Here is a 124,601-nt window from a genome sequence, read left to right as displayed (position 1 = left end):
GTTTCAGGGTTTTCTGGTCCTACAGAAATTGCTGGAGAGAGAGAGAGAGGTAGACATAGAGATAGGGGGGAGGAGTGGGAGAGAACATTAGTGACCATAAATCTATAACATATGAATACTCACTATACATTGTGCTAAACCCAAAAACATCAACAAGCAAAAGAGAGAAATGAAATGTGAAGAGGGAGAGAGAGAGAGAGAGACAGAGAGAAAATAGGAGAAAGAGAAATAAGTAGAGAGAGAGAGTGTGAGAGATAGAGAAATGAGAAGAGCGCGAGAGAAAAATAAGAAGGGAGAGAGAGGGAGAGAGAGAGAGAGAGAGAGAGAGAGAGAGAGAGACAGAGAGAAAATAGGAGAAAGAGAAATAAGTAGAGAGAGAGAGTGTGAGAGATAGAGAAATGAGAAGAGCACGAGAGAAAAATAAGAAGGGAGAGAGAGAGAGAGAGAGAGAAGAGAGAGAGAGAGAGAGAGAGACAGAGAGAAAATAGGAGAAAGAGAAATAAGTAGAGAGAGAGAGTGTGAGAGATAGAGAAATGAGAAGAGCGTGAGAGAAAAATAAGAAGGGAGAGAGAGAGAGAGAGAGAGAGAGAAGAGAGAGAGAGAGAGAGAGAGACAGAGAGAAAATAGGAGAAAGAGAAATAAGTAGAGAGAGAGAGTGTGAGAGATAGAGAAATGAGAAGAGCGTGAGAGAAAAATAAGAAGGGAGAGAGAGGGAGAGAGAGAGAGAGAGAGAGAGAGAAAACAGGAGAAAGAGAGATAAGTAGAGAGAGGGAGTGTGAGAGATAGAGAAATGAGAAGAGCGCGAGAGAAAAATAAGAAGAGAGAGAGAGAAATGAAAAGACAGAAAGAGAGAGAGAGAAATGAGGACAGAAAGAGGGTAATGTGTAAGAGGGGGTGATAGTTTCATACAGTGGTGTCTTTGTGCTTTAATACAAGTCTTTTGATGGAACCTAGAAAACTGAGCTTTAACATGTAGCAACAAAGTGCCATGGATTATAATAATAATAATAATAATAATAATAATAATAATAATAAGAAGAAGAAGAAGAAGAAGAAGAAGAAGAAGAAGAAGAATACACTACTTTTGGACAAAAACCTTGTATCTCCATTTTTGTCATTTTGTCATTTCAGTTTTTATCCATCCATCCATCCATCCATCCATCATCTTCCGCTTCTCCGGGGTTCGGGTCGCGGGGGCAGCATCCTGAGCAATGAAGCCCAGACCTCCCTTTCCCCAGCCACTTCCACTAGCTCCCTGGGAGGGATTCCGAGGCGCTCCCAGGCCAGCTGGGCGATATAGTCACGCCAGCGTGTCCTGGGTCTTCCCCGGGGTCTCCTCCCCGGTGGACTTGCCTGTGACACCTCCCAAGGGAGGCGTCCAGGAGGCATCCTAACAAGATGCCCGAACCACCTCAACTGGCTCCTCTCGACGTGAAGAAGCAGCGGCTCTACTCCGAGTCCCTCTCGGATGACCGAACTTCTCACCCTATCTCTAAGGGAGAGTCCAGTCACCCTGCGGAGGAAACTCATTTCAGCCGCTTGTATTCGCGATCTCGTTCTTTCGGTCATTACCCAAAGCTCATGACCATAGGTGAGGGTGGGAACATAGATCGACCAGTAAATCGAGAGCCTTGCCTTATGGCTCAGCTCTTTCTTTACCACAACAGACCGGTAAAGAGCCAGCATCACTACTGACCCAGCACCAATCCGCCTGTCAATCTCCCGCTCCCTTGTACCATCACTCGTGAACAAGACCCCGAGATACTTAAACTCCTCCACTTGAGGCAAGAGCTCATCCCTGACCCAGAGAGGGCTCTCCACCCTTTCCCGCGTGAGAACCATGGCCTCGGATTTGGAGGTACTGATCCTCATCCCGGCCGCTTCACACTCGGCTGCAAACCGATCCAGTGAAAGCTGAAGTTCACGGCCTGATGTCCCCAATAGGACCACATCATCTGCGAACAGCAGCGATGTGACCCTGAGGTCACCAAACCGGACACCCTCCATCCCCTGACTGCACCTAGAAATTCTATCCATAAAAATTATGAATAGAATCGGTGACAAAGGGCAGCCCTGACGGAGTCCAACTCTCACTGGGAAAAAGTCTGACTTACTGCCGGCCATGCGAACCAAGCTCCTGCTTTGTTTGTACAGGGCCTGAATGGCTCGTAGCAAAGAGCCATGTACCCCGTACTCCCGAAGCACCTCCCACAGAATACCCCGGGGAACACAGTCGAATGCCTTCTCCAAATCCACAAAGCACATGTGGACTGGTTGGGCAAACTCCCATGAACCCTCGAGAATCCTGGAGAGGGTAAAGAGTTGGTCCAGTGTTCCACGACCAGGGCGGAACCCGCACTGCTCCTCCTGGATCCGAGGTTCGACTATAAGCCGGACTCTCTTCTCCAGTACCCTTGCATAGACCTTACCAGGGAGGCTGAGGAGTGTGATTCCCCTGTAGTTGGAACACACCCTCCGGTCCCCCTTTTTAAAAAGAGGCACCACCACCCCAGTCTGCCAATCAAGTGGCACCACCCCCGATGTCCACGCAATGTTGAAAAGGCGTGTCAGCCAAGACAGCCCCACAACATCCAGAGCCTTGAGGAACTCGGGACGGATCTCATCCACCCCTGCAGCCCTGCCGCCAAGGAGCTTTTTAACTACCTTAGCGACTTCGGCCTCAGTAATGGACAAGCCTATTCCCGTGTCCCCAGACTCTGCCTCCTCACTGGAGAACGTGTCGGTGGGATTGAGAAGGTCCTCAAAGTATTCCTTCCACCGCCCAATGACGTCTTCAGTCGAAGTCAGCAGCACACCATCTCCACTATATACAGTGCTAGTGGCACACTGCTTTCCCCTTCTGAGTCGCCTGACGGTTTGCCAGAATCTTTTCGGAGCCGACTTAAAGTCACTTTCCAAGGCCTCACCGAACTCTTCCCACACCCGGGTTTTTGCCTTGGCAACGACTGAAGCCGCAGATCGCTTGGCCTGTCGATACCTGCCAGCTGCCTCTGGTGTCCTACAGGCCAACCATGTCCGGTAGGATTCCTTCTTCAGCTTGACGGCATCTCTCACCTGGGGTGTCCACCACCGGGTTCGAGGATTACCGCCCCGACAGGCACCAACTACCTTGCGACCACAGCTACAGTCAGCCGCTTCAACAATGGAGGAGCGGAACATGGCCCATTCTGAGTCAATGTCCCCCACCTCCCCCGATATCTGGTCAAAGTTCTGACGGAGGTGTGAGTTGAAGATCAATCTGACAGGTTCTTCTGCCAGACGTTCCCAGCAAACCCTCACTATACGTTTGGGTTTGCCTGGTCTGACTGGCATCTTCCCCCACCACCTGATCCAACTCACCACCAGGTGGTGATCAGTTGACAGCTCAGCTCCTCTCTTTACCCGAGTGTCCAGTACACATGGCCGCAAGTCCGCTGACACGACTACAAAGTCAATCATTGAACTGCGGCCTAGGGTGTCCTGGTGCCATGTGCACTTATGGACATCCTTGTGTTCAAACATGGTGTTCGTTATGGACAAACTGTGGTTTGCACAGAAGTCCAAAAACTGAACACCACTCGGGTTCAGATCAGAGAGGCCATTCCTCCCAATCACACCCCTCCAGGTCTTACTGTCATTGCCCACATGAGCGTTGAAGTCCCCCAGTAGGACAATCGAGTCTCCAGGAGGAGCACTTTCAAGCACCCCTTCCAAGGACTCTATGAAGGCTGGGTATTCTGAACTGCTGTTCGGTGCATAAGCACAGACAACAGTCAGGACCCGTTCCCCAACCCGAAGGCGTAGGGAAGCTACCCTCTCGTCCACCGGGGAAAACCCCAACATACAGGCGCCGAGTCGAGGGGCTATGAGAAAGCCCACACCTGCCCGCCGCCTCTCACCATGGGCAACTCCAGAAAAGAAAAAAGTCCAGCCCCTCTCAAGGAGATTGGACCCAGAGCCCAAGCTGTGTGTTGAGGTGAGCCCGACTATATCTAGTCGGTATCTCTCGACCTCGCGCACCAACTCGGGCTCCTTCCCCGCCAGTGAGGTAACGTTCCAAGTTCCAAAAGCCAGTTTCAGCAACCGAGGATCAGAACGCCAAGGCCCACGCCTTCGGACACTGCCCGATCCACAATGCACCGCACCCCTACTACTGCCCCTCCCATCGGTGGTGGGTCGATGGGAGGGGGGACTCATGTAGCTCCTTCGGGCTGGGCCCGGCCGGGCACCATGAGTGAATGCCCGGCCACCAGACGCTCGCTGGCGAGCCCCTCCCCCAGGCCTGGCTCCAGGGTGGGGCCCCGGTAACCCTGATCCGGGCAGGGTACACGAGTCCTGCTTTGTTGTCCTCATAGGGGTGGTTATGGATCACACTTTGTCTGGCCTGTCACCTAGGACCAGTTTGCCATGGGAGACCCTACCAGGAGCTTTTGCTCCAGACAACATAGCTCCTAGGGTCCTTCAAGCACACAAACCTCTCCACCACGATAAGGTGGTGATCCATGGAGAGGTTCAGTTTTTATATAATTTGAAAATACCCGCTGCCCTTTACACTGTGTGTTCATTGCATGATGAATGGCAAAAAACCTTCTAGTCTAGTTCTATTGACTTTCATTAAAAGTAAAGTAGTTTTTTCCTTTTCTTGCAAAAGAAGAAGAGAATCACCACAAAAGTATAAAACAAACATTGATTGGATAGAAATTCACTGCAGTAAATGTATTCATTAACTTGCTGTTAAATGAGTATCGGGCTGCGTTTCTGCGCTTATGACTGATGACGAATGTGTGATTGAGTGATGAGTTGATGTTGAGGCTGTTGGTGAAGTGTGACCCAGAACAAGTGGCTCTTGATGTTTTTTCTCATCTGTCGTCTCGTCCTCTGTAGTTTCACCTGTTTGTTTTTCCACGTCTGAAAAGCACGACTGTGGGTCATTATGTGGTCATTTGGCTGAAATCTGACCGGGGTTTATGGAAGTTGTATGAAAATGATGCTGATGTGTTTTGCATTGCTCTCCGCTGCGGTTTCACCTCGCATCTCCACCTCTGCCCCAGCATAAAAACACAATCAAAACAAACACCCTGAGAGAGAGAGAGAGAGAGAGAGAGGGAGAGAGAGAGAGAGAGAGAGAGAATACTTCCTATAGGCAGTATTCCTATTGTCCTATAGACAAAGGAGAAGGATGAGGAAGGAGAGGATGATGTTTATATTAATTACGTTATATTAATAATATCACAGCATTTAATGCGTTGTGTAATCTCACCTCATCCTAACTTTTCACATTTTAATTTAAATGCTAAGCTCCAATTTTTGTTGTTTATATTCCTAAACTGCTTTGGCACCAGTTCTGCAGCAGTCTATATATATGATCAACTGAGAGAACTGAGCTGGCTACGCAACTGAAAGAGACAGTCAGAAGATCTTACTGAGCAATTCCTTAAAATGTTTTAGAGCCTCCTCAATGACATCATCATCATCATCATCATCATCAATACCACGACTATCACCATCATTACATCATATTTACTACCACAATCATCATAATCTTGATCATTACAATCACCACCATAAACATCACAACCATCATCACCATCACCATCATCATGATCATCACTACCACCACCGTGACGGTGGTAATGTTATCATCGTCATGATCCTCAGTACCACCATCACCACCACCACCACCACCACCACCACCTTTCCTTCACCACTACCATTATCATCATCATCATCATCATTACCACCAGAATCACCATCACCACCACCATCATCACCACCACCATCAACACCATCATCACCTTCACCACTATCACCATCAACACCATCATCACCTTCACCACTATCACCATGATCATCATCATCATGACCATCATCATCATCACTGGCATCATCATGACCATAATACTCATCATCACTAAAATCAGCTTCTCCTTTTAAATGTTTTCACCTTCTTTTCTTCTCTTTCTTCATCTTTTTTCTGTGTTACATCACTATCATCATCATCATCATCATGTTCATTATCATAATATTCTTCATTATGATGACCACCACCATTGTTTTCATCAACATCAATACCTTTATCACCATGTTCATCACGTGTTCCCTTCGTATGAATCTTCCATGCATTAACAACTATATTACTGAACACACAGCCAATTGTTTCTTGTGTGTATTTATGTCTTTGTGGGAACTAAATCCCCTAAGTCTGATTAAATCATGAACATTTAGGGGTTTTGGTGACATGTGGGTACTCACCATGATACTACACACACACACACACACACACACACACACACACACACACACACACACACACACACACACACACACACACACTCACACTCTTGCTGAGGCTGCGAAGTGCTCAATACAGTATCGACTGGTTCACCAGAGCAACCTGCAGAAACTCCCCCCAACCCTCTCCCTCTCTCCCTCTCTCCCTCTCTCTCTCTCTCTCTCTCTTTCTCTATGTCTTTCCTCCCATCCCCCCTGCTCCTCCAGGGATGCAGTGACATGGACTATGTCTGGCTCTGTGTGTGTGTGTGTGTGTGTGTGTGTGTGTGTGTGTGTGTGTGTGTGTGTGTGTGTTTCTGTATCTTGCTGTCCATAATTTATCATCGTACAGTTACCCATTATTTGACATATTTTTAATGAACTGTATCGATTCAGTCAATATGAACCAACAGAGTGGCATCAACAGCAGCTGTTCTATAAATGTATCAACTCACAGAGCCATATTATTATTACACAGAGGTATTTACATACATATAATACATACGAAGGTATTTACATACATTATATATATGTATATATACATAATATAATGTATAAATGTATATATATATATATATATATATATATATATATATATATATATATGTACTTATATGTAACATGCATATGAGACATAATATTATTACAATTACTATTAGCTACTTAATTATGTTTATGTCCTGTATGTACTATATGCATATATAATGACTTACATTACTCATATTAATATATATATATATATACAGTGGGTTGCAAAAGTATTCAGCCCCCTTGAACTTTTCAACCTTTTGCCACATTTCAGGCTTCAAACATAAAGATATGAAATTGTAATTTTTTGTGAAGAATCAACAACAAGTGGGACACAATTGTGAAGTGGAACGAAATTTATTGGATATTTTAAACTTTTTTTAGAAATAAAAAACTGAAAAGTGGGGCGTGCAATATTATTCGGCCCCTTTACTTTCAGTGCAGCAAACTCACTCCAGAAGTTCAGTGAGGATCTCTGAATGATCCAATGTTGACCTAAATGACTGATGATGATAAATAGAATCCACCTGTGTGTAATCAAGTCTCCGTATAAATGCACCTGCTCTGTGATAGTCTCAGAGTTCTGTTTAAAGCGCAGAGAGCATCATGAAGACCAAGGAACACACCAGGCAGGTCCGAGATACTGTTGTGGAGAGGTTTAAAGCCGGATTTGGATAGAAAAAGATTTCCCAAGCTTTAAACATCTCAAGGAGCACTGTGCAAGCGATCATATTGAAATGGAAGGAGCATCAGACCACTGCAAATCTACCAAGACCCGGCCGTCCCTCTAAACTTTCAGCTCAAACAAGGAGAAGACTGATCATAGATGCAGCCAAGAGGCCCATGATCACTCTGGATGAACTGCAGAGATCTACAGCTGAGGTGGGAGACTTTGTCCATAGGACAACGATCAGTGGTACACTGCACAAATCTGGGCTTTATGGAAGAGTGGCAAGAAAAAGCCATTTCTCAAAGATATCCATAAAAAGTCTCATTTAATGTTTGCCACAAGCCACCTGGGAGACACACCAAACATGTGGAAGAAGGTGCTCTGGTCAGATGAAACCAAAATCGAACTTATGTTTGGCGTAAAAGCAATACAGCTCATCACCCTGAACACACCATCCCCACTGTCAAACATGGTGGTGGCAGCATCATGGTTTGGGCCTGCTTTTCTTCAGCAGGGACAGGGAAGATGGTTAATATTGATGGGAAGATGGATGGAGCCAAATACAGGACCATTCTGGAAGAAAACCTGTTGGAGTCTGCAAAAGACCTGAGACTGGGACGGAGATTTATCTTCCAACAAGACAATGATCCAAAACATAAAGCAACATCTACAATGGAATGGTTCACAAATAAACGTATCCAGGTGTTAGAATGGCCAAGTCAAAGTCCAGACCTGAATCCAATCGAGAATCTGTGGAAAGAGCTGAAAACTGCTGTTCACAAACGCTCTCCATCCAACTTCACTGAGCTCGAGCTGTTTTGCAAGGAAGAATGGGCAAAAATTTCAGTCTCTCGATGTGCAAGACTGACAGAGACGTACCCCAAGCCACTTGCAGCTGTAATCACAGCAAAAGGTGGCGCTACAAAGTATTAAAGCAAGGGGGCTGAATAATATTGCACGCCCCACTTTTCAGTTTTTTATTTCTAAAAAAAGTTTAAAATATCCAACAAATTTCGTTCCACTTCACGATTGTGTCCCACTTGTTGTTGACTCTTCACAAAAAATGTCAATTTCATATCTTTATGTTTGAAGCCTGAAATGTGGCAAAAGGTTGAAAAGTTCAAGGGGGCTGAATACTTTTGCAACCCACTGTATATATATATATATATATATATATATATATATATATATATATATATATATATATATGTATATATATATATATATATATATATATATATATATATATATATATATATATATATATATATATATATATATATATATAATACATATGGGACAAATTTTGAGTTTCTAATCCTGTAGAGTTTCATTGTGGCTGTGCATGATCTTGTATTTTGCTTTTTCCCCTCAGAGAGGTGTCATTTCATTCAGCAATGTCTGCTAATCTGCTATGAAACATCTACATCTACAACACTGTACAGTCTTTCACAGTGAGACTTCTAAGTCCGTATCATTTTATATGCAGGAATTATTAAAATGCAGCAAAACCTGCACCGTGTTTAAACCATCCAAGCATTATGAAACGACCTGGCCCAGACAAGCAACATAGATTTGCATATAATTACTTGAATTATTTAAGCTCACATTATTTTTTTAGCCCCTCAGTTTGTTGTAATATTTGCAGTCACTCTACATTCAGCTGGGTTGTTCATAAACTGTAGATGTGGGAAACAAGGTTTACATTTTCATTTGTAGCAGAGATGTGAAGGTTGTTTGTGTAAAAATATTACAACTCAAATTGTTTAGCAAGCAAACAAAATGTTTTCGGTTACATCCTGCTTTTGGATTACTTATTCACTAACATCGCTCTGCCGAATCATTTGTTTTAAAAGCTGAGTTCTGAAAACTTATAATGTGTCTGTTTGCTTTAGTTATAGACTTATAACTATAGACTTACTATAGACTTATAACTATAGACTCTGTCACGGAATTAAATTACAGAGGTTTTCCATGAGGTTTATCCACCGGATGGAGAGTGTGTGAATACGTCAGCAGAGCAGTGTGGCGGAACCCAACACACACACACACTCCACTTATTAACCTTTAATCTAATAGAGTTAAGTGCATCAGCACTAGAACAGGAAAGGAAAGACATGTAGGTGTGTGTCTATATATATATATATATATATATATATATATATAAATATATATACATATATATTGTAAGTGAGCTTACAAAACTGCAGGTCAAAAAATTATTAAAAGCTAAGGAGAAAATGTGAGTTCTAACAACCACCTGGAAGACCTGGTAGACATCAAAACTCTCCCCTTCAGATTAACAGCACTTAAAGCTTCCATCTTTGAGAGAGAGGAGAAAATCCAGCTGCTTCAGATCTGAAAACATCCACAGGTGAGAAGACCACTCAGCGCTGTGGGTCTGAAAGGATGTGTAGCTGTTCAAGAACCTCACTGAGAAAATGTGACACATCAAACAAAGAAGCTGAACGATGGACTGACCAGCCCAGAGTCCAGACCTCAACACCACTGAATGGGTTTGATTACTTCAGAAAACGATCAACCAGCTTCTAAGACTGAACTGTGGAGGTGTGTCTTTGAGAACCTGAAAGCGAGCCTCCTGAAAAGAATGGAAGCCATAACAAAGGTAAAGAGTGACACACTCAACACTCAGACAATTGATCATAGATTTTTTTGCTAAATGTATTTTCTGGTTAGTTCTTGATGGTGAAAATGCATAATTTCATACTTAATGGCTGTTTTTGTATGAAATGAAATAAATGCAGGGGGGTCTCTGACTTCTGACTCTAAGAAAGTGAGCATGTGAAATGATTGACAATGAAAGAGAGAAAGACAAATAGAGAGAGAGAGAGAGAGACATATTGTCATTGCTGTTACTATTAAGTGTTCCTTTCATTGCTTTGGCAACAGCAGTTAAATACAGCTCATATTAATCAACTCAATTCAATCTGAGAGAGCGAGAGAATTTTCCTTGATGACTCATCAGTGCCGCTCGTGACGGTACCTGCTGACATCTCTCTCCGTCTGTCTCTCTCTCTCTCTCTTTCAGTCTGTCTCTGAGTGCCCAGTTGAGTCACTGTGACGACAGCACCATCCTCCATCCTCATGGATACACACGCACATCAGTCGTGACTGAAGAGAGAGCAAGAGGCAGAGAGAGAGAGATAGAGAGAGCACACCTCCACATGAAAGCAGTAATTAATTCTCCCAGTTGCTGCAACTAACCAAATGCATAGTCTTCATTATGAATAGAATGTTTATAATCAGCAGTGACTATTGTCATTACATACAGCAGCTTTAGATAGATAGATAGATAGATAGATAGATAGATAGATAGATAGATAGATAGATAGATAGATAGATAGATAGATAGATAGATAGATAGATAGATAGATAGATAGTAAATTTACATATCAAAAGATATTACCAATGTAAACTCATTAGAATACTTTTCATTATAGATAGATACAGAATAAGTAATAATGGTTATTGAAAGTCATATTAGTTAATGAATAATTCAAAGTAATTAGTAAGTAATTCATAGTAGATACTGAACAATTTATTATAGACAGTGAATAATTCATATGAGAAATACTGAACAATTCATAGTGGATACAGAAAAATTCATAGTAGTTAATGAATAGTTCATTGTAGATAACTGAACAATTCATTATAGACACTGAATAATTCGTAGTGTATACAGAATAATTCATACTGAATAATTCATAGGGGATACTGAACAATTCATAATAGATGCTGAATAATTAATTGTAGTTACTAAATAATTCATAATGGGTCCTGAATAAAGTATAAGGGCTTTATAAGCCCCTGCAGTGAATAAATGAAGTGCTGTAATGTGTTGTGCAGCTCTGGATGAGATGGAGTTGGCACAGGAGCTTTACAGTCATGAGTGTGTTGTGCTTGCAGAAGTAAAACTGTTTTCTTTTGGTTAAATAAGCTCCAAGCTGAGAACGATCTCATTCTTATCCCTGTAATAGCACGTTTACAATTACTCAATTTATTGGTGTGATGGTGCAAATAAAACTGAATAAAACCCACTTTGTGGACAGCAGCTTCACTCTGAGTGAAGCTTTCCTTTTTTATGATTTCAGCTTTAGCTATTTGTAAAGAGCAGAAAAGCTTTGTGAAGATGAAAAAACAATACATTTCAAGCAAAGGAGAGTCTAGCCTTCCATCTACTAGGTTTTAATTAGGTCCAAAAAAGGCAAATAAAGATTTGAGGGTATAAATTATTGAATTGATAATTATTTTTAATTTTTCAGCACTGGGTGTTTTGGACCTCCAAACAAAAGCCTCAACACAATATGAGGCTTAGTAAGTATATAATGAAAATACAAACAAGATACTGGGATACTGACATGATGTGCATTTTTTGTCCATTACCCCCTTCAAAAAAATGTCCAATTATTCAACAATACCTCCTTTGTGTGAAACAATTTACAGTGCATCCATATAAAAATGTATTCTTTTTGCCTCCAAAAGTCTGAAATGTCAGGTCCAACCATATATGTTGATTAAGTAAACTTTTAAAAAAAGTACTTTCATTTTATAAAATTCTAAATAAAACGGTTAGGAATGTTTTTATGTTTTAAACCTTTAAAATGAAATGAATGTGGGTAAAATAAACCAACTTTAAAAGGGCTCAACTCAATGAAAAATTCTGACTTCCTCAAATGCCAGCTGGCACTACCTAAAACAAAGGACTTTTGTTTTTACATGCTTTTATAAAGACCAAGGAACTACATCATACAGAAGAGCCCTTCATGGTGCAATGCAGTCATTCTTTCACAGATTTAGTAAAAAGTGTGATTTTGACTCATGGCTAGAACGGTTCAGTTTACCATGTCAGGCAGTCTGAGCTCAGAAGAACCATGAAAATATGTAATTCTCATAATGATGTTTACTTGTTTAAAAAAATGTAAGTATAACCTCAAGTTCAAGGACAAAGGTTTCTATGGGTGTCTAAGTAGATGACTGTTTAACGTCACATTAGTCTGAAAAGTCAGGTGGCGCAACCAGACCAACAGAGCTTATTCACTGAAATAGGCACTTAAAGGCTTTGATAATACTCACTGTATTTAAGATATCAAATGCACATAGATAAGACTGCAAATATACATGCAGATTTAAAAAAATAATAATAATATTTTTTACAAATGATCATTTTGAAAACCTTATTTGTCATTGAAGCACATGCAGAATGTTTCATTTAGCTTCACTCAGGTGGGTGAAGGCATTTGTTGTCTACAAATCACTGAAGGAACTCAAATACATGCTGCACATGCACAGACATGCTGCTCTCCACTGGCTAAATGCCAAACATGAGATGTAAAAGCTTTGAAAATGATCAGATCTATATTTTACTATCTATTATTTATGTGTCTAAGCTACATTAATGCATCAGGCCAGGCTGTCACCCATTTCTGCTTGTGGAAAATATGAGGTCATCAGCTGCATGTTTGGCTTCACCACAAGCTACTATGACACTTGAGTCTTTCACCCTGACGTCTGCTGACAGGCCAAGAAGAGCTGCTCCAAATGTTTACTAGGAAACAGACAGGTAGAAAAACATTGCATAACATGATTCCTGAGATACCTCGTCTTTATGAGGGATAGCTTTTCTAGAGAGAATCATTTTTCCCTGGCAAACCATTTCATCAAAATACTATTTGCATGATGTTCCGATGTCCAGGGATCAGATCACTGTTTGTTTCTTTGTTTGTTTCTTTGTTTGTTTGTTTGTGTAATATAAGGCAGCTCACTTTTACACCTTTAAAAAGTAAATAAACTGGCTGCCTTAACATTTAAAGTTCGATAAACCATGAAATATTCTGTTAATGAAGTTCAACCAGCTTAGAATTCCTGCATAATTAAAGGGTTAAGATGTAAATAGAGCTGTTCAGAGTGGTTTGGTGTGAAATGCTCCATTCTAGAAAGACATACTGTGTCAGAACTTTTCATAGTGGTGGTGATAGGAACCAGACATCCACCTCTGAAAGCTCCATCACAGATAGTTATTACATAAAATGGTTATGAATGTGCTGAAAGTCTAAGACACTGTTTTGCGATAGTTTTGAGGAGAGCCTGGCCTAAAATGTATTTTAAAATCAATTTATGGTGGTTATTTTATGCAGATATTTTCTGAGATTATAGTTGAGTTTTCTGTTAATCGTTTTGTTCTTTTCTGTTCTGTATTAAATCATTGTAATCAATTATATGATACAGATTAATATAAATTAGGATGAGAATCACTGGAGTATTCCTTTAAAAATGTCAATAACCTGGTGGCCTTTAAACTGTTTCTTATTCTTTGAAACTCCAACAGTAAGTAGCACCCAAACGAATCATGATCTGAAGTCTAAGCTGATAAGAAGAGATTTTATAAGCACATTATGGGTGTAATTCATTATAAATATATAAGGGGTTTAATGTCCAGAAAAAAAACAAGTCATAAAGTCTAGAATAGGTTTTATAGTGTTCATATAAGATTTTTTATTGTGGCTATAAATGCTTTAGAGGAATTATTGATATTCTAGTTGTGCAAAAAAAATGCTGAAGGATAAAAGATAAAAGCATGTGTGTAAATAAACAGGTGTATGATTGTGGCAGAACATGTGACCAGGTGTGGTTCTTGAATTGCAGACTTAAACTGCGTACAGAATTTGGCAGCATGTTTAAAGTTCTCAGATGTATGAAGAATGTTTAAAAAGAAGAGACTTTTCTTTAGTGACACAAAATCAAAGCATTTTAAGAAAGTACTAACAGAACTCTTTCTTTCTGTGGGCACATGCAGTGCTGTTTATCTAGGGTTGGGTTTTAGATGGGTTTGGATTTAGAAAGAGCAGATGAGGTTTAGTTCAGAAGAATGTGGGTTTAGATGGGTTTGGGTTCAGATGAGGTTTAGTTCAGAAGAATGTGGGTTTAGATGGGTTTGGGTTCAGATGAGGTTTAGTTCAGAAGAATGTGGGTTTAGATGGGTTTGGGTTTAGAAAGATCAGATGAGGTTTAGTTCAGAAGAATGTGGGTTTAGATGGGTTTGGGTTTAGAAAGATCAGATGAGGTTTAGTTCAGAAGAATGTGAGTTAAGATGAGTTTGGCTTTGAAATGTTCAGATGAGGTTTGGGTTAATAAGAATGAGAGCTTAAATGGGTTTGGGTTCAGAAGATTCAGATAGGTTTGGGTTAAGAAGAATGTGGGTTCAGATGGGTTTGGGCTCAGAAGATTTAGATAGGTTTGGGTTAAGAAGAATGTGGGTTCAGACAGGTTTGAGTTTAGAATAATGCAGGCTCAGATGGGTTTGAGTTCAGAAGGTTCAGATAGGTTTGGGTTAAGAGGAATGCAGGTCTAGTTGGGTTTTGGTTCAGATCATTACGGGTCATCATAAAATTTAGAGTTCAGAAGGTTTTTGGTTCAACTGTGTTTGGATTCAGTGGTCAGATGGATTTATGTTCCAAAGATTGTAGGTTCAGATTAATTTGAGCTTAAACAGATTTGGGTTCAGATATGTTTGAGGTTAGATGGATAGGTTTATATTCTAAATGATTGGGTTCAGCTGGGTTTTGGATAAAATAAGCTCAGAGTCCAGAGGTGGACTGGGGTTCAGATTTTTGTGACAGCTTAAGTTCAAGTGGCTTCGTTTCAGATGTTTGGTGCAAATAAACTTGGATTCTATTGAAAGGGTTTTGTGTTCATGTGGCTTCAAATTCAGATTGCTTTGGTTCAGATGAGTTCTTATAGGTTCTGGCTTCAGTTCAGGTTGAGTTTGTCACATTCTGAGTTTTATTTGAGAAAAATGTGGGTTTAGATCGGCTTAAATTTAGACAGACAGCTTTGAATAAAATGGCTTCAGTTGAGGTGGACGTTTGTGGCAGGTTGAGTTGAAGTGGATTTAGTTCAGATATTTGGATTCTCTTGAAAGAGTGTTGGCTTCAGGTGGGTTCAGATTGGTTCAGTTCAGATGTGTTCTTGCAGGTTCTGGTTTTAGTTGGAGTTGGACTCAACATGACCAGATGGGCTTTAATTGAGCAGAATGTGGGTTCCGATAGGTTTGAGTTTGGATGGATAGGTTTGTGTTCAGATTTTATTGGGTTTGGTTGGGTTCAGTTGAGGTGGACTGGTGTTCAGATGGTTAAGGTGAAGAGGATTTGGTTCTGATACATTCTGCCCAAATGGATTTGGACCCTACTGGAAGAGCTTTGGCTTCAGGCGAGGTAGAATTCAGACTGGTTTGGTTCAGATGACCTCTCAAGGTTCAGACTGCTGTGAGTTCAGGTGGGGTCGAGTTCATAATGTTTTTTAGGGGTAATTTTTATTTTGTTTCGGATAGTTTCAGTTCAGCGCGCGCATTTAGTAACTGCGCGGGTCTTTATGACCTTATATGGAAAGGCAGTCGCGTGCCCGCCTGTCATAGGCTGAGCAGAGGCGCGGGGTTTAACCCTCCCGGCGCTGAATTTTTTTAAAGTCACAAATCAACCTGCTTGTGCGTGTATTCATCACTTTGTGGGGACGTTTGACGTCTCTTGCGTTGACTTTATCGCTACTGTTTAAGAAAGCACGCAGCGTTTATTGGAAACAGTAAATGAGCTTTGAAAGCCTGAGGCTGAGGTTGAGGCTGGTGAGGTGGAGCAGAGCAGAGTGAAGCGCCTGGAGACGCAGCACAAAGACAGGAATACAGCCCCGTCTACGCGTCGCTCATTTCCAGAACAGCGGCGCTGGGTTTCCCCACGTCGCTCTCATATAACCTCGTCTTCAGAAGCAGCTGCTGCCCCGCGTGCGTCCAGCTGTGCAGCCTCGAGCTCATCCCTCACTCGGGTCGATGCCATGCGCGAGAGGACATCTCACTTCCTGACCTCACCGCTCTAATGTGACAAGGTTCCTTAGCACAGACGACGCGTTTACTGACAGCACGAGTTCTACAGAGAACCATCTGGGTGCTTAAAGTGTTCTTTTTGGGGTGAAATGGCTCTTTAGATGGTTGGAGAATGACTCTGTTTAGAACCTATTTGAAGACGGTTCTATGTAGCACCACAACAGGTTATGCTATTTTATTTAATACAAGCTCGGCATGGAACCAGTAACAGAACCCTTTCTGATGCCATTTGTACAGAACCATATTCAACACATTCTCCATCAATTTGAAGAGCCATTTCACCATGCAGAGAAATCTTTAAGCATGCAAATGGTTCTTTGAGTGTTCATGGTTCTATGTAGATCCCTTGCCTTTACGAAATAATCCTTGTAGAACTATTTTTTTTTAAGATTGCAGAACTCATGGTTCTAAATAGAACCACTGCCTGAACTAAAGAACCCTTGAATGGCCATTTTTAAGAGTGTATAGCTCATGGTTCTACATAGAACTCTTGCCTTTACTAAAGAATCCCTGTAAAATCATTTTTTAAGATTGTAGACTTCTAGAAGTTCTATAAGACGTTCTAAACAGAACCATTGCCTTTACTAAAAAAACCCTGAAGAAACATCTTTTTAAGAATGTGGAACTCATCGTTCTATACAGAACCATTGCTTTTACTAAAGAACACAAAGGGCCATCTTTTTGAAGAGTTTAGAACTCATGGGTTTCAATGGAACCATTGCCTTGACTGAAGAACCCTTGGAGAGCAATTTTAAGAGTACAGAACTCATGGTTCTATTTACAGCCCTCGCTTTTACTGAAGAAACCTTGTAAAACAAATTTTAAGATTACATAACTCATGGTTCTAAACAGAACCACTGCCTTTACTAAAGAATCCTTGACCTTTTTTAAGACTGCAGAACTCATAATTCTACATAGAATCTTTACTTTTATTAAAGAATCCTTGTGGAAGGATTTTTAACCATCTTTTAAAGAGTGTAGAACTCATGGTTCTAAATGGAACTACTGCCTTTACTAAAGAACCCTTTCACAGATATTTTAAGAGTGTAGAACTCGTGGTTTTATTTACTTGTCTTTCCTAAAGAAACCTTGTAGAACTATTTTTAATAGCGCAGAACTCATGGTTCTAAACTTGTACAACAATTATTCAAGAGTGTAGAACTCATGGTTCTATGTAGAACCCTTGCCTTTACCTTTGGTCTTATCTTTTTAAGAGCATGCTGCAGAGCATAGTGACTAATACAGAGAACCTACAGCGGGAAGCCGCTTAAAATAGATGTTTATTTTGAACGCCCTGATGCTAATCTCTGTTTTTAACATGCGTCGCATTTGCGCTTTCACTCTTGCTGCATTAGTCTGACACAAACAGCTAACATGTCCTCCCAGAAAACCATGCCGCAATAAATATCCACATGGAAATTATACCCCACTCTCTCTCCTGTCCATATCAAAGGCGCTCTGCCCAACATCTGGCTCCTTCCTTTAAGCAGTTTCTTTAAAGCCGGCCTGCTTGCTGTTGATAAATAAAATGTCTGGTGTTCTTCTTTAGAAACCGTCTCCTGTGCTGCATTTACACAACATACACTACCGATTAGAGAACCACCTTGTCTATTAATTATCCATTTATCCATCAGCTCATTATGGACACGATTAACAGCGCTTGGGATGAGGTTGGAATAGGCTGAGAACTCCCTGCTGAAAAAAAACTATGTTTTTTGTTGGTTACTGGCGGCTTTACATCACAATGGGAAAGGCTGTAATGGTTTTATTACACGTATCTATAACCTAAGAATAGCTCAGCCAGTTTGCATTGAAGTCCCTGTAGTTACTGAGTAATAAGCCCTAGTATGTAATACTAAGGGGTTGAAAGGTGATCTGATTCTTGACACATCTGATGGTTTCCGGATAAGATCTAAAGGTGTTCTACAGGAAGTTAGTTGTCTCTAATAATAACCATTAGGTCAGTTCCACCCTAATGGTTCTAAACGTCTTTAAGCAGCCACCAACAAAGCAACAAACACCTCACAGGTTTTCCGATAAACACAAACAAATCCACATGTTGTGTAGGTATATCGTTCTTGTATGTGAATGTTCTACCACATCTGTACTGTTCTACACTGCCTTCCCTCATTTGGACCGTTCTAGACTGAGCTCCCTCGTTGACACTGTTCCAGACTCTTCTCCCTCATTCACACTGTTCTAAACTGCTCTGCTTCATTGACAAGGTTCTAAACTTTTCTCCCTCATTGACACTGTTCTTGAGTGTTCTCCCTCATTCACACTGTTCTAGACTGCTCTTCCTTATTTGCACTGTTCTAGACTGCTTGTCCTGATTTGCAGTTTTTTGACTGCTTTCCCTCATTTGCATGGTTCTAGACTGCTCCACCCCACTCACACTGTTCTAGACTGCTCTCCCTGATTCACACTTTTTTAATGCTTTCCCCTCATTCACACTGTTCTAGATTGCTCTACCTCATTTACACTCATTTTTAAGTTTTTAGTTTTCTCGAAAAGTTCACGTTTTCTCTCACCCACACTGTTCTAGAATGCTCCTCCCGTTCACACGGTTCTTATGTGTTCTTCCCCATACATGCCATTCTAAAAAGTTCTCCTTACTCACACCATTCTAGAACATTTTCCCTCGTTCGCACTTTTCTTGAACACTGTTTCCATTCCCGAGCACACTACTTTAGAACGTTCTCCTCTTTCGCTCTGGAACGTTTTACCTGTTCTCATTCTGGAACAATATAAAGCTTTTATCTCATTAAGCTTTTGGGTCACATTAGAACGCTGGGCTGCATTCTAACCGCTGGCTCGCGCATCGCTCCTAAAGCGAACCAGGGCTGCGCAGCTGATTGGGCGCAAATCTCAGCGCCTCCCTCCCAGCGACCCCGCCTCCCTCTCGCGTCTACGTCACGGCGCGCAGGCAGGCTGTAGTGCATGAAAGCTTCTGGTGTGGAGCTGCGCTCGCGCAGACTTCAGGTTCACGCACGCACGCACGCATATACGCCCTGAGCGCGGAGGCTCCAGCGACCGAGCAGCGGGGAAATGGAGCTGCCCGCCGCGGGAGAGCACGTCTTCGCCGTGGAGAGCATCGAGAAGAAGCGGATCCGAAAGGTCTGGGCAGTGTTGTGAAGTGTGTGTGCGCGCGCGCGCGCCCGCGCTCGTGAGCGTATGTGTAGTGGGAGGGTGTGATGATGCACAACTTGCATTAATACAGAAGGCTGAAACTGGCTTCTTATTCGAACTCTCCGTTCCACCTTAAATGGTGCGTCAGTTACTTTCTGGCGCCTCAGTCGTCAGAATGTAACTGCTGCACCATTTAAGGTGGAACGGAGAGTTCGAAAAACAAACGGGCGAATATGAAGCCAACTTTTTCCTCGTGCTTTAATGGGCTTAGGAAAAGTTCCTCGCGCTTAACGGGCGGGTCATTTTTTCTCTCTGCAGGGGCGATTCGAGTATCTGGTCAAGTGGAGAGGCTGGTCACCCAAGTGAGTCTGCATTTAACCCTGTTTCTGACATGAGTGCGTGAGAGAGAGAGAGAGTGTGTGTGAGAGAGAGAGAGAGAGAGAGAGTGTGTATGAGAGAGTGAGTGTGTAAGAGAGAGAGAGTGTGTGAGAGAGAGAGTGTGTAAGAGAGAGAGAGAGAGAGTGTGTGAGAGAGAGAGTGTGTAAGAGAGAGAGAGAGAGAGTGTGTGTGAGAGAGAGAGTGTATGAGAGAGTGAGTGTGTGAGAGAGAGAGAGAGTGTGAGAGAGAGAGTGAGTGAGAGAGAGAGAGGGAGGGAGGGAGGAAAAGATGAAGTCAAACTTCATCCCGCTGCGCGCGCTGCTTCTGCTGCTGATGCACGAGCTCGTGTCAGTCGTGAACAGCAGCGGTAACGCGAATGACGGCATGCGCGCGAAGCTAAGAGCCATTTATTGTGGCGTATTCTCTGTACTGTTGACATTAGATGTGCGCGCGCTTGTGTGTGTGCGCGTTGTAGCGCGCGTGAGATGTTCGCCCCACTTGTGCATGCGCTCTGCTTCCCTCCGCGAGCTGCTGTTGAAGATGACAGCCACGATTGTGACGGGGTTTGGCTAAAAGAGAGAGAGCGCGCGCGCGAGAGAGAGAGAGCTGATCATGTTCACGCGCCATCATCCCCCCTCCCCCTCATCTCTACTCTCTCTCTCTCTCTCTATCTATATTGTATCTGTCTCACTGTTTTTCTCTCTTTCTCTTTTTAGGTATAACACGTGGGAACCAGAAGAGAACATCCTTGACCCGCGCTTGCTGATCGCCTTCCAAAACAGGTGAAGAGTCTCTCTCTCTCTCTCTCTCTCTCTCTCTCTCTCTCTCTCTCTCTCTCCCTCGCTCGCTGTCAAAAGGGAGGGTGCATGAGCAAACAAGAGCGGGAGAGAGAGTTGCGCATGCGCAGAACGGTCTGAATGGTGGCAGAATTCAGACTGCGTCGTATGCTACATCTACACGTGTACACACATATACGTCACCTATGGATATAGTAACATATATGCATCTATATATATATAAGGTTATTCAATTATGAAATTATAACCAAAATTAACAAAACATAGATTTCAGAGGAGTATCAACAACTAAATCTACTCTCAGCTGTTGGAGTGTTCAGTGTGTCACTCTTTCCCTTTGTTACGGCTTCCATACTTTTCAGGAGAAAAAAAGTCACTTTCAGTTTCTCAAAGAATCTGCAGACACACCTCCACAGTTCAGTCTTAGAAGCTGGTTGATCGTTTTCTGAAGTAATCAAACCCATTCCGTGGTGTTGAGGTCTGGACTCTGGGGTGGTCGGTCCATCGTCCAGTCTTTGTTTGACGTGTCCGTCTCCTTTTCTCAGTGAGGTTCTTCTTGAACGGCTACACATCCTTTCAGACCCACAGTGCTGAGTCTTCTCACAGTGGAAGGGTGGACAGACACACGTGTGAATGTTTTCAGATCTGAAGCAGCTTTAAGTGCTGATTATCTGATGGGGACGGTTTTGGTGTCTACCAGGTCTTCCAGGTGGTTGTTAGGAATCCCAATTTTTAATGTTCTCAAGAGTGCAGGTGGATTATGTAATGTCTAATTTCCGCAGAAATATCTTGAACTTAATGGGCGGTTTGGCTGACAATTAAATAAATGAAGGGTGGTCTCTGACTTATGTATCGACAGACAAATGCAGACATGTCTACACACACACACACACACACACACACACACACACACACACACACACTTGTGTTATTACATGCATACGCTGTCAGAAATACGGCTGCTAATGTGACCATAAAACATGTAATTGCTTGTCTTAAATAACAAGTCATACAGTCTGAGGGTTATTATTCGCCTGTTCTACCTCTTAGCTGGGCTACACTGTTACAGAAGATGGTTCTATAAGGTTTCTTTAGTAAAGATAGTGGTTCTATATAGAACCGTGACGCTTAACAAAGACTTATAGAACCTTTTTGAAAAAGGCTCTATAAAACATCAAAAAGGGTTCTTCTGTTATCAAGATGTCAAGCTTGTAACAATAGAAGAACCATTTTTGGTGCTGTATAGTACTACATACAACACATTCTCCATCTAGCACCAAAATGTTTTTTTCTACTGTTACAAACTTGACATTATAACAAGAGAAGAACCCTATTTGGTGCTATATAGAACCATTTTCAAAAAATGTGCTCTATGTAGAACCATTGTCTTCACTAAAGAATCCTTGAAGAACCATTTTAAGAGCGCACATTTAATGCCTGTTTTAATGATCTTTAATAATTGAGGCTTTATGAAGGTAAATCTGAGACTGATTGTTACCGCATGATGTCCATGAGCCATTTTTAAGGATGATCTTAAATTCTTTCTGTTTTTCCACTGTTATTTCTTTCATTATAACGAGGGTCATTCTTAATAAAACCATAATAGACGAGGGCAGTGTGATTATCATTCTGGGGAACGCTTTAAACGACGTTTTAAATGCAGGAGCAGGTACGAGCCAAAACATACACCGACCTTTCAGCGCAGTTTCAAAAATAGGTGCATATTCGCCTCCAGCATGCATTAGTGCCCACCCACCCACACCCCCCACCACAAATTCCAAACATTTGCCTTTAACTGGCATCTGCTCGGGCCATTAGTGCCGTCCCTCTGGGACGAGGTACACAGGGGTGAGTAATTGCAGGGCTGTCCCGAGAGCGTGAGTGTGGTTTAATTAGTCTTGTGTAAGGATAGAAAGGGAGTGAGGTGGGAGTGTGATTTGCTGAAATGCACATTTTTCATCCCCTTGCTAGAGCGTGCTGTTTTTGGTTGCCTCCCATTGCAGTGCATGACTCAGTGTCGGACTGGTTCATCAGCACAAAAATCAGCCTGAGATTTGTTTTTGTGAAAGTGAATGACGGCAGTGGTAAAAAGTGAAAGGCAGTAAAAGGTATAGAACATTTACATTGAGGAAGAATTTTCGTTTCGCCTCATGCTGGGTCATATGGCGGGGTTTCCCCAAACTTATGCAATCAATGCTGTCATTATGAGAAACAGCACGGCTTTCATTATCTGCATTAGGGCACCCGGTCCTGTTGAGTTGGGCCCTACAGACATTTATATAGTTAAATCATAAAATTTGGGCGTTTGAATAAAATGTGCTGTTACAGTTGAGTGCAAAAGTTTGGGCAAAAAAGTTTTTTTTTTTTAAATAAGTAAATAAGTCTAAATAAGTACCATTTATTTGCTAAATTTAACTTCTGGGGGAAAATAAACATAAAAAAATTATAAAAATGCCACATTTTTGTATTTTATGCTTTATATTTTTCCAAATATGGTAATGTCAATCAATAAATGGAAATTGTTCAGTAAAATTTGCATAGAAAATTCCATATATCTTTTTGTTCTCTGTGGAGCACGTTAGCTTATTTTCACTTTGAACATCGACAAAACAAGTAATTTGACTGTTCAGACTTTTGCATACAGCTGTTGTGTTGTCTGTTATCATGCCCAGTCCAGTCCTCTGTCTCCATGACTGTGCCATGTTTCCTGCTGTGACCTCACCTAAACAGGCCTGACTTGATTTTTATTCAGGAAGAGATCTGTTACTATGCCAAGTGTCATACAGTGTAAAAATGTCTACCACTTCATGTAGTAATGATGAGTCTCATATTTAGCCTCATAAAGCCTAATGATTGAATTATCAAGGATAATGAAAATTGAGTTTAATGTGCACTTTTAAAGAGATGGTTCTTCAAGGGTAGAGACAGTGGTTCTGTATTTGCCTGCTTTTGCACAGTGAAATAGTTCTTCAGATGGAGAATGTGTTGTAAATGGTTCTATTTAGGTCTGTATGTTACAAGCGTGACATTGGCTGTCAAGCCAAACATTTTTGCCAATCCAATAGGTTATAGATTAGGACTGAGGTGTTAATGTGCTCACTCTACTCAACAATCTGATCAACAATCTACTCAAAAAATCTCAAAAAAAAATATTATCATCCAAAATGATGTGCATCTGTAGAGCAAGCATCATGTGAGTCCAGTCAGAGTGAGACAAGCAGCAGTGAACAGTGCTTCTGTTTTTAGTTACTTTAAAATAATGTCAGACTCAGGAAAACATACTTCACATGTACTTATTAAAAAAGGCCAAGAGGAAGATGTTGTGTTCTGAGACACATACGGTGGACGCCCGTCCCAACGCTGTCTTTTAAAGCTCAAAGCGTAAACTTTGTCTCATGTGCGGACCAGTTTCTGCTCCCGCCGTGTTGAACGTTATAAACTTTCACTTTGACGTGAACGAACATGCGAAAGTGTACATAAACTTTCCGATTGGGAAGATAATCAGATACACTGATTTACATGGTTACTGATCTTCTGTTTGTATTATTTACAGAATTAACCACCTCATGCAAACCTATAGATATTGTACTCAAAATTGCCTCAGTTGGACTTGAGGTGTATACATACATATTTATAAATTTGGAGGACCATTTTACCATGCAAAGAACCATTTAAGCATGCAAATACAGAACAATTGTCTTTACTAAAGAAACATTAAAGAACTGGCTGAATAAGCAAAGCCTTATTATACCACAAGAAGATTCTAAAATCTTGTTCTTCTCTTTCAGAGAGCGTCAGGAGCAGCTGATGGGGTATCGCAAAAGAGGCCCGAAACCTAAGCAGCTCCTCACGCAGGTGAGGAACAGTGCAGCCTACACCCAAACCCTTTACTTCTGTTTTGTTGGTGTTTTTAACCAGATCTTTGCAATGCAAGCAAATGGGAACATTTGTTTATCAAGGGGAATTTGAGGAAAATAGCTGACTCTCCAACTTCTCTATACAATCCTGCACACTGTGGACGAGCGGGTGACTCAGAGTGCAGTGCTTTACATGTGAAAACTGTGCTCTCCACAGGAATATTATCCAGACTATGCAGAAATCCAAGAATATACTATGATTAATACACATGAAGTAAAGAGATTTATTTAATATTCAGTTCAAGTTAAGCATTTTCAGGAGATATTTTTAAGTAGATTATATATAAAGTAACTCACGTATAAGGAAACAAAGTCAAAGGAAAACTAAAAAAATGGTTAAAAGCACTCTTCTTTGCATGGTAAAATGGTTCTTCAGATTGATGGGAATGTTTTGTATGTAGTTCTGTATAGCAGCAAAAAAGGGTTCTTCTATTGTTACAAGCTTGACATCAGCACGCTGTCAGAACACCTTTGGTGTTATATTGAACCAATTTCAAAAGGGTTCCATATGGAACCATATACAATGCATTCTCCATCAGTCTGAAGAACTATTTCACCATGCGCAGAACCGTGTAAGCATGTAGATGGTTCTTTGAGTGTTCATGGTTCTGCATGGTTCTGAACCACTGATTGCCTAAAGAACCCTTGAAAAACCATCTTTTTAGGAGTGTAGTGTATCCAGTGTTAGTTCATGGATCATTCTGCTTTCAATTCAGGTCTCGTCGTTTGCCCGGAGATCAAGCGTCCTCTCTGGCCTGCAGGAGGCGTCGCAGGACAACAGTCTCAAGGCAGTTGTGGACCCAGCACAGACACAGCAATACCAGCTGAACAGCAGAAAGCTCCACCAGTACCAGCCCATCTGCAAGGAAAGCTCAGGAGATGCTCTGGTCAATGGAAAAAAGAAGCACTACTACCAGCTGAACAGCAAGAAACACCACCACTACCAGCCTGACCCAAAAATGTACCAGGACGTGAAGGGAACCGAGGTGGATAAGGAAAGCTGGAACCTTCCTAAGGCCCTGCCGCAGAAATGGCTCCAGGATAAGGATGTGGTTTGCCTCAACAAAGTGAAGGACATCACTATTGGACTTGAGAAGCTTCCAGCTAACCTCCATGGTGGTGTGAAGTCAGAACTTGCTAAGGAAGATGTGAACCAGGCTAATGGAGTAAGCAACAGGCTGAAGATTGTAAAGAACAAGAATAAAAATGGACGAATTGTCATTGTCATGAGCAAGTACATGGAAAACGGTACGCAGGCTGCTAAGATTAAAAATGGGGAAATGGACGTGGGGGCGAGGCAGCAGGAGCTGCTGGAGAACCAGTCTGACGTAACGGATAAGAATAAGCACTCTAAGAAGCATAGCCTTGAGAATGGCTGGAAAAAGGACAACAAGGATGACGGGACACCTCCCCCATGTGGATTTACAAATGGAATATCTGGCCCCGCTGTGGATGGTTTGGTTACGTCAAGCACAAACAAAGCAAAGGAGCTTCACAGTTCATCGCCTGATCAGTCGTCGCAGTTGACCACCAAGTCCTGCATGAACTCAAAGCTTTTGCAAAAGGCCGTTCTTCACCATTTAGATCAAAAGACCAGTCAGGGCACCCACAAGCGGCGCTATTCAGAACCGAACAGCGAGCGGGACAGTGAGGCCAAAAGATTCTTGAGTTTTCGTAGTATAAGTGCGCCAAATGCAGAAACGAGCCACTGCCAAAGTAACGGTCACCAGAACTCAAATGGACACCGGTTTGAATTCTCAGACTGTCAGGATGAGCCCATGGATCTGAGCTGTTCACGATCGAGAAAGGAAAACAGTTCAATCACAAATTGTCAAATAAATGGGAATTCTAAAACATCTGAGAAAGAGGTGGCGCCTCAGCAAGAACGGACACAAAAGGATCCGGAATCTGAACATGCTCCGAGCTTCACGCCTTTTCTTGGGAATATAATAATCACGGATGTTACGGCCAACTGCCTTACGGTGACGTTTAAGGAATATGTGACTGTTTAGAAAGTCTTGTTTTTTTTAAAAATAATAATTACAAGAAAAAAACTACTGACTTCATAACGCATGAATTGATTTGTACAAATGTAAAGTAGGCTTTAGCTGTTTTTAGAATAATCCTGTATAAAGTGCAAGTTTTGATATTTTCTGTCTGGCTGTTTCAATTTGTCATGCTAGCTATTCCATATGAGTGACGATGAGCCAGCAAAGCAGGGTTCATTTTCTGTCAATGGCTTGTTTCTGTTGGCTGTGCTTTATTTCAGAAAGCTAATATGTCTAAGAAGCACTTATGTATGTAATGTAATGTAACGCTATGTAATGTTAAACATTTTTACTGTTCTTTTCTCATCTCAGAGTTTTGTAAAGCGCTTTTGCACACAAAGTGTGTCTATTGAGATTCGTGTGAGCACATTAAAAGCTTATTTTTGTGTGTCATTACATTGCTAGTCAATATGATTTTGGATTTCAGGCTCGTGTGCATATGTGGCAGGAAAGATCAGGCCATGTAAACAGAAGATAGCATAGCAGTTTTTCCTTGCCTAATGCAGAAGGCTTCGGTATCAGTGCACTTTGCCCTGTCCTTTTATAAACTGAGATCTTGGAGGCTCTTATCACAACTGGAGTGGTTCTACTCTCAGACTAATCACACTATCCACAGCGTCCTCAAGCTAAGTGGTGGCATATCGCGTGTCTCCAGCATCATGCTTTCTCCTTAGCACTTCATGTCCTACTGCAACGGTTTCTCTTTATTTTTATGGGCATAAATGATAATAAATAGAAAAGTGTTTATTGAAGGGTTCTTTACTAAAGTCAATGGATTTATATATAGAACCATGACAACTCTTCAAGAAGATGGTTCTTCAAGGCTTCTTTAGTAAAGCCAGTGGTACTATATAGAACCATGAACACTTCAAGAACCATTTGCATGCCTAAGTGGTTCTTTGAATGTGAAATGGTTCTTCGGTTTGATGGAGTATGTTTGTGGAAATGGTCCCATATAGCACCAAAAAGTTTTCTTCTGTTGTTACAGTGTTAAGCTTGTATGCAATAGAATATTTCTGTGTTATATAGAATCATATACAATACATTCTCCATCAATCTGAAGAACCATTTTATCATGCAAAGAAACATTTAAGCATGGGAATGTTTCTGAGTAAATGATTCTTACATAAAGCTGTTGTCTTTGTTAAAGAACCCGTAAAGAACCATTTTCAAGAGACCTTCTCCAAAATAGTAACAACAAAAAGAAAGCATTCCTAAGTTAGTGCAACACTCTTAAGATGGTTCTTCAAGGGTTCTTTAGTAACAACAGTGGTTCTATGAACACTCAAAGAACCATTTGCATGCTTAACTGGCTCTTTGCATGGTCAAATGGTTCTTTCGATTGATGTGTGAATATGTTTTTGGAAAGGGTTCAATACTGGGCCAAAAATGTTTCTTCTGTTGTTACAATGTTAAGCTTGTATGCATCAGACCCTTTGGTGCTATATAGAACCATATACAACAGCATATAGAACCATATACAATTCTCCATCAGCCTGAAGAACAAATTCAACATGCAAAGAAACATTTAAGCATGCAAATGGTTCTTTGAGTGCTCATAGTTCTACATGGAAACATTTTCTTTACTAAAGAACCCTTGAAGAACTTTCTTTTTTTAAGAGACAGTTTCCAAAAGAGTATCAGCAAAAGGAAAACATTCTTAACAGTGCAACAACACTTGATTCCAAGTAATTTTGGAATATTTATGGAGATTTTGTTCTGGCATTTTTAAGATATTGGTTCTATCACTATCAAATATGGCTTCTGCTGGTCTTACATACACAGTAATAGTAAAGTCATAGGACGTTTATTGGTACTATATAGAACATTCTTAAAAAGATGGTTCTTCAGGGGTTCTTTAGTAAAGACAGTGATATTATATAGAGCCACTCCAAGAACCATCCGCATGCTTAAAGTGCTCTTGGCATGGTGGAATGGTTCTTCAGATTGATGGAGAATGTGTTGGCTTTATGAAGAGCAGCATCAAAAAGTGTTCTATTATATGCAAGCTTAGTATCATCATAATAGCAGAACCCCTTTTGGTGCCACAAAGAACCTTTTTTAAAAACAGCATTCTCCATCAGTCTGAAGAACCACTTCACCATTTACGCTTGCAATGGTTCTGTATAGAGGAGAGTCTCAACCTGAATGTGCCTGATGTAGAAACATTTAATAAATGTGTAATAAATGTATTTTGGATGTTTTGAACGGGCTGTAGGCCTCTAATGTCCCTGTGTTGTTGTTCATCAAAGCACTAGATATCTTTAGTAGAACACGGACAGCACGCGTTCCTTCTTTTATTCTGTGTTTCTGTTATGACGTAATGCCGTGTTAACTAAATAACTGCTACTACTAATAAAGTGTTGTAGTTTAGTGCAGCTTTAGTGCCAATATACTAATTAATATATGTAAAAAACTTGGGTTAAAAACGACCTTGCCCATTCAACAGTGGTGGTCTATGAGTTTTAAAACCACTCGAATGTGTCTGTCATTAGCTCTAAGCCACAAACAGCCCAAAAGTGGCCTCTCTTTGAGTGCTAATGAGCAGCCACAGAACGTTACTACGTCACAGCTGGAAGCCTGAACTGGGCTTAAGTCATATACTACATTTCCTCTGCGAGACGTTGACCCCTGTATGGTTCATATCCTCTAATAAACGTCTACTAAGACATGAACAGGACTGTGTTGTGGTAGTGATAGGAACTCATAGCCATGTACACTTTCTGTTAAAGAAACAGGGCAATGTTCAAGTTCTTTCCAGAGTTTCTGCACCACCATATCCGTTTATTTTCCTGTATGTTAAATTATATAAATAACAGGCCTAAGCGAACAAATTATAATATATATATATCAGTGCCTATTTGTAAGGAAGAAGAAGCCTGAAGAAGCGTAATTAAACAATCAGACTAATTATGCAGCAGGCCAGGATATAACTGACGCTCCAGTCTGAATCACAGCAGTTTACGATAGATAGATAGATAGATAGATAGATAGATAGATAGATAGATAGATAGATAGACAGACAGACAGACAGATAGATAGGCAGACACATAGATAGATAGATAGATAGATAGATAGATAGATAGATAGATACAGACAGACAGACAGACAGACAGATAGAGATAGATAGATAGACAGACAGACAGACAGACAGACAGATAGACAGATAGATAGATAGATAGATAGATAGATAGATAGATAGATAGATAGATAGATAGATAGATACAGACAGACAGACAGACAGATAGAGATAGACAGACAGACAGACAGACAGACAGACAGACAGACAGATAGACAGATAGATAGATAGATAGAATTTTTTGAAAATTTTTGAAAAGCACGCCAAAAAAAGGTTCTATTACACACAAGCTTCGTCTCAGTGGCAGAACCCTTTTCGGTGTTATATAGAACCCTTTTTTTAAATCAAACAGTCTGACGAATTCTGACGAGTTTAAGCAGTGAATTGGTTCTGTCTCACTCACAGAACCAAGAAAGAACCTCGAGGAGCCTCAGAGCTGTCGGAGTCAATTTAGAGGCAGCAGAACACGGTTAAACGGCTGGTTCTGGTAGAGAATAAGGCGCTAGAGACTCGGTGTGTGTGTGTGTGTGTGTGTGTGTGTGTGTGGTGTGAGCGACGCGGGGGGGGGTTCACTGGGGGGCGTTTACCGCGCGATGTTTTGTCGCCACCGCTCTCGATATTTCAGCAGCCAACATGGCGGCGGCGGTAACGGCTCTTTCTGGAGGATTAGCAACATTAGCAGCGCGCGAGGCGAACCAGGAAGCCCCCGCGAGCTGCGAGAGAACAAACAGATGATCTGTCATCTCGAGAAAAGCGCTGAGAGAAACACGCACTCGCAGCGGCTTTTACTCATCAACCACTTCCTCCCGCGCCGCGGCGGCTTCACACAGAAAATCCCCCCTCCCCCACTGAGAGTCAGTCCGGCGGTCTTCCTCTAATCCCCCCTTCCCCGAACGGGACGCTCGAGCTCGCTTAGTCCTGTGTGGCGCTTCAAAGCCTTAACAGTCAGACATCGTCACGCGGTGGTTTTAAAGGGGAAGCCCACCGATACTTCACATGTCAGAACAATCAAACGGCTGTGAACGGAGGTGTCCCTCAGAGCAGCTCGGCGTGGACGGAGTCCCTCAGAGCGGCTCGGCGTAGACGGAGTCCCTCAGAGCAGCTCGGCGTGGACGGAGTCCCTCAGAGCGGCTCGGCGTAGACGGAGTCCCTCATATCGGCTCGACGTGGACGGAGTCCCTCATATCGGCTCGACGTGAACGGAGTCCCTCAGAGTGGCTCGGCGTGGATGGAGTCTCTCATATCGGCTCGTCGAGGACGGAGTCCCTCATATCGGCTCGGCGTGGACGGAGTCCCTCATATCGGCTCGACGTGGACGGAGTCCCTCATAGCGGCTCGGCGTGGACGGAGTCCCTCATAGCGGCTCGGCGTGGACGGAGTCCCTCATATCGGCTCGACGTGGACGGAGTCCCTCAGAGTGGCTCGGCGTGGATGGAGTCTCTCATATCGGCTCGTCGAGGACGGAGTCCCTAAGAGCGGCTCAGCGTGAACGGAGTCCCCCAGAGGTGCTCGGCGTGGACGGAGTCCCTCATATCGGCTCGGCATGGACGGAGTCCCTCATAGTGGCTCGACGTGGACGGAGTCCCTCATATCGGCTTGACGTGAACGGAGTCCCTCAGAGCGGCTCGGCGTGGACGGAGTCCCTCATATCGGCTCGGCGTGGATGGAGTCCCTCAGAGCGGCTCGACTTGAACGGAGTCCCTCAGAGCGGCTCGGCGTGGATGGAGTCCCTCAGAGCGGCTCCGTGTGAACGGAGTCCCTCATAGCGGCTCGACGTGGACGGAGTCCCTCAGAGCGGCTCCGTGTGAACGGAGTCTCTCATAGCGGCTCGGCGTGGACGGAGTCCCTCATATCGGCTTGACGTGAACGGAGTCCCTCAGAGCGGCTCGGCGTGGACGGAGTCCCTCATATCGGCTCGACGTGAACGGAGTCCCTCAGAGCGGCTCGGCGTGGACGGAGTCCCTCAGAGTGGCTCCGTGTGAACGGAGTCCCTCATAGCGGCTCGGCATGGACGGAGTCCCTCATATCGGCTCGACGTGAACGGAGTCCCTCAGAGCGGCTCGACGTGAACGGAGTCCCTCAGAGCGGCTCGGCGTGGATGGAGTCCCTCAGAGCGGCTCGGCGTGGACGGAGTCCCTCATATCGGCTCAACGTGAACGGAGTCCCTCAGAGCGGCTCGGCGTGGACGGAGTCTCTCATATCGGCTCGTCGAGGACGGAGTCCCTAAGAGCGGCTCAGCGTGAACGGAGTGCCCCAGAGCGGCTCGGCGTGGACGGAGTCCCTCATATCGGCTCGACGTGAACGGAGTCCCTCATATCGGCTCGGCGAGGACGGAGTCTCTCATATCGGCTCGTCGATGATGGAGTCCCTCAGAGCGGCTCATCGTGAACGGAGTCCCTCAGAGCGGCTCGGCGTGAAGGGAGTCCCTCATAGTGGCTCGGCATGGATGGAGTCCCTCAGAGTGGCTCGGCGTGAACGGAGTCCCTCATAGCGGCTCGACGTGGACAGAGTCCCTCATATCGGCTCGGCATGGACGGAGTCCCTCAGAGTGGCTCGGCGTGAACGGAGTCCCTCATAGCGGCTCGGCGTGGACGGAGTCCCTCATAGCGGCTCGGCGTGAACGGAGTCCCTCATAGCGGCTCGACGTGGACAAAGTCCCTCATATCGGCTCGGCATGGACGGAGTCCCTCAGAGTGGCTCGGCGTGAACGGAGTCCCTCATAGCGGCTCGGCGTGGACGGAGTCCCTCATAGCGGCTCGACGTGGACGGAGTCCCTCATAGCGGCCCGGCATGGACGGAGTCCCTCATAGCGGCTCCGTGTGAACGGAGTCCCTCGTAGCGGCTCGGCGTGAACGGAGTCCCTCATATCGGCTCGACATGGACAGAGTCCCTCAGAGCGGCTCAGCGTGAACGGTGTCCCTCAGAGCGGCGTGAACGGAGTCCCTCAGAGCGGCTCGGCATAGCGGCTCCCTCAGAGCGGCTCGGCGTAGACGGAGTCCCTCAGAGCGGCTCGGCGTGGACGGAGACCTTCATATCGGCTCGACATGGACGGAGTCCCTCAGAGCGGCTCGGCATAGCGGCTCCCTCAGAGCGGCTCGGCATGGACGGAGTCCCTCAGAGCGGCTCAGCGTGAACGGTGTCCCTCAGAGCGGCTCGGCATGGACGGAGTCCCTCAGAGTGGCTCGGCATGGACGGAGTCCCTCAGAGCGGCTCGGCATAGCGGCTCCCTCAGAGCGGCTCGGCGTGGACGGAGTCCCTCAGAGCGGCTCAGCGTGAACGGTGTCCCTCAGAGCGGCTCGGCATGGACGGAGTCCCTCAGAGTGGCTCGGCATGGACGGAGTCCCTCAGAGCGGTTCGGCGTGGACGGAGTCCCTCATAGCGGCGCGGCGTGGACGGAGTCCCTCATATCGGCTCGACATGGACGGAGTCCCTCATATCGACTCGGCGAGGACGGAGTCCCTCAGAGCGGCTCAGCGTGAACGGTGTCCCTCAGAGCGGCTCGGCATAGCGGCTCCCTCAGAGCGGCTCGGCGTGGACGGAGTCCCTCAGAGCGGCTCAGCGTGAACGGTGTCCCTCAGAGCGGCTCGGCATGGACGGAGTCCCTCAGAGCGGCTCGGCGTGGACGGAGTCCCTCATAGCGGCGCGGCGTGGACGGAGTCCCTCATATCGGCTCAACATGGACGGAGTCCCTCATATCGACTCGGCGAGGACGGAGTCCCTCATATCGGCTCGACGTGAACGGAGTCCCTCAGAGCGGCTCAGCGTGGATGGAGTCCCTCAGAGCGGCTCGGCGTGAACGGTGTCCCTCATAGTGGCTCAGCATAGCGGCTCCCTCAGAGCGGCTCCGTGTGAACGGAGTCCCTCATAGCGGCTCAGCGTGGACGGAGTCCCTCATAGCGGCTCGACGTGGACGGAGTCCCTCCTAAAAGCCCCTAAAAGCTCCTCACAGAAGGGTATTACATTAAATGGTTATGCAAACCCTGAGTGATAGATAGATACACTCATAAAAAAAGGTAGGACACTATCACTGGGGCAGTGCCCCTCTTATCACTGTGGCGGTGCCCTCAGGGGTACATCCCAGCACCTTAAATCAGGGAACATAACTGCACCAGAATCCACCTAAATGATGTTTTCTAAGATGTACTGACTCCACACACTCCGTCTCCCCTCCAGGCTTTTATTCTACAGTTTTTCTCAGATCAGAATTGAAATTCTCAAAACTACCTGTTCAATCTTCACATCATTGTGTCACTTGTGCACATCAAAAAAGCAGTTTCTCATTTCTTTGAACAAATTGCAAATGCTTTGGTACATCTATGCAAATGATTATGTCCAATTCTTTGCTGTTTCCTACATTATCAATTGCTTATATCATGTTGATCAAAATGTATTATATGGGTCTCTGTTGAATAGTCTCACCCCCCACAACATTTAGGCATTAGTTCATAGCATAAGTCCATAAGTCTTTACATGCAAAATGGTTGAACAAGTTGTCATAATATGTCAAGCTTATTTCTAGACATTTCCATTAGAGCTTTTTCCTAAATCTGTCCTTAAGTGGTAAATTGCTCCCAGGTGAATCTTGACTTTCTCTAACGAAGGTGCATCTCATGAACCATCAACTGGCAAGGATATATATAGCTGGAGCACAACACAATGTTACAATGTCTGACAATGGAAGGACAAGGAATTGGACAGGGTCAACAGAGAAGAGGAAGAGGAGTGAGGCTGCATGCCGGAGGAGTTGGGAGGCAAAACAGAGGAAGAGGCAGAAGAGGCCAAGGACATATGCATGTTCCTGATGAGACAAGAGCCACACTTGTAGACAATGTTCTCAATCATGGGCTTACAGTGGCTGAGGCTGGTCGAAGGGTGCAGCCAAATGTTGGGAGAACAACTGTGTCCTCAATTATTCACACATAACAGGTCTGTAATCTATCGATAGGCACTGTACTGTAATACTGCATAATTTCTGTAATGCATCGTACAATATTACACTACAGTAAGTGTACTTCATACAGTGATCTCTTACTCAATTTTGTGTTTTGCATTACAATTTTTTCCACATAGAACTGCAAGACAACTTCACAGGGGTGGCAGAGGGCCCCTTTTCAGACCTGAACAGGAGGGAGCTATTTGCACCATGGTTGTTGAAAACAATGCTATAACACTAAGGGAGATAAAGAGTGCCATTATAGAGGACACCAACATCTTTGAAAACATCCAAACAGTCAGCATCTCAACCATTGACAGGGTGCTGAAAAGACATCAAATGAATATGAAGATGCTGTACACTGTTCCATTTGAAAGGAATGGTGAAAGAGTGAAGGAGCTGCGCTACCAGTATGTACAGATAAAACATGCATGAGCATGCAGTAACTGTACCTCACAGTAAACAGGACAACATTGTGTAGTGATACAGTACAGTGAGTGCGACCTTTACACATTTGCTAAGGCTGTAGAAAAGATGCAATATGTGCCGTATACATTTGATGTAACTGTATCTTGTCCAAAATAAAAACGCATGTAATTCATAAAATTCATTTTGTGTCTTCTGGATGTAGTGTATAATGGAACTGGAAGCAAGTGAACCACCTCACAGCTTCATCTACATGGATGAGGCTGGCTTCAGAAGGCGTGGTCGAAATATCATCGGCCACAGAGCTACAGTTGACGTGCCAGGCCAACAGGAACATAACCATGGGTGCTACTATCTCTGAGATTGGCGTGCTAATGCATATTCCCAGTATTGGGCCATACAATACAGAGCATCTTGTCACCTTTTTAGACACTCTCTAGGGACCTCATCCCTGAACAAGAGAGGGATCAGATTGGAGATGACTTGCCAAAGTATATCATAGTTTGGGACGATGTCAGTTTCCATCGCTCCAACATCATCAGGCAATGGTTTGCGACCCACAGTAGGATGCTGATGGAGTTCCTACCACCCTACTCCACATTCCTTAACCCCATTGAGGAATTTCTCTCAGCGTGGTGATGGAAAGTATATAATCACCAGCCACATATACAGATGACCCTTCTGGCTGCCATGGATGCAGCGTATGATGACATCACAGCAGATGCCTGCAGAGGCTGGATAAGACACTCTAAAAGATTCTTTCCACGTTGCATCGCAAGAGAAGATATTCGTTGTGATGTGGATGAGAATTTGTGGCCCAACAGACTGGAATGTCAGGAGGTGTAGGAAGACTGCCCTGTAATTCCTATTGCACTGCATGTACAGTTTTCCCTAAGGAGATTGTCCCATGTTCACATTTGTACTTTTGTTTTTTTATTTTTTTTTCTTTGTGCTCTTTTCCTTTCAGTATCGCAATGACATACGTCAACAAATTACAGTACAAACAATAAAAGAGTAAATGTGAATCTAGTCCAGTCTCTTGCATCAATCTCCCACATACACTAAGGTGTAACCTACAATTTACAATAACTGTCATCAATATTTTAGCCATAGTTTATATCAGAACATCCATCCAGAGTATACGGTCATATTGACAACATGACTAAGCTATTTGACTGTCTATCCGTACACAATGACACAGACTTGTCATTCTGATGGCACTGACATGTTCATTGACACAGATATTTACTTTTGAGAGATGAACTAAGGCTTTTGAACAAAAGACTGGCTGCACTTACAGTTTTGCAAATGCCAAGGATGATTAGAGAAATGTACCAAAGCGACTGAGAAAAACTGTAATGCTCTGATTTAAAACATTTGGTTATGAAAAGGTACAAATATCTACTTTCCCACCAGGAAAAACTCATGTAAGGTCCACCACTGGACCTTAAAACCACTGCTGTACCTGTCAGAGTACACTTACACTGTTTGTACCTTGATGAACGAATCATGTAGCTGCAAAGGACGTTACAGTGTAGATAGACAGATAGATAGACAGACAGATAGATAGATAGATAGATAGATAGATAGATAGATAGATAGATAGATAGACAGATAGATAGATAGATAGATAGATAGATAGATAGACAGATAGACAGATAGATAGATAGATAGATAGATAGATAGATAGATAGATAGATAGATAGATAGATAGACAGACACAGATAGACAGACAGACAGATAGATAGATAGATAGATAGATAGATAGATAGATAGATAGATAGATAGATAGATAGATAGATAGATAGATAGATAGATAGATAGATTAATAAAATATCTATTTTTTGTTGTAGTCATATTGACCCTTGGTTCCAGTCACCAGTTATAAGTTGTTTGGTTCTTTAAAGAAGCTTTTAAAAACTAGCTCTACATGGCACCGAAATTGGCTCTTTTGTTACAAGTCATAGAACCTTTATTTGGTACCGTTAAAGGTTCCAGTCTTTACCTATCGGCGCTCCATACGATAACAGCCTGTAATGCGTATTAAGATATACACGTTTAGATGAGACTGTCGAGAGTCGGCATTTAAAATTCACCGCTTTTCTCTCCCCAAACTAAACACACACACACACACACACACACACACACACACACACACACACACACACACTTATATATATCGTTCCGTGAGGGTTTCTTCTTCCTCAGGACAGTTTATTTCCTAGTTTGTTAAGTTGTTTGCCAAATGCTTGCAAAATCTATAAAGTCTATAAATAAAAGTCTCTCTCTCTCTCTCTCTCTCTCTCTCTACCCCTCTCTCTCTCTCTCTCGCTCTCTCTCTCTCTCTCTCTCTCTCTCTCGTTCCGGAAATCTGGAAATTACTCAACGTGACACCTCTATTGGACAAGTAGAGTAAAAAGCAGCTCAGCCTTTCCAGTGTATGCAGTGCTGATAAATCAGTAATAATTAATAATTATTACAGGCAATTATAAACGATGATTCACAACGGTTGGACTGTCAAACTAAACCAGACCGCAGTTCACAACCACGCACTTCTGTCCGGCTAACATTAATAATAATAATAATAATAATAATAATAATAATAATAATAATAATAATAATAATAATAATAAAAGTCCGTAACAATAAACTTTATTAAACCCACTGCTGCTCGTGCTCTTAATTTCCGTTTGCAAAAAAAATTCTGCTTCTGCGCGAGACTCCTTGCCCAGAGACTAGCGAGCCAATGATCTTCTTACAGCTCTACCGCGCGCGCAAGCGTGCGCGCCCGACCTACCAATCGCTGCACTGACAGCAGCCGCTGCCCGCGCTCAGATGCACGAGCCTGCTGAGCCCTGTGGGGTTCTACAACAAACACTGGGTTCGCTCGCGTGGAAGAAAATCTGTGGAGTTCTAGAGCGCTGGGTTTTAGAGTTCCGCCGCGTTCTAATCTCGGCCAGAAAGAGTTGTTCTACATAAATAGAACGCTTGGCTCGTGCTCAGACCTCTGGCTGGCGTTTTAGAACACAGAACTCAGAACTCCGTTTACTGAACTCCACACGCGCCAACCGTCGTCGCGTTCTAGAACCTTCGGAAACCCTTCGCGCGATCTGGCACGTCTTCCGCTACTCGAGCAGCGCGCGCTCTTCTTCCTACATCAAACGCCACCTGTTCATTAAAGGCGCGAGGTTCTGACGGCGCGCGCTCTAGTTCACAAACCAGAAAGTGAAGCTTTAAAAAACGTCTTTTTAATTAAAAACGTCTTTTTTATTAAAAACGTCTTTTTAATTAATTAAAAACGTCTTTTTAAAATCTAATAAATTAAATTAGTTAAATTATTAAGTTTAAAGGATAAATGAAATCATATAGCTGTATAGAGGAATTTAGAATATATCATGTTTATTCCTGTCATCATCACAGAAGAATGGACTGATTAATATAAACCGAGTTTTCTTTTGATTGTTTTAATGGATATTTTTTATAATAAATAAATGCAGTTTAGATCTAAATAATCAGAGCTAATCGGAGCAGCCAGCTGTCCAGTAACACTCCTGGACTGTGATTAACTGCACTAATTTAATCTGAATTTAATCTGTGATATTGCAGAATTTCGGTGATCCTCACACATTCAAATTAATCTCACATTATTTTATTCTTCATGTACGGCTTTATTTATTTTTACCTTTGATGAACGCATATTTGTACCATTTAACCGATGCAATAATATAATATAAATTATCTCTCTCTCTCTCTCTCTCTCTCTCTCTATATATATATATATATATATATATATATATATATATATAGACACATATAATTTATATTATTGCATCGATTAAATGTTACAAATATCGTTATGTTAGAATATTTATACATGATGATAATTATTACATGAAAATCCAATTTATTTTCTTTTTTTTTTTGCTATTTCATTTGACCAGTCTTAGTGCTGATAATCTTCCCAGTACTATACTTGAAAAGAGTAATGTGCCCGATGATGATGATGATGATAATAATGATAATAATAATTACTATTATTATTATTATTATGAATAGTGTTAGTATTCAGGCAGATATACATACTACATATACATATTATTGCCTGTCAACATTTACCAAGTTCTACCTAATTTTCCAAACCTTCCCATCACTGCTTAGCAACCGTTGCTACCCGCAATTCCTTCAGTAAATGAGCAGCATGTTCGCGGATAGCACGGGGTCTGAGCACCGAGGTCTACTGAAGTTTCTGCAGAGCAGCTGTGGCTCGGCCGCAGACTCTCCTGCCCGCTCTGTTCCTCTCTGTCCGAGACGCTGTGCTGCCCTGAGTCCCAGAGCAGCTTTGACTTTTCTCGAGATGTGATAAACATGTGGCGTTAATGAGCGCAGTTGACGCATTAAAGCTGTAAGATGAAAAGCCTGTATTTGATTTTTGTTCGGACTGCCCGATATTCAGCTCTAGTCTGGTTCCAGTAGCTGCTCTGTCCAGGCGACAGGCTCCTCAGTCGGCCAGGTTAGCGGGTAGATGAAGCTGCCTACTCCTGACTGCAGTCCGCACGAGAAAGTCCGCTGTTATCTAGGGCGTGGATGGCGCAGTATCTCGTACCTGACGCTATTAAGAAGGCAGCAGGTGCATTGGGCTCTGTTTTGTCTCAGTAACTGTGTGAGCAGCTTCCCGTCCCGTTAGCGGGGGTTTGGTGCACCAGCGTTTAATGGCCTGTGTGTCTCATGTGAGCTTGTTCAGTAATCAGAGAGGACAGGGATGCAAAAGGACCACGCGACGGTAGATGTGGGAGGAAAAGGTGCGTTACAGTTATTTTGATGGGTGAAAAAAGGAGCAATTAATTAGCAAAAATAATAATAATAATATTAATAATAATAATAATAAACTTACGATAGGAGAAACTTGCGATTGGTGTAATACTACACAACTCTGTAAAATGGAGCAAAAATTATATAGCTGGCATCTTAAGAAAGCTATCTAATAATAATAATAATAATAATAATAATAATAATAATAATAATAATAGGATCATACCCATTGAACCTGAAATAATGAAGGTGAGTGATGTGGTGCTGTTGTTTGTCCGTCGTGTAGTTGGGGGTTATTGTTAAGCTGATCCTCTCAGTATTTGATATTAGGTTCTGGTTAAAGGTTCTGAAGTTTGACTCATTCCTTCACTTTCTGCTTTTGTTTTTTTGTCCTGTGACGCCTTTTCGGTGGTTGCCAGGCGGAGCTGACCTGAAAACAAAAAATAGTCAAAAAAAAACCCCATAAACAGGACTGAGAGACGGCGGCGGGGGGAGGGGGGGTTCTGAGAGGCTCCTCAGCGGCTCAGGGTTAGTCAAGCTTAACTCTCTCATACTTTCCTGCCTCACCTTTTCGCCCTGCGCCTCTTCGCGGTTCTGAAATGAGTCACGCGCACAATTGTTCTTCTTAATGTAGTTCGGGCTCAAATCAGAGATCCGGCTGAGCTGAGAATAAAGAGCCGGAGCCGCTGGAGCTGAGCCAAGCTGAGCCGAGCTGAGCTGAGCTGAGCTGAGCTGAGCTGAGCCGAGCCGAGCGGAGTTGAGCTGAGCTGAGCCGAACTGAGCCGAGTTGAGCTGAGCTGAGCTGAGCCGAGCCGAGCCGAGCCGAGCTGAGTTGAGTTGAGCTGAGCCGAGCCGAGCCGAGTTGAGCTGAGCCGAACTGAGCCGAGTTGAGCTGAGCTGAGCTGAGCCGAGCTGAGTTGAGTTGAGCTGAGTTGAACTGAGCTGAGCCGAGCCGAGCCGAGCTGAGCCGAGCCGAGCCGAGCTGAGCCGAGCCGAGCTGAGCTGAGCTGAGCCGAGCTGAGCTGAGCCGAGCAGAGCCGAGCTGAGAGTCCGAAACACTCGTTTTTTAACGTTTGACGGGATTGTAGTGAAACGCTTTTGGCGGCTAAACGGTTCACTTTCGTTTTCTCACACCAAATATTGAAACTACACTCTTAAAGACGCTCCTTCTGTTTGGAACCGTGAGAGCTGTAGGCTCTGTAGAACCACGTGCATGCTTGAATGGTTCTCTGCACTGCGAGACAGCTCTTATGACTGCTGGAGAACGCGCTGTGTTTCTATAGCGCGAAGAAGGTTTCTGTTGTGCTGTGACGACGCCAAGCCCTTAATAATAAGAACCATTTAGTACCTTATAGAACCATTTCCAAAAAAGGTTCTATATAGAACTATATACAGCTCATTCTCCGTCAACCTGAAGAACCATTTCACCACGGTTCTCTGAGTGTTCGCGGTTCTATATAGAACCATTGTCCTTCCTACAGAACCTTTGAAGAAACGTCTAAGTTCGGGCTTTAGTGCGGTTCAGACGCTCTCCACACTAAAGAGTGGCGTGTTTAACGTGTGCAGGTGTATTAGGCGTGTCAGCACATTGGTGGCGTATCTCCCCTGCTCAAAAACACAGAAGCCGTTAAATGTTTCTGTTGGTTTCTTGATGTTTGTGTAATGTGATTTGCCTTTTTTGATGGTTTTTATTAGGATTCTAATGGTTGACCAGCTGGGGGCTGATTCCAGACGCATGTGAAGGTGTCCTGATAGGATCTAAAGGTGTTGTACAGGTGTTCTAGTGGTTTGTTGTAGGAACTATTAAGTCAATTCCTATTGCAAAGCGAAGCCGTTAGGAATGAATCCGAATCATTTTAATGGTGTTTTTAGCGGGGTTAGTGGCTGAACCCGTTCAATATTGCTGTCTCACGCCAAATGTGTTGACAACTAACCTACGACCTTCGGCTCGGTGCGCTAACCGCCTGGCGTTGGCCTGGATACGTGTAAATAGCGTTAGGCTGTAAGTTCGCTGAGGCGACGGCCACCTGCAGCGTGCGAGGCTATGCTCAAATAGAAATCACCTCAGTGTATACTTCCCCTCTTGCGTGGCCTGCGGTGAACCATTAAGAGTTAACGTTTTTTTGAGGACCTCGTGATAAAATTCGCTGCGTAGCGTAAATACTATGGACAAAACGGCGCTTATACGTTTCGCGCTCCGTCAACAACTTTAACAGGCTGACAGGCAGAACATTAGCACGTCTCCTCTCCGCTAAGCGACCGGCGGTCGCCTAGCAACAGCAGGACCAATGAACGGCTCCGGAGCGGGTCCGCCGCTAGCAGCGCCACGGCAACGCGGCCGGAGAACGCGATGACGTCGGTCCCGCGCGCACGAGAGAATATTATGGTCTGCCTGGAATTCTGAGGCGAGATAGAGAGCGATTTACACACAGAGAGAGCGATTTACAGAGAGAGAGAGAGAGAGAGAGCGATTTACAGAGAGAGAGAGAGAGAGAGAGAGAGAGCGATTTACAGAGAGAGAGAGAGAGAGAGAGAGAGCGATTTACAGAGAGAGAGAGAGAGAGAGAGAGAGAGAGCGATTTACAGAGAGAGAGAGAGAGAGAGCGATTTACAGAGAGAGAGAGAGAGACAGAGAGAGAGAGCGATTTACAGAGAGACAGAGAGAGCGATTTACAGAGAGAGAGAGAGAGAGAGAGCGATTTACAGAGAGAGAGAGAGAGACAGAGAGAGAGAGAGCGATTTACAGAGAGACAGAGAGAGCGATTTACAGAGAGAGAGAGAGAGAGAGAGAGAGAGAGAGAGATATACACTCACTCAGAGAGACAGAGAGAGAGAGAGAGAGAGAGAGAGAGAGAGAGAGAGAGCGATTTACACTCACTCAGAGAGAGAGACACAGAGAGAGAGAGAGAGAGAGAGAGAGAGCGATTTACACACACACACACACACAGAGCTGCTATCCGCTGTACGAGCTAACGGTCGGATAGACGGACGGAAAGAGAGAGAGAGAGAGAGGGACATATAGACAGACAGACGGACGGACAGACAGACAGGCGGAGGGAGGGAGGTAAACATGGAGCTGTCTGCTGTCGGCGAGAGGGTTTTCGCGGCCGAGTCGATCATCAAGCGCCGAATACGACGGGTAGGTGTTAAAGCCGAGACAGACAGCAGCCCAGAAACGGCCATTCTCTCCACCACCGCTGTTTGCCATGGCAGCAGCGGCTCGCGCTAACCCTCGCGCTCTGTCTGTGTGTGTGCAGGGTCGGATGGAGTATCTGGTGAAATGGAAGGGCTGGTCGCCTAAGTGAGTAGCTACGAAAACGGTAGGCTAGCGGCTAACCGAGTTAGTCACACTTTAACAGCGCCAACAATGGCTGTCAAAGGCAGCCCCGCGTCTCGCGGGCTCGGGTGCACCACCAAGCTGAAGTCAGCTCCGTGCCCGAGGCGCCAGAATGTAACTGCTGCACCGTTTAAGGTGGAACGGAAAAATTCGAGCACGAATCTGGCGAATGGGAAGCCAACTTCAGCCTCGTAGCTGCACGCGCCCTGGGGTGTGAGGGGCTGGCAGGGGGCTGGAAATCACGCGCTGTAGAACGCTGTGACGGGCTAGCCGCCCCAGTGCGAGCCATGCCGTGACATCAGATGAGCTGTCAGCTTCTTATTTGCTTTGCTTTCTGCAGGTACAGCACATGGGAGCCTGAAGAAAACATCCTGGACTCTCGCCTCTTCGCCGCTTTTGAAGAGAGGTAATGTACATGTGGTCGCGTGCTGTAAATACACATATACCCGTACCCCGCTCCCACCCCACTCCCACCCCGCTCCCACCCCACTCCGCATGCCATCGGAGCCTTATCCTTATTTTTGTGCCTCACGTTGGGCTGCCGCCGCTCTGATTGGCTGCCTCAAGTGGCTGTCGCTGCCTTCACAGGGAGCGTGAGAGGGAGCTGTTCGGACCCAAGAAGAGAGGACCCAAGCTTAAGACCTTTCTGATGAAGGTTGGTAATGGCAGCCAAGTGTTTTTACTCAGTTAAACCTAAAAACTTTGGTCACAGGCTGTAGACCCCAGTTGAGGATCCACAGGTGTTCAAATCATGAATGCATTTAATCAGGATCAGGCTTGGGCTTACACCTTAGAAAGATGGTTCTTCAAGGCTTTCAAAAGGGTTCTTCTGTTGTAGATTATAATGCATGCTTGACATTGCAACAACAGCAGAACCATTTTTGGTGCTACAGAGAACCATTTTCAAAAGCAACACATTCTGCAAAGCTAGCAGTAGAAGAACCAGTTGTTGATACAGCATAGAACCATTTTCAAAAAGGTTCTTTATAGGTCCATATACAACTCATTCTCCGTAAATCTGAAGATCCGTTTGTTTCTTTGAGTGTTCATGCTTTTATATAGAAGCATTGTCTTCACTAGAGAACCATTAAAGAACCGTCTTTTTTAAACTGTAGGCCTAGGATTATGGCTAAGGTTAGGATTGGGGTTGAGTAGAGCTGGTCGATATGTAATATCACTATATTTCAATAATACGTGATGTATTACGATTTGTTTTGACACCTGAAAAGTAAGGAGCTAAAGTAACGCCACATTTTACAAAATACCCTGAAAAACGGTGAATCTAATTATTAGCATTTGTACACTGTGCTGCACTAAATCCAATTAAGCAGGATTAATTGTGCTGTTTTGCAATTAATCACGCTGCTGGAAGTGCTTTTAAGTGCTAGCAATGTTCACACTATGCTCAGAAAAGCAAAATATTGTGTTGTAATTTATAACAATAATTTGGGAAAATTAGAGTGAATTAATAGTATTTAGTTGAAGGTAAAGTTATTCTACAAAGCATCTATAGTGTGGTATCTAAATAAAGTGCTGACACAGTTTATTGTAAAATTAAGAATTAAGCAACAACAAAAATCTTTATTTATTCTTGCATAAATTGATGCACATGGGCCTGAAATTCTGCTTATGAATTTGGGTGATTTAAGCTGCTTATTTAGGCCCAGTTCATGTATATGTAGTTTATTAGGACGATTCTTAGTTTACCACACCAATAACACAAAATTAATAAAATATGAATGTTGCATGTCAGTTCAGAGAAATGCCTATGAATTCAAACCAATTAAGATATAATAAATTATTTATGTGTTATGCAGTTGGGTCCATTCTTAAATGCCTCCCTGTGTTTTTTCACAGGCCCAAGCGAAAGCCAAAGCCAGATCCTATGAGTTCCGAGGCGAGTCCTCGCGGAGCATACGCATCACCTACCCCAGCACGGACGCTCTGGCCGCCCCGAGGGCCAGAGAGGGCCTGCGGGCCGTCGTCCCTACCATCTTCCCTCCTGGCACTGTCAACAGAGGTGAGAGCATCCGGCTTCCACCTCCAGAGCCACCCAGAGAACTTTCCCCGCCGAGGCCCACCTCCGACGGCTTCATCTACACGCCCAAAAAAAGAGGCCGCAAGCCCAAACTGCGCTTCAGCGACGGCTACTCGAGTGGGCTGCTGCATCCGGACAAGGCGAAGATGAGCACGGAGGAATCGATGTCCGGCATACCGTCCAAAATGGCGCGGCTTGAGCTGGGCGAGGACGATGAGGACAGTGAGGACAGGTGCTCTGACCTGAGAGCCATGAAGATGTCCCACAGGCACCAGGCTTCTCCTGTGTACCCCTACAAACCCCACAGGATGATTCCGTCGATGGATTGGAGCCTTCACTCCAGCAGAATGGCTGCAAACTTCCAGGACTGCAGGACTAGAGACCATTTGAGCCATTTGCACCGCAAGCACCTAAAGCACCTTAAACATCTCAGCCACCACCGAGCGTTCGAGACTGTGGACCAGGCAGCCAGGCTGCAGCAGCAGAAGCCCACCCTCATCGCCAAAATCCCTGTGGCACGGATTCTTGGCGAGCCGGAGGAGGAGGAGGAGGAAGACGAAGAAGACGAGGACACGTGGAGCCCCTGCTTCAGCAGTGTGGAGAAGGTCATCGTCACGGATGTGACGACAAACTTTTTGACCGTGACTATCAAAGAGAGCAGCACAGACGAAGGCTTCTTTAAAGACAAGAGATGACTGTAACCCTACTACAGCATATAAAAATATACATATGTATTTATATATATATATATATATGTGTATATATATATATATACATAGATTTTGCCTTGTTTTTCTTCATACATCAATTAAGATGAATGTTCTGTAGATTGTACATAAAAATATGAAAGATTTTATTCCATTTTCTGTGTTAGACACTGTATTTGACTGTCATGGTGAAGCTGTGGACGAACTCAAGACGATGGACGGAGATTTGCATGCACTAGAAACGCTGAGCTTTGAGCTAGCAGTTGTGTTTGTTTGCGGATGTTTTGGCTCCCAGAGCTGCTTCGTTATAAAATAGACAAAGATTTTTATGAGAAATCATATACTAAATATAATAAGCTTCTGTGTTTCCATTGTCTGTCCAATTAATGCTCGTTAATATTCAAGCATTGTTTCACTTTATTTGCTTTATGTGCACAGGTTGCATTACACTTGCAACGAACTAGTTACTCAGCGTTATTATGTTTCTATGTGTGTACAAGACTATAATATACTAATTGGCTAACATTGATAATGTTATCAGGATGAGTCACACAATGAACTGCACAATAAATTGCTTTGGGTTCATATTTCATTGAAGTTCAAATATGCAAATGAGCATTCAGCCAATTGCTAAATGTATGTGGTGAGCATCCTGACCAATCACTGATAAATTAAAGTATTCACGTGATGCACTAAATCTAAATGGCCCAATAGGCTCCTGATTTACTCAAGCTCTGCTGAGATGACCACGTGTGTCAGTATAAACGCAGTGTGGCCGTTTTCTCCATATTGTGCATCTCTAATCAGAACCAAAACAGGTGAGTTTCTAGACTTCAGTAGTTCTCAGCGTTGGGTTTTGCGTTAATACCTGTGAGGCAGCTTTGGGCTCCGGTTTGATCAGTTTCTGTGAAGAGATTTGGAAACTCAAGGTTGTTGGTGCGTTCCCATTCTCAATTCGGTTTAATTCAATTCACTTTAATTTAAAGACAGTTTATAGGTATTAGTGCACGCTTGAGAATGATGGTTCTTAAAGGGTTCTATATTGTTATGATGTCAAGCTTGTAATAACAGAAGAATCCTTTCCGGTGGCATACAGAACCCTTTTCAAAAAGAATGTGGAACCACATGCAGCACCGTTTTTCGATGTAAAGAACCCTTTAACCATGCAAAGGGTATTCCGGGTGTTCGTGGATCAATATAGAAGCACTGTCTTTACTGCAGAACCCCTGAAAATCAGCACTTTTAAGTCAGTACATTAAACTGTAATGTAAAAGCTTTTTTTTTTTTTTTTTTTTACAAATTTATAAAATTAATTTTTACAAAAAACCCTCTTTTTTCTTCTATTTGTATTTTCTACCTCAGCAGCTGTCCTTTATGTGTGAACGTTTCAAACTGAACGGACCAACAGAACTTCTCCAGAATCACTCGGGATAAAATCTTTACACTAAACTTCAGTGGACGTTGAGGACGTTGTTCTTTTTCCTGTAAAGTAACAGTTACAGATGTGCTTTGATGTGCTCATGTCCGTCATTCCTCATGTAAAAATGTTCACTCTGTGTGTGTGTGTGTGTGTGTGTGTGTGTGTGTGTGTGTGTGTGTGTGAGGTATGAAGATCCGTTTGAGCGCTGTGATTTCATTATGATCTCATTTGTTCATTTGTGTCAGACTCGCGCAGTTTAATAAATTTTTTAAAATATTGTCTTAATTTTGTCTTTTGTTTGCTTTAATTAAATGTATTAATCATTTGGTTGTTTGTAAATGAGAATGCGAATGTTTTTCTGCATTCACAGAAAGATGAGAGGTTTTATTTAAGCTGTTAACTTTCTAGCCATTTTCATTAGAGTTCGGGTTCGGATTCGGGTTAGAGTTAGAGTTCGGGTTCGGGTTTGGGTTCGCTGTTAGGGTTCGGGTTTGGGTTCGGGTTAGGGTTCGGGTTTGGGTTCGGGTTAGGTTTTCGTTATAACTTCGTATTTTTGAAGAGTTTGTTTTATCTAATATGACGTAGTAGGACCTAATATGGTGTTAATTGCGTTCAGTACAAACATTAAAATATAACTAAAAGTGAATAAACTCAGCAGAGACTCAACTCATTTTGAGGATATATATACGGCATTTTCGAAGAATTGTGCAGAATTGTGACCACATAGCCAGTATTCTGATGTGTGTGTGTGTGTATATATATATATATATATGTGATGTATATGTATACACACACACACCATACACAGATCCGGACCGCGAGACAGAAACAACACAGCCGTTCATTATCAGAGGTACATTAAGCTTTATTACTGCACTGATCTACAAAGGACTAAATACAGATTTCTTACTCTTATATGCTTATTGTGGTGTTATATAATCTACAGTAATCTAGAATGATTTTTTTCTGCGTTGTCCTCCTCAGATTATAAGGTCCTTTCCTCGGTGTGCCATCTCGTGGTCGTCACGTCATGGTTCATCCTATTAATTAAACAGCAGTCGTTAATTAAACAATTCGTGCACGCAATGAGAAGAATGTTGCAGATTACACTGGCGTGTGGTGGAGAGTTTATACCTGCATATCAATCATAAATAAATCAATAAATATTCTGTATTAATATCTGTTTTTACAGAAATGCCAAGAGTAAAAAATAATGTGGTACATATATATCTATACTGAACTCATCCATAGTGAACTCATACTGAACTCATCCATTCTGAACTCATACTGAACTCATACATACTGAACTCATCCATACTGAACTCATAGTGAACTCATACATACTGAACTCATACTGAACTCATCCATACTGAACTCATCCATACTGAACTCATACTGAACTCATTCATACTGAATTCATACTGAACTCATCCATACTGAACTCATACTGAACTCATCCATACTGAACTCATACTGAACTCTTCCATACTGAACTCATACTGTACTCATACTGAACTCATCCATACTGAACTCATACTGAGCTCATCCATACTGAACTCATACTGAACTCATCCATACTGAGCTCATCCTGAACTCATCCGTACTGAACTCATGCTGAACTCATCCATACTGAACTCATCCATACTGAACTCATATTGAACTCATCCATACTGAACTCTTACTGAACTCATTCATACTGAATTCATACTGAACTCATCCATACTGAACTCATACTGAACTCTTCCATACTGAACTCATACTGTACTCATACTGAACTCATCCATTCTGAACTCATACTGAACTCATCCATACTGAGCTCATCCTGAACTCATCCGTACTGAACTCATGCTGAACTCATCCATACTGAACTCATCCATACTGAACTCATATTGAACTCATCCATACTGAACTCTTACTGAACTCATTCATACTGAATTCATACTAAACTCATCCATACTGAACTCTTACTGAACTCATTCATACTGAACTCATCCATACTGAATTCATACTAAACTCATCCATACTGAACTCTTACTGAACTCATTCATACTGAATTCATACTGAACTCTTCCATACTGAACTCATTCATACTGAACTCATCCATACTGAGCTCATACTGAACTCATTCATACTGAACTCATCCATTCTGAACTCATAAAGAACTCATCCATACTGAACTCATACTGAACTCATACATACTGAACTCATCCATACTGAACTCATTCATACTGAGCTCATTCTGAACTCATCCATACTGAGCTCATCCATACTAAACTCATACTGAACTCATCCATACTGAACTCATACTGAACTCATCCATACTGAGGTCATCCATACTGAACTCATACTGAACTCATCCATACTGAGCTCATTCATACTGAATTCATAATGAACTCATCCATACTGAACTCATAGTGAACTCATCCATACTGAACTCATAGTGAACTCATCCATACTGAACTCATACTGATCTCATTCATACTGAACTCATACTGAACTCATCCATACTGAACTCATACTGAACTCATAGTGAACTCATCCATACTGAACTCATAGTGAACTCATCCATACTGAACTCATACTGAACTCATTCATACTGAACTCATACATACTGAACTCATATTGAACTCATCCATACTGAACTGATCCATACTGAACTCATACTGAACTCATCCATACTGAACTGATCCATACTGAACTCATACTGAACTCTAGTCTATTTTTCCCATTTTGCACTGAAGTTCTAGAATTTCTAGAATCTGTTGAACTGTAGAATTATTGATTTGCATTCATTTTAGAATAATGATTCAATTTGATGTCTGTAATTCATGTTAACCTTACATTCTGGATTTTTAAAATTGTTTAATTCTAGAATTCTAAAGCCTTTTTGTAGAATTTATTTGAAATTCTTACAATCCTTAGAAAAGTTTCAATTCGAGTATTCTAGAATTTCAGTTCTAGGATTATGGGGCTCAGTCCTGAATTCTGAAATTACTGGGTTCATTTTTTAATTCTAGAATTCTTTGGTTGATCTGTAATTTCTGTATTTTTTTTTCTTTATCATTCAGTTCTAGAGTTAAGCAGCTCACCCCCTGCTCGAGAATAACTGGGATCTATATTTATAACTATATATCTATATAGAAACTTTGGAATTATTATATTCATTGTCGAATTCTTGAGTAATATTTAAATTCTAGGGTTATTGTGATCATTTTTAAATTATTGTGTTTATTGGGGAACTCTAGAATTATTCAGTTTATATTTTATATTATTAGATTCATCTTTCATTTCTAGAATTTCTAGAGTTTATTCTCGGGATGTGAAATGCTCGTGCGGATGTTGAAGATTGCTGTTGCTCATATGTAAACGCACCCTCTCCTATGCTGAGCGGTCAGACGGGGTAGCCATAGTTACGGTCACAGCGCGGGAAGCAGTGAGGGTTTAGCCAGTTTTCCAGATTAGTCTCACGAGCCCTCTGCTCCAAACGCTGCAAATACAGCATGTGCTCCTAAAGAGAGAGAGAGAGAGAGAGAGAGAGAGAGAGAGAGAGAGGAGGGGGAATGAGAGAGAGAGCGAGAAGGGGGGTGGAAGGAGAGAGAGAGAGAGAGAGAGAGAGAGAGGGGGGAATGAGAGAGAGAGTGAGAGGGGGTGGAGGGAGTGAGAGAGAGAGAAGAGGGGGAATGAGCGAGAGGGGGGGTGGAGGGAGGGAGAGAGAGAGAGAGAGGAGGGGGAATTAGAGAGGGGGGGTGGAGGGAGGGAGAGAGAGAGAGAGAGGAGGGGGAATTAGAGAGGGGGGGGGTGGAGGGAGGGAGAGAGAGAGAGAGAGGAGGGGGAATGAGAGAGAGCGAGGGGGGGTGGAGGGAGAGAGAGAGAGAGAGAGGAGGGGGAATGAGAGAGAGCGAGGGGGGGTGGAGGGAGAGAGAGAGAGAGAGTAAAAGAATGCCTCTGAATGCTTTCGCTAATGATGATCACTGCAGTGAAGCTTCTTTCAGTTAAATGGAATTAAAAGCGATCGTTGTGAATCATTTGATCTCAACACTGAATTGCGTTCAGATTGAACTGTTTGCTGTGATGAGAATAAAAGCGTGTTGTATTGTGTGAGTAGTGAACATTCAGTGCCAGTGATGACGTGTGTGAGGTGAGTTTGTTCTGGTTGTGAATGAGTGCGAAGCCTCAAAAGTGAAAGTGATTGAGTTTATTCACCCTCATCGGCTCATCCGGGTATCCCGGTTTCTGCCTCTTGCTGCGGAGGAGCTGTTTGGCGAAGCTCTCTTTGATCACAGGACTGGCTTCTATAACACACAAAACAAAGAAAGAAGGAAAAGTTTTTTCTTGATTCATGATCCGTATGATTCATTTTTAAATGATTATTATTCTGTATAATTCAGCTGTGTACAGTGTGAGCTGATTCTCTGGACTGAATGCTTTAATATGTGATTTACAGATTTGCTGAGATTAAATACACTAATTACAATTTATGTTAAATGAACCCGCCTGTAAATCACTGTATACAATTCATCTCTCTCTCTCTCTCTCTCTCTCTCTCTCTCTCTCTCTCTTTCTCTCTCTCTCTCTCTCTTTTTCTCTCTCTCTCTCTCTCTGTCTCTCTATCTCTCTTTCTCTCTCTCTCTCTCTCTCCCTTTCTCTCTCTCTCTCTCTTTCTCTCTCTCTCTCTCTCTCTCTCTCTCTCTCTCTCTCTCTCTCTCTCTCTGTCTCTCTCTCTCTCTCTCTCTCTCTCTCTCTCTCTCTCTCTCTCCCTCTCTCCCTCTCTCTCTCTCTCTCTCTCTCTCCCTACACCCCCCTCTTATTCCCCCTCTCTCTTTTTCTCTCTCTCTCTCCCTCCCTTTCTCTCTCTCTCTCTCTCCCTTTCTCTCTCTCTCTCTCTCTCTCCCTTTCTCTCTCTCTCTCTATTTCTCTCTCTCTCTCCCCTTCTCTCTCTCTCTCCCTTTCTCTCTCTCTCCCTCCACCCCCTCCTTTTCCCCCTCCTCTCTCTCTCTCTCTCTCTCTCTCTCTCTCTCTCTCTCCCTTTCTCTCTCTCTCCCTCCACCCCCTCCTTTTTCCCCTCCTCTCTCTCTCTCTCTCTCTCTCTCTCTCTCTCCCTTTCTCTCTCTCTCCCTCCACCCCCCTCTTATCCCCCCCCCCCTCTCTCTCTCTCTCTCTCTCTCTTTCTCTCTCTCTCTCTATGAGCACAAGGTCTCTATTCATGCTGATTCTCTCTGGGGAGCGCGGGTTCTGCTCGCTTCGGCACGCGCGTGACCCCGCAGCAGAGGGGTGCTGAACCCAGCCCAGCACTGCGCGAACAAACACACCGACGTGGCACACACACACACACACACACACACACACACACACAAACACACACACACGCACACACACAAACACACACACACACACACACACACACACACACATATATATATATATATAACATAAACACACATACACATACATACACACGCACGCATGCACACACAAACACACACACACACAAACACACGCACACACACACATTCCACGGCTTTATTTATAGAATTTTAAATATAAATGTGCGCATTTACTCTTATAGATTGTGATCGATTGCGCTCGTGCTTTTCCCTTCTAGACAAACCCGATAGAGTTCATGTGCGTCTGTAGTGACGCGGATCAAGACTGTTAACATCAACTACACTCTCACAGAGAGGGTTCCTCAAGGGTTCCTTACTAAAGACGCTGCTTCTGTAGAACCATAAACACTCAAAGAAACATTTGCATCCTTAAAAGGTTCTCTGCAGAAACCGTTCTTCAGATTAATGGAGAGTGCGTTGTATGTGTTTTTTTGTGCAGAACCTTTTTGAAAAGGGTTCTGTATAGCACCAAAAAGAGTTCTTCTATTGTGACGATGTCGAGCTTGTCACATCAGAAAAAACCCTGTTCAAGACGGTTCCATTTAGAACCATATAAAACACGATCTGCATCACTCTGGAGAACGATTTCCCCACGCAAAGAACCGTTCTATATAGAACACAGAACCATTACCTTTACTAAAAACATTTTAAGAGCGCATGTAGCACCAAAAAGGTTCTTCTAATGTTACAAAACTTGGTACTGTCACGACAGAAGAACGTTTTATGTGCTAGAACCATTCTCAAAAACATTTTCCTTCAGTGTGAAGAACCATTTCACCATACAAAGAACTCCTTGAGCATGCAAATGGTTCTTTGAGCGTTCATGGTTCTATTTAGAACCATTGTTTGAACTAAAGAACCCATAAAGAACCGTCTTTTTAAAGTAGATACACCAACAGAACTGAACGTTTGTGCGGGATATGACGGCTGTGTGTTCTGTAATTGTTATATTTTGACGTGTGACTTATTAATAGAAGGCGAATAGATTTGCGTGCAATTTAAATTATTCATATTCATACATCATATTTCAGCATATTTACGCATCAGAACCTATTAAAGGTTCTTTAGTTAGGCTGTATGGCTGAATTCCGTCCAAACTGCAGCGTCTGTTGTTGATGCTGTGTTTTAACGGTTTAATGTTACGTTTATTCCCGTATTTTATGCAGAAAAAGCCGCTTTAATCGCTTTTAAGCCACCGGATTGTGATGAATGAGGTCCGTGTGAAGGTGCATGACCGCCCCGAGTCCTCGTACCTGAGCAGAAGGTCAGCAGGAGCAGGCAGAAGAGCAGCGGCAGCAGCTTCATCTTGACGTCCACCTTCAGTCCAGCTCTGTAGAAAGTCCACTCTGCACTGCCTGAGGGGGCAAACATGTCCAGCCACGTCACGAGCAACATGACACCTTTCTCTGTTTATTTTTTCATATTTTCAACCATTTTTGGACACTTTGTTTTGTTTTTTTATATAATATTGCGCGCTGTTTTTTTTTTCATTTATGCTGAAAAATGTTATTTTTTCAAGATGATTAATATTCGGATCGTTGATCCTGGTGTTGTTATGATTTTTTCCCTTCTTAATCTTCCTCTGTAATTTGTTTTAATCAGCCGCATCTGGGTCCAGGTGTCACTCCGGGTGTGCTGCTTCTCTGCGTCCACGAGGTGGCGCACAGGGACATTTTCACGAAGAGAGGGCGCTTTAGAGATGAAACCTTCCCTGAAAAATAATGAAACTGCAGGATGCCACAGCAGAATGTTCCAGTTAGAGAAGCCTGTACAATAAGATAGACATCTCACCCTGGACCTAAAGGGCCTATATCATCAAAAAATGATATTTTTTAGTTTTATGTCGTATATAAGCACCGTTAAAGTCTCAAAACACACCAACAATACATTATATGCAAAATAAGATGTTGAATTCACTGTATTTGTGATGTCACAACAATCAACACATTTGCATATATTCACCCATTCAGCCTTCAGCAGTGTAGCTCCTTGGTGTGCTATTCATCTGTGTCCAGCAGGTGGCGCATTTGGACATCTTTAAGTGAGGAGGATGCTTACAAGATGCTTAAGAGATGAAACCCTCTCAGAAAAGATACAGAATAAAGTTATCCAGATAACTTAAGCCCAAAGTCTAGCCTGTCTGATAAGACAGGGCTCCCACATTTGGACTTAATTTGCCCGTATCATCAAAAAGTCTGTAAACACTGTTAAAGTGTCTGAATGCACCCATAAACCCACAGGGACGGTGCTGTGGAATAGCCCATTAGGAATTCACTGCTTTCGTGATGTCATGAAAACTAACACACTTTCATAAATCCCCTATTCAGCCTGCAGTGCTTTACATAAACCTACACAAACATCGTAACTTCAGGACTTCAGGGTGAAAATAAAGTGTGTAAATAAAGAAAAAATCTAGGGTTCTCTTTAATAGACAGGGTTCTCTGTAACAGGGTTCTCTGTAACAGTCAGGGTTTTCTGTAACAGTCTGGGTTCTCTGCAACAGTCTGGGCTCTCTGTAACAGTCAGGGTTCTCTGCAACAGTCTGAGCTCTCTGTAACAGTCAGGGTTCTCTGTAACAGTCAGGGCTCTCTGTAACAGTCAGGGTTCTCTGTAACAGGCAGGGCTCTCTGTAACAGGCAGGGCTCTCTGTAACAGTCAGGGTTCTCTGTAACAGTCAGGGTTCTCTGTAACAGGCAGGGCTCTCTGTAACAATCAGGGTTCTCTGTAACAGTCAGGGTTCTCTGTAACAGGCAGGGTTCTCTGTAACAGTCAGGGTTCTCTGTAACAGGCAGGGTTCTCTGTAACAGTCAGGGTTCTCTGTAACAGGCAGGGCTCTCTGTAACAGTCAGGGTTCTCTGTAACAGGCAGGGCTCTCTGTAACAATCAGGGTTCTCTGTAACAGTCAGGGTTCTCTGTAACAGGCAGGGTTCTCTGTCCGAGCTCCGTCCTATTTCCCTCTCTATAGTCACTGTAACTGTGTTGGTCAGGAATGGGTTAATCCTGTAAATCCTCTATAGCCACGCCCTTTCCGGTCTTGTGGCTCCTCATTGGTCAAGCTGAAGAGGTGGGTCGGAAGCGCGCTCACGACGTGCGTCATTATTTCCGGATGTGAGAGCCGATGGAGAAGGGAGCTGAGGAGCGGAGACCGTTGAAGAACCGCGGTTTAATGGCTTTATTCAGCGCTTTCCGCGCATGTAGTGGTTTATACTGCGGTATGCGGCTCTGAAGGCTTTGTCCTTGGTGTTAAACGTGAACGCAACCGGCTGTAGAGCTCAGTAGGAGCTCCAGCTGTGGGTCAGAGTGAGGCTGAGGTTTGTTTGGAGATGCTGGAGTTGATGAAGATGCCTGGCTGAAGGGCTGAAGGGCTCCAGGACGAGGAAGTGGGGTTACATGGGTTTCCAGATGTAGGTTGGTGTTCTGATGTGACTTGAGTAGATAAAATGTTCATAATTTTCTAAATTTCTAAATGGTTTCTGCTCACGGGTGACTTGGAGACCTTGGAGAACTTTCATTCATTTTATCTGATGGCAGTGTGGAAGCTCAGTCCTGCTCATTCCTGATGGTAAGGCTCTGAGCCAAGTTGATACAGCTTCAGTTTCGGCTGTTTAGAGTTGTGATCTGCACTTGTGAAACGTTCTAAGCCAGGACGGTTGGAGTTTGATGTATTTTGGTTGATGGCGTGTTCAAATGTAGTGGTCCGTACAGATGATCTGAGCACTCTAGCATGCTGGTGTGATCTGTGTGTAACCTGGGATGGTTGCTGCTGATTTGGAGCTTGAAATTTGATGCATGTTGTTGGACAGCTATCTTGAAGGCTTGTGTAGGCTAAAAGCAGCAATCTGATGATATGGGTTCCTACAGATGTGTTGCTTTCAGTTCGTAGTGGCAAATTGATCTAAACCATTTGTTCTGCATTAGTAAGTAGTTTGTCAGCCCCCCTTTCTCCAACCGTTTCTGACCATGGAGGATTCCCGGGAGGACTGGAACCTGCTCCTCTGGACTGGCCTCGCTGTGCTGTTGCCCATCCTCATCACCCTGTGGTGCAGTTTCCAGCGCCCCAAGCGCAAGGTGCAGCTTAAGGACCTCTTCCGCAAGAGTAAGCACGGCTGGCACTACACGGACCTTTTCAACAAGCCCACTTATTGCTGCGTGTGCACCCAGCCCATCTTGCAGGGGGCCTTCTGTGAGTGCTGCGGGATCTGCGCCGATGAGTTCTGTGTCCGGAAGGCCGACCACACGCTGCCCTGTAAAGAGATAATGGCTCCTGTGCAGGCAGACGGCAGCTTCCTTCACCGCTGGGTTCGGGGGAACGTTCCTCTGGCCAGCTACTGCACCGTTTGCAAACAGCAGTGCGGGACGCAGCCTAAACTCTGTGACTACAGGTAAGTACAGAATGTGCCGAGGTAACCTTGCTCTAGTGGAGAACCTAAAGGATTTGTGGACGAAAATCTCTGATTGATTTTTAGGAAACTATTCAGTGCATAATTCAGCCTAACATGACTCTTAGTACACAAACTGGACAAATAGTTTGCACCAGTATTCACCAACCCATTGGAGATCTAGTTTCTGCCACCACCCAGCAGGTGTGACAGATTATGGTTGAAACTGGGGATGGGGGGGTGGGGGTGGGGGTGGGTGATATGGTACAAGTCATGTCTCACAATATTTCAAAAAATTTTTACAACACACAAATATGATACAATATGCATTGCAGGTTTGTGGATCATGACACATTTTCAAAATAGAAGTAAAAAATTGATAGAAACATTAATGTGTTTTTTTATTATTATTATTATATTTATCAAATTCTATTTGCCAAAACAGTGCAGTGTCTGGTTCAACTGCAATTAACAGAAACAGAATTTTTTTGCCTGAGACCAAGACAAATTAATTTTAAAGCAAATGTAAATGGTAAGATTGCAGCACAAGAGGTTCTCTTTCTTACTAGAACAGAAGTGATAAAGTAGTAAAACGGTGCATGACAGAACGACCCAGTGGAAAAATGTATATGTGCATCATAACACCCCAAAAGCCTCATAGCTCTAACTAAAGAAGCAGACTTTAGACACCAAACATGTCTCTGCTGTTCAAAAACATTTGAGGTAAGAGTGGGAAACTGTAAATGAGGATTTCTTTTGCTAAGTAATTATATAGAGCTGCACTATGTAAGTTTTCATGCTTTTTGTAATGCTTCAGTCCATTTCACTGATGATTGAGAGAACTTGGTTAAAACTTGGTGCATCTTCAGAGGATGTAAGCGAATAATTTGTTTTTGTCATCACATCTTCATCAATGTAATGTTGATTTTGAAATCATTTGAGGCCTCATAGCAGCACATGTTCACCATATTTTAGTTTTTATTCTCCTCACCCATTAATCATAATTTTTTCCATTTTAACAAAACAAGTCGTACATAGTGCAGCTTTAAGACTGGGAACACTGTCTTACATCTTTAGGATTTCTATTTGAATGAAGCACACCCTGCAGGCCCAGCGTTCTGCAGTCAAACAGAACAGATCCAGTGTTATCAGATCAGCAGTAAAAGCGCATCTGTCCCAGTTTACGTTTAATCTTCTTGCTAATGAGGAGCTGACACTTAATTTGATTAAAAAGCAGATTTGATCTGTCAGGGGCAGCTGCTTCCACCAAAACAGTGCAGAGCGTCAGAGCAGCTTTAAAAGACAGTGTAAAGCAAAGAGCTGTGCTGCTGAGTCACCTGCTGAGCCTGTGATTGCAGTCAGGACCAGATTGTATATACATGAGTCTAAAACAAGATTGTCTCTACCAAACTGCACTGCTCTGCACACTATTTACTGCCCTGTTATGAGAAAGGATGCATGAAGCAGTTATTTTTAGGGATGTACCAATATGGGCCTATCTGTGATATTTTTCATGTAAATTTCTGCTGATTCCAAAACTTGGACACTTGTAAAATTTAAAAATTGGGACTAGAGGTGGTGTAATATGATGATATTTATTCATTATCATACATATTACATCCTAGTAAGACTGGATAATATAGTATTTATCAATAATGGGATAAATTGCATCTCAAGATGCTTTTTTGAGCATATTGAGTATTGTGTAATATTGTAGTTTTGGACTGGCAACCCGTCCAGGGTGAATCCTGCCTTCCGCCCAATGACAGCTGGGCTAGGCTCCAGCGTGTGTGTGTGTGTGTAGTTTTGCCCTATCATCCACCCCTAATTGGTTCCTGCTTGCTCAGAGAAATGTAAAATCATTTCTGTAGAGTTATAAAGACAGTAGCATGAATAAAATGTGGAGGTTTGAGTGAGTTTAGTTACTTTAAAGGGAATCCCACCAATTTTTCAAGAGGTCTGCATAATTAAATGGTTAAGATGTAAACAGAGTCATTCACAGTGGTTTGGTATGAAGTGCTCTGTTCTAGAGAAACTTACCAAGTTAGAATAGTTCACAGTGGTGGTGATAGGACCCAGACGTCCACCTCTAAAAACTCCCTCACAGAAGGTTATTGCATGAAATGGTTATGAATGCACCGACTGATGTTTCATACACCGTTTCAAGAAGGTTTTGGCCTAAATTCATGGTGAGGGGCTAGAGGCAGGGTGCAAAATGTTCTGTAAAAAATGTGTTATTTCATGTTTTTCACTGTTTTTCCTGTCAACATTTCATATAAAACTCAGAAGACACGTGTAGGTTCACAAACTTTCACACCAAACCACCCTGAATGACTCCATTTACATGGATACAGTTGAATTAAGCAGGAATTCTGAAAAATCAGTGGGACTCCCATTTAAGGTCCACTCTTTGATACAGATGTTCAATAGAAAGGGACACTGAAGCAGCTGCATATTCAAATGCAGCATGTAAATGATGTGTGCGGTTGTGTTTGCAGGTGTGTGTGGTGTCAGATCACGGTGCATGATGACTGTAAGGCCGGCCTGAGTGGAGGAGAACAGTGTGATCTGGGAGAGTTTCGCTCCGTCATCATCCCTCCGCAGTACCTGTACCAAGTGAACAAACTGCGGCGCAGGCACCCAGACGAGTACTGCAAGGTAACACAATGGCATCGCTAAATACTGATCTAGAACCACCTTTATGAATGTGGTCTGCCCGAAGAGGGGTCATCCACTGATCCAGGACCTAGTTTTAGGTCTAGGACTGCGGTAAAGACGGGACGTATCTGCCTTGGGTCTATTTCTGACTTGTGCCTCATGCGGCATACCAGCACTTCTATGCAGAAACAGTAAAGAAAGGCAGTGTCTGTCAATGTTATCAATGATGAATGTCTTTGTCATTTACATAAAGTTCATATTGGTAATAAACAGACAGTGCAGACATTTATATTGTGTGAAAACACAACACAAACAGCATCCATTCTTGCTTCGCGCTGAATCTGGTGTGAAGTAACAAGCATTGCAAAAGTGGTTCCCGATTGACACGCACGCCACATCACATCCGCTGTGAAATCGTTCACCACTACTACTCTGAGGTACTTTACACTGCCTGTCAAAAGTTTAGGGACACTTTGCCTTGAAATTCGAATTTTTCTTGTTGCACCTTTTCTGTAAAACAAGGAAAACCGTCCCTGCAAATGTTTCTTCAGCCTATGGCTGAACAATTTGGGGACTAATATTGCGATTTAAATGCACTTATTTTCTATAATTAATTTTCAGAAATGTCTGTTCTGGCCAAGAAGATCAGTATGTCCACTTTTTCTGGAGTGGAGATTGCCCGCTGATTGCATTAGACTACCAGTTAGTTGAGATGGTTGTGATGTCACATACAGAACGTGGGTGTTTTGTTGCTTCTGATTGGTCCAACTCATCTACAGGCAGCTCTGTGTTATTAGGTTAAAGTCTGTATGCCCACTAATATTGGTGTTATTGTTTTCCTCTAAATAAATCTGCTTAGGCTCTAACACGTTAAACTGATAAGTGGAATATGCTTATTTAGTAAATATACATGTGTCCAAATTTATTTGGGTGGGATTAGTTTTCCATGAGGAGGCAAATAATATAAGACATGATATGTTTAATGTTTATGACCAATTCACATACGACAAGAAATCTCAGTATAAATGACAGAGATAGGATGTTTTCTCTAGTGAAGAGCATAAAACATGTCAAAACATTTAATGTAGCTTTTATGTTGTTTACCCTACACATCTGTCTTGTGGTCTTAATTGAGAACGTGATTAAACATTTCTTTAAGGCTCCATACGTAAACTCCTTTTCCACAGAATATGACAGCATTTTTACTGACATGTCAATTCGCACTGGATTAATGTAACCTCTGGTTATTTGTGCAGCTCATTTTATAAAAGGTAAAAGGCAACAGAATTTTTACTGAGCACTCAGTCAGTGCTTAATGTACTTTTTAATGGAGAAGGTATCAGTAACGGTTAGAAATCAGCACGTTTCCAATTAGTTGTAATAATTTCCAAAAAATATATTGTCACAAAAACATTTCCGTTTTCCCAGCTGCCCTTCACATTGTGTGAAAGTTTTGTGAGGAACGGTCTAATAGAAATGATTATAATTTACTTGGGGAAAAAATCTGTGTACATTAGCTTCATTACAAGCTAAAGTTTTGTCGTTAAGTAGCTGTAAAGTTAATGTTTGATGATGATTTGCTTCTTTTTCTGTAAGTGTACTGAGTGACCATGTTCCAGCAGCTTCTGACTCACTATTTTAATAAGGGTAATTAGTGAGTTAATTATAGACATGTACTTATCTGTCTGTTGTCCTGACTGGTGTGTCTGTTCTGTAGCTCGCCGCAGCGTGTGGGAGTGTGTGGAGCCCCCTGCTGGTGCTGGCCAACACACGCAGTGGAAACAACATGGGAGAAGTACTGCTGGGGGAGTTTCGCACCCTCCTCAACCCAGTACAGGTACACTTTTCCAAAAGTATTCACTCGCCCATCCAAATCAGTGAATTCAGGTGTTCCAATCACTTCCATGGCCACAGGTGTATAAATCCGAGCCCCTAGGCCTGCAGACTGCTTCTACAGACATTAGTGAAAGAATGGGTCACTCTCAGGAACTCAGTGAATTCCAGTGCGGTACCGTGCTAGGAAGTCCAGTCGTGAAACTTCCTCACTACTAAATATTCCAGAGTCAGCTGTCTGTGGTATCATAACAAAGTGGAAGTGATTGGGAGCGACAGTAACTCGGCCACTCGGCCAAGTGGTCGGCCACGTAAAATGACAGCGCAGGGTCAGCGGATGCTGAGGGGCATAGTGAGCAGAGGTCGCCAACTTTCTGCAGAGTCAATCGCTACAGGCCTCCAAACTTCATGTGGCCTTCAGATCAGCTCAAGAACATCATAGAGAGCTTCATGGAATGGGTTTCCATGGACCCATGTGTATTCTAAACATTAAACATGTTCAATATTTACAGCTCAGTATCCTGTAGTGTGGGGTGGATGCCAGTGGTCTACAGTGAAGCGTGGTGTTAACACCATGCCAGAAAGACTATTAACCTATAAGAGCCATGCTGAACTGAATGTGTCTGTGTGCACGCACATAATTGTTAGCGTGGTGGCGAGAACTAGTCACCCCATGTGTGTACACATATGTATGTATCTATTCACCTCAAGCTCACATTGCAGTGGGTAAGAACCCTGTTGGACCCTTCTTGTCAGCCATGGCTTCATCCTCATTTTTTTTTTTCCTTTTGGCTTTTTCTGTGCAGAAAGAAACACCTCCAGCACAGCAATGTCCTCACTGACAGCTGCCGTGTTTTTTACATATAAAGTCATGTTAGTTTGCAAGAAATCCCGCTAAATTTTGAGGATCGGAATTATTGGTTGAGACTTTTGTTCGTGTGCATCTGAAAGTGTTTGGTATTTCATTTTAAGCAGATTGTGTAGTGTGGGGACATTGACTTTAATCATGTACATTGACCTTAACTGAGGCAAGTGAAACCTGCAGCTCTTTAGATTCAGGTTTATCTGGGTTCTTCTGTGAAATGTTGGTAGGCCAGCCACTCCTTCGTAGGTTAACTTAACGTATGGTGTGGTGCAGGTGTTTGATCTGTCGGAGATAGCTCCAGCTAAAGCTCTGCAGCTGTGCACTCTGCTGCCCCCTGGTGCTGTTCGTGTGTTGGTGTGTGGAGGAGACGGTACGGTGGGCTGGGTGCTGGACGCCATTGACACCATGAAACTGAAGGTGCTGTCACACAATGTCATAACATCAATATTCAAACTTCAAACTGTACATACAACCTGCAGCTGACAAAACCCAAAGAACCCTTGAAGCACCATATTTTTTAAGAGTGTAGAGTGTACAAACAAAGCAGCTTTTAGCTAGTTCAAAAATAATTAAAATAATAATAATAATGTCAAAATTGCTGTAGCACCTTTCATACATAAAAATGAAGGTCACTGTGTTTTACAATGTAAATAAAACAATAAAACAGTACAAATGAGACAAATATACAATTTGGACACCCATATTCATGTTGTTGATTTTTTTTTTAGCTATAGATAAGTGAACACTTCCTCTACAGAGACACACTTCTGCACATTTTAATGCACAATTACTTTGGCTTATTCTGTAATTTAATATTGTGTGTATGTATTCAGTAATGTAGTATTCTTCTCGCTCTCTCTCACTCACACTCTCTCACTCTCTCTCTCTCTCCTATTGCGCTCTCTCTCCTATTGCGCTCTCTCTCCTATTGCGCTCTCTCTCCTATTGCGCTCTCTCTCCTATTGCGCTCTCTCGCGCTCTCTCGCGCTCTCTCGCGCTCTTTCTCTCTTTCTCAGGGTCAGGATCAGTTTATTCCTCGTGTCACCATTCTGCCGTTGGGGACAGGTAATGACCTGTCTAACTCTCTTGGCTGGGGTTCAGGCTATGCTGGAGAGATTCCCATCGAGCAGGTCATCAGGAATGTCCTGGAGGCCGAGGTGGTCAAGATGGACAGGTCAGTTTAATCTGCTAACTGCTAATCACTATATAATCTGTAGTGTGTGTGTGTGTATGATATATATATATAATATCTGTGTAGGATTAAGACTTTTTAAGAATAAAGTAGCAAAAATCGAATTGAATCTTGACCTCAGAACTGTCTCAAACCTGAAAACGTGTGTATCATTACATTCCTGTGAAATGTCTGTAGTTATCACATTTATCAGTTTTTGCTGATAAATTGAAACCTTTGCATGATTAAAGGGTTCTTTGCGTCGTAAAAGGGTTCTTCAGACTGATGGAGAATGTGTTGTTTGTTTTTTTTGGTTTTGTTTTTTTACAATGTCAAGCTTGTAGCAATAGAAGAACCCTATGTGGTGTTCTATATGGAAGCCTTTCCAAAAAGGTTCTGTATAGAATTATCTATCACATTTGTGCACATTTTTTCATCAAGCTGAAGAACCCGTTCATGATGCAAAGAACCCTTTAATCATGCAAGGGGTTCTTTGAATGTTCATGGTTCTAAATAATACTATTTTCCTTACTAAAGAACCATTGAAGTATCATTGTTCTTTGCATGATTTAAATAGTTCTTTGCATGGTGAAATGGTACTTAAGATTAATGGAGAAAATGGTTACATATAGCACCAAAAAGGGTTCATCAATTGTGATACTATCAAGCTTGTGACAATAGCCGGACCCTCAAAAAGGTTCTATATAGAACCATGTACAACACATTCTCCATCAGTCTAAAGAGCCGATTTACCATGCAAAAAATCATTTAAGCATGCAGATGGTTGTCTGAGTGTTCATGGCTCTATATAGAACCATTGTCTGTACTAAAGGACCCGTTTTTTTGTGTAGCTAACTCCTTTTCTTCTTCTCCAATCTTGCAGATGGAAAGTTCAAGTGGCCTCCAAAGGAAACTATTTCCGCAAGCCAAAGGTCAGAGCAGCCACCATAGAGATAAATAGTTTAGCGTTTGTTTATTTATTCATTTAAGTTTGGCTGATTTTATTTGATCTCTCTGCAGGTTTTGTCCATGAATAATTATTTCTCTGTGGGTCCAGATGCTCTGATGGCCCTGAACTTCCACGCTCACCGTGAAAAAACACCATCCTTCTTCTCCAGCCGCATCATCAACAAGGTCCGAGTGTGACTTCAGGTCCACTGATATTCCAATACAGTAAATGTTCTAACACTGTGTAATGCAGCATTTTAACTGGAGCTAGATGTAAACAGTCATTCAGAGTGGTTTGGTCTGAAATGCTCCATTCTAGAGAAACTGGGCGAGTCAGAATTGTTCACAATGCCAGACGTCCACCTCTTAAAGCTCGTTCACAGAAAGTTATTACATGAGATTGTTATGAATTCACTGCCTATTTAACGATAGTTATGAGTAAAGGTCTTGAGCTTTTCATGGTGGAGGGATACTGTAGGCATTGTGAAGCAAAAAAAAATTTTTTTCCCAAAAAATCTGAAAAACTGAAAGTTTTGCATTTTGGAGTGTATTTTTAATTTATTCATTAATTTTGCCATATGTGCAATAGCAAATTTTGAACTTGTAATTAATATTTTTTTAAAATAATTTTTATTTATTAATTAACAATTTTAATTGATCACTTCTCATATAGTTGCCAGAAAATCCAGTGGCTTTATCGCACATCATTTATGTCTATATGGAACAGCCCTAATTTAAACATATAGTTGTAGTTTTAATGTATGAAAAAATACATTATCTTTACCATTGTAATTATTTTAAAATGTCTAAGGTTGGTAATAATTGATGGGTAAGCCATATCTATGTAATTTATAAAGATAAAAAAAAATACAGAAAAATATTAAACTGCACAACTCCTTACTGTCAAAACACTGGGCTCCAGACGCAGGTCCACCCTTGTGTATACATGGCCTTTAATGAATCTCTTCCCAAAGTTGTGGTTGTTATTCACTGCGCTGTAATCTGTTGTTTTGCAGGCGGTGTATTTCCTCTATGGTACCAAAGACTGTCTAGTGCAGGAGTGCAAAGACTTGGACAAAAGAATTGAGGTAATTATTTTAACCCTTTTAGCCACACAGGTTTCAGCCGGAAGACGCAGCTGCTGTTAGTTTTGTGATGGCAGTTGAAAGCTATCTCTCTTGACCCAGGTTTAAATATGACTAAGCTGTGATTATCCTCCTTCACACGCACACAAATGTTTTGTCCACTATGCACAGCACAAGTTACGAACAACAGAAAACATTTTTGAAAAATTTTTGCCTCGAATGACCAACTGATCTCTGTTGTTGATGACTCTGGATTTACTGACACATTCTGCAGCTACATATTGTTTTTATTTACTGTCAGTTTAGTTTCTGTCATTGAGTGTGTTTACATGCACTTAAGATTAAGATTAAGTGACCCTTATTAGTCCCACAAACGGGGAAATTCCACCTCCGCATTTAACCCATCCGTGAAGTGAAACACCACATACACACTAGTGAGCACACACACACACACACACTAGGGGGCAGTGAGCACACTTGCCCGGAGCGGTGGGCAGCCCAATCCACAGCACCCGGGGAGCAATTGGGGGTTAGGTGTCTTGCTCAAGGACACCTCAGTCATGGACTGTCGGCCCTGGGGATCGAACCGGCGACCTTCCGGTCACGAGGCTGGTTCCCTAACCTCCAGCCCACGACTGCCCCCGAGTTGAGTTATCAGATAATGTGAAACTCCACGTCTACATGAGTCAGACAGTAATCAGATTTCTGCTTTTCAACCAGCCAATAAACTCAGAAGAATATGACAAATACATAACGTAAAACCTATGCAGCATTTTTTGCAAGAACATCGCACTACTTTACCTGACAATACAAAGCTACATCATCTAGAAGATGAAGAATCTTTAAGTCCTTCATTTTGTCAAGCATGTAGTTGGTTTCAGCATCGCTCCAAATGTGTTTTGCTGTCGTCTCGCGGCAACGCTGCTTGCTTATTTCCGGTACCGCAGTCTGTTTTCACACATTTCGCAGTCCGTGTGACTCAGAACTCCGAAAGAAATCAGAATTTACATGCACTAAGAAATCTGATTAATGAGCTGAAATTCAGCTTTTTTTTATCTGATTTCTTAATTGAATATCTAGACCGTACTCTGATCTAAGAAATCATAGTATGCTGTTTACATGACCATTTGAATAATCAGAATAATAACTGCAGGAATCGGATTGATTGGATTATTGACTGTGAATGTAAATGCACTCATTGAAAGCGATGATTTTTACCAGTAATAGAAAGTCTTCTTTCTTATGTCTAAAATCAAAAGCATAAATAAAACAGTTTTGATGTGTTTTAGGAAGGTGTTTTCATTTCTGCCCATAAAAGTAAATATTTAAAACCATTTTTCAAAAGCAGCTGTGTCTTCGCTGCTGCTGTGTTCATTGGAGTAATCACTGCTTTATATTTGTTTCATTTGTTCATGTTTTTCATGCCACAAACATCACAAAGTAAAAATTTTGAGCTGAAAAAGCCCTGAAGGGCCACCTCTGTCAGAAACCAGTCCCTGATTGGTCTAAGAGCTGCTTATGAAATCATGATTACCACAATCCTGATTACCTGATATTGGAGCACTTTAGGCACACAGTATGTGGGATATCATGAAGATGTAGCATGTAAAAAAAAAAAAAAAAAAAAAACGTCCTCCGTCCTGAAACACAAAGTCCAGAGTTACAAGCTCACAGTAACCTGGCTGAGTGAAAACACCTGCTCTCTGAGGCCGATGCTGGACTGCTGTGATGCTGAAATGTTGTGTTATGTGTCTGTTCTGCAGCTGGAGCTGGATGGCGAGCGGGTTGCTTTGCCCAGTCTGGAGGGAATCATTGTGTGTAACATTGGTTACTGGGGCGGAGGTTGCCGGCTGTGGGAGGGGATGGGGGACGAGCCGTGCCCCCCAACACGGTGAGTTACTTAAAGGGCGCTTATGGAAAAAAAAATTTTCCTCATGTTTTTTTGAACAGAACACTCTGATGTGGTAAATAAACATGGTTAAAGTTTATAAACATACCATTTGCTCCCAAGTCCACACGCTCCAGCCTGCAGAAGCAGAGCATTTAGAGGCCGCCATGGTTGTGATGTCATGTTTGACTTCTCATTCCTCCTACGTTGGTTCGGCCCCACCCATTTCCATTGAAGTGATGTGCTGGTGCTCCAAATGGATCGTCACAGTCTTTCAAAGTCATTTCCGTGATGGACATATTTTATAACTTGAACATTTTATTTCACGTTTTATTTTAAAAATGTGAAAAAATAGTTTTCTACACTTTTAAAAAGATTGTTCCTCAAAGGTTTTTTAGTAAAGAAAATGGTTCTGTGTAGAACCATGAACACTCAAAGAACCCTGTACATGCCAAAAGAGTTCTTCATATTGATGGAGAATGTGCTGTAGATGGTTCTAAATCAGAATCAAGCTTTATTGGCCAGGTGTGCTTACACATACAAGGAATTTGGTTTTGGTAACAGGAGCTCACAGTGCACAGTATCAGACAGACGTTTACATGTAGTGAATAAAATAAATAGAAAATAAAAAAAAATACAAAAAAAACATGCATTCCTTTTTTTTTTTTTTAAAGGTTTCTCCTTTTGTTACAAGATTGACATTGTAACTGTAGAAGAACCCTTTTAAAAAACCAACACGTTGACCTTCAACCTGAAGACCCATTTCATGATGCAAAGAACATGGAAAGAGTTCTTTTGAGTCTTCATGGTTTTATATAGAACTATTGTCTTTTCTAAAGAACCCTTGAGGAATCACCTTTTTTAAAATGCGTGACATGAGCTCATCAAGAAACCATCTGTGTGTTTAGTGTCGTTTCAGTGTGGAATGCAGTTCACTGAGTCTTTCTGGAGTTTTATCGCAAAATCTTGTTTTCAGTGTGAAGTTACTCCTGCTGTTCTGTTCTCTTTGTAATAATTTAGTTATGTGTGTCCATGTATTTGTGTGGTTCTCTAGGCTGGACGACGGCCTGCTGGAAGTGGTCGGAGTGTTTGGCTCATTCCACTGCGCTCAGATCCAGGTTAAACTCGCCAACCCGGTCAGACTGGGCCAGGCACACACAGTGAGGGTGAGAAATATCTGAGTGTGTTAGGGGTGGGCGATATGGCAAAAATATCAAATGCATGGTATTTAATACACAATGCATATTATTATTTTTTGACTCACTGCAGTACTTAGGGGTGGGCAAAATGATGATATTATATCGTTTTATCGTGTCTAAAAAATTATGATGTGCATCATGTATCGTGATTTTCTGTTTTGCCCACCCATAGCACTAGTAGTGGTAGTCATAATAATAATCATAATAATAATATAATGGAATGTTCAAAGGAATTGTTTGCATGTTGCAGCCCTCTGCAATATCAGTATTGCAAAGACCAAAGTTACAACAAGCAAAATATAAATATATATTATATATATTATATATATATATATATATATATATATATATATATATATATATATATATATATATATATATATATATATATTTTTTTTTTTTTTTTTTTTTTTTTTTTTGGTGACTCTTCATTTTGGGCTAAAGTTCCAGCTCTGCTCTGAAAATTAGCTTTGGAAAGTTAAGTTTGAAAAGTGTCCTTTTTGTCTATGTGTGGTTCCTCAGCTGGTCCTGAAGAGTTCCCGCATGCCGATGCAGGTAGACGGAGAGCCGTGGGCGCAGGGCCCCTGCACCATCACCATTACCCACAAAACCCAGGCGCTCATGCTGTACCATAGCGCTGAGCAGACCGACGATGATGATGAAGACTCCAGCGCCTCCGAAGCTGAAGGTCACATGGCAAACCGCACCACAAAGCCCATTTATACTCCAGAGAAAAGCACACAGTCACTGTAATCTACAGCCATTTACAATTTACACAGCCAGCATGGAGAACAGAAGCATCTTCCAGAGCTACTGTGGTATTCCCAGTTATAGAGACTCAATATAGTATTGTTTAAGGCTACACACACACACACACACACACACACACACACACACACACACGTATACATATATTTGTTTCTAATCTTCTACATTTGTATGCCAATGTTTCAGATAAAAAGCCATGTGACGCAATATTAGGGCTAAATAAGCCTAGCCTTTGATCAAACTGCATTGCTAAGAGTATTTAAATAGCTTTTAGTTTAGACTTAATCTGTGGAAACTGGCCCTGTATTAGTGCTGTATAACTGGATACCATAATTTGGTTGTGCTTTAACCGCAGAAGTACTATCCCAGAACTGCTCTCACCAACTTTTCCACAGCACTTACATTTCTTCAGCTGTCCACAAGGGGTCGCTGGCATCAAATAACCCTAAAATCTAGGAAAAACAAAGCAGGTTTTCTCAGACAGCCCGATAACTTTAGGCCAAATTAGGCCTGTCAGGAGAGGTTAAGAGACGTCTGTATTGGACAGTCTTCATTTTGGACTTATGTTCCTGCCATGATGGACAATTAGCTTTGTTAAATTACATTTGCCCCTTCAGCGAATACAAAGCATATTAAAAGCCACAGTGTGTGATTTTAGAGCACCAAATCATACAGTGTGGCTACCTGTAACTGTAACTGAATCGAACACTGAAGGTTTTTGCAGTGGCATGCTGTATGAATGATGAAAATATGCACTGATACTGAGTCCCATTCTGGACCGGCTTATGAAAACTCACTGCAAAATTCTTACTTGAGTTTTGTGCAATAATTTTGTGTTTTTGGCTATAAATCTGTAGGTTAGTTGGGAGGTCAGTTGGATGTATATATTTATTACATGTATCCGATTTTCCTTTGTGTTTATGGGCGCTCCTAACTAATATTTGCTTCTTAAATATGAAGTAGATTGTAGACCTATACGAATGATGTGCCATTGACTTTGCTTTACTGGCCTCCAGCTTTTCTTGTTCAGATCTTTTTGTTAAAATTTTTGGTCTTGAAGAAGCTAAAGGTGAGATTTTTACACTGAAGAAAAAAAAACATTTTTTAATGATAAAATGTTCACAACAGATTTTACACATTATTAAAGGGTCATTACCCAGCATGTGTGTAACTATACACACAATACATACATTATAAACATCTATGGAGAAATGCACTATAAACATGTTTACTCTCACCTGCAGCTTCAAATCACAGGACCAAAAAAGCACCTCAGTTATTTTCATATCTTTTCCACTTTTGTGTTTTTTCCACTCCTTCGTCTTGTAATGCACTGGTATTCTGTGTCTTAAATTATGTTTTACATTTAAAGCCTAGTTCACACGGAATATATTTTTAAACATAGCTTGGTTAAAATGTCTTTCCAGTACATGTGAGGTTGGTTAAACCCAAAGCCCATGACTTGCCAATCCACCACATGAAATGTTCAGGAAGAGAACTGATGAGCCAAATGTTCCTGTGTGAATACAGGAGATTATTTTAGAGACTTTTGTGCAGAAGGGCTGCACGATATGGACAAAATATGAGTTTTGTGATTATATTGCTACATATTGCAATTGCTATTTGCCTAGCAGTTTATTAAAACCCACTTATAATTGTTATGATACTGCATTATTTTGATGAAAATAATTGGCTTTTGTTGGATTACATTAATACCTAGATTCCTCAGAACACATCTAGAGCCGTGATTTGTCATTTGCATATTGCAGCCTCCTGTTGGGTCAGTGTTGGATCAAAGCAGGACAATATCATTAAAACAATTAAGAAAATTACTAGGAAATGAAATATTGAGCAGCAGAACCAGAGCTTTTGGGTTTTATTGGTGTTTGTTTGCGATGGATGGGTGCATTTAGACTAAAAGGCTTTTCTGAACTGAATCCTGACCTGATCACTTTTGTACTGTTGCAGTTTGTGAACTTCATGATGTCGTTTGTTTTGAAAGAGGAAGAAATCCAACTTTAACGTGGACGGAAAAAAAAGTAAAGTTTTGAATTCACTTGATTCAGATATGCACATCACTTCTACACCCACACATTTTATATATATATTATATTATTATATTACGCACCTTTTTTTTTAAATTCAGGTACAATCTTTCTCAGTCACTGTTCAAAATGAAACAAATTTGTAAAATTAACCGTGTCAATTTTTATAACATGCTGTTACAACTAAGACCTTACAAGGTGCATAAACATGTTACGTTTTTGTATGTTCTTTTGCACAGATTGATCAAAACCAAAAAGTATTACAGATATAATGTGAATAAATTATTAATTTGCCGTTCTACCGTATGATCGTGTGTGTGTGTGTGTGTGTGAGATAGATAGATAGATAGATAGATAGATAGATAGATAGATAGATAGATAGATAGATAGATAGATAGATAGATAGATAGATATATATATATATATATATATATATATATATATATATATATATATATATATATATATATATATATATATATATATAAACGTGTATATATAAACGGATATATATATATATATAAGTTTTAAGTATATAAGTTATAAGTTTTGTTGGGGTGGGGGGTGATGTGCACATTTGAATCAAGCAAATTCCATCCATTCCTTCTTTCAGTGTAGGCACGATTTTCTTCCACAGTGTCTTATTCAAAAACATGTTTGTCATCAGTCGCCCGTTCATATTGCATTACCAATATTTATATTAATGTTCTGGTTGTATTAAAAAGCAGTTCTAGATTAAGCCATAGAATCATCAAGAGATTTTAGAACAAAACCTTATGCCTGTTTGTACGCAGAAATACAAGAGAAATGTTTATTTTGAAGTCAGGTTGTTTACCAGTGTGACGCGTCGAAACCACTGAGCGGAGCACCATACGTCTGCGTTTTTCTCTTCTGAATATGTTTCTGTCATGCTTTGCTTTGCTGTCAGGAGAAAACGTCTCTCAATCTGTGTATCAAGCACTGATCCCACAACAAAAATGGAATGTATTGAAAATACATTATATTTAATTCATATTGTAATATGATGACTACACATTAAATGTTTAATTTGTGTTGTTACACATTGAAAATTCATTACAATAGAGTTTGTCATCTTATAATGACAGTACATTACAGCATATTTAGTATATATTTTGATAAGTAATGTAATGAAAATACAATATAGTATATTTAAAGGGCCCATATCATGGAAAATCATGGAGAATTTCTCACTTTAAAATAGTTTGATGTAAAAATCAGCTTATTCTCACACACACAAATGCTGCTGTCAGAAGAAAACCTTGTATCTTGTAAATGTATCCATTTATATGGATACACCCAAATAAAATGGGAATGGTTGGTGATATTAACTTGGATTGTCAGTGCAGCCCTCTTCTCCCACTCTTCACACACTGATAGCAGAAGAAATGCTAGCACAGGCTTCCAGTATCCGTAGTTTCAGGTGCTGCACATCTCGTATCTTCACAGCATAGACAACTGCCTTCAGATGACCCCAAAGATAAAAGTCTAAGGGGGTCAGATCGGGAGCCCTTCCACTTTGGAAGCTGGCACGTTCCCTGAGTTTTTTTGGTTTTTTTTTTTTGTTTGTTTTTTGTTTTTTTACTTTACTTCTCCTCTAAAGTTACCATTTTGGAGATTTGTTTTTTTGTCCGACAACAGCCATATGTAATATATATATATATATATATATATATATATATATATATATATATATATATATATATATATATATATATATATATATATATATATAATGCGCTTATTCAGCCTGCAGCAGTTTAGCCCCACCCACTTATGTTGAAGTTATAAGAAGTGTTCCAGGCCAGATTGTGCAAACCACAGGCAGGAAAAATAAAATGCAGAAAATGTAGAATATGGGCTCGTGCGTTTTTATATGATGTAGTATATTGACAGTGCATTACAATTTTTACTTATATCTTCATGACATCGCAACATATTTTACAGTAAATTCTGATATGTTCCATTGTCATGTGGGGGAAAGTGGCAGGGCCTCAGAGCTGAATGAGTGAGTGTATGATCGAGTGACTTAGAAATGTTGATGTGGCTGTGAAAATGAAAATGTTGTGGCGATTCCTTTCATAAAGTCAATATGCGTTATTATAGTTATAGAACCGTTCCATGTAGTAACTCCTACAAAATCTGACTACTGTATAAAAAATGGAGGTTGTAAATGAAGCGGTTTTGCTGATCACAGGTAATAGTTATGTTGAAAGGATCATTTGAGTAAAGATGCTTCATATATCGTTATTATTATTACAGAATGAGAATGTAAAAGCTTGTAGAGCTTAAATGAAAATATTAATGTTTTTCACTGTTACATGAAGTCAATTCACCTGTTTCCATTAAGCTGGATAAATAAAGTCAGAAATCAAGATTAAATCCTGTCCTGCTACTGGACTTCTAGGCTTGTGGCTGAGAAATATCAGAACTATCGCAATTTTGCTTCATAAAAAACCCAAAACAATCTTAAAATCACTCTTGGTTTCACATACGCCTGAAGGGAATCATTTTCCATGTGCCGAATGCTAACTGTATTGGATATGCCTGAGGAGACGAGTGTGTATCAGTGTGAAGTTTTGGTGTAGAAGTGAATGTAAAGCGGAAGTTTTGGAACTGAACCCATAATAAATATTTTTTCATACACCTCAGATCTCTGGCTGGTTGATTCTAACACATCTCAGACATTTAGGATGATTCAGACAGCAGAAACTTTATTATTACACAGCATTTGTTTACGTCGTCATATAATACAGTAACAACACATTAATGTACTTAATATATATTTTGTAATGTAGTGTAATGAAAATACACTACAGTTCATTTAAAGGGCCCATATCATAAAGAAAATCATAATTTCATCCCTTTATAAAATAGGGATTGTTTTAGCATCAAGCTATTTAAATTCTTTGTTTTTCTGATGTCACAAACACCAACTTATCCAGCTTATCAGTGCACAGTTCAAAAGCCTGCATCTCTGATGGTGTTGGGTTGCATTAGTGGCTGTGGCGTGGGCAGCTTACACATCTGGAAAGGCAGATTTTAGAGCAACATATGCTCCCATCCAGACAGCGTGTCTTTCAGGGAAGGCCTTGTATATTTCGCTAAGACAATGCTAAACCGCATACTGGATCCATCACAACTGCATGGCTTTGCAGAAGAAGAGCCCAGGTGCTGAACTGGTCTGTCTGCAGTCCAGACTGCCAATAAACATTTGGTGCATCATTAAACTAAAAATCCAGCAAAGGAGACCCAGGACTGTTCAGGAGCTTGAATCCTACATCAGAAAAGAATGGGACAACATTACTCTCCTAAAACTCCAGCAATTGGTCTCCTCACTTTCCAGATGTTTACAGACAGTTAAAGAGGGAATGCTACACAACAGTAGACACAGCCCTGTCCCAACTTTTTTGAGAAGCGTTGCTGCCATCAAATTCAAAATGAGTTAATGTATGAGTTAATGTTTTTCATGAAATGATAAAATGTCTTACTTTCAACATTTGATGTGTCCTATGTTCTATTGTGAATAAAATGTGGGTCTGTGAGATCCCACATCCCATTGGGGTTGTAATAAAAATATAATACAGTATATTTTAATATGTTCCCTTTCAGTAGCATAACAGCAGACACTATTTAATTCAGCAAAAACAGACAAAAACAAATGTAGATGATTTGATTTTGGTTTAATGAAGAATTTAATCACAAAAAAATCTACAAACAAAAAAAATTCAACCACATAAGTGACGCAGCGCATTTCTGATAAAGGCAGTCAAATGTAATAGATCACTGCAATATTACATTTTACTGCGGGGAGAATGTAGATTTACACACTGCACTCAGAAAAACATTGTGAAACATCAAAATGTGCAGACAAGAAACCCAGAATAACAATATGAAGTATTTGACAATATGCGTTACTTTCAGTTAAGAAGTCTGGGAACAAATGACGAGCTGATCTGATACGGCCTGCACACACGTTACCTTAAAGCTTCTTCAAACGTCCACCAGCATGAAACGCCCCAAACAAACCAAGTCAATGAGTTTAGCCTGAGTTCTGCTTCTGAACAGTGCCAGTAGACAAAGCCCCCCTTTTTTATTGATCTGATACCAGTTGTCCAGTCTCTCTCATAATATTTGAGATCATCATGGATGTGGAGCTGGTTCTAGATCAGCGTAAAAAGGGTTTGCGCGTTTTCTCCAGAGTTTAACACATCAGTCGCTGTCCTAAACGGAATTATCAGCCATGTCTGATGTGGTGAAGCCGAAGCAAGCCTGGGCTCATATGAACTAAAAGTAATTTATTCTTACTTTCATCACCCAGGGCAGCCAAACAGACTCCTGACCACTTCCATCTGTTCTGGCTCTGCATGCACCCTTCGATTCCACCATTACAGAGGATTTTAAATGGATGCCATGGTTATAAATAGTAGGATGAGAGAGGTGGGAGCAGAAACAATACGATACAGGATTGCAATACTATAGATACCAACATACAGAGGCCAAATGACTGATATCGTATTAGTAATATGTTTAACATCTATTAAGCCGACTAAATACCAAAACACTGTATTTCTTTAGTCCACAAGAGGGCGCTAAGAAGGCCCCCCCATATCTCAATGTCATATTGCAATACTGGTAACACTTTATTATAGGGTGCTGTTCATAAGGCTACATGACACCAACATAAGCTTGTCATAACAACTGACATTACCTGACGTAATTTTATAAAGTTAATGTTTACAAATGCTCACATTTGCCGATTTTCATCATTTAGCTAAAGTAGCTTTTACGACAGATGATTCAGACAGAAACATTTAGGAAACTTCATGTAGGTCTGTGTCAGTTGTCATGACAAGCTTATGTAGTTGTCATGTAGCCTTATGAACACTACAGTAAAATGTTACCACAATGCTTAACATAGAACAAATCTTTAATTATCACATCATAATGGTAGCACGGCTCAAGTATCATGATAATATCATATCATGAAGCCCCACCCCTACTGGATACGCAAGTGAAGTATATACACTACACCTTGTTATTAAGTGTGATGTCACTCTTTCCTGATCCACTGCTTTGGTATATGAGGTTAATTATGCCTCCAGTGGAAGGAAAGAAAACTGCACAATCCACAAACACTAAATTCAAGGTGCCTTTTTTGCGTCAACATCGAGTTCAAGGCTGTCGTTTCTTTATTTGTTTGAGCAAAAAGATGCTCAACGAGCAAACTGAACCTTTTCATATTGCAGTTGAAAATGTATGAAAAACCATGAATGGCGCCTCACTACAGCCAGTCTCGCAGGACAAGACGTGATCTCTAGGGACAGTCTTGAGCAATTTTGGGCTAAACATGGAAATTTTTAATGCTTTGTGAAGACAAAGCGCATAGTAGGCGGCACTGGTGCACTTGTCATTACAAGACCCCAAAACATCCAATTTATTGTGAGCACCTCACATACAGCAAAAATAAACATTACCTATTCCAACCAAAAACAGTTGCGTTAGCTAATGATTTGCCTAGCTAGCTTGTTTTGCTTGTGTTATTATTGTGTATCGGGCCCTTAAACAAGCCTGGATTGGGTATTCTGTGGGCAGGTTTTAGAGGGGGCAAAGTCTTGTTTGTGCTGGATTTCACCACAATCCAGCACTGAAATTTCAACAAACTGTCCTGTTTTGTTGTTACGAGATCACTTCTATCTGCACTACAGGTAGCATAGCGCGCTTAAAACGTTTTTATTGACCTCTCCTCTGGTTAAAATGCTGTGGCTGTGGATTTTGTCCACATTTGCCTACTGGCAGTAATACCTGTACAAGGTGTAGCTGATAAGTCAACATTCCATAAATAAACAGGAGCTGTTCATCAGCATGAAACTGCAGGCAGTTGACTGATAAACTTTCATTCCTAACACTCTGTAACACACCCGTTGGTCACTCTATGGCTACATTTATGCATGCATATTTTACATTGTCATCTATGACGTTTAAGAATAGTTTAGCAAAAATAAAATTTCCCTCTTAGCCCAAAAAGTAGCCGATTCGCCAAGCTTCTTTAGTTTTACTCACAGCTACAAGGCTAATGTTGACAAAGTAATGAAAGCTTACACCCCACCGATTAGCATGGTGTCTAATAGACTCACAAAAATCAGAAAGCACCTTTCATTTAAGTCAAAATAGCCATTAAATATGTTATTCATTTTTTCAGATATTTCTGTATAAGGAGATTAGATATAAGATAATCCACTTGCATAAAAAAGGAGAAAGTCAAAGGGAAAAAAGGGAGCTTTCAAAGTATCATTAAAAGCTACAGAGAAACAGGACTCCTAACAACCACCTGGAAGACCTGGTAGACACCAGAACTGCCCCCATGAGGTAAACAACACTTAAAGCTTTCACCTTCGAGAGAGAGGAGAAAATCCAGCTGCTTCAGATCTGAAAACATCCACAGGTGTTTCTGTCCATCCTTCCACTGTGAGAAGACGACTCAGCGCTATGGGTCTGAAAGGATGTGTGGCTGTCAAGAGGACCTCACTAAGGAGACGGATACATCAAAGAAACTAAGCTGAAGAGCAGACTGACCACCCCAAAGTGGTCAGGGGGGCAGTCGTGGGCTGGAGGTTAGGGAACTGGCCCTGTGACCGGAAGGCTGCCGGTTCGATCCCCAGTGCTGACATGACTGAGGTGTCCTTGAGCAAGACACCTAACCCCTGACTGCTCCCTGGGCGCCATGGATAGGGCTGCCCACTGCTCCGGGCAAGTGTGCTCACTGCCCCCTAGTGTGTGTGTGTGTATTCACTAGTGTGTATGTGGTGTTTCACTTCACGGATGGATTAAACGCGGAGGTGGAATTTCCCCGTTTGTGGGATTATCACTAAGTCCAGACCTCAACATCACTGAATGTGTTTAATTACTTCAGAAAACGATGAACCAGCTTCTAAGACTGAACTGTGGAGGTGTGTCTTTGAGAAACTGAAAGCGAGTCTCCTGACAAGAATGGAAGCTGTAATAAAGGTAGAGAGAGATACACTGAAAAAAAGTTGATATTATAAATTAATAATACTGTACTCAATGGCTGTTTTGACTGGAAATGAAATTTCCAAAACTCTGTCTTGACTTGTCCACAGTACTAAATGTTATACTTTTCTCTTAACTGTTCCTTTTGGGTGTGTTACACTTTGGGAGGAGAAAATTAGAGTCACACCAGTCCTTTGTGATTAAAAATGTGTCCCCTGCCATGTTTCACTCTTTTCAAAATCAGCAAATAATCAAGAACTCATCAGACAATAGAACCTGCACTATATAATGACACAATATCGCAAACTACCGATTTGATATGTGCCATTTTCAAAACGACTTTTCATGCACGGGAACAACATCTTGAGGGATTTCTGTTTACACATTATTAACGATAATAAAAAAGTATTATTGAGTATGTTATAATGAGGTCCAAAGTAATTATTTTCATGAAAAATAAAACAAAAGCAGAGCCTTTGAACCTTTGTGGTAGTTGGACTATATGAAAAGTAAAATGTTTAGATTATTTAGCTCTTTGGAGTTGTAACATAACGAGTGAATTTTTAAAATTTACAACAGTTGTATTTTATTGTAAATATCATTATATCTGTGATATTTACATTTTCTTTTGACAACGGATTTAAGTAACATGAATTTAAGCCCCCAACATTGTTTTAAATTTCTTCTGCCAAAAAGCATTAAAGCATCATAAAAACATATCGCTGCTGTTGAAAGAAAACTTTGCATCTCTGAAAAGGTAACTTTACAGGACAAGTGAAAATATTCTTAAATTTTAATGGAAGTTAATGGAGAAATAAATATTCTTTTCCCACTAATTTTGGACCATTTCCATTGGCATATTCATCATGATATTTGAAACATAAGGGGCAAATTATGACAAAAATAGAGTTGTCCTGACAGCAACGATATAATGTTATATATGTGGATATAAAAAAAGTATTGTTATCAGATTTAGTAACATGAGTGAAAACAAAGGAGATTAACAACAGTTATGAGTCAAAGAGATACAGTATAAGCTCATAGGTTTTCTCATGGCAGCAGTGATTTGTTAATGAACTGCATGTTAACATATCCACCTGATCCACATTATCACATATGAGTGATCATTTACAAGAGCTATTAATTGTTGAGCTTACACAGGTTGACAGAGGACCCACTGGAGAAGATCCAGAAAGCAGGGTAAACTGGCTCAGAGAAGGGGAAAACGAACGTGTGGAATGCATGCGCACGGTCAGCCACCACGTTATAAAACGTGGCAGTTCCCCCACTGCAGTCGAGCAGCACCCCTACCCGGCTAGGGTTTGGGTTATTCAGCACCGTTTCGCGGTTGTTGTGCCAGGTGGACAGCTTCACATTGAACCACTCGATGCACCAGGACTGGGCGTTCCGGCCCAAGCGACTGGACGGACCTTTGCGGTCGATGCTGCCGTAGGCCAGGCCAATGCCGCAGAAATTATTGCTGCTCATTTGGACCTCCCAGTAGTGACAGCCTTGAGAGAAACCCTTGGAGCAAAGCACCTGCGAGCACACAGTGAATCGGGTCGGGAGGTCCGGATAGGCAGATGGCTCATCCGATACAGACGCTTTAGTGTTGTTCTCTGACAGCACCACCCGTCTGTGAGCCGTCCTCTGGTCAAACATGAGAATTGTGGCATCTAGATGAAAAGAGATACACGCGTTTTAAGTCAGGCATGTTGTAAGCAACCAAAAGTATCCAGACACCCACTCTTCCAACATTCTGTCATAAGAGTTTTAGGGAAGGCAAGTGCAAAATTAAGAAAGCATTATTAGTCATTAGTTCACTTTTTCCTGTACATCTAATTTTCTAAGAGGTCTTTCCACTAGATGTACCAAAGGTGTTCATCAGTTCAGCTCCAAAGAAGTTCAATAGAGCTTCATCACTCAAACTTTTGTCTAAGGTTTGAGTGATGAAGCTCAGATCATTTCAAATGAGTTCAATGAAGCATAATCACTTCAACTCATCCCAAATGTTGTGTTCAATGGAGCTTGAGCACACCAACTTATTCCAAAGGTATTCAGCTGAGCTCCCTCACTCCAATTCACCCTAAAGGTGTTTAATGGACCTTTATAACTACAAGGCATCCCAAAGTTCAGTGGAGCTTCAACACTCTGACTCATCCCAAATGTGTTCAAAAGACCTTCATAACTGCAACTCATCCCAAAGGTGTTCACTGAAGCTTCATCACACCAACTCATCCCAAAGATGTTCAATGAAGCTTAATTTGCCCAACTCATCCCAAAGGTACTCAACAAAGCTTCATCACACCAACTCATTCCAAAGATGTTCAATGATGCCTAATTAGACCAACTCATCCCAAAGCTACTCAACAAAGCTTTATCACACCAACTCATCAAAAACAGTGTTCAAAATTTGCTTCATCACACCAACTCATCCCAAGGAGTTCAATGAAGCTTAATCACACCAACTTATCACAAAGGTGTTCAATGAAGCTTCATCACACCAACTCATCCCAAGGAGTTCAATGAAGCTTCATCACACCAAAGATGTTTAATGAAGTTTAATTAGACCAACTCATCTCAAAGGCATTCAATGAAGCTTCATCACACCAACTCATCCTAATGGTGCTCAAATTGAGCTTCATCACACCAACTCATCCCAAGGAGTTCAATGAAGCTTCATCACCCAAAGATGTTTAATGAAGTTTAATTAGACCAACTCATCTCAAAGGCATTCAATGAAGCTTCATCACACCAACTCATCCTAATGGTGCTCAAATTGAGCTTCATCACACCAACTCATCCCAAAGATTCAATGAAGCATCATCACTTCAACTCATTCCAAAGGTGTTCAATGAAGTTTCATCACCACTAAATGTCCCATTCAACTGCCAAGGTAGATTTTGATAAAAATTGGTTTGTGTGCATTCATTTTAACACTTGTGTCACCAGTGGATGTTAGAAGGGGTGTCTGGATACTTTAGTATCTCTATGTTCGTTAGGAATAACAAGCATGAACTGTTTTTCTAGGATGACTTACATCGCAGGAGATCAATCCTTCTCACAGGTACCCCCATATCAGCTGAATTCGGAGCAAAAAAAGACAGATACAGCGTCAAATCACAGCATTAATTTTGATGCTCATATGGGTCTACATTCAAATCAAGCCTGTGTCTGCTGTCAGATTTTGAGATGGAAATTCTCCTTAGTGTATATTTAACCTTATTTTAACTTAACTGGACCTGCAGAACTATTGCTGAAGTGTGTTTTGGTCTGGCTGAGCTCAGTAGGGTGAGGATTACAATGTTTAGTGCAGGTAAAGATCAGTAAAGTAAAAAATTACCTACCAAAATCAGGAACATATCCAGTGAAATTCATACCACTAGTGAAATTCATACCACCATCCATTCTTCTGAAGAATGGAGGGGCCATTCCTTTGTTAGGAAACTTCTTGGCTCCTGGAAAGAAAGAAAAATGATTGTTATTTAAAATAATCATAATTGTACTTCACAGCTACACTGAAAAGTGCTCCAGTGAATGTATTTTTTTCAAATTTCCACATGAATAAAATAAATTACCTGGATATATTTTGTTTTTCAGTTTATTTACTTCTGTTTATAATTATGTGAACGTAGTGTCCTTTATTCAAGGTGAAAACATAAAAGTAAATTACTTCATGCATAACTTTTTCAATCTACATTTAAAACAAGTTTGAACTAAAGCTGAATAACCAGATAATTAGACATTAGGCACTTTTTATTGTGCTCGTTTTTCTCTCTTTCACGGCCTGTAGATGATAGCAGACTAGCTTGTTTTTTTTCACTCACTACTGGTATCGATTCATTTGTTTTCTCCATGTAATCATTAATAAGTTAACATAATGCGCAATGCAAAATAACAGGGACTTAACAACTTACTCTCTCCTTTGTATTCTTTGCGCTCTTTGTTCTCCTTTTTCTCTCCTCTGTTGTCCTTTTTCTCTCCTCTGTTCTCCGTCTTCTCTCCTCTGTTCTCCGTCTTCTCTCCTCTGTTCTCCGTCTTCTCTCCTCTGTTCTCCCTTTTCTCTCCTTTGAAACAGAAATGTTAAATGAATAACACGCTCCAGGAAGACAGGATTTCCTTTCAAAGGTTCTTTTTAAAATTCTGGTAAAATATACACTGTAAACGTAGGTCTTTATAAAGAAAAATGACTGAGACATGAGCTTTCAAGGACTGCTTTACAAATGTCTGTTCCAATAAACAAATGAGAAAAAGAGTAAAAAAAAATGTTCATTGTGTCTTACGTGGCGGTTTCTTTTTGGCTCCTCCAGGTGCACCTTTAGCCTGAGATGGGCTGGTGGGCCTGGGGTCTTCACTGGGCACAGAACCTGTAATATAAGAGCAAATAGAGGGACGAATAAAGATATAGATAGTGAGATGGAGGCTGTATGTATGGATGGGTGGATGAATGAATGGAAGGAGGGATGGATGGGTGGATGAATGGAAGAATAGAACAGTGAATAAATGAGTGAATAAGTGAATGAATGAATGAATGAATGAATGAATAGATTTACAGATGGCTGGATGGATGGATAGATAGGCAGAGGGATGAATGAATGGATGGATAAATGGATAGAAGGAAAGATAAAGGTAATAGACTGATGGATGAATAGATCAGTGAATAGGAGAATGGATGGATGTATGGATCAATTGGTGGATGTACAGATGGAAGGATGGATGGATGGATGGATGGATGGGTTGATGCGGAAAGAGGGATAAATGGATGAATTAATAAATGATGGATGGATGGATGGATGGATGGAGGGATAGATGGATGGAAAGACAGATAGGACTGGACAATATGATCTGCAAAAATAGGACTATGATACAGTTTTTCTATTTTTATTATTTCAATTGATTCCTCAGTTCATTACCAGGCTCTGCGTAAACTGAATGGAAAAATGTGCACATCTTTAATGACACACACTGTTATTCTAACAGGTTTCAATACAGTACAGGAAGCACAGGCAGCTAAATCACTTCTACTGTACCATAAAACAACAATATTCTGTATTAATGCACTAAAAACCACTGTGCTGTGAATGGACAGCTGCTGCTTGCGTGGAGCACAGAGTGTGAATAAATGAACTAAACCTAATAGGCTAGACTGAGGACTTATTATCTTAGCAACAAAGCTAAAATATAGCAGGCTAAACATGCTAAAAGATAGATAACATCAGTCAGGCTTTGAAGTGACCTCTTTATTGAACAAGTCACTGTGCAAAAAAAAAAATTTATTTGAAGGTCCTCTACGCTTAAAATGTTTGTGGTTTATGTCTGCCTGAAGTAACTTTAGTATTAAACCCAGTGTGGGAAAACGAATGTGTTAGCTCTAGCTTTAGCATCATTAGCTTGATGCTAACACAATACAAGAGTCACCAGCATAAACTAGCATTATGATTTTGTTGATAATTTGATAAACAAAAACTACTTATAAGGCAAATCCTTCTGCATTAAACACAGAGTGCGTTTTCATGTACTCGATAGTACAGTTTCAGCAGTTATTTGATTATTCAAATACCATGCTCTGATCTAGAAATCTGAAATCCAATAAAGAGCTGGATTTTAGTCCAGTAATCAGATTTCTCAGTGCATGTAAACTCCAACTCTGGTTTCTTTTAGATTTCTCAGTCTGTGCATGTGAGAAAACAGACAGCAATACCAGAAATATGCTAGATAATAGTGAGACGCAGCAAAACATTTTTGGAGAGGCCCTGAAACCAAACAAGAAATCAAGGATTTAAATATTCTTCACATTCTAGATGATGTATGTTTATATTTTCAAGTAAAGTGACCCAATGTTTAAAAAAAAGGTGTAGCATGTAGTTTTGCATTACGTTTGTGTTGCATCTTCTGTGATTTTATTTTTTGCAAAGCAGAAATCTGATTACTGCCTGACTCAAGTAGATCTAGAGTTTCCCATTATTCTGATTACTCAAGTGCATGTAAACATGTTGATTGAATTACTGACAAAATCTGATTTTCTGCAGTTATTGGATTATTAAGTGTATGCCTTGATATTTTTCTCATCATATTTCACTCACTCACTCACTCACTCACTCACTCACTCACTCACTCACTCACTCACTCACTCAGGACTGCACTATAGGCTAGTGTGTGTGTTCACTAGTGTGTATGTGGTGTTTCACTTCTTGTTATTGTTATTGTTATTAATTATTTTTTATTTACTCACCCTCCCTCGGGTTTGGTATTGTAGCGGAAGCATCACCAGCGCCTAAACAAAGAAGGTTTGAGTTTAGCTCAACTGCATCACGTCTGATTACTTCAGAATGATTATTAATTATATGAAAAGCAGGCCCATCCACTATAATGGAGTTAGCATTAGAAAGCTGTGATCAAGAGCAGATTAATCCCATTCACCAGCCCCTCAGATCCCACTGTTGATTCAGGCTGAGCTGGGTTGAATTAAACCACGAAACCGCTTTTGGTTTGTTTGTTTGTCATTTTGTGTTCTATCTCACCTTCATCAGCAAAAGGTTTTCCCAGTTCTGTAAAAAATGTAGGCATGCACAGACATCTCAATTTACTGTAAATCACACAGCATTTTACAAAAGTCCATAGACACATAGTATTTACCTGTATTTTAACAAGACTACTGTAGTAAGTCCTCTCCTGGCTCAAGGACGCTTGAGGCAGGAGATGCAGATGCAGTGTGCACTTTGACCTTATTTTACACTCTTAACAAAATCAGAAATGAAACCAAAACTGTCCACACTTAAGTGGCTTCCAAGCTAGACTTTCCAGTCCTTTCATTAAGGGCTGCATAAGGACTTGAGCCAAAAGAGAAAGAAAATTTGCAGGCCCTGCCCCCATTCCACAGCGAGGATCAAACATAAGGTCTACTAAATTGCCCTCGCTGCGGGACTGGAGGCGTCGCCCAGGAGGCCGTCCCATCATGTCCTCGCACTTATCATCCAATCTCGAGGTTCACGCCCTGCCTTCCTGCTGGCTCTCAGTGAGACATTTGTGAGACCAAATGTTCTCTATAGGGATTAAATCTGGACCTTGACCAGCCCAAAAGCATTAATAAAAAACATTATATTTTGCATGAGTGTATATGTACAGATATTAGTGAACAGTGAAATTAAACAGCAGTTAAAGAATCCGTTCATTTCAGTTGTTTTAAAAAATCTTTTCTTATCAGAAGCTAACAGGCCAACTGCTCTAATAACACTCGCAGTTTCCCTTTAAAAAACTGCAGTATATACAGTGAAAATATGTCACATGCAGCTCCAAGCTCAAGCCATGTGGTATTCACCTCAATGTGAAAGAGTGAATGTACACCACTGTTAGCTTGGTGCTAACATGTTACTGCAAACGCCAAAGAGACTGAATCCCATAGCTAGCTGAAATGAGCATTATCGCAGTAGTGGTGATCATATACATGTGAATATAAAGGACAAAAAGCGTACGTTTATTCACTAAATTCTGCTGTACAATGATATATATGAACATCACACGCCTCATTGTTTTGATAAAGGATATCACAATATTAGCTAGGTAGCTAGGCTAATGCTAACTAACTTTACCATAAAATCACAGATATTAATGCAGCTCAGCAGCTCAGTAACATTTAACATTTGCTTTCTTAATTTTTAAGCATATTAACTGCATATTTCTGAGTTTATTCCCTTGATTTTATTTGATTTGCTGCTGTAGTGATAACAAATGAGAGCTGAAATCTGAGTGGCTGAGATGGCTGCAGCTGCTATAACGGTGATGACAAGTTGTGTCTGACACAGTCAGAGTTACAGTTCGCTTGCCAGCACGGCGACTTGGTCTTTCATAATGATGCAATCAAATACTATGAATTTCTGTCCACTATGCAGCGCTCTAAAGAGATTTTCATGTTCATTGTAATGTAATCTTAACAGTGAAACCAGTGAAATACACCACAGAGTCTATCTGCAAACATGCACTCTCAGCCCCAGTGATGTCACAAGCAAGCGTACTCTATGTCACAATGGCACGGTAAGATCTGTCTGCTTCAGAGGAATCTTAAAACGGTATCACATCATCATCGTTTTCTTTTTCTATCTCATTAATTACATCATCACTTAATCCATTTTCCATACAGATCCACATTCCACACACGTAGCTAGAGAATTCCGTCTGATGTATTTTTCATGCATTCCAACCAAGGCCTGGTTGCTTTTTCTGCTAATAAACCCACCATGTCTTATCGTAATGTTGTGTGCACTTCAATTCACGCTTTTCCACAGTGACTTCTTTTCAATCTGGCACGAATTCCTTTTCATATGAACAGAAATTAAAGAAAAACTATACGGTGTATATAACATGAATACACCCACCTGGTTTGAGCAAAGAGAGCCTGTTCTCCACTGGCTGCTGCAGGATCTTAGATATCTGCTCCTTCAGAGCAACGATGCAGGCATGGTGTGCTATGATACATTTAGAGTCAAGGTTGATTCGAGGGGCATAAGGGTCAAAAGTCACCACAGAAGGCAAGTCCATATTCGTCTAGAGGACACAAAATGGACCAGATGTGAAAAACAAGCAGTTATAGAATTAATTTAAATAGAATTAAAATATTCACAAAAAGTCAGTACTGACGCCAGATTTAAAGGGCCCCATCATGTAAAATGTTTAATATGATAGTGTTTGTATGTAAAAAAGTTTCAAAATATATAATTCCCTCCTTAGTTCATATATGGAAACTACTCTGTAAAAAAAAAAAAAAACAGCCCATTCAGATTTCACTGTTTTTGTGATGTCAAAAAATCAATGCATTGCACACGCATCCATCTACTCAGCCTACAGCAGTTTAGCCGCGTCCATTCACAGTGAAGTTATAAGGAGTGTTTCGGCCTTCGGAATGAGGCTCGCTTCAGGGCAACCAATTAAAACAAGGGGTATTTACATATGTATGTAATACACAGTAATATGAATGTTACACGGATAATTATCATTATCCTTCTGGGTCAGAAAGGACCCTGGTCGCCTGGCTGGGGAATCAAACCCAGGGCCTTCTTGCGTTGAGGCAACAGCGTCACCGTGCAGCCGTATTGTAGAGCTATTTGTGTTTTAAAAAACTGAGGTGTGTTTCCCGAAAGCATCACTGAACAGCTACCACCGTTAACTGATAGAGACACTATCGTGTTAAACACTCTCTCTCCACAGGTACCACGGTGGTTGCTCAACGACGCTTCCAGGAAATGCTGTCCTGGTCAGAGATACCCACTGTTTACCTCTAAGAAGTCCAGAGAGTGGGACTGGACCAGCAGCCTGTTGATTTCGTCCTTGGTTCCGCTCATCTTCTCAATGTTTTGGTTGAACTTCTTCATAAGCATGCTGAGTTTGCTCTGGCCGCTCTCCAGGTCCTTTTCCAGAGCCATCATGGCCTCCTTCTCGTCCCTCTGCAGCATGTCTCGGAGCTGCTGATACTCGGCTTCCAGAGCACGTTTACGGACCGCCGCTACGTCCTGAGGAGGGATGGTAGTGTAAGACCAAAGAGCAAGACCACAGTAAGAGCAGGTCAGTAAAGAGCCAACAAACACACACACACACACACACACACACACACACACACACACACACACACATACACCTCTTTATGCACACACAGACACACTCTGACCTTGAGCTTAGCCTGCTGTTCCCTCATCTGGGAGATGACCATCTGGTTCTTTTCGATTTTGCCATCGAGAGAGTCCAGTTTTTCCTTCAGTTCAGACTTAAAGCACAAAACAGGTTTTAGTAGAATTCATTAATTATCCATAAATTCAATCATTACATTTTTAATTTTAAATTAAAAAAATTAATAATAATTAATAATACGTTTTTTTTTTCATTTTCATTTTTGAAATAATTTTAATTGATATCTTCAAATAAATTTTTAATCACATACAGGCATAAAAATGATCATTTTATTTACTTAGTTCATTTTGAAGAAAATAAAATTTAAACTGAAAGATTATTTAAAATGCTGAATTGTTTTACATTTTATTTGTACACATAAGCTGGACTGACGTTTCCGTTATGACATTTAAACTTAATTTAAATGTTCGACTTCAAATTCAGTTTAAAACACAGAATTTTTTGATTTTTAGGTTTTTATTGACTTTCTAAAGCTATTTTTGGTATGTTTGACATTCACATCTTAAATGTTTAAAATAAATGAATTTACGTTTTTTTACACATTACACTGCATTTTTTCAATTTCAGTTTCAACTTTTAAGCTAAATTTAAATTTTGACTTCAAATTCAGTTGAATTGATTTTTTTCTTTTTTTCCTATTTAAGTTATTTAAGATATTTCAAGTCATTAACATCTATTACATTTTGCATTACATCATTTTATAAAAATAAGATCAGATTAAATGTAATTAAGTGACATTTTATTTTTTCACACTTGCACTTTTTTTATTTCGCTTGTTTCTGTGTGTTACGCTCTGCTCGTGCACCTCTTTCTTCTCGCGCTGCTCCTCCACCGTGTAGAAGCTGCAGGTCCGGTGCTGCTCCTGCAGGCAGCCGCTGCAGATGGAGCGCTCGTGCGGCGCGCAGTAGAACTCCAGCAGCTTCGCGTGCTCGGCGCACAGGCGGTTCTGGAGGTCCGCGAGCGGCGGCTCGACCAGGCGGTGGGCGCGGTACACCGGGTTCTCACGGTGGGGCCGCACGTGCTCGCTGCAGAAGGAGGCGGCGCATGTCATGCACGTGCTCTCCGCCTTCGCCTGCATGCAGGTGTCGCACAGCACGGGCTTTGGCTCCTCGCGCTCGCCGCTGCTCGGCGACGCGCCGGCGTCGCTCGCGGACTTGATGGTGTCCACCACAGCGCTCAGCACGGTGTTCCGCTTCAGCACGGGCCGCACCGAGTACAGCGCGCGGCATTGCGGGCAGCTCACGGGCCCCGCGTCCTTCCACGCGGCCTCCAGGCACTGCTGGCAGAAGCTGTGGCCGCACGAGAGACTCACGGGCGAGTCGAACGGACACAGGCAGATGCTGCACGTGAGGTCCTCCTCCAGGTTCAGCAGTGCTGTCGCCATGGTCGCGCGCTCACAAGGGACTTTAAATTGGCCGCCCAAATGAAGAGAAAAGAAACCTGAAGAGCTGAGAAACCAGCAGCTGCAGCACAGAGCAAACAGAGTGTGAGGAGGTCAGCAGCAAACTACAGTAAACATCAATAAACAAGAGTAAACCTCTGTAAACTACAGTAAACCTCTGTAAACAAGAGTAAACCTCTGTAAACTACGGTAAACCTCTGTAAACTACAGTACACTACAGTGGGCTACAGCAAACTACAGTAAACCTCAATAAACTACAGTACACTACAGTGGGCTACAGCAAAGTACAGTAAACCTCAATAAACTACAGTACATTACAGTGGGCTACAGCAAATTACAGTAAACCTCAAACTACACTAAACTACAGTACACTATAGTGGGCTACAGCAAACTACAATTAACCTCAATAAACTACACTAAACTACAGTACACTGTAGTGGGCTACAGCAAACTACAATAAACCTCAATAAACTACAGTACATTGAACCTAAAAACTATACTAAACTCCAGTAAACTACAGAAAACTACTGTAGAGTGTAACAAGCTATAGCAAACTACAATATACTACAGTAACTTCAGCAAACTACAATAAACATCATTAACTACATTAACTACAATAGACTGAAGTAAACTACAAGAAAATACAGTAGACTACAGTAATCCTTAGTAAACCTCAGTAAACTGTAAACTGCAGTGAATGACTGTAAACTACAATAAAGTACAGTAAACTACAGTAAACTATAGCAAACTATTGCAGACTACAGTAAATTACAATAAACCCCAATAAACTACACTAAACTACAGTACACTATAGTGGGATACAGCAAACTACAATCTTCTTCTTCTTCTTTCGGCTGCTCCCTTTAGGGGTCGCCACAGCGGATCATCTGCCTCCATCTTGCCCTGTCCACTGCCTCCTCTACTTTCACACCAACCATCTCCATGTCCACCTTCACTACATCCATAAACCTTCTCTGAGGTCTACCTCTTCTCCTTCTACCCGGCAGCTCCATCTCCAACATTCTTTGCCCAATATATCCACTATTCCTCCTCAACACATGTCCAAACCATCTCAACCTGGCCTCTCTGGCTTTATCTCCAAACTGCTCCACCTTCACCGTCCCTCTGATCTGCTCATTTCTAATCTTGTCCATCCTTGTCACTCCCAACGAAAATCTCAGCATCTTCATCTCCGCCACCTCCAGCTCAGCCTCCTGTCTTTTAGACGGAGCCACAGTCTCCAAACCAAACATCATAGCAGGACGCACTGCTGTCTTGTAAACTTTCCCTTTCACTCTTGCTGCTATCCTTCTGTCACACATCAGCCCTGACACCCGTCTCCACCCACTCCATCCTGCCTGCACCCTCTTCTTCACCTCTTTTCTACAATGAAGTAACTGCAGTTAACCTAAAAATAGATATAGATAGATAGATTCAACTTTGTCATTACTCAGTGCAAGTACATGGCAACGAAATGCAGTTAGCATCTACCAGAAGTGCAAATAGTAGCAATAGTGCAAAACGAGACTGTGCAAGTGTGCAATAAATAGACATAGTGCAACAAATTACAGTATATAGAATAAATTACTATTATAGATATGCAAAAATAGATTCACACTGTACACTGTATTGAATAACTGTTGCGATGTGTTATTTACATGGCATTTGTGCAGTGGTAATAATAATGAAGAAAACAACAGCTCTGATTGGTGAGTGTAGTATGAAAGGCAGTGTTCATAGTCCGCTGTGTGCAGTATGAGTGGTAGTGTAATCAGTGAGGTATGGAGTTCAGCAGAGTGATTGTGGAGGGAAAGAAGCTGGACCTGAGCCGACTGGTTCTGGCCCGGATGCTCTTGTATCTCCTCCCGGATGGAAGTAGGTTGAACAGTTTGAGGTTGGGGTGGGAGGGGTCCTTAATGATGCTGTGTGCTCTGCGAGGCCTATAGCCGGTGATTTCCTGAATGCCCTTCCACATGCGGCGGGGGTCAGAGTTGTGGAAGTTCTCTTCAACAGACAGGTTGTAGGTGTGTTTGGCTTTCCTAATCCCTTTTTTCAGGTTTGCCCTGGCTGAGCTGTAAGCCTCGGCGTCACCAGATATGAAAGCAGCATCACGTGCTTTCAGCAGTAGGCGAACCTCTGCATTCATCCAGGGTTTCTGATTAGGAAAGATTTTCAGTTGCTTGACAGAAGTGACGTTATCTATACATGAGTTGATGTAACTCATGATTGCGGAAGTGTACGTGTCCAAATCTGTGTGTGATTCTGAGGTGGCTTGAGAGGAGAACACACTCCAGTCAGTGTTTTCAAACTGATGCTGTAGTGTAGAGATGGCCCCCTCTGGCCATACTTTAACAGTCTTTGTTGATGTTTTCACACGTTTGATGAGTGGCACATACTTCGGGAGCAGGAATAATGAGAGGTGATCAGACTGCCCCATTGGGGGAGGGTACAGCCTTGTATGCCTCTGCGATATCTGTGTAGACATGATCCAGGGTTTTGTCTCCTCTTGTTGGGCAGGAGACATTGTGGTGAAATTTTGGTAGTACAGACCTCAGGTTGGAATGATTGAATAAAAACTACACTAAACTCCAGTAAACTACAGAAAGCTACTATAGAGTATAACAAACTATAACAAACTACAATATACTACAGTAACCACAGCAAACTACAATAAACATCATTAACTACATTAACTACAATAGACTGAAGTAAACTACAAGAAAGTACAGTAGACTACAGCAACCTACAGTAGACAACAGACTACAGCAAACTACAGTAGACTACAGCAACCTAGAGTAGACAACAGACTACAGCAAACTACAGTAGACTATAGTAATCCATAGTAAACCTCAATAAACAGTAAACTGCAGTAAACAACTGTAAACTACAACAAAGTACTGTAGACTACAGTAGACTACAGTAAACTACAGCAAACTATTGTAGGCTACAGTAAACTACAATAAACCTCAATAAACTACAGTAGACTTGAGTAAATGACTACAAAAAATGTACAGTAAACTACAATAAACTGCAGCATCAGCACAAAAACGAGCTTCGGGAGCTGATTTACTGGAGCACAATAACACAACACACTCTTTAAAAAGATGGTTCTTCAAGGGTTCTTTGGTAAAGGCAATAGTTCTATTTAGAACTATGAGTAACATGTATAAATGGTTCTCTGCGTGGTGAAATGGTTCTTTAGATTAATGGAAGATGTGTTGTATAAGTCTATTCCATACGGCACCAAAAATGTTCTATAGTTACAAGCTTGACATCATAACAATACCAGAACCGTTTTGGTGCTATATAGAACTTTTCAAAAAGGTTCTGCGTAGAACTACAAACACATCATTTGTCAATGTGAAGAACCGTTTAATCGTGCACATGGTTCTTTGAGTGTCCATAGTTCTGTATAGAAGTACTGTATTCACTAAGGAAACTTCCGAAGAACCATCTTTTTTAAGAGCACCAAAAGGGGTTCTTTTGTTGTTGCAAGCTTGACACCATAACAATAGAAGAACCCATTTGGAGGCAATACAGAACCATTTTCAAAAAGGTTCTGTATACTATATAGCACATTCTCCATCGGTCCGAGGAACCCTTTGATGATGCAAAAAGCCCTTTAATCATGCAGATGGTTCTCTGAGTGTTCCTGGTTCTATACAGAACCATTTTATTGGCTGAAGGACCCTTAAAGCACCATTTTTTAAGAGCGAATGTCAACATTAGAGACGATATCAGGAGGCAGACTAGCCAAAATTCACCAGCTGGACTTTCAGCCTCCTAAACAGGTTCACACAGGTAAACAGCCAAACCACTGACCCCACGCGTCAGTTCTGCTTCTCACAAGTTCGCGATAAGGCCAGCTCGCGGTTTGTAGCGGCGGCTCAGAGATTAGCGCGCGTCACTTTACTGGGAAAACGAAACTAAGACTGCAGCTCCACAGCAACGCACGAGACGGCACAAACGAGCACACCCTGACAGCCAAATATCGTTTTAAACCATCTTCTAAACTAATTGCTCACTATTGCTCACGACGGGTGACCTGTGTGGGTGACATTAGAGAGTTAAACCTCACCCTTTAGTCTTTTAGGAGACACTACAAACCGAGGCGTAGAGGTCGGAGTAAATGCGTATAAAAGCACGTACCAGTTTATTCAGATCAGGTTCAGGTTATGAAATGAAGTCTACTTACTGAGTCACGGGTGTAAATATCCTCTGGACACAGCGCGCTGTCAGACGAGGGCTCGGCTGCTGGCCCTTCTTCCTTCCACCTACATTCGGGAAAGTCCCGCCCTCCCGCACTCTGATTGGCTACTGGCAACACCACGGCCTGCGCTGGGATTGGACGTTGTCTGAATTGGGAAACAAATACCTCGCACAACCCACTTCAATCAGCTGATGTCAGTCATGATGTTTTTACAGCTTATCAGACAGATTTAGTCAGACAGATTTAGTCAGACAGATTTAGTCAGATAGATTTAGTCAGACAGATTTAGTCAGACAGATTTAGTCAGACAGATTTAGTCAGATAGATTTAGTCAGGTAGATATAGTCAGACAGATTTAGTCAGATAGATATAGTCAGACAGATATAGTCAGACAGATTTAGTCAGACAGATTTAGTCAGACAGATATAGTGAGACAGATTTAGTCAGATAGATATAGTCAGATAGATTTAATCAGATATATTTAGTCAGACAGATTTAGTCAGATAGATATAGTCAGATAGATTTAGTCAGACAGATTTAGTCAGACAGATTTAGTCAGACAGATATAGTCAGACAGATATAGTCAGATAGATTTAATCAGATAGATTTAGTCAGATAGATATAGTCAGACAGATTTAGTCAGACAGCTATGGTCAGACAGATTTAGTCAGACAGATTTAGTCAGATAGATTTAATCAGATAGATTTAGTCAGACAGATTTAGTCAGACAGATTTAGTCAGACAGATTTAGTCAGATAGATATAGTCAGATAGATTTAATCAGATAGATTTAGTCAGACAGATTTAGTCAGACAGATTTAGTCACAGATATAGTCAGATAGATTTAATCAGATAGATTTAGTCAGACAGATTTAGTCAGACAGATATAGTCAGACAGATTTAGTCAGATAGATATAGTCAGACAGATTTAGTCAGATAGATTTAGTCAGACAGATTTAGTCAGATAGATTTAGTCAGATAGATATAGTCAGACAGATTTAGTCAGACAGATTTAGTCAGACAGATTTAGTCAGACAGATTTAGTCAGACAGATATAGTGAGACAGATTTAGTCAGACAGATTTAGTCAGATAGATTTAGTCAGACAGATTTAGTCAGATAGATTTAGTCAGACAGATTTAGTCAGACAGATTTAGTCAGACAGATTTAGTCAGATAGATTTAATGAGACAGGTTTAGTCAGATAGATATAGTCAGATAGATTTAGTCAGATAGATTTAGTCAGACAGATTTAGTCAGACAGATATAGTCAGACAGATTTAGTCAGATAGATTTAGTCAGATAGATTTAGTCAGACAGATTTAGTCAGACAGATATAGTCAGACAGATATAGTCAGACAGATTTAGTCAGACAGATTTAGTCAGACAGATTTAGTCAGACAGATATAGTCAGACAGATATAGTCAGACAGATTTAGTCAGACAGATTTAGTCAGACAGATTTAGTCAGATAGATTTAGTCAGATAGATTTAGTCAGACAGATTTAGTCAGATAGATTTAGTCAGACAGATTTAGTCAGACAGATTTAGTCAGATAGATTTAATGAGACAGATTTAGTCAGATAGATATAGTCAGATAGATTTAGTCAGACAGATTTAGTCAGATAGATTTAGTCAGACAGATTTAGTCAGACAGATTTAGTCAGATAGATTTAGTGAGACAGATTTAGTCAGATAGATTTAGTCAGATAGATTTAGTCAGACAGATTTAGTCAGATAGATTTAATGAGACAGATTTAGTCAGATAGATATAGTCAGATAGATTTAGTCAGACAGATATAGTCAGACAGATTTAGTCAGATAGATTTAGTCAGATAGATTTAGTCAGACAGATTTAGTCAGACAGATTTAGTCAGACAGATATAGTGAGACAGATTTAGTCAGATAGATATAGTCAGATAGATTTAGTCAGATAGATTTAGTCAGACAGATTTAGTCAGATAGATTTAGTCAGATAGATTTAGTCAGATAGATTTAGTCAGACAGATTTAGTCAGACAGATATAGTCAGACAGATTTAGTCAGACAGATTTAGTCAGATAGATTTAGTGAGACAGATTTAGTCAGACAGATATAGTCAGACAGATTTAGTCAGACAGATTTAGTCAGACAGATTTAGTCAGATAGATTTAATGAGACAGATTTAGTCAGATAGATATAGTCAGATAGATTTAGTCAGATAGATTTAGTCAGACAGATTTAGTCAGACAGATTTAGTCAGATAGATTTAGTGAGACAGATTTAGTCAGATAGATTTAGTCAGATAGATTTAGTCAGACAGATTTAGTCAGATAGATTTAATGAGACAGATTTAGTCAGATAGATATAGTCAGATAGATTTAGTCAGACAGATATAGTCAGACAGATTTAGTCAGATAGATTTAGTCAGACAGATTTAGTCAGACAGATTTAGTCAGACAGATTTAGTCAGATAGATTTAATGAGACAGATTTAGTCAGATAGATATAGTCAGATAGATTTAGTCAGATAGATTTAGTCAGACAGATTTAGTCAGATAGATTTAGTGAGACAGATTTAGTCAGATAGATTTAGTCAGATAGATTTAGTCAGACAGATTTAGTCAGACAGATTTAGTCCGGTAGATTTAGCTTTACTTCAAACTCACCCTGCCAGCTTCACAGGCCTGTTAACTCCATATGTGATTAAGTTGAGATGAGGATGTGTATAATTATGAATAAATTCAGAGAATTCTGAAGTTATGAAGTAAAATATTAATTAATTAATGAGTTTATAGCGTCACTATTGCTTTTTAATAAGTTTTCTAAGCAGCAAAAATGACACAATGCAGGTTTGACAGGCGGTAGTATTTTCAATCCTCTCCATGGATCACCACCTTATCGTGGTGGAGGGGTTTGTGTGCTTGAATGATCCTAGGAGCTAAGTTGTCTGGAGCAAAAGCTCCTAGTAGGGTCTCCCATGGCAAACTGGTCCTAGGTGACAGGTCAGACAAAGTGTGATCTATAATAACCCCTATGAAAAAACGAAAACAGGACCTGTGTACCCTGCCCGGAACAGGGTTACTGGTGGCTGGGCATTTACTCATGGTGCCCGGCCGGGCCCAGCCCGAAGGGGTTACATGAGTCCCCCCTCCCATCGACCCACCACCAATGGGAGGGGCAGTAGTAGGGGTTTGGTGCTTTGTGGATCGGGCAGTGTCTGAAGGTGTGGGCCTTGGCGTTCTGATCCTCGGTTGCTGAAACTGGCTTTTGGAACTTGGAACATTACCTCACTGGCGGGGAAGGAGCCTGAGGCAGCTGGCAGGTATCGACAGGCCAAGCGATCTGCAGCTTCAGTCGTCGCCAAGGCAAATACCCGTGTGTGGGAGGAGTTTGGTGAAGCCTTGGAAAGTGACTTTAAGTTGGCTCTGAAAAGATTCTGGCAAACCGTCAGGCGACTCAGAAGGGGAAAGCAGAGTGCCACTGTATATAGTGGAGATGGTGAGCCGCTGACTTCGATTGAAGACGTCATTGGGCGGTGGAAGGAATACTTTGAGGACCTTCTCAATCCCACCGACACGTTCTCCAGTGAGGAGGCAGAGTCTGGGGACATGGGAATAGGCTTGTCCATTACTGAGGCCGAAGCCGAATCCAAGAGGTCGAACCTCGGATCCAAGAGGAGCAGTGCAAGTTCCGCCCTGGTCATGGAACACTGGACCAACTCTTTACCCTCTCCAGGATTCTGGAGGGTTCATGGGAGTTTGCCCAACCAGTCCACATGTGCTTTGTGGATCTGGAGAAGGCATTTGACTTTGTTCCCCGGGGTATTCTGTGGGAGGTGCTTTGCGAGTACAGGGTACATGGCTCTTTGCTACGAGCCATTCAGGGCCTGTACAAACAAAGCTGGAGTTTGGTTCGCATAGCCGGCAGTAAGTCAGACTCGTTCCCAGTGAGAGTTGGACTCCGTCAGGGCTGCCCTTTGTCACCAATTCTATTTTTATGGATAGAATTTCTAGGCGCAGTCAGGGGATGGAGGGTGTCCGGTTTGGTGACCTCAGGGTCACATCGCTGCTGTTTGCAGATGATGTGGTCCTATTGGGGAAATTAGGCCACGAACTTCAGCTTTCGCTGGATCGGTTTGCAGCCGAGTGTGAAGCGGCCGGGATGAGAATCAGTACCTCTAAATCCGAGACCATGGAAAAGGGTGGAGAGCCATCTCTGGTCTGGTCTTGTTCACGAGTGATGGTACAAGGGAGCGGGAGATTGACAGGCGGATTGGTGCTGGGTCAGCAGTGATGCGGGCTCTTTACCGGTCTTGTGGTAAGGAAAGAGCTGAGCCATAAGGCAAGGCTCTCGATTTACTGGTCGATCTACGTTCCCACCCTCACCTATGGCCATGAGCTTTGGGTAATGACTGAAAGAACGAGATCGCGAATACAAGCGAAATGAGTTACCTCCGCAGGGTGTCTGGACTCTCCCTTAGAGAAAAAAAAAAAAAAAAGTTCCAAGGACTGTAATTTAAGTATTTAAGCACTATCATCATATATAATAATAATAATAATAATAATAATAATAATCTGTATGTCTGATATCGGTAGCAATTATGTATATGTATATATTTTTACATGTATATGTGAATTTAAAGGGGAAAGCTCTATCTGTGTCCTGACCACAAAATAATGTAAACAACAAAAACAATAGTCCAAAACAGGAGTTTTAGACTGCATTGTGGGTTTAAAAGTAATTAGTAAGTAGACAGGAGTAATTTATTACAGTGTTTTTCTGTATCATATTATATTTTATCACATTAAAAACATAATAAAATGAGCCCTAAAACATTTTAAATGTGAAATTCCTTTCAGTTACTATGGTGTGAACACTTTTAAATGGCTCACGTCATCTTGCATTTCTGTATTTCTTTTGTTTATTATTTAGGCCAACTTGTGATGTTTGTGTTGGTTTGTGTACCAAAAACAGTAATAATTCAATTTTGCTTGACCATTTTCCAGCCTCTCTTTATCGCCTTCTCTCTTGATGGTTCTTCAGGGCTCTTTACACTGTTACAAATAAAGGTACTATCCAGGTATATTTTTGTTCATCAAGGTACAAACAATGTAAATGTACCCTTGAAGGAACAACATGTTTTTAAGGTCTACTTAGGTGATAAAGTACAAATGTGTACCTTTTTATAGCCAAATGGTTTAAAACAGAGCAATAAAATAAAAAGCCTGGAGACAAGATGACGTGTGTGGAGTCAACAGAACTTAGAAAATATCATTTCAATGGATTATGGTACAGTTATGTTCCCTGGTTAAAGGTGCTGAGGTGCACCCTTGGGGGTACTGCCCCAGCGATAGTTCTGTACCTTTCTTTCTGAGAGTGTAATAATGAGCAACTCGAAAAACTCTTTGCATGATTAAAGGGTTCTTTGCATCATGGACGTTCTTCAGATTGATGAAGAGTGTGCTGTAGATGGTTCTATAAAGAAGATTTTTGAAAACGGTTCTATATAGCACCAAAAAGGGTTCTTCTAATATCACTAAGACTAGACATCGTCACAATACAGTAGAAGACCTGTTGATGATATAAAGCACCCTGTAATTATACAAAAGGTTCTTTGAGTGTTCATGGTTCTGTGTAGAACCATTTTCTTTACTCAAGAACCATTGAAGAACCATCATTTCTAAGAGTGTAGATTTAAACCATGACCATGATTTGGTTGTAGATCATCCCAGCCGTGATTTTATAGTGATAACACACGACCTCGAGTGTTCTGTTGCTTTCATATAACAGTTAAATAAATAAAGTAAGAAATGAATAAACTGGGCCGTGAACACAGCATTTAATGGTTTAATGTTACCAGTTCTTTCCACCAAATTATAGTTCCTTAACAAGAAGCTTGTTGCTGTGTCACAGTAATGAGCTCCACTCACTCGCTGCACAGCCGGCAGTTCGTTCTCCAGCTCCTTACACAGGCCAACTGACAGTTTGGGAATTTAGTGTAGTCTCATCTTCAGAGTCTGACCAAGTGTAATGTTAAAAGTATCCATTTTCTGTTTGTGTGCAAAGTAAGAAGTAAAACGTTCAAATGTCAGTGGCAGTGTCATCAGAAAACTTCTGCATGTGGCACGTCTCAGAGTTGTACTGAAAGTCTGAGGTGTACAGTGTGAACAGAAAGGGGGAACATACAGTCCCTTATGGTGCTCCACAGTCTCTGATGTACAGTCCTTCAGCCTGACATACTGACGTCTGCCAGTGAGGTAGTCAGTAATCCAGAAGACCAGGTGTGGATCCACTTGCATGTTAACCAGCTTGTCTCTCAGTTGGAGGGGCTGAATGGTGTTAAAGGCACTGGAAAAATCAAAGAACATGACTCTTACAGCACAACCACCCTTGTCCAGATAAGAGTGGGCACGATGGAGGAGGTATAGCATGGCATCCTGCACTCCCACTTTCTCCCTGTAGGCGAACTGCAGGGGGTCTGTTGCGTGTCGAACCTGGGGTTTGAGAAGGTGTAGAAGAAGGCGCTCCAGTGTCTTCATGACATATTAGAGCAACAGGCCTGAAGTCATTGAGTTTACAGGGTGGCCCCCTCTTGGGTACTGGAATGAGGCATGATGTCTTCCACAGTGGGGGAACACTCCCCAAGCGCAGACTCAGGTTGAAGATGTGCTGTGGGGGTGACCCCAGCTCAGCAGCACAGGACCTAAGTAGTCTAGGACATACTTTGTCCGGACCAGCTGCTTTCCTTGTGTGGAGTTTCCTCAGCTCACAGGTTATGTAAATGTGTGCCAGCTTTTGTGCCATCACAAAAACAGTATATTTAAATGGGAGTGAATTTTAACAATGTTTAGACACTACATCAAAGACATAACAAGACATACATTTACAAAAAAAAGTAATATTGGCTCTCTAAACTGTGGTTTGCTTCAGAATATTGTAGGTAATAAATAGAGAAAACAATCCGTTTCTCCAGAGTTTGGAGCTCCAGCCTGATTTCCACCAACCCATGACAGGAGGGTGGTTATTCCTGATTCACCTAATTCAGCTCCTGAAGACCTGATGTTGAAAAGATCACAAACCAGTGCAGGTGGACTACAGAACTGGGCCATAATACAGAAACATCTCATTTTTTGTTTTGTCTGAGAGGTCAAGATAAGATTTTTCACAAATTCGTATCAAATAAGTGGATATTATCCTAATTTAGAAATCTTAACTCCAGTAAGGAAAGCTTAAGCTACTCTATCGAAGTCGATGATCACATATTCACGTCTGTTACCTAGCAACCAACATATCCCTGCTGTAGGAACAAAACCTCTTATCTCCAAAATGGTAACTTTCCAGGAGAAGGAAAAAACCTGCTTCACATTTAATGTGAGTCAATGGAACCAGAGTTTTTTGGGTCATTTCTTTTGGTCCAATCATCATGAAATTTACACACAATGTACAGGGCAACAGACAATTGCAAATGATGTCAAGAACTGAAAACTGACAAAAAATTGAGTTACGAGGTTTTGTTCCGACAGCAACAATTGCCAGTGTTGGACAGTAAGGAAGTAAATGTAATTCATTACTGTACTTAAGTACATTTTCGTGTATCTAGTTTTTCCATTTTGGGCGACTTCTTGCTTTCACTCCTCTGCATTTCAAAGTCAAATATCTCATTTTTTCCTCCGCTACATTCTGAGAAATCTGTCGTTCCTTTTGGCTTATGTCTGTATAAAAATGTAACGTCAAAACGAAAGAAGCGTGAAGGAAGACCACCAATCAGGGCACAGCACGCAGTGCGCTGAGCTTGTTTTGACTTGGTGGAGCACGCGGTTCTATGACGGCGTTTTAGGGCCACTGTCCATAAAATAAAAACAGCAGACTTCCAGGATAAAGTCGTGATATTTCAAGAAAAAAGTCGTAATGTTTCGAGGAGAAAGTGGGCTAACTGTTGGGGGGGGGGTGCCATAACGCGTTGGGGTCTTGTTTGCTGCACTGGCACCGGAGTTTCAGTCGCTGCTGTCTGTGTGATCATTCTGATGGTCATTCTCACTGTGGAACTTCAGAGATGTAGCCCCCCATAGCTGTGTAGACGACCCTGCCTGCGGTTCTCCTTAAACAAAACAGACAGATGGTTTCTTTCGAGTCCGTCTGGCTGTTTATTCTGAAAAATCCGTTTCCTGCTCAGCCGTTTCTTGGATTCAGGTATTCCTGATTTCCTGGAGTGTTGATTTAGTGATCAATACCGGATCTAAACCATGTCACTCTTTATGACGACAGCAGAACAAGGGTCACATTGCGTTACAGCGTTACAGCGTTACAGCGCCTGTCATTGTCGCTCCGCCCGACAGGGGGCGGCAATGACTAAATGACTGACCTCATCAGAGCGGCCTTTCAAAGCCAAACGCAGCACCTGCGAAATCAACTACCGCACAAACTCTCTGAAACCTGTGCTTATTAAATAAAGGCCGCAGCTTTTCCCTCCGTCTCTAAAGCGGGTAAGATCCCAGGCTCAGTTCTGAGGCTTTTATTCTAGATTTGACAAACACAAACATATGACTGACTGACCCAAACCAAACCTCGCACCTCTGAAAGAAAAACCTGAAACCATGTTGAAAGTGTTTGGACAGCAGCTTGGATTATTTGTTGTGACGCTTTGTATTAAATGAATAAATTACTTTTGCTACACAACAACAACAACAACAACAACAACAACAACAACAAGACCTGCAGATCCCACACGAAACGAAACTCAGTTAAAGCCACTGAACTCCTAAAAAGATGGTTCTTCAAGGATTCTTTAGTATAAACATAGGTTAACTTGCTTAACGGGTTCTTTGCATGGTAAAATGGTTCTTCAGACTAGAGAACGTGTTTATGGTTCTGTACGGCACCAAAAAGGGTTCTTCTGTTGTTATAAGCTTGAAATGGTCATACAACACGCTCTCCATCAGTCTGAAGAACCATCTCACAATGCATGCAGATGGCTCCTTGAGTGTTCATGCTTCCATTTAGAGCCATTGTCTAATAGGAACCCTTGCACTCTGTTTTATTCACACTTTATAGGCAGAATAAAACTCTGTAAATAATTATAAAACAGATTAAATAAATTAGCCAAAACAATATGAAGTGTAAATTAAGAAGCACAGTTGTAGCAGGTGGTCAAGCGAGGTTACATTGCCTGTTACTGAAGGTACTGCTGTCTGTTAAAAGGACAGTCCAGCCTACAGTTAAAGTTTAATGTTCTCTGTCATCTCACGCATGTTCCCTCACCTCGATTTGACAAAAGTCCTGATTTTAGGTTGTTTATATTCTGTTCATGAGTGGTCTGTCACTACAGTGCTCAGCACTCAAGATCTACAGATCTACGTAACCAAGCCAGCATTAGTGTAACTTACACACTTTAAAAAGCTGGTTTTTCAAGGGTTCTTTAGGAAGGAGTTCTATATAGAAACATGAACGCTCACAGAACCCTTTGCGTGATTCAAGGGTCCTTTGAATAGTGCAATAGTTCTGCAGATTGATGGAAAATGTGCGTTGATGTGCTGTAGAAGGTTCTATATAGTAATTGAAAAGGATTTTTACAGCACCCAGAAACGGTTGTCATTCTAGCAATAAAAGAACTCTGTTGGGTGCCATATGGAACTATAGAAGGGTTCTTTGAATGGTGACAAGGTTCTTCAGATTGACGGAGAATGTGCTGTATATGGTTCTGAAGAACAATTTTATAATGCAAAGAAACCTTTAATCATGCAAAGGGTTGTTTGAGTGCTCATGGTTCTAGAAACATTTTCTTTACTAAAGAACCCTTGAAGAACTTGTTTAAGTGTGGACCTCAGTCTACAAAAAGCAGCTCTATCTCAATTCAAAATGAATCAAGAAAAAAGTTTTTGGTTTATGATTTTAATTATCAGTTGGTTTTAGTAGACGTTTGGTAATAGTTTTTCAGTGTGTTGTAATTTTTTGGGTTTGATTTGTTAACTAATAGTTAGGTTTGGAGAAAGTGTGAATGTAGGTAAATGTAGTGTGACAGATGTTCTGTGTGCATCTTGGATGGAAATCTAACAGTACTGGAGTTTTTCTTGCATGTAATTTGAATACTTTTATCCACAACCAGGTTTGGAATTTCTATACTGGTCTGTTCATTTACTCAGCATAAGAGTTAAATGATAACAGCTTAATTTAAATTGACAACATGAATTTCTTCTTCTGCCGTGTTTGTTTGTTTTTTTATTTTTCTCTGCAGGTCTGTGTTCCGTGACCAGCAGGCTCTTTTGAAAAATTCAAGCGGGTAATGTGATATATCGCCGCTGTGCAGTGTTCGGGGAGCTGTAAGGCGATCTCGACACAAACTTTTTGTGTCTTTATCACAGGCTGTCCGTAACGTTCCTGGAGAAAACTGCTTTCTGAAACATGAACGCTGTTTCAGACCATATCAGAAAAAGGAAAACCACAGCGGTGTACGTTTAAGGTAAGTGTTCACAGGAAACATTTCTTTTTATTTTTAAATGTTTTGATGACTCTTTATGTGCTCTGTTGACAGATAATGATGAAGTTAATGTAGTTCAGCAGGTGGTGCCTGCAGGTGAATGCTCTTATTACCAAAGCAAAGAAGACAGGGGACATTATTGTTGGTGTCCATCCTAATTCAGTCGGTTATGTCCTATAGATAGCCAGACAGACAGACAGACAGATTTATAGATGGCTAGATAGACAGATAGATAGATACATAGACAGACAGATAGATGGAGAGACAGATGGACGGACAGACAGACGGATAGGCGGGCAGACGGATAGCCGGTCAGACAGACGGATGGATAGATACATAGATGGATAGGCAGATAGACAGGCAGACAGAGAGATGGATACGGATGGATGGATGGACAGATGGGCGGATAGATAGATACATAGATGGACTGGCGGATAGTCGGACAGGCGGATAGACAGACGGATGGATGGATGGATGGATGGATGGATGGATGGATGGATGGACGGATAGACGGACAGGCGGATAGATGCATAGATGGATAGATGCATAGATGGATAGACGGACAGGCGGATAGATACATAGATGGATAGATACATAGATAGATACATAGATGGACTGGCGGATAGTCGGACAGGCGGATAGACAGACGGATGGATGGATGGATGGATGGATGGATGGATGGATGGATGGATGGATGGATGGATGGATGGATGGACGGATAGACGGACAGGCGGATAGATGCATAGATGGATAGATGCATAGATGGATAGACGGACAGGCGGATAGATACATAGATGGATAGATACATAGATGGATGGATAGATAGACGGACAGGCGGATAGATACATAGATGGATAGATAGACGGGAGGATAGTCGGATGGATAGACAGATAGATACATACATAGACGGATGGATATAGAGGCGGATGGATAGACGGATGGACAGACAGGCAGATAGACGGACAGACAGACGGATGGATAGGCAGATAGATGATTAGGCAGATAAAAGGATACAGACACATGGATAGACAGGCGGCTAGACAATTAGGCGGATAGAAGGATAGACAAACAGACAGATGGATAGACAGATGGACAGATGGATGGATAGACCGACAGCCAGATAGACAGACAGATAGATAGGTAGACAGATAGGCAGATAGACGATTAGGCAGATAGAAGGATAAACAGACAGACAGATAGATAGGCGGATAGAGGATTAGGTGGATAGAAGAATAGACAGACAAACAGTTCGATAGACAGATGGATGGATGGATGGATGGATGGATGGATGGATATAGATAGGTGGATAGACAAAGACAGATGTATAGACAAACAGTTGGATAGTCAGACAGATGGACAGACAAACGGATAGACAGACAAACAGTCGGATAGACAGACAGATGGATAGATAGATGGACAGACAGATAGACAGATAGTTGGGTCCGTCCAAATGGTTTTATAACAGCTGTTACACTCTTGGTGCCACTTTGAGGTTTGTGTTGTTGAAACTGCTGAGGCTGAAGAGGAAGAGGTGTGATGCAATGAATATTCTTCCTGTCTATACGTGATTGCGTTATTTTATTATTGTGTACACAGACATTGTTGGTTTTGCTGCTGTGGGAAATTTTGCCTTGGGTGTTTGTTTTCTGGGTGGTGTTTCCTTGAAGAATTTAGGTGTCCTGAATTCCCCTCATTGTTTGTTCTCGTCTCTGTCAAACTGATATACATTAGTTCATTCAAACCCTGGCTCATCATTTTTAGAGACACAGGAATGAGATATAGTTTGAACTAGTGTTGTCATTTTACCCCATTTTTTTAGCTTGGCGTTCAGCACGCTGTGTTTACAATATAAAGAATGTAGACTGGCGTTCATCACGCTGTGTTTACAATATAAAGAATGTAGCCTGGCGTTCATCACGCTGTGTTTACAATATAAAGAATGTAGACTGGCGTTCATCACGCTGTGTTTACAATATAAAGAATGTAGACTGGCGTTCATCACGCTGTGTTTACAATATAAAGAATGTAGACTGGTGTTCATCACGCTGTGTTTACAATATAAAGAATGTAGACTGGCGTTCATCACGCTGTGTTTACAATATAAAGAATGTAGACTGGCGTTCATCACGCTGTGTTTACAATATAAAGAATGTAGACTGGCGTTCATCACGCTGTGTTTACAATATAAAGAATGTAGACTGGCGTTCATCACGCTGTGTTTACAATATAAAGAATGTAGACTGGCGTTCATCACGCTGTGTTTACAATATAAAGAATGTAGACTGGCGTTCATCACGCTGTGTTTACAATATAAAGAATGTAGACTGGCGTTCATCACGCTGTGTTTACAATATAAAGAATGTAGACTGGCGTTCATCACGCTGTGTTTACAATATAAAGAATGTAGACTGGCGTTCATCACGCTGTGTTTACAATATAAAGAATGTAGCCTGGCGTTCATCACGCTGTGTTTACAATATAAAGAATGTAGCCTGGCGTTCATCACGCTGTGTTTACAATATAAAGAATGTAGCCTGGCGTTCATCACGCTGTGTTTACAATATAAAGAATGTAGCCTGGCGTTCATCACAATGTGTTTACAATATAAAGAATGTAGCCTGGCGTTCATCACACTGTGTTTACAATATAAAGAATGTAGCCTGGCGTTCATCACGATGTGTTTACAATATAAAGAATGTAGCCTGGCGTTCATCACGATGTGTTTACAATATAAAGAATGTAGACTGGCGTTCATCACGCTGTGTTTACAATATAAAGAATGTAGCCTGGCGTTCATCACGCTGTGTTTACAATATAAAGAATGTAGCCTGGCGTTCATCACGCTGTGTTTACAATATAAAGAATGTAGCCTGGCGTTCATCACACTGTGTTTACAATATAAAGAATGTAGCCTGGCGTTCATCACGATGTGTTTACAATATAAAGAATGTAGCCTGGCGTTCATCACGCTGTGTTTACAATATAAAGAATGTAGCCTGGCGTTCATCACGATGTGTTTACAATATAAAGAATGTAGCCTGGCGTTCATCACGCTGTGTTTACAATATAAAGAATGTAGCCTGGCGTTCATCACGCTGTGTTTACAATATAAAGAATGTAGCCTGGCGTTCATCACGCTGTGTTTACAATATAAAGAATGTAGCCTGGCGTTCATCACGCTGTGTTTACAATATAAAGAATGTAGCCTGGCGTTCATCACGCTGTGTTTACAATATAAAGAATGTAGCCTGGCGTTCATCACGCTGTGTTTACAATATAAAGAATGTAGCCTGGCGTTCATCACGCTGTGTTTACAATATAAAGAATGTAGCCTGGCGTTCATCACGCTGTGTTTACAATAAACAGGATATAGCCTGGTGTTCATCACACTGTGTTTACAATATAAAGAATGTAGCCTGGTGTTCATCAAACTGTGTTTACAATATAAAGAATGTAGCCTGGTGTTCATCACACTGTGTTTACAATATAAAGAATGTAGCCTGGCGTTCATCACGCTGTGTTTACAATATAAAGAATGTAGCCTGGCGTTCATCACGCTGTGTTTACAATATAAAGAATGTAGCCTGGCGTTCATCACGCTGTGTTTACAATATAAAGAATGTAGCCTGGCGTTCATCACGCTGTGTTTACAATATAAAGAATGTAGCCTGGCGTTCATCACGCTGTGTTTACAATATAAAGAATGTAGCCTGGCGTTCATCACGCTGTGTGATGTGTATACAGTATAGCCTAATGTTCATGATACAGTTTCAAACAAATAAAACAATATTTATAGCAAACACAGTGTGATCTAAATCTAAAATGTATCACACTGAGTTTATAGGAAACACGATACAAGCTAACATTCATCACATGGATATTGAAGCAAATATAGCATAGTTTTCATCACACTGTTGAAAGCAAATGCAAGCCTAATGTTTGTCACCCTCAGTTGAAAGCAAACACAATGTAATCTTAACATTTGTCACAAAATCACATATGAATTTATTTATTTGATGTAATCTAATGTTTATCACATTGATTTTAAAGCGCATAATATAGCCTAAAAACAAATGCAGTATAGCCTAACATTTTGCATACTGTTTAAATCAAATAAAAATGAATAAAAAAGTTAGCTTATGCTGATTGTTTGCTGAAGCATAAGGCGACATGATATTGAATAAAAATCTTTACCAGACCTAAAACACACAGATAAAGAGCGAATCTCTGCAAATCTGAGTCAGAAAAGTTTGATTGATCTACAGAATGTGACAGAATACAATGTCAGTGTTAGCCTATTGAAGTAGAGAACTGTATGTATTGGAATTTAAGAGTATGAGTTGTTTACCAAGCTGTAGTGCAGAGAAAGCATTAAACATGTGATACCTTGTGCAAGTCTCTTCTGAACTTCCTCTTCTGCCGAAAGGGTTAGTTATTATTTTACAGAGGAAGCAGCCTGGGTGGTGTGTGCACTGTTTTCTTTAAAGAGCACTCTCATGCAGGTTGGGTTTGTTTGGATGCTGAACTTCATTTTCTCTGTTTACTTTGTGGAGGAAGTAGCTGAACCAATCAGAATGGGAACTTGACCTTCTGCAGTCAGACTTGTATTATAGTGTTTTTTGTCCTGTAATTGGAGATCTGTACTGTGTGTATGTTAATGAGTGTCAAGGGATGTACTGGCCTATTGGAAAAGTACATGTGTGTTAATGAGTGTGCAGCTATTACTGCCTGTGTCCATGTATCGATCTATGCATGCTAGTCATAGTACTGATGGTGATGATGATGGTGAAAGTGATGGTGATCCGGTTAAGGTGGTGTTAGTGATTGTAATAATGATTATGATGGTGGTTGTGATGGTAATAGTGGTTATGATGGTGTTTATGTTGCGACGTGATAGTGATCCTAATAATGATGATGATAGTGATGTGATAATGGTGGTGATAGTGATAGTGGTTGTGTTGGTAATAATGGTTTTGATGGTGATAGTGATGGTGATTGTGATGTTGAATTACAGCTTCTTCATTACACCTTGTCATAAGTTTCACATGTATGTCTGTCTATCTGTGGTTTACTTTTGCTGTGAACTGAATCTGATTGGTGGAGTTAATTTGATATGTAGTGTTTGTAAATACAGTATAGTTTAATGTTCATCACATTGAGTTTAAAGCAAATACAATATAGCTTTTATATCTTTCTTATATTGGCCGTATCAGAGGTATTAGAGTTAAATGAGGGGTGGGGCAGCTTATTAGGTACAGGTTGGAACTTAAGTCTGCAGGAAGGCAGCCCTCTAGGACCCGGGTTAGTGGCCACTGACGAAAGGAATTACAGTCACATATTTTAAATCAAATTCAAATCAAATTTATTTGTGTTTCACTTTTCACAACTGACTGTTGTCTCAGAGCAGCTTCACAGAATTCCAGTAAAGACAAAGTTTTAACATTATTGTAAAAAACTCCCTCAGAGCTGAGGAAGAAACCTTGGGAGTGTGTGTGTGTGTAACTGTGTGTGTGTTTTTACTGGGCAGCCAAGTGACCCCTGACTGTGTAGGGGAGAGTGTAGCGGTCAAACCTGCTAGGAGCATCTGGACACAAATTCGCTCTCTCGCGCTCTCGCTCTCGCTCTCGCTCTCGCTCTCGCTCTCTCTCTCTCTCTCTCTCTCTCTCGCTCTCGCTCTCGCTCTCGCTCTCTCTCTCTCTCTCTCGCTCTTTCTCTCGCTCATCTCTTTTTTCTTTCTCTAACCCTCTCACTCTATTTTTTTAATCTCTTTCTCTTACTTTCTTTCTTTCTTTTTCTCTCCCTCACTCTTTCTTTATTTTTCATTTTTTCTTACTCTTCTTACTTTTTCTTACTCTTTTTCTCTCCCTCCCTGTCTTTTTCTTTCTTTCATAATTCTCTCTCTCACACACTCACACACACACTCACACACAGTGTACTGGTTTAGTTGTAATGTCCTTCACAGTTTAAACACTATGTGTGCAACTGAAAGAGAAAAAAAAAACAGCGAGAAGATGAAAGGAGAAATGGCAGACTGCTCTTCCTCTTCGTCGTTTATTTCTGTGTGTTCCTGTTTGCTGCCCGGCCTCACTGCTGTCACGCAGACCCTGCACAGGTTTTTAAACCAACTGTTTGTTTGTTCACTTCCTCACAGTCATAAAGCCCCAGCCTGATTCGTTTCACTACTGTACAAAAGGAGGTGAGGACTCGAGCTCATTTACCTGCTTTACTGAAGGACAGCTGTGTTTACTAGAGAATCTAGAGTTAAAGGTGCAGCCTGCAATTCTTAAGTGCTACATTTCAGTTTAAGTTGCACTCTGTATTTTATTTAGCGCTACACTTCATTTGAAGGTGCAGTATGCATTTTTTTAGTGCTATATTTTAGTTAAAGGTGCAGACTACATTTTCATCAGTGCTACATTTCAGTTAAAAGTGAAACCTGCAATTTCTTTGTGCTACATTTCAGTTAAAGGTGCATTCTTAAAATTTTTTAGTGCTGCATTTCAGTTAAAGATGCAGTCTGCATTTTCTTTAGTGATGCATTTCAGTTGCAATTTCTTTGTGCTACATTTTAGTGGTCAAACCTGCTAGGATCATCTGGACACACACACACACACTCTCTCTCTCTCTCTCTCTCTCTCTCTCTCTCTCTCTCTCTCTCTCTCTCTCTAACCCTCGCTTTTGCTCTATTCTTAAATCTCTCACTCTCTCCTTTCTTTCTGAAACCTGCAATTTCTTTGTGCTACATTTCAGTTAAAGGTGCATTCTTAAAATTTTTTAGTGCTGCATTTCAGTTAAAGGTGCAGCCGTCATTTTCTTTAATGCTACATTTCATTTAAAGGTAAAATCTGCAATTTCTTCATGCCTGTGTTACTGTTAAAGATGCATTCTGTTCTTTCTTTACTGTACAATTCAGTTAAAGATACAGTCTGTGATTTCTTTAGCATTAAATTGTTGCTAAATATAAATCTAGTGTAAAAAAAAAATGACTAAGTTTATATACTCTGTATGCGTAAGTTTGCTCTGGAAGGGTCACACCTGTAGAACTATAGTAGATCAGAGTCAGGCATACTGCTCCTACTACTACTAATAATAATGTTTTATAAAGGATCTTTTACAAATTGACATACAATCTAAATATAATAGACGTACTGTAGAAATTACACAAACCCTGTACACTGACTGCACTCTGATAGTGTTTGTTGTTGCTAAATGTACATTTATTTTCTTGTTCTGTTCTAGTACTTTTTGCATATGTAGTTATTAAAGGGATTTTTTTAAAGGAATTAAAGGAATTGCTGCATAAATCATTGTGTGCGATGTAAACAGTGATTCTGGGTGGTTTGGGTGTGAAATGGTTCAGATTTCTTTACAGTGGTCGTGATGGGAACCAGGGGTCGTCATGCCTACAACATAAATATAAATAAATAAATATTTTATTTACTATCCAAAACCACCAGTAGACCTACACGTGTCTTCTGAGTTTTATATGGGAATTTTCTTTCGGAATTATTTTGCCTCACAGCACCCTGCATGTATCCATTTGCACCTCATTAATTGTTTTTAAAAATATTAAATATTCTGAATACTATGTTAAAACAGTGTCTCAGACATCAGGCATCATGTTCACAGTAAGGCTGAGTCTGGTGAGCGCAGCTTCTGCTTCTCTCCATCTTTACCTTCTAGCAGCAGTCTGGCCTGGCGGGCAGGTTTACAGCAGGTGGGCATTGAGAGTTCTTCACTCATGACTCAGCACTTCCTTCTCCTCTCTGTTTCATGCTGCCACACTCGTTCGCTCAGGGCTACCCTTGTATTCTTTCTTCTCTTCTCCCTCATTCATCCCTCCAGCCAACCACTTCGGTGTGCTGTTACTTTTTTAGTTTAACCACTAGCGCTCTCTCTCTCGCTCTCTCTCGCTCTCGCTGTCTCTCTCGCTCTCTCCCTCCTCATCTATCTCTTCACATTCTCTCTCATCACGTTGTGTCTACTTTCTTCTCTCTCTCTGTCTCTGTTTCTTTCTCTCGCTCTCTCTCGCTGTCTCTCGCTCTCTCTCGCTCTCTCTCTCTCTCGCTGTCTCGCTCTCTCTCTCTCTCGCTGTCTCTCTCTCTCTCTCTCTCTCTCTCTCGCGCTGTCTCTCGCTCTCTCTCGCTGTCTCTCGCTCTCTCTCTCTCTCGCTCTCGCGTTCACTCTCGCTGTCTCTCTCGCTCTCTCTCCCTCCTCGTCTATCTCTTCACATTCTCTCTCATCACGTTGTGTCTACTTTCTTCTCTGTCTCTGTTTCTTTCTCTCCGCTCTCTCTCTCCTATCCTCTCTCGTGACATTATCTCTACCACTCTCTCTCTTATCCTCCCTTTTTTCTCTCGAGTTCTCTCTTTTTGATTCTTTCTTCTCTATTATCTCTCCCTTTTCCCTCTCTGTTCTCTCCCCTTGTTCTCTTTCTGTAGTCTCTCCCTCTCGCTCTGTACTGTTTTCATTTCTCTACTCCCTCACTGTCTCTCTCTCTCTGTATCTGTACCACTCTCTGTTCTTCTCTCTCTCTCTCTTTCTCTCTGTGTGTGTGTGTGTGTGTGTGTGTGTGTGTGTGTGTGTGTGTGTGTGTGTGTGTGTGTGTGTGTGTGTGTGTGTGTGTGTGTGTGTGTGTGTGTGTGTGATAGGTCTGAATTGGTGTGTGTGATCAGGTTCAGTGGGAGCTGAGCTGTCATATAGACTCTGTTCTGGCCTACTGAGCACACACTCACTCTCTCCTATTCAACTCAGCAGCGTAATTGATTGCTCTGGGACACCCAGCGCACTCTCCTGTGTGTGTGATTTGTACTTTTCTCTCTCTGTGGGTTATTAAATTGTATGTAGGTTCAGGTTGTGTGTGCGTTTGTGTGAGAGAGATGTAGCTGCTCTGCATCTGAGAGCGAGATGATGTTGAAGAGTTTGAGGAACTACCACAGGAAAAGACTTGCAGGCTGATATGAGATAGACGGCTGCTGCTGGGGTAGTGCAGGTGAACTGAGCCAAACACACAGTTATATGCAAAAGTTTGCACACCCCTGGTCAAAACACATTATTTTTGTTGATTTTCTAAGTGTAAATAATGTGGTGTTAGGGTAGAGTAAGACACAGGGGAGGCCATGATTTCCACCATGAGGAGGGTTCTGTATTAAACACCAGGGCAGAAAGGAACATGCAAAGCATCAAACTCATGGAGGAGGTCACCACCTACCATAGTAATCACACTGAAGGTGACCAACCCCCAACACAAAATACACTAACTAAACCTGCATAACTAAAACTTTATACTAACAAACAAGAACATTTAAACAGCATTAAATCCATTTTAGGCGGCCTATGGCCGCTCGCATGGCCTCGCCTTCTGAGCTACTCGGAGCCTGCGCCAGCCAATTGCCATAAAATGTGGCCTGTGCAAAATTTGACACATTTTCTATTTTAAGTTTTACTTTTTTCCCATATTAAACTTAAAACAAGCAGAAAAAGTTGCAGAAAAAAAATATTTCTGATATAAGTCTGATAAATGGCAATATATGGATTTCAAATGATATATAATATATATATATTTTGTGTGTATATGTATATATATATATATATTTGAAATCCATATATTGCCATTTATCAGACTTAAATATTTTTTTCTGCAACTTTTTCTGCTTGTTTTAAGTGTTTTGAGCCTCCTCATTTCAGGGGCTCAAAAGTAATTGGACAAATGAACTTTATCATAAATAAAATGTTCATTTTTTTAATACTTTGTTGAGAATGCTTTGCAGGCAATGACTGCCTGAAGTCTGTAACTCATGGACATCACCAAACGCTGGGTTTCCTCCTTTGTGAAGCTTTGTCAGGCCTTTATTGCAGCTGCCTTCAGTTGCTCATTTGTGGGTCTTTCTGCCTTAAGTTTTGTCTTAAGCAAGTGAAATACATGGTCGAACAGGTTGAGATCTGGCGATTGACTCCGTTGCAGAATATTCCACTTCTTTGCCATATAAAACTCCTGGGTTGCTTTCGCAGTAAGTTTTGGGTCATTGTCCATCTGCACTGTGAAGCAACGTCCAATCAACCTTGCTGCGTTTGGTTGAATCTGAGCAGAAAGTAAATCCATGTGCATGTCAGAATTCATCCGGCTGCTTCCGTCTTCTGTCACATCATCAGTAAACACTAGTGACCCAGTGCCATTGGAAGCCATGCATGCCCATGCCATCACACTGCCTCCGCCATGTTTTACAGACAACTCTTTGTAAAGGCTTTTTCTTCACCATGCAAAAGATCCTGTAATTATCCACCACTGCTGTCTTCTGTGGACGTCCATGCCTTTTTGAGTTCCTGAGCTCACCAATGGGCTCTTTTTTCCCCAGAATGTACCAAACTGTTGATTTGGCCACTCCTAACATTTCTGCTCTCTCTCTGATGGATTTTTTTTCCAGCCTAATGATGGTCTGCTTCACTTCCATTGAGAGCTCCTTGACCACATGTTGTGGGTTCACAGCAACAGCTTCCAAATGCAAATGCCACACCTGGAATCAACTCCAGACCTTTTACTTGTCTAATTGATGATGGGTTAATGAGGGAACAGCCCATGCAGCCCACGAAATAGCTTTTGAGATAATTGTCCAATTACCTTTGTTCTCTTGAAAAAGAGGTAGCTACATATTAAAGAGTCATAATTCCTAAACCCATCCTCCAATTGGGATGGGAATTCCCTCAAATTAAAGCAGAGAGTCTGCACTTTAAGCTCATGTTGATTATACAACTGTAAAAACTTGTTTCACTGTCCAAATATTTCTGGGCTTATCTGTATGTGTGACCCATTACACTACACAGTGGTTGGTTAGTGTAGTGGTTAACACCTTTGCCTTCTACACTGTAGACTGGGGTTCAATCCCCCACCTGGGTAAACACCCTACACTATACCAATAAGAGTCCTTGGGCAAGACTCCTAACACCACCTTGGCCTCCCTGTGTAAAATGATCAAATTAAGTCGCTCTGGATAAGAGCGTCAGCCAAATGCCATAAATGTAAATGTAAATGTAAATTTATTTAACAATATAAGACTGAAAAAATGATTTGTATATGGATGGCGTTTATGTCATGTAAGCTAAGATTTCAATTTATTTTCTTGTTTTTTCCACATCTGCCCAAATGAACTACAAATTAGTATAATAGCTACATAACCAAACTCTAAAACCCCATGCACATTGTAAACTATGCAATAAAGTCTTTAACACATGATATAAATTAAAATATTTTTCCCTGACACATTTGAATATTTCAGCATTTAAAAGCAAACATAACTGCACTGGGATGTCTGTGACTATGTATTAAAATATCGTTATGTGCAAAGAAAGAGGCGTATCTCCAAAATAGTTTACAGGAGAGGGCAAAAGCATTCTTAACTTTCAATGTAAGTTAATGTAAAGGGGTTTAATTCCAGGCAGTTTTGTAGTATTTCTGTTGGTTCATTCATCATGAAATTTTAACACGGTGCAAAGGAGATCTGCCGTGCTCAAATGATGCAGAATAGTAAAAATGGGAAAAAATGGAGATACATAATCTCACTGTCCAAAAAAATGCATCATCCACATGTCATGCATATATATCCAGTATTTTATACTTATATCAGTTTATAGTATATGCCTGGCCCTTTATGATATATGTGAATCTATGGACATATATCAGATTTCTGTATGGGTCGATCTATCGATGGGTCGATTTTCTTGAAAATGTATGCTGCACACTCGTTTGACTGTGTTTGAACATATTGTAACACACAAAATGCTTTTTTATTTTCTAGTGACCGCCATTCATCAACCTGGAAGGAAACACCCCCCCCCCCCCCCCCCCCCATTTCATCCAGATCATTTGAGGGAGAACTGGCTATGTTATTAGACTATGAAATGATGTAAATTTTTTGGTACATATATTGGTGTGTGTGTGTGTGTGTGTGTGTGTGTGTGTGTGTGTGTGTGTGTATATATATTACAGCCTCTTTTAAATGCAATTTATAAATCAGCCTGCAGCAGCCCACTCACACTAAAGTTCTCTTGTATTCAGCCTGGGCACTTTTTGAATGAGGCACAGCCAATCAGAACAGAGCTCATTTACATATATTAGGTGCTGTGTGTAAAAATAAATAATGAAGGGCTTTTGCACAACACAACTTGATCTACAGTGCCAAACGGTTTACTAAAACATTTTACTGACACCAAATAAAAAGTACAAAAAAAACGTTTTGCTATGTTTTGATACTTGAAAAAAACTAGATTAAAAAATAGATAAAGTAGAGGGTGAAAATTAGGTCATAGGTCACTATTGACTTGATTTGAGCATTTATGGGTTAAATTAATACATTTTAAAAGGGTCTGAAATGTGAACAGAAGGAATTCATCCATCATTCAGCCTTTCAGTCCCTCTATTGAGCTTTTGTCTGTCTGATTGGTCCAGTGATCAATCATTAGGTCATTAATTACCTGTCATGCATCGGTCAGGTTGGTCAGCACAATCTCCCCCTTCTTCCCCCGACTCTTTAAGGTTTATTTTCAAAAGCACTAATTAGAAACCTTTGAAGATGGAGTGACGCCAGGCTGTGTGTACTGACACATCACTGGACGTTCATTTACGGTTAACACATCCTGTGCAGAGAACACATTTTAATGCACACCTACGCCTGTGCCATGTAAGATTATCGTGTTCAAATTATCCGGAGAATGAAAACTGGCTAAAATATGGTTGAACGTGTGCTGCTGTGAGTCCCCTTGTAAAGTCATTTAAAAGTCAGAGGCATCAGGTTAGGCGTTTTTTCATACCACGTCATACGTCTTTATGTATTTACATCACACATACGGGCTCAAAAGGAAAGTCCGGCTCTATGATCACAAATGATTACAAAATCAACATTATACTGATAAAGATGTGATGACAGTAGTAGAAAATTCATTCAAATCCTCAGAAGACATGTCCTTCACCAAGTTTAGACTCTTTGAATTATCAGATTCATACACTTGGGGAAGGGGGCCGAATCACAACCCGCGCTACAAAATATTCTTCCACACATCACGTGCTGTTGCACATTTCCACCAGAGAGGTCTCCAAATCCCAAAAACTTACACAGTGCAGCTTTAAAATCAGCAAATAAATAGAACTTGTGCGCAAAATCAGATGAAAAAGCTCATATTTGTGTTCTCTGTGTAGAATTATTAGTAATATCATTACTGTGTTGTTAACTTGCATGTACTTTGATAGGTGGGGGGGTGGTTGGGCGTGTAGTTCACTGATTTTCATTTGTTTAGATTTTTTATTTTTTTTGAAGAGCTAAGGAACACTCCCATTGGTCAGTCCTCAACTTTTAGCTTTAGTTATTTAGTTTACTGAGAAATACTGCTTTGTGAAAAAACTGACTCTGCAGAAAGTTGGTGAATTCTGCGCACTATGCCCCTCAGCATCCGCTGACCCCACTCTGTCATTTTACGTGTCCGACCACTTCGTGGCTGAGTTGCTGTCGTTCCCAATCACTTCCACTTTGTTATAATCCCACTGACAGTTGACTGTGGAATATTTAGTAGAGAGGAAACTTTGCAGGTGGCGTCCGATCACGGTACCACGCTGGAATTCACTGAGCTCCTGAGAGCGTTTGGAAGCTGGAGAACAGAAAAAAACATCCGTTAAATACCTGGTTGCTTTTGACTTATTTATTTTTATTACTGTTATTGACAATGTTTTGTCTATGTTTGTATTTATTACACATTGTGCCATTAATTGAGCTGCTTCCATGCTGACTGAATGATAGTTACCAGCACATATATTGTGTGTGTGTGTGTGTGTGTGTGTGTGTGTGTGTGTGTGTGTGTGTGTGTGTGTGTGTGTGTGTGTGTGCCCTTTATGTTTACAAGCATTCTGATTAGGTCTTTACAGAATTGTTAGAAGCAGTTGAAGGTCAATCGATATTGTAGTATCAGGGGGGTGGTCTCCATGCCTAGTTTGCATGCATATGCATATAGACCATAAAGACTTAAGAGAGTTCTGTTTTAGTAGCATTTGGTAGCAATGCTGTGATTTGTTGGAAGGCAATCAAGTGATTTAGAGAGTTTTGGTTTGCTTACCATAATATAATTTACTAGCCAGCTTAATGAGTATGTGCAGTTGTTTGGGTCAAGGCGATACTTAATCACGATTAGCTTAAATGAGCGTTCTCACTATTCAATAAATGCCTTTCTTCCATTATGAGCTTTTTTGTCTGGCGGCAATATTATTTCAAATAATAACCTGTTCAGACAGAGATTAGATTTGATATTTAACGTTTTGTGTTTTTGGGAGCAACAAGATCAATAAGTGTATTGATAAAAGATCAAGATTTGATCACCACCTAGCAAATAATGGATATACAGGCCATTCATTTAATTAGAACTTCACTGTGGATGTCGGATTACTTAGATCTTCATTCTTGATTTACAGCTTTATCAGTTGTTTGGAAATCTTCTACAGCCTTATTGACCATTCCTGTCACATTCAACATTTCTTCTCTTTATTTACAGCTTTCTACTCACGCTTTGAAAGCTGTGAAGTTGTGTTGAACTTTGAGCATATTAGAATCATGTTATGCATGTATGTATGTGCAGCAAAATTGACTATTTTATTGAAAATGGTGATTCCTTTGAAACAGAAGTGTGTGTGTGTGTGTGTGTGTGTGTGTGTGTGTGTGTGTGTGTGTGTGTGTGTGTGTGTGTGTGTGTGTGGTTTGGCTTTAATGCGAGTCTGAGATCAATATGTCCACTGTAACTGTGGAATGGTGTCCCTCAGTAATCAATGCTTAACTGATGAGTAGCATGGACACTGCCTGGAGGGAGGAACTGACCTGCTAACCTGCTTTAGACTTTTAGGATGTTGTAGGTGCACTTTGTTGAGTCAAGCTTTAACAGGGTTCTCGCTATAGGCAAACGTTGCAGGTGTGATCAGGTTACATGACAGATTTGAGTTTTCATGCACGTTAGTGTCACTGCTAGGTTGAGAGCAGTCCGCCACTCAAAATCTGTCCAGCGTAGTGCTGACTGGGGCCTATGACACATTTTATTCGCTTTTTAGATTTTATGAAATTACATTTTTATCAAACTTGGCAAATATGCAATTAGAAAACAGCTGCAAAGTTAGCCTTGTTAACTCTGTGTGGTTCTAGTTAGCTGACAGTTAAGTTAAGTGATACTTTTTTGATTCCACAAACGGGGAAATTCCACCTCCGCATTTAACCCATCCGTGAAGTGAAACACCACATACACACTAGTGAACACACACACTTGCCCGGAGCGGTGGGCAGCCCTATCCACAGCACCCAGGGAGCAGTTGGGGGTTAGGTGTCTTGCTCAAGGACACCTCAGTCATGGACTGTCGGCCCTGGGGATCGAACCGGCAACCTTCCGGTCACAGGGCCAGCTCCCTAACCTCCAGCCCACGACTGCCCCAAAGTTGATTTGCAAACGATCAGATCATGTTTTGAATCGAAAACTTAACATGAATTAGAGCTTTAAGGCTAATTAGCTGTAGCTGGGTAACAGTTTCTACGTTAGCCTATTTAGCTATAGTAGCCTTAACCATTGATTTATTGGCCTAAAATTCATATTTCGAGTCAAGCGAATAATGAAACCCACAACTAACTGGATTTACCCTTCACATACGCCCAGACATGAAGAGGACAGTGGGCCACTGTTGATGACAAAGCTGGCAGCTCACTGGCTTTTTTGCACCGCGGTTTCTGGGCAGCCCGCTGGCGGTTACGTATTAGACATATTAGATGTACTAGACATATTATTAGACAAAAAGCCACTTTTCATCATTTTCGTCTCACAGTCGAATTGACTTATTTGTCCTACATTTCTTTCTTTCGTTATCCTTTATAAATTAGTTAAGCAAATACATTTTAACAGTAATATCATAAATAAAGCTGGTTATACCGCTGTAGCCAACCTATCAGTGTCAGCGCCAACATTTTCAATTAAATCATTCTACATTAGACCTGAACATTAAGTAATATTTCTCTTAATTTATTTCCAAAATAGAAGTCCGTGTGAATTTAAAATGTATTTGAAGAGACTAAGAACTAGTTAGGTCTTGTATGCAGGACAGTAGTCTGGGTGGTCTGAGGGGACCAGCAGTACCGTATTGTCAGCGGGGTGCCGACCTTATCAAGCCAGCAGACCGATATGTTTGCTATCTGTGCAGTGTCCTCATGAACTTTAAGCCTTTAGCTAACGCTAAGTAACTGTTCTAAGCCTAATGAGCTATAATGGCCTTAACCGATTGATGGGCAAGCGTACAGTTTGGAACATGATGGAACCCAAAAATTGCTGGATTTGGCCCCTTTCACAAAGTGTCCCCGTGGCTGGAGCTTTAGCATTTACCCCGATAACAGGCTGGTTAGCTATAGCCTTACACAGAGGTTGATGGTGCTAAAGAAGGCAGCTTGCTGTTAGGCCAACCACAATGGAGACATTTAACTTTACATGCACTCATAAAAAAACATGTTACTAGGTTTCTTTAATAAAGGGAGTGATGATGTATAGCATGGTGAAATGGTTCTTTGGATTGATGGAGCACCAAAAAGTGTTCTCCTACTGTTACAATACCATCCTTGTAACAATAGAACAATGATAGAACCCTTTATAGAACTATTTTCAAAGAGGTTCTATATAGAACCTTATGTAACCCATTTTCCTTTAACCTGAAGAATCAGTTCACCATGCAAAGAACTGTTAAAGTATGAAATGGTTTTATATAGAATTCAAAGTTCTACATGGAACTATTTGTTTTACTAAAGAACCCTTGAAGAACCATCTTTTTAAGAGTAACGCTGAAGCAAAGAGTGGGCTAGTTTGGTTTTTGTGTGGAAGATGCAGGAAAAGCTTTTGTCTTCTTGACCTGCTTTCTTCTGAAGCTGCTGCAGAAGCTTTGGCCGCTGCCGGCTGTGTTAATGCTGAACCTTGGTTGCTGCTGTTGTTTTTTTTTTTCCTCTTTTTAAAGGCCCTGTCAGTAAGCAACTCGTTTCTCTGCCCACAGAGGTGTTTTTGTCCACTGTGGAAACGTTAGCTTGGCTGATATGTGGGCCACCAGATGGTACTCCCACAGCACGTTCAGACAGGCTGGATAAAACCCTCTCCGCTCACACCCGAGGACAGCTCTTCAGCTGAGGCGCTCTGTGTGTGATTGTTTAGTTTACTGTACATCACAGTGCATTAGTGCATTGATCTGAATGTGCTGATAATTTTCAAACATTAATCAATTTACTCACCATGCTTGTCCACCAGTGTGTTCTTTTGCTTTGTAGGCTTTATGAAACAGTAGAAATGCTGGGAAAAAAAACTCATTCAACATGAAGGGGAATCCTGCCAAACTTTTTCAAAATTACTCCATAATTTAGTGTTTAAGATGCAAACAGAGTCATTTAGAGTGGTTTGGTGTGAAATGGTTGATTGTAGAGACTCGGACTTCTTTACAGTGGTGGTGATAGGGGGAAAAAGGGGGGGATTTCAAGAGATTTTTTAGTAAAGTTTGTAAAGACCATGGTTCTGTTTTGGACCATGAATTCCATATAGAACCATTTGCGTGCTAAAATGGTTCTTTGCATCGTGAAAAGGTTCTTCAGACTGATGTAAAATGTGTTATATATGGTTCTATATAGAAACTTAAAAAAAAAAAGGCAGAACTCTTTTTAAAACAAATGCAGAACCCTTTTTATTGCTATATAGAACCATATGCAGGACGTTCTCCATCAATCTCAAGAATAATTTCACCAAGCAAAGAACCATTTAAGCATAGAATTATTGCCGTTCCTGAAGATCCCATGAAGAACCATGTGTGCATGTCTACAACTCAAACACAGCCATTTCCACAACCTCCAGTGAGCCTACATTGACAGCTCATTCAGTACAAGTCTAGTTATGGTCCTTAATCTGTCGCAAAGAAGAGAGGAAAAAATGTAATGAATCAAGATTGTCTGATAAGCCATTTCCCGTTAGATGTGATCACGTGGTGCAATATCTGTGTGTTGATTAGGTGTTTCATTAAACTTCATGAAAGTTGAGACTGTTGCAACTTTATGGGCCGAGTTGCAGGATGCATGTAATGCATTTTGCATTGCATGTTTCATTAAGTTGCATTAAAATTTCACCACATAAAGCCTTGACTAAACAATTTGTCGTTGTCCTGTCAGTGATTTGCACTCCTAATATTGAGCTATTAGCAGTTTTGTTGCCTCGTTCCAGTACGCAACCAATAGTGGCAGGTGAGTGTTGCCATGGCGATAGCATTGCCAGCGTAAATGAACAATTATGAAATGAGAGCTTTAGCCTGTTTTGTAAGGTTTTTGGTTTTCTACTTATTATTGTACTGGGAGCTCCTGGACTTCAGCACGGAGACTTTGGCATCTGTGGCAAATTTGGGAAAAATTAAACTCTTGCCGGAACGTTCCTCTGGCTGTTACGGTACACTGTCTTTGACGTAAATGCAACATTAGCTGTTTTTAACTGAAAGCTCTGTACTCACTTAAGAATGGGTACAAGAAAGTTCTTCAAGGGTTATTTAGTAAAGATAGTGGTTCTGTTTAGAACCGTGAAAAACATTTGCTTAAATTGAGTGAAATATTTCGTCAGGTTGATGGAGAATGAGAGTATGGGAATAAGAGTAAGAAGACTGGGACTTGGACCTGAACTGCACTGGTAAACACAGAGAAGACCGTTCGACTGTTTTCCTGGGTTCATGCGTCAGACAGGTTGAAGATTATGAGCAGAAGTTCACAGCCTGGTGTGAATTTAAATTTCATTTATTTTCAAATTTCATCAAATTTAGTTTATTTTAAATTAAATTTAGTTCATTTTAGGCCAAAAACACAGTAGATTAGCATGAGCTGTGTGTTACTGAAGCTGTATTGGATGAATTTCTGATTCTCACATTCATAATTCATAGCACTGCTGTGAGTGTGTGTGAGAGGGAGAGAGAGGGAGAGAGAGGGAGAGAGAGGGAGAGAGAGGGAGAGAGAGGGAGAGAGAGGGAGAGAGAGAGAGAGAGAGGGAGAGAGAGGGGTTGCTTTGGTATAAAGTACAGATTTTGTATGTTACCTACCACTTGTACCCCCGTTTATTTGTCTGTCTCCATTTGTCTGTCTATCTGTTTTTCCATCTGTCTGTTTGTCTATCTTTTTTCACTCTTTCTTTCTGTCTGACGCTGTCTTTCCATTTTTCATGCTCTCTCTCTCTCTTTACCCTTCTCTCTCTCTCCCCCCTTACTTTCACTCTCTCTTTCTCTCTCCCTTTTCTCTCTTCTCTCTTTCTTTTCCTCTCTTCCTCTCCATTCTCTCTTTCTCTCTCTGTTTCTCTCCCTCATCTCTTTCTATTTTCTATTCCTTTCCTACCTCTCTCCTCTTCCCTCTCTCTGTCTCTTTTTCTTTTTCTCCCTTCTCTCTTTCTCTCTCTGTCGCTCTCTCATTAGTATTCACTCAGGCTTCATCAGCTCTACTCTTTGTCAGAGTGCTAATTCTACTTTTCTTCCTCCTCTACTCCAGAATGTTTTTCTCTCTCACTCTATTCTTCTTGTCTTCTCTTTCATCCTTTGTTTGTTTGTTTGTGTAGGCTGGGCAGTTAAGCTCTGCCAATGTTGGGGGTGTAAAATAGACCTTTATTTTTGGCTGTTCATTTGATTTTGTTTACTTTTACCTTCCTCTCTTTGATTCAGGCCTCGTTTTTACACACACACACACACACACACACACACACACACACACACACACACACACACACACAAACACCAATCTGTAAATGATGTGATATAAACTAATGAATTAAAATCAAACTTTAAACATTTAAAGGGGAAATCCACCAATTTTTCAAAATTTACCCATAATTCAGTGTGTGAGATGTAAACACAGTGATTCAAAGTGGTTTGGTGTGAAATGGTTCAGATCTCTTTACAGTGGTGGTGATAGGAACCAGGGGTTGCCATGACTACAACACAAATGCATCCTTTTTATTTATTATCCAAAACCATCAGTGACCCTACACGTGTCTTCTGAGTTTATGTGGAATGTTGATGATGGGAAACGGTGGAAAATCCGAAAGTTTTTCTTTGGGGACAAATTTGCCTCACAATGTCGTACATATTATGTATCCCTCCACCGTTAATGGATATTAAGGCAAAAATCTCAAAACTATCATAAAACAGTGTCTCAGGCATCAGCCAGTGTATTCATAGCATTCA

General features: G+C 41.3%; 6 protein-coding genes across 8 annotated transcripts in view; 4 read left to right on the top strand and 2 right to left on the bottom strand.

Annotated features, from left to right (window-relative positions):
• Positions 1 to 19,289: 19,289 nt before the first annotated feature.
• On the top strand, positions 19,290 to 27,023 carry LOC108424718 (E3 SUMO-protein ligase CBX4). Its single transcript, XM_017692906.2, has 5 exons — positions 19,290 to 19,475; positions 19,806 to 19,849; positions 20,582 to 20,647; positions 24,451 to 24,517; positions 25,296 to 27,023. The coding sequence occupies exons 1-5, from the start codon at positions 19,407 to 19,409 to the stop codon at positions 26,589 to 26,591; spliced, it is 1,542 nt and encodes a 513-aa protein (XP_017548395.1). The 5' UTR covers positions 19,290 to 19,406; the 3' UTR covers positions 26,592 to 27,023.
• Positions 27,024 to 42,738: 15,715 nt separating this feature from the next.
• On the top strand, positions 42,739 to 46,653 carry cbx8b (chromobox homolog 8b). The gene is made up of 5 exons (XM_017693068.2): positions 42,739 to 43,013; positions 43,132 to 43,175; positions 43,552 to 43,617; positions 43,800 to 43,866; positions 45,069 to 46,653. Exons 1-5 carry the CDS (start codon positions 42,945 to 42,947, stop codon positions 45,942 to 45,944), a joined length of 1,122 nt encoding a protein of 373 aa, XP_017548557.1. The 5' UTR covers positions 42,739 to 42,944; the 3' UTR covers positions 45,945 to 46,653.
• A 1,567-nt stretch (positions 46,654 to 48,220) lies between these two features.
• Positions 48,221 to 54,139, bottom strand: c30h17orf67 (chromosome 30 C17orf67 homolog). The gene is made up of 4 exons (XM_017693069.2): positions 54,014 to 54,139; positions 51,580 to 51,668; positions 50,749 to 50,884; positions 48,221 to 48,416 (listed from the first exon to the last, which is right to left on the bottom strand). Exons 1-3 carry the CDS (start codon positions 54,129 to 54,131, stop codon positions 50,768 to 50,770), a joined length of 324 nt encoding a protein of 107 aa, XP_017548558.1. The 5' UTR covers positions 54,132 to 54,139; the 3' UTR covers positions 48,221 to 48,416; positions 50,749 to 50,767.
• Positions 54,140 to 55,876: 1,737 nt separating this feature from the next.
• Positions 55,877 to 71,215, top strand: dgke (diacylglycerol kinase, epsilon). The gene is made up of 11 exons (XM_017693070.2): positions 55,877 to 57,142; positions 59,638 to 59,797; positions 61,515 to 61,634; positions 62,769 to 62,912; positions 63,512 to 63,669; positions 64,550 to 64,598; positions 64,687 to 64,800; positions 65,631 to 65,702; positions 67,463 to 67,590; positions 68,642 to 68,753; positions 69,309 to 71,215. The coding sequence occupies exons 1-11, from the start codon at positions 56,721 to 56,723 to the stop codon at positions 69,537 to 69,539; spliced, it is 1,710 nt and encodes a 569-aa protein (XP_017548559.1). The 5' UTR covers positions 55,877 to 56,720; the 3' UTR covers positions 69,540 to 71,215.
• A 7,973-nt stretch (positions 71,216 to 79,188) lies between these two features.
• trim25 (tripartite motif containing 25) lies at positions 79,189 to 93,987 on the bottom strand. 2 transcript variants are annotated; one of them, XM_017693071.2, is made up of 12 exons: positions 93,904 to 93,987; positions 89,112 to 89,769; positions 88,287 to 88,382; positions 87,898 to 88,131; positions 87,001 to 87,169; positions 85,150 to 85,176; positions 84,861 to 84,902; positions 82,912 to 82,995; positions 82,546 to 82,695; positions 81,976 to 82,086; positions 81,669 to 81,710; positions 79,189 to 80,304 (listed from the first exon to the last, which is right to left on the bottom strand). In XM_017693071.2, the coding sequence occupies exons 2-12, from the start codon at positions 89,688 to 89,690 to the stop codon at positions 79,769 to 79,771; spliced, it is 2,070 nt and encodes a 689-aa protein (XP_017548560.1). In that variant the 5' UTR covers positions 89,691 to 89,769; positions 93,904 to 93,987; the 3' UTR covers positions 79,189 to 79,768. The 2 variants fall into 2 exon arrangements, with proteins under 2 accessions (XP_017548560.1, XP_017548561.1); XM_017693072.2 differs by lacking the exon at positions 85,150 to 85,176.
• A 10,254-nt stretch (positions 93,988 to 104,241) lies between these two features.
• Positions 104,242 to 124,601, top strand: part of rab11fip4b (RAB11 family interacting protein 4 (class II) b) — a 77,260-nt gene continuing 56,900 nt past the window's right edge. Inside the window, exon 1 of one of the 2 annotated variants that reach the window (XM_037536459.1) lies at positions 104,242 to 104,350. The gene's annotated coding sequence lies outside the window, so the exon portion shown is untranslated. Of the gene's footprint in view, positions 104,351 to 122,920; positions 123,068 to 124,601 lie in introns of those variants that run through there. The other variant, XM_037536460.1, reaches the window with a different exon arrangement.

Source organism: Pygocentrus nattereri, chromosome 30, assembly GCF_015220715.1.
Source record: "Pygocentrus nattereri isolate fPygNat1 chromosome 30, fPygNat1.pri, whole genome shotgun sequence".
NCBI lineage: Eukaryota > Metazoa > Chordata > Actinopteri > Characiformes > Serrasalmidae > Pygocentrus > Pygocentrus nattereri.
Note: the sequence above shows the minus strand (reverse complement) of the source record. Positions and strands in the feature narration are given on the sequence as shown.

Excerpts from the sequence above, each read along its gene's own strand:
- LOC108424718 (XM_017692906.2), top strand. The coding sequence starts at position 19,407 with ATGGAGCTGCCCGCCGCGGGAGAGCACGTCTTCGCCGTGGAGAGCATC. Across the intron at positions 19,850-20,581 it reads TGGAGAGGCTGGTCACCCAA|GTATAACACGTGGGAACCAG; the intron begins GTGAGTCTGCAT and ends TTCTCTTTTTAG. Across the intron at positions 24,518-25,295 it reads CTAAGCAGCTCCTCACGCAG|GTCTCGTCGTTTGCCCGGAG; the intron begins GTGAGGAACAGT and ends CTTTCAATTCAG.
- cbx8b (XM_017693068.2), top strand. The coding sequence starts at position 42,945 with ATGGAGCTGTCTGCTGTCGGCGAGAGGGTTTTCGCGGCCGAGTCGATC. Across the intron at positions 43,618-43,799 it reads TTCGCCGCTTTTGAAGAGAG|GGAGCGTGAGAGGGAGCTGT; the intron begins GTAATGTACATG and ends CTGCCTTCACAG. Across the intron at positions 43,867-45,068 it reads TTAAGACCTTTCTGATGAAG|GCCCAAGCGAAAGCCAAAGC; the intron begins GTTGGTAATGGC and ends GTTTTTTCACAG.
- c30h17orf67 (XM_017693069.2), bottom strand. The coding sequence starts at position 54,131 with ATGTTTGCCCCCTCAGGCAGTGCAGAGTGGACTTTCTACAGAGCTGGA. Across the intron at positions 51,669-54,013 it reads CCTGCTGACCTTCTGCTCAG|AAGCCAGTCCTGTGATCAAA; the intron begins GTACGAGGACTC and ends TGTGTGTTATAG. Across the intron at positions 50,885-51,579 it reads ACCCGGATGAGCCGATGAGG|GAGCACATGCTGTATTTGCA; the intron begins GTGAATAAACTC and ends CTCTCTCTTTAG.
- dgke (XM_017693070.2), top strand. The coding sequence starts at position 56,721 with ATGGAGGATTCCCGGGAGGACTGGAACCTGCTCCTCTGGACTGGCCTC. Across the intron at positions 63,670-64,549 it reads GAGGTGGTCAAGATGGACAG|ATGGAAAGTTCAAGTGGCCT; the intron begins GTCAGTTTAATC and ends CCAATCTTGCAG. Across the intron at positions 64,599-64,686 it reads ACTATTTCCGCAAGCCAAAG|GTTTTGTCCATGAATAATTA; the intron begins GTCAGAGCAGCC and ends ATCTCTCTGCAG.
- trim25 (XM_017693071.2), bottom strand. The coding sequence starts at position 89,690 with ATGGCGACAGCACTGCTGAACCTGGAGGAGGACCTCACGTGCAGCATC. Across the intron at positions 88,132-88,286 it reads AACAGCAGGCTAAGCTCAAG|GACGTAGCGGCGGTCCGTAA; the intron begins GTCAGAGTGTGT and ends ATCCCTCCTCAG. Across the intron at positions 82,087-82,545 it reads CAAAGAATACAAAGGAGAGA|GAGCCAAGAAGTTTCCTAAC; the intron begins GTAAGTTGTTAA and ends CTTTCTTTCCAG.